Source organism: Anolis sagrei, chromosome 1 (assembly GCF_037176765.1).
Source record: "Anolis sagrei isolate rAnoSag1 chromosome 1, rAnoSag1.mat, whole genome shotgun sequence".
Lineage (NCBI taxonomy): Eukaryota > Metazoa > Chordata > Lepidosauria > Squamata > Dactyloidae > Anolis > Anolis sagrei.
In genome coordinates this window covers 268,549,670-268,693,848 of record NC_090021.1, presented here as the reverse complement: position 1 = coordinate 268,693,848, position 144,179 = coordinate 268,549,670, and the positions used below count along the sequence as shown (strand labels likewise).

At 39.4% G+C, this 144,179-nt stretch overlaps 3 protein-coding genes across 3 annotated transcripts; 1 reads left to right on the top strand and 2 right to left on the bottom strand.

The window, feature by feature from the left end:
• The first annotated feature begins 65,381 nt into the window (after positions 1-65,381).
• On the top strand, positions 65,382-82,055 carry ELF5 (E74 like ETS transcription factor 5). Its single transcript, XM_060764898.2, has 7 exons — positions 65,382-65,491; positions 68,345-68,472; positions 72,074-72,307; positions 72,686-72,736; positions 75,140-75,208; positions 77,644-77,839; positions 78,600-82,055. Exons 2-7 carry the CDS (start codon positions 68,346-68,348, stop codon positions 78,694-78,696), a joined length of 774 nt encoding a protein of 257 aa, XP_060620881.2. The 5' UTR covers positions 65,382-65,491; position 68,345; the 3' UTR covers positions 78,697-82,055.
• Positions 82,056-89,000: 6,945 nt separating this feature from the next.
• LOC132768735 (catalase-like) lies at positions 89,001-111,299 on the bottom strand. Its single transcript, XM_060764923.2, has 13 exons — positions 111,119-111,299; positions 104,840-105,011; positions 103,253-103,363; positions 101,532-101,662; positions 99,252-99,356; positions 98,327-98,452; positions 96,735-96,926; positions 96,463-96,615; positions 94,534-94,672; positions 93,299-93,429; positions 92,416-92,523; positions 91,345-91,431; positions 89,001-90,152 (listed from the first exon to the last, which is right to left on the bottom strand). The coding sequence occupies exons 1-13, from the start codon at positions 111,182-111,184 to the stop codon at positions 90,135-90,137; spliced, it is 1,539 nt and encodes a 512-aa protein (XP_060620906.2). The 5' UTR covers positions 111,185-111,299; the 3' UTR covers positions 89,001-90,134.
• Positions 111,300-118,045: 6,746 nt separating this feature from the next.
• On the bottom strand, positions 118,046-142,898 carry LOC132768728 (catalase-like). The gene is made up of 13 exons (XM_060764911.2): positions 142,724-142,898; positions 140,668-140,839; positions 139,357-139,467; positions 138,389-138,519; positions 137,653-137,757; positions 134,312-134,437; positions 131,763-131,954; positions 131,489-131,641; positions 127,489-127,627; positions 125,056-125,186; positions 122,540-122,647; positions 119,797-119,883; positions 118,046-118,430 (listed from the first exon to the last, which is right to left on the bottom strand). Exons 1-13 carry the CDS (start codon positions 142,787-142,789, stop codon positions 118,380-118,382), a joined length of 1,572 nt encoding a protein of 523 aa, XP_060620894.2. The 5' UTR covers positions 142,790-142,898; the 3' UTR covers positions 118,046-118,379.
• Positions 142,899-144,179: the final 1,281 nt, after the last annotated feature.

The window sequence follows — 144,179 nt, the reverse complement described above, 5'->3', positions numbered from 1 at the left end:
GGAATATTGAGGCAAATGTATATGAAGTAAACATGTTTTCACTTGCATTTCCCAAACTCTATTTCAAAGTAAGTCATATGCTAGGTAGAAAATCCATAGATGTATTTCTAATTGAACCTAAGATATCAAAGTATTTTATTTTACTAGTTTTGTACATTTGTTGTTGTATGTCTTCAACTTAAAGTGACCTTGAGGAGTTTTTTGACAAGATTTTAGACAGATTTTGCCTTTGCCTTCCTCTGAGGCTGAAAGAGTATGATGTGTGCCTCCAGTATGACTGTATGCCAAACATCCGCTAGGTATTGACCATGCAATCACATTGGAGGACATAGAGATCCCTAGGAAGAATATTTTAATCAAATATGTGAATACTCAAATCTGTATTTTTTATCCCTTTTTGTAGTGGCATTTGTAATTTGTAACCTGACTGATCCTACTGTTAGGAAGAATTACAAAGTTATGGAAGGCCTTGGAGGACAGACCTGGATGCTGATGTTAAGGATTGAAACTAAATGTTTTTGCCTTTCAGGGAACCCTAACAAAAGGAATACTGGACTGATGTGAATCTTTATAGTTCAGGAATGAATTCATACATTTTTGTACACAAGCAGCACTTTCTTTACAACAAAAAGTATGCATTTTGCACAGAATAATTCCCAAATACAACATTTTTGTTAACTGAGTTGCATTTTTTGAGGGAAAGAAAAAAAAACCCAGAAGTGAATTTTGAAACAAATAAGTTCTGAACAGCAAATAGTCTTCAAAAACTATGCAGTTTTTTAAAGTCCCTTACATCAAGAAGAAAATTACAAAAATTACTTGATTTCTTTGAGAAGAAATAGTGAAGAATTCCAACCTCAGTCGAAGTAAGTTCTAACCATTACCTTGGTTGGATCTATGTATGGATTTGGGTGGGGATACTGTCATGTCCTTTGCCTTGGGCAGAAAGTGTTTTATGCCAACCTAGGCTCAAATCTCCAGGCACCCAATTTCAGCTAGGCAGCAGCAACACGATGGGCCTCTTAAGCAAGCAGCAGCTGTCATTCCTCAAAAACTAGGACACATTAGGTCTATGATATTCTTTATTTCCTGCTCACACTACAATAACTAACTTTAAAGCTTTCTCAGTCCCAACATTTGATAGAACAGAGGCTCCAGAAGAAAAGCTGAATTGTCTCTCTGTTGACAACAGAGTTCTGCAGTATTTTAGATGACAGCTTTATCAACATCTGAGTTCTTGAAGGAGAACTGCTAAGATAAGTAATCACAAGTGAGCAAGCATAATAAATGGTGACCCTGGTGAGTCAGGAGGTGTCTGGAAAATGAAAGAACATCTGCTAAAATAAAGAGCTGATTGAGGCCTGATAATGCAGTCACACCTGGGTTGAAAACCAAAAGCTTTTAATTTGTAGAGTAATGAATTGGAAGATCAAAGACATATAAGAAAGAATCACAACAAACCTCTGGGTGCAAGGTGATTGTATCCTCATTATTTGCTGCTTTGATGGCTTTCATACAGGAGGTGGCTTTATTTATACTATACATGAGGCACCCAATAAACTCTTGAGATTCCATCAGAAAGGTGTAATTGTTTTCTGTGTGGTTGTGTCCTCTCTGGGTGATAAGTATTTGAACATCAACTCTAGCTCTGGTTTTCCCATGGAAAGGAGTAACATAATTATTTGGACTCTGTGAGCAGGACATTTCAATTTTATAGAAATAAAGATATTAAAATAGCAGTGCAAGCCTCAATTCTAATATTCTATTTGGATTGTTCAAGAGTGTTTGAGGATTAAGACATTTGTAGGGATACCAAGATGCTCGTTATAAAGTTATTGTCCTTCCAAGTCTACTGTACACCTTCGAAACATGGACAGTCTACAAACATCTCTGTCAACTTCTGGAAATCCATCTAAAACACAGACATGTGCTTTTCACCTTAAGAACAGACAAGCATCTTGAGCTCTGAGGATTACCTGGGAAAGAATCCCACTGGAGCCTTGCAGCAGACCCAAATACGTGGGTGTCACCCTGGACCGTTCTCTGACCTACAAGAAACACTGCCTGAATATAAAGCAAAAAGTGGACACTAGAAACAATATCATACGAAAGCTGACTGGCACAACCTGGGGATAACAACCAGATACAGTGAAGACATCTGCCCTTGCACTTTGCTACTCTGCTGCTGAGTATGCATGCCCAATGTGGAATACATCTCACCACGGTAAAACAGTGAATGTGGCTTTTAATGAGACATGCCACATTATCACAGGGTGTCTGCACCCTACACCACTGGAGAAATTACACTGTTTAGCCACCTGACATCCGCCGGGAAGTAGCAACCAATAGTGAAAGGACCAAGTCAGTGACATCTCTGGCCCAGCCCCTGTTTGGATATCAGCCAGCACGCCAATGATTTAAATCAAGAAATAGTTTTCTAAGCTATACAGAGACACTAGCTAGAACATCTGAGCAACCGAGACTCCAAAAGTGGCAGACTAAAACCCAGAACCTCAATCAATGGCTGATACCAAATGAGAGACTCCCTCCTGGGGACACAGAAAACTGGGCGACTTGAAAGGTGCTGAACAGACTGCACTCTGGCACCACAAGATGCAGAGCCAACCTTTAAGAAATGGGGTTACATAGAATCCATGACATGCAAATATGGAGAAGAGCAAACCACACAATAAATAAATAAATCACTTCTGGAAAGATTCAGCATTGCCTTCAAAAAAATCTTGCAAATCTCTTGGGAAGATAGGTGGACAAATGTCAGCATTCTGGAAGAAGCAAATATTACCAAGTTTGAATCGATGATCCTCCATCACCATCAACTGACCATGTTGTCCAACTGCCCCATTATCATCTCCCAAAGCAGTTACTTTATTCCCAGGAAAATAATAGAAAATGAAATGTTGGTAGGCAGAAAAGAGATTAAAAGATGGGCTTAAAGCTAACCTAAATATTTTTAGAACAGACACCAAGAACTGGGAATCCCTGGTCCGCAAGTATCCTTGTCATGACTGCCTTTCATCTGGGAATCTATGTTCTCACTGCAAAAGACCACACAGATCCAGGATAGGTCTCAAGAGTCACTTAAGGACCTTTGGTAGACAGTCATACTCGGCCACAAATGATTGCCCCTGATGATGATTTGGGCAATAATAATAATAATAATAATAATAATAATAATACCCTTTATTTATTACCCCGCCTCCATCTCCCCAACGGGAACTCGGGGTGGCTTACATGAGGCCAAGCCCTAAAAACATATACATGAAGACAAATAAAACCAAAACAACCTCGGGAGGCAGGAGGAGCTCCCCATCAACTCAGAACAACTCCAGTGGTCTGTTTGCTGCAGACGCTATGAGGGCAGTTGAGAATACTTTCTTGGCTGCTCGCAAAGCCATGGAACAAGCCCTAATAGCGGCTTTAGCCCGTGCTTGATCAGAAATGTCACGAGATTTCCTCCATATGCACTCTAGATCCCTCCTCGTGTGCTTCATCACAGCCAGCTCCTCGGTGAACCAGGGAGTCGGAGTAAATCTACACAATGAGAGAGGACATTCAGGAGCAATCGTGTCAATTGCCCCGGCCAACTCCCTGTTATAGCAATCAACCAGGGTGTCGACAGGATCATCAGTCTCCAGGACAGGAAGATCTCCAAGACACCTCAGGAATCCTTCTGGATCCATAAGCCTCCTGGGGTGGACCATTTTATGACCGTCATCCGCAATGAAAACAAGGTCCAATGTATGATCCGCATGAAGCATGGTCGTCATGGCAACCATTAAATCCTGAGCTGCACCTGTTAATGTGGTCTCAGCATGGATGTTAAAGTCTTCCAAAACTATAAGTTGTTGGGAGGCCAAGCCGAATTTGAGACCACCTCTGCTAGCTCAGGCAGGGAAGCTCCTGGGTCTTTATGTATATGTATATGTATATGAAGGCAAATATATGTTTGTCACATCACAAGTTGCATTAAAAGTAAACAAGAAGTATAGCACACATCCCTTAACCAAAGTTTTAGCTACCCGTACTTTAAAAATGCCTCCCCAAGAAGTATTTGTGGGGCTATTTCAGCCCTCCAGTGAGATTTTATGGTATGCTTTCAGCACAAATAGTCAAAATATAGGGTTCTCTACAGATAGGGTTAGCCACAGTTTCAAGTATCCACAGGAAATCTAAGTACATATCCCCAATAGTTAGAGGAGTTGTACTGTATACATCTAGCAATGCAAGGAAGAGTAAATATATGAACTTCATGCCTTCTTTTGGAAACAGATCTATTAAAATCATTGTGCTGTTGATTCTAATCCAAAAATAATGGATGGCATCCTAACTGATAATTACAAGATTGTAAACTAGACATTTGATAAAACTGCTGATTTACATTTACAAGGAACCAAGGTCCAAATCTACCTTTTCAGCCTCATAACACATAGAAGGGTTTTCAAGGCCCAGCAGATCAATGTGCTGGAAAATGGTGCCTGCAGTAATCTCCTGGTTGTGGGCTCCATTAGTTGCAGTAGGCTCCTGAGAGGTCTTTCCAGAAACCTTTTGTCAATGCACCCTGTGACTTGGAGAAGACTATAGATGCCATTTCCCAATGCCCTGCTTTGTAGCACTTTGGAAGCACTTTGATTAGAGCATTGCAAGGATGAAAAACTAGGGGTTTTTAGGAAGGTATCATTTGACTTAACTACAATGACTTGGCTCCAGCTTTGTAGTTATATTTGATGATGCAGGATCTAGGCCAATATTTTTAAATTAATTACTATTGGGCCAAAATATAGGTCAAATAGTCTAGACAAAATTATGTCCTAATTAATTGCTAGGATAGCCACATACCAGTTTCTTGTTTAGCAATAACAGGCACACAAAGTGGTTCCTTCAATTACACAGTTAGATGCATGCATTTTTATGTGCATTATTAAATAATAACAGCATTTGTCATTGTCATGTAGCCTATCCCGCTTCTTTAACCTTTGGACAAAGGTAATATGCTGGTAAGATGCCATCTCGAGCAATAGCTAGTTATTTATCTATTTTAGACATGGTTTCTTTATGAAGTATGTAAGAACAATCTTTCAGAGTACTGCCCTCATCTCCCCACCAACATCTTCTCAGTTTGGGAGATCAGGTAGAGTTAGCAGTTGCTCATATGCTGTTTAAATGTCACAGACTTGCAAACATTGGAAAAATGCAAGCAAAGAACAGATGAAGATTTTGCAAAAGCAAGAAAATAAGACATAGCCTTAATTTAGTCAGACACAGAGAAAATAGTTTTAAACAAGAGTCATTTTATTGGATCCAGAATCTATTTAATTGAGTTTTCGCTTGGAATGAGAATGAGCAGAAGAAAGGGTAGCAACCTGATAGCCAGGGCAATCCAATGCTATGACTTGCTCACCCCAACCAACAAAGCTCATATTGCCCTGAGGGCAGGAGGGTGGGTCAGTACTTACACCAGCAAGAAGGGATAGACTGGCCTTAAATAACTTACAGCTCTGCCCTCTAAACGTACTATGTCTTGGCATAATGGAGACCATTAAATGACTTTGTTGCCCACAGCAGTCTTAGAACGGTATTATTGTTGACCTAAAATAAGAGGTGCCAGGACCATCTAGAAACTAGATTGTGTGGTTCAGATGACATAACTTAAACTTAATGAAAGATTTTTGGAGCTGTACAACATACATTCTGCTATAAACAGAATCTTTTTGCGTAAAGGTAAAGTTTCCTCTTGACATTAAGTCTAGTCGAGTCCAACTCTCCATTTTCAAGCTGAAGAGCCAGTGTTGTCTGTAGATGCCTCCTAGGTCATGTGGCCGGCATGACTGTATGGAGTGTTGTTACCTTCCCAACATAGCAGTACCTATTGATCTTCTCACATTTGCATGTTTTCAAACTGCTAGGTTGGAAGAAGCTGGGGCTAACAATGGAGCTCACCCAGTCTGTGGATTCGAACCACCGACCTTTCAATCAGCAAGTTCTGCAGCTTAGCTGTTTAACCCACTGTGCCACCATGGCTCCATAATCACAATCTTTTTGCATAATCATTCTAAATAGTGAAATCATCCCCTGAATATTCCAATAGTCCAATTACTCAAATAGTCCAATTCATGGAAAACAAGGAGATATCTAGTCACAGTGATGGTGAATCTGCTCTAGATTTTATCCCAAACTTTCAAGATCTATTCAAGGTACCAAACCTGTTAGTTAGATAGAATAGGTTTCGGCACTAAGAGCAAATTCATCATCTTTGTGACATGGAAGCCAATATTGATACAAGAAATAACAGTTTCTCTTTGAAATCCCAAGGTTTGCAGAAGTACATGAAATTAATGGTAAAACGAATGCATGTATTCATATGTTCTAGTTTGAAGTCATTCATTAGCGTCCATCACTTGGGATTTATTTGGGTAATTGGAATACTGGAAGAGCCCATAGAAGGTTCCAGGTTCGGTGCTTAGTACTGATGAGAATTCCAGATGGTAATAGAGCACATTCACACTAAAATGAAAACTGGACAAATTTTCCCTTAACAAAATGTATACTTGTGTAAGCAGACTGTTTTCAGACCTTCAATTAATTGACCTGGATTAAGGCTGAGCTTCCAACAGAGCTTCCTCTCTCACATCACTGAATTTCTAAGAAGCTAAACAATGTAGACCAAAGTGAAAGAAATGATTGCATCACAAAGCTGGATGCACATAATTTTTTTCCACAATTCATAGCTAGGTGAAAACAAAAAAAAAATATGAGAGGGCATCTGCTTCATTCATATGTATGCAGTGTGCGGCAATAGAAGTGACAGATTCCCTTAAAGGCTTCAGGTCAGTTAGTGGGGAAAATTTAACTACAGGTTTTGTAAAGCACTTTCTAGATAAAGGTTCTCTCCTGACATTAAGGCCAGTCATATCTGACTCTGGGGGTTGATGCTCATCTACATTTATAAACCGAAGAACCGGCATTCTCCGTAGACACCTCCAAGGTCATGTGGCCAGCATGACAGCACGGAGCACCGTTATCTTGTGCCATTTGGAAAGCACTTTCTAAAATGTGCAAATTTCTCCGGAAGCCAGACACTGAGAACATGAGATTTTAAAACCTAGAATGACAAAAACCCCAAAATGGGCAAATTTCTCATTTAGTTCATAAACCAATGAGTAAATTGATTGAGGTTTCTATCTCACAAGGTTGCTTGTTCTGACCAACATTACTGTCTCACTGGAACACAGACACCATCTCAATGGAGCTCTTTTCATTTTCCCCTTGTAGCCATCTATACGTGTCTTCCAGCCACTGTCTATGTATGGTGACCCAATGAATGTCATAAGGATTTTTAGGCAAGAAATACTCAGAAGTGGTTTACTAGTCCCTTCCTCTGAAATGTAGCCTACACCACATAGTATTAATTGGCGGTTCACTTACCCAAGTATTAACCAATGCTGATTTTGTTTAACTTCCATCAGACAGGATCTGGTATGTTTGTGGTATCATCCAGCACCAGATTCCCAGTCCTCCAGAACTATTTGGAGTGGGCATTTGTATTACCCAGTTCCTGGGGACTAATATTACTCAAGAAATAGGCAATCAGTAAAGCCATCCCTTTGAGTTCTGTCCACGGTGTTAGATGGCAAAGAATTATGCCTTTCACTCAAGTCTTGCCCTAACATTACATTTTCTATCTGAAATCACAACATTTTGTGAAGTCAATCCTAGTTAAAATATTATTTCATTTCTCACTTTCACCATGAAGGTCTAATGCAAGGCAAAGTACAAGTGATGCAGAAGGTAAGGAAATGCAATTAGTCACATAGTTATATCAACTTCCATCATTCTGAATATTTTCCATTGAGAGATCTTATCATCAAATGGCATAATGGAAATTCCCACATGGCCTGGGCTACTCTGACAACATAACTCCATGGGAAGGGATGCATAATTATGGGCAAGAGGGTTTTTTAAAAAGGTGGCATAATACAAACACAATTATTTGTGGTATGCGTACTCCTTTCTTTCCTCTTTTCCTGTTATCTCTGGTTAAACAGGCTTGACAAGCTTGTGAAGCACTACAGAAACCTATAGCTTTCTGTCAACAGGAATGATGACTATGCACAAGATGGGTAATAATACATGCACAGTAGCATCTTCAGTGCTCTGAAAAAAGCTACACACTCTCCAAACTTTTCAAATTTTTCACTCAGTTTTATAGAATCATAGAATCATAGAGTTGGAAGGAACCTCAAGGGCCATCCAGTCCAACCCCCTGCCAAGAAGCAGGAAAATCGCATTCAAAGCACCCCTGACAGATGGCCATCCAGCCTCTGTTTAAAAGCTTCCAAAGAAGTAGCCTCCACCACACTCCAGGGCAGAGAGTTCCACTGCTGAACAGCTCTCACAGGAAATTTTTCCTCATGCTCAGATGGAATCTCCTTTCTTGTAGTTTGAAGCCATTGTTCCTCATCCTAGTCTCCAGGGCAGCAGAAAACAAGCTTGTTCCCTCCTCCCTATGACTTCCTCTCACGTATTTATACATGGCTATAATGTTTCCTCTCAGCCTTCTCTTCTTCAGAATAAACATGCCCAGCTCTTTAAGCCGCTCCTCATAGGGCTTGTTCTCCAGACCCTTGATCATTTTAGTCACCCTCCTCTGAACACATTCCAACTTGTCAATATCTCTCTTGAATTGTGGTGCCCAGAAATGGACACAATATTCCAGGTGTGGTCTAACCAAGGCAGAATAGAGGGGGTAGCATGACTTCCCTGGATCTAGACGCTATGCTCCTATTGATGCAGGCCAAAATCCCATTGGCTTTTTTTGCCGCCACATCACATTGTTGGCTCATGTTTAACTTGTTGTCCATCAGGACCCCTAGATCTTTTTCACATGTACTGCTCTTGAGCCAGGCGTCCCCCATTCTGTATCTTTGCATTTCATTTTTCTGCCTAAGTGGAGTATCATGCATTTGTCACTGTTGAACTTCATTTTATTAGTTTTGGTCCAACTCTAATCTGTTAAGATCGTTTTGAATTCTGCTCCTATCCGCTGGAGTATTGGCTATCCCTCCCAATTTGGTGTCGTCTGCAAACTTGATGATCATGCCTTCTAACCCTTCATCTAAGTCATTAATAAAGATGTTGAACAAGACCGGGCCCAGGATGGAACCCTGCAGCACTCCGCTCATCACTTCTTTCCACGATGAAGAGGAAGAATTGGTGAGCACCCACTCAGTTCATCTGCTTAACCAATTACAGATCCACCTAACCATAGTTTTGCCTAGCCCATCTTGGACTAGTTTCTTTGCTAGAAGGTCATGGGGGACCTTATCGAAGGCCTTACTGAAATCCAGGTATGCTACATCCACGGCATTCCTCGCATCTACCCAGCTTGTAACTCTATCGAAAAAAGAGATCAGATTAGTCTGGCATGACTTGTTTTTCATAAATCCGTGTTGATTATTAGCAATGACCGCATTTGTTTCTAAGTGTTTGGAGACCACTTCCTTAACAATCTTTTCCAGAATCTTGTCTGGTATCGACATGAGGCTGACAGGACTGTAATTGTTTGGGTCATCCTTTTTTTCCTTCTTGACAATTGGGATCACATTGGCCCACTTCCAATCTGCTGGAACTTCTCCCGTTCTCCAAGAACTCTAAAAAATAATTGCCAATGGTTCTGAGACGACTTCCGCTAGTTCCTTCAATACTCTTGGGTGTAGTTGATCTGGCCCTGTGGACTTGAACTCATTTAGAGTGGCCAGGTATTCCTGGATGACTTGTTTCCCAATTTGCGGTTGGATGTCCTCTAATCCCTCATCCATTCCATCTTGCTGAGGTTGACGATTACTTTCTTTTTGTGAGAAGACTGAAGCAATGAAGACATTAAATAGTTCTGCCTTTTACCCTATCCCCTGTCAGCATTGCCCCATCTTCTCCTCAAAGAGGCCCTATCACCTCCTTGTTCTTCCTTTTACTACTGACATAAGAAAAGAAGTCCTTTTGTTGTTTTTAATGTCCCTGGCACGCCTGAGCTCATTTTGTGCTTTAGCCTTGTGAACCTTCTCCCTACAGGAGTTGGCTATTTGTTTGAATTCTTCTTTGGTGATTTCTCCCTTTTTCCAGTTCTTGTGCATGTCTCTTTTGAGTCTTAGCACAGTTAGAAGTTATGTCAACAAAGGTAAGAACTGAATTAAATCAAGAACTGCCTTTTCCAATTCGAATAAATCAATGAAAACTGTTCTAGCTATACTGATTGAAAATTCTGGGAAATGTACAGTGATGAACAAGGGAGGGTTCATCTCATCAAGATCTGACTAAAGTTAGAGGCTACAACATTCCTAGAAGCATTTAGCCAATTCAGGACAAGTTTATTATTAGACAAAGTGAGGCAGTGGTCACCCTAGATAGCAAGTGCCATGAATTGACAGGGAGAAGCAGTTTGTTTTGCAGGACAGTGTTATGTATAATTTATGGACTGCCTGCTGTCTGTAGATATTGTCATTGATGAAGGATTAAACTCTCAGACCAGCATGCTATCATATGTGGAAATGGGACAGAGGCTCCACCTTGTCTTTTGAATGAAGCAGCTATTGTCGACCATCTCTGAGCTCATCAATGTTGGAAGCTGATTCTGGTACTTGAGGGACCCTTGTCATCTACCAGGGTGGGAAAATGAACACATTGGACCCAGATTAACTATTTATTTATTATTATTTATTAACTATATTTATACCCCGCCCTTCTCACCCTGAAGGGGACTCAGGGCAGCTTACAAACTACAGCAAAAATTCAATGCTGCATCATGCACATAACAATGAAGATACCATATAAAATTATAAAACAATTAAAACAATTAACACAGTAATACACATTAAAAGCGTACAAGTGCCTCGTCATGATTTCCAAACTTCATAGTTTCCCATAGTTGTTATACAGACCCCTAGGTTAGAATGATATAGTAACTAAAGGCCTCCCTCCCTAACCCTCTCTAGTAAGAAGTCAATTCCCCCCCTCCCTCCTTCCCTTCTTGGCACAACCTAAATTTCTGATAAAATATGGTTTTATGGGTTGTTATCATGAGGTAAGGTGGTGCAAACTGATACAATGAACAGATACAATGAACAGAGCCTAATCAGAAGAGCTGGGTGGAGATATTTCGGCCTCTTCTATAGCAGCCTCAGCAGCAGACTCCTCTAGTCCTGCCTCAGTTTTTATAGCTGCACCCTCCTGGAGTTGGCTAGTCACTCCCAGCTGGAAATGGCCTGGGGTTGCAGTCTTCCTCATGAGGAGCCCCAAAGCCAGGGACAGGAGAGCTGGCTGGAGATGTTTCGGTCTCTTCTATAGCAGCCTCAACTAGGCATTCTTAGATATGTCACCTTGAATACAAAAGCAAAGGTAAGTAGGCAGGCTTAAAGTACGCCTAATGTAATAAGCTGAACACATTAAACACAACTGGGAATAGAAGGACAGGCTACAATCCTGCATGAGAAATATACATATAAGCATTGTAGTTGTGGTGTTATGATGTGACCCTGACCCTCCTCATTCTCTACTTGTGGTTATCAATATAGGGGCTTATTCCACTGTCATTTGGGAAACAGCTGGCTGCCATTTTCACTCCTTTCCATGAGTTATTTCTTCTGCAACAGGCAGAAACAAAACCTATGTCACAATTCCCCACAAGTTCCAAATAAATAAATAAATAATCAATCACATCTGTCTGCTGTTTCCCCATTTGTTGAAGCCAGCGCTGGCTACTTCTTAGTCAATACAGACTTAGTAAATAGGAGCCCCAGTGGTGCAATGAGTTAAACCCTTGTGCTGGCAGGACTGCTGACCGAAAGGTCAGTGGTTTAAATCCGGGGTGCGGGCTGAGCTCCTGTCTGACATGAGAGAAGCCTCCCACAGGATGGTAAAACATCTGGGTGTCCCCTGGGCAACGTCCTTTCAGACAGCCAATTATTTCACACCAGAAGCAACTTGCAGTTTCTCAAGTCACCCTGACATGAAAAAAAAAAGTAAATAGGGACTGGGGGATTTTCCCATGTAGCCTCTAAACTAGGTGCTACACAGCAGCCAGAAACCCTATCAAAATTAATAATAAATCCATGAAAATTTTGCAGAATTTTCACTCAGTATACATTTTTTTCCTAAATGTTACAGAACAAATAATCTCTAAAATAAAAAAATGGGTCTTCTGCATAAGAAACTTATTTTGTGAGGTTTTCTCTGCATAAATAACCCCACTGTAATATTTCAGGGCAATCAAGTATTCAGAGAAAACTACAAATGAATACTTATTTTCTCCCACAACAGGGAAAAAAACTATTGTAATTATTTGCCCTCACATGCAAGGATGAAATTCAATAATTTATTTCACTAGTTACAGCTACATTGTTACTCACTACTCTAACCTAACTGCTTCTATATCCAATCCAATGACATTTCAGTTTTGGTAAGCATGGTAAGAGTAGCATTTCTTCACTGTTTATTCACAGGTCGGAACTTGATTTTACAACTGATACTGTTGAAGACAGCAGATTTGACATCTCATTCTCTAATCCTGATAATAGCTAGAGGTGGTTTACATATGATGTGATGCATTACATTGGACATTTCTCCACTCCCTGTTTCACATCATGGGACATGAGAGATGGTCTGTAGCATAGACTATCATTATAAACCCTTTAAATACCTAAAAACCACACAGAGAAATTTATTTATTTATTTATTTGGGGTTCTTGTACCCCGCCCTTCTCACCCTGTAGGGGACCCAGGGCGGCTTACAACAGCAAAGGCACGCTTAGATGCCTGCCACACAAAACAATCATCACAGAAGTACAACAATTCATAGTTACCACAATTCAAGCCATTATCCTAATAAAAACAATAAAAAATCGATAAAATCAATAAAATCAATACAAACCTAATTCTTCCTCCTACCCTATCAGTGTACACTAACGCATAGATCTGTTTTTGATTCCACTTCGACAATCCTGCTGATCTTGCACATCTGATTGTCTTATTTAATTGTCTTATTTAATTGCCTGGTTGCCCAAAGGCCTGGTTCCACAACCATGTCTTCACCCTCCTCCTGAAGGAGAGGAGGGATGGTGATGCTCTGATTTCCCCCGGGAGTGAGTTCCACAGGTGAGGGGCCACCACTGAGAAGGCCCTGCTTCTCGTCCCCACCAGCCTCACTTGTGACAGTGATGGGGTCGAGAGCAGGGCCTCCCCAGATGATCTCAAACTCTGAGGTGGGACGTAAAGGGAGATACGTTCGGACAGATACACTGAACCGTACAGGGTTTTGTAGGTTAAAACCAGCACCTTGAATTGTGCTCGGAATTGAACCGGCAGCCAGTGGAGCTGGCATAGCAGGGGGTGGTGTGCTCCCTGTATGTCGCTCCAGTGAACAATCTGGCTGCCGCTCGCTGGACTAGTTGAAGTTTCCGAACAGTCTTCAAGGGCAACCCCACATAGAGCGCGTTGCAGTAGTCTATTTGGGATGTAACAAGAGCATGGACCACCGTGGCCAGATCAGACTTCCCAAGGTATGGGCACAACTGGTGCACAAGTTTTAATTGCGCAAAAGCTCTCCCGGCCACTGCCGAGACCTGGGGTTCCAGGCTCAGCGATGAGTCCAGGATCACTCCCAAGCTGCGAACCTGCGTCTTCAGGGGGAGTGTAACCCCATCCAGCACAGGCTGTAACCCTATACCCTGTTCGGCCTTACGACTGACCAGTAGGACCTCTGTCTTGTCTGGATTCAATTTCAATTTGTTAGCTCTCTTCCAGTCCGACACAGCAGCTAGACACCGATTCAAGGTCTGGACAGCCTCCTTGGTGACAGGTGAAAAGGAGTGACAGATCTAGACATCATCCGCATAGAGATAATACCGCAGTCCGAAACTCCGAATGATCTCCCCCAGCGGCTTCATGTAGATGTTAAACAACATTGGGGACAGAATTGATCCCTGAGGGACTCCACATGACAATGGCTGTGGAGCCGAACAGGTGTCACCCAGTAACACCTTCTGGGACCGTCCCTCAAGAAAGGACTGGAGCCACTGCAAAGCAGTACCCCCGAGTCCCATTTCTATGAGTCGTCCCAGAAGGATACCGTGATCGACGGTATCGAAGGCCGCTGAGAGGTCCAGCAGAACTAACAGGGACACACTCCCCCTGTCCAGTTCCCTGCGAAGATCATCTACCAAGGCGACCAAGGCTGTTTCCGTTCCATGTCCCGGTCTAAAGCCAGACTGTGCCGGATCAAGATAATCAGTGTCTACCAGAAATCCCTGGAGTTGAGCTGCCACCACACGTTCCAGGACTTTGCCCAAATAGGGGAGATTGGAAACTGGTCGAAAGTTGTCTAATTGAGTGGGGTCCAGTGATGGTTTTTTCAACAGCGGTTTGATAATAGCTTGTTTTAAGCTCGCTGGAATCTTGCCCTCCTGTAAGGAGGCATTAACCACGACCTTCACCCACTCTGCCAAACCCCCTCTGGCTTCTTTTATCAGCCAGGATGGACAGGGGTCTAGGATGCATGTGGTAGGCCGCACCTCTCCAAAGATCCTGTCCACATCCTCAAGCTGAACCAATTGAAATGAATCCAATAAAACTTGACAAGCAGATGCTCTCGCTATATTCTCAGAGACTGCAGGTAAGGTGGTAAAAGAAATACAAGGGGTTTTTTTCAAAGTAGCAATCATGTAGTCTTATTAGCACCATTTGTATGGTTAACATATTGATATTCGATGTAAATATATGAAGAGTCACAGGTGTTTTTCTGATATTGAAATATTGTTTGCTGGTGACGTTGTTGTTCATTCGATCAGTCGTCTCCGACTCTTCGTGACCTCATGGACCAGCCTACGCCAGAGCTCCCTGTCGGCTGTTACCACCCCCAGCTCCCTCAAGGTCAGTCCAGTCACTTCAAGGATGCCATCCATCCATCTTGCCCTTGGTCGGCCCCTCTTCCTTTTGCCTTCCACTTTCCCCAGCATAATTGTCTTCTCTAGGCTTTCCTGTCTCCTCATGATGTGGCCAAAGCAACTTTGTCTCTAGTATCTTTCCCTCCAGTGAGCAGTTGGGCTTTATTTCCTGGAGGATGGACTGGTTGGATCTTCTCGCGGTCCAAGGGACTCTCAGCACTTTCCTCCAACACCACAGCTCAAAAGCATCGATCTTCCTTCGCTCAGCCTTCCCTAAGGTCCAGCTCTCACATCCGTAGGTGACTACAGGGAATACCATGGCTTTGACTAGGCGGATCTTTGTTGCCAGTCTGATGTCTCTACTCTTCACTATTTTATCGAGACTGGACATTGCTCTCCTCCCAAGAAGTAAGCGTCTTCTGATTTCCTGGCCACAGTCTGCATCTGCAGTAATCTTTGCACCTAGAAATACAAAGTCTGTCACGGCCTCCACGGTTTCTCCCTCTATTTCCCAGTTGTCAATCATTCTCGTTGCCATAATCTTGGTTTTTTTGACGTTTAGCTGCAACCCGGCTTTTGCGCTTTCTTCTTTCACCTTGATTAGAAGGCTCCTCAGCTCCTCCTCGCTTTCGGCCATCAGGGTGGTGTCATCTGCATATCTGAGGTTGTTAATGTTTCTTCCAGCAATTTTCACCCCAGCTTTGCATTCATCCAGCCCCGCACATCGCATGATGTGTTCTGCATACAAGTTAAAAAGGTTGGGTGAGAGTATGCAGCCTTGCCGGATGCCTTTCCCAATCTTGAACCAGTCTGTTGTTCCGTGGTCAGTTCTGACTGTTGCTACTTGGTCCTTGTACAGATTCCTCAGGAGAGAGACAAGGTGGCTTGGGATGCCCATCCCACCAAGAACTTGCCACAATTTATTATGATCCACACAGTCAAAGGCTTTAGAGTAGTCAATGAAGCAGAAGTAGATGTTTTTCTGAAACTCCCTGCCTTTCTCCATTATCCAGCGGATATTGGCAATCTGGTCTCTCGTTCCTCTGCCTTTTCTAAACCCAGCTTGAACATCTGGCAACTCTCGCTCCATGTATTGCTGGAGTCTTCCTTGCAGGATCTTGAGCATTACCTTACTGGCATGAGAAATAAGGGCCACTGTACGGAAGTTTGAGCAGTCTTTCGCATTTCCCTTTTTTGGTATGGGGATATAAGTTGATTTTTTCCAGTCTGATGGCCATTCTTGTGTTTTCCATATTTGCTGGCAAATGGCATGCATCACCTTGACAGCATCATCTTTTAAGATTTTAAACAGTTCAGCTGGGATCCCATCATCTCCTGCTGCCTTGTTGTTAGCAATGCTTCTTAAGGCCCATTCAACCTCACTCCTCAGGATGTCTGGTTCTAATTCATTCACCACACCGTCAAAGCTATCCTCGATATTGTTATCCTTCCTATACAGATCTTCTGTATAGTCTCGCCACCTTCTCTTGATCTCTTCAGCTTCTGTTAGGTCCCTGCCATCTTTGTTTCTTATCATACCAATTTTTGCCTGAAATTTACCTCCAATGTTTCTAATTTTCTGGAAGAGGTCTCTTGTCCTTCCTATTCTGTTGTCTTCTTCCACTTCCATGCATTGCTTATTTAAAAATAGTTCCTTATCTCTTCTGGCTAACCTCTGGAATTGCGCATTTAACTGGGCATATCTCCCCTTATCCCTGTTTCCTTTTGCTTTCCTCCTTTCTTGGGCTACTTCCAGTGTCTCAGCAGACAACCATTTTGCCTTCTTGGTTTTCTTTTTCTTTGGAACGTACTTTGTTGCCGCCTCCTGAACAATGTCGCGGACTTCTGTCTATAGTTCTTCTGGGACTCTGTTTACTAAATCTAGTCCTTCAAATCTGTTCTTCACTTCCACTGTATATTCGCTAGGAATGTTAGTGAGATCATATCTAACTGGTCTGTGTATTTCCCCTGATCTCTTTAGTTTTATTCTAAATTGGGCAATAAGAAGTTCGTGATCTGAGCTACAGTCAGCCCCAGGTCTTGTTTTCACCGACTGGATGGATGTCCGCCACCTTTGGCTGCAAAGGATGTAGTCAATCTGATTTCGGTGTTGACCATCTGGTGAGGTCCATGTATAAAGCCGTCTTTTAGGTTGTTGGAAGAGAGTATTCGTTATACACAGCGAGTTTTCCTGGCAGAATTCTATCAGCCTGCGTCCCGCTTCATTTTGTTCTCCCAGACCATGCTTGCCAGTGATCCCAGTTGTCATTTGACTTCCCACCTTGGCATTCCAGTCTCCTGTAATGAAAATAATGTCTCTTTTTGGTGTATTATCCAGTAGTTCCTGCAGATCCTCATAGAACTGATCTACTTCTGCTTCTTCAGCAGCTGTGGTTGGGGCGTATATTTGGATCACTGTGATGTTGAAAGGCTTTCCTTGCACTCGAATTGAGATCATTCTGTCATTTTTTGGGTTGTATCCAAGCACCGCTTTAGCGAATTTCTTATTAATTATGAAGGCTACTCCATTTCTTCGATGTTCCTCTTGTCCGCAGTAGTAGATCTGGTGGTCATCTGATGTGAAGTGGCCCATTCCAGTCCATTTCAGTTCGCTGACCCCCAGAATGTCTATCTTTAGTCTTGACATCTCACCAATAACAACATCCAATTTGCCCTGGCTCATAGATCTTACATTCCAGGTTCCTATGGTGTGTTGATCTTTAGAGCATCGGATTCGTCGTTCGCCTCCAGTACCGTCGGCCGCTAGCCTTCCTTTCGGCTTTGAGCTAGCTGCGTCATCACATCTGGGGCTAGTTGAACTTATCCTCTGCTCCTCCCCAGTAGCATTTTGGCCATCTTCCGACCTGGGAGTCCCATCTTCCAATGGCATACCGACATATCTCTGGTTGTACTGGTCCATTTAGTTTTCTTGGCAAGGATACTGGGGTGGTTTGCCGTTGCCTTCCCCAGGGATCACGCTTGGTCTGACCTCTCTGCCACGACCATCCCGTCTTGGGTGGCCCTTCACGGTTTTGCTCATGACATCATTGAGGTGCTCAAGCTCCAGCGCCCCGACAAGGCGGTGATCCTTTGCTGGAGTTGCTGGTGACATCTTTATGTATTTCTGTAATGGCTTTTCTTTTCTTTTGCAGCCCAGTTTTTCATGATATATGTAACCTTTTTCATATATCCCTCTATTTCAGTAGTTCTCAACCTGCGGGTCCCCAGGTGTTTTGGCCTACAACTCCCAGAAATCCCAGCCAACTTACCAGCTGTTAGGATTTCTGGGAGTTGAAGGTCAAAATATCTGGGGACCCACAGGTTGAAAACCACTGCTCTATTTCATGATTTTTTTTAAAAAAAATGAAATGAAGAAACATCAAATAAGTTGCCAGAGTCCTTGAAGCTGTGAAACAATGATAAGACAAGTATGAAGTCTGGTGCACAGACTTCAGATAATATTAATGTGGAAATCAATATATTACCTAGAGATTTCATAACATAGTGGTCATAGGTGAGCTCCAGCAACAAATTCTATTCTTTCTTTGCAGCAAACTTGACCTCAGAAAGAAACTCATGGCTTACTTAGTCATCTATATATTTTCCTTCTTCTTTGGGACAAGTACCATTACTGTAAGGATTTCTGTTAGGAATAGCAAAAGGTGGAATTTATTCTCATCTCAGATTTCCAGTCTAAATTAGGCCTCTCCAGAATGCTGTTTTTTTTTTCCTTCTCCAAATCATTTTTAAAAATCAGCCATACATTTCTCATCTTATCTGATTTGGTGACAGAATCAAGAAGAAAGTCAAAACGGATGTCTCCCAATAGCTGGAAATATGGCTTCTAATAAATGGAAATATTTAGTTTCTACCTAAATATTTCCCTCAGTTGCCCTCAAAATAAAGCACCTTCCCCTGCCCCCTATAAAGGCCAAATCCCATTGCTCCTCCCTTTCAGTCTCCTCTCTTAGAAATGCATTTTTTTATCCCTATCTCGCCCAGTGTTTTAACCTTTTAACATTTTACCTCATACATCTGGCTGGCCTTTGGGTTCGATTTTATTATGTTATTTTATATTGTTAATCTTATTTGTTATTTTATATATTTTGTTATGATGTATTTTCTTGTTATTTTGTGTTTAATCATGTTGTATTATTTTGGGCTTGGCCTCATGTTAGCCTCTCCTAGTCCCCTTTGGGGAGATGATGGTGGGTTATAAATAAAATTTATTATTATTATTATTATTATTATTATTATTATTATTATTATTATTTATTCTGCTATTTTTTCAAAATTACAAAAAGCTGGTCAGTTTCTAATACTTTCTTGTATATCCAAAAGAAACCGTAGTGCTGCCACTAGGCTTATCTCAAGGGGGTATAATTTTCATACATTTTTCTTTCAAGAAAAATGTAGCTCTCACTTCCACTATTTACATATTTCCCATGTTTTTGGGGCTCTTAAAACAACAGCCACATTTTAAAATGTGGACAGATGACCATCATGAAAAACAATTCATTCTACTCAGTGCAGACAAGAAGTGTACAAAAGGTAAATTGTGCAAATTAATACACAATTAGCGGGGGAAATGTTTTTAATTGTACAGAATGACTGAACCTAAGGGCTGTTTGTGTGCTGGGAAAGGCATCTAAAGGTAATCCTTTGAGACTCTATGCCTCACCTTTTCAAGGGGTAAGGGTTTCATTCACAGGCACTTCATACTTCCAGCGGTGTTGTGATGTCCAATCAGGTCCATCTTTTTTTAAATGCCCTGTATTTCAGAGCATAAAGAAAATGCAAGATCTTGCGACCTAGTTCAGCACAAGGGTCTGAGAAAATGTGAGATTCAAAAAAGTTATTATACTAATAATGTAATACTTAATCATAATACTTTATTTATAACCTGCCCTATCTCCCCTGGGGGACTCAGGGTGGTTTCCAGCAGAAATAACATAGTGACAAACATTCAATGCCAAAACAGGAAGTAATAAGTCAAACAAAGGATAAACAAACTTAAATAAAGATTATAAAACAGAAACTTAAATAAACATAACATAATACCATGCACACATAGATAACATAAGCTCAAACTCTTAAAATTAGACTAAAAACATTAAAACTAAGATGGCATATGGAATCTACAGGCAAAGGTAGGTATCAACAACTAGGTGAGGCTGTATACAAAGATGTCCTAATCCTCCTCCTCTCCATAAGATAACATACATAGGTGGATTTTAAAAAGGCTTTTGAAAGAGAGGAAGGGGCATTTTTAGTTCTTTAGGGAGGGAGTTCCAGATCATGGAGAAGACCCCTCTCTTGTTTCCACCAATTGCACTTTAGACGGGGATGGGACTGAGAGCAGGGTCTCCTCCACAGATCACAGTGCTCAAGCTGGTTTGTATGTGGAGATGCAGTTTTTCAAATAGTTTGGGCCCAAACCATTTAGGGCTTTATAGTCTGGAAGCAGATTGGCAGCAAGTGGAGCTGCTGTAACATGGGAGTTGTCTGCTTTTCTCTCTTAAATGAGACTCAAACACCATAAGGGCACCAGATCTCATCTTGGAGTTTGAGTCTGGCTAGCTCGGGTTAATACTGGATGGAATTTACTAAGGAATACTAGGTTAGGTAGACTATATTTGGGGGGGGGGGGGGGGCTGAAAAAATCTGAGTATCGTTTCCCAAGAAATTCCTATGAAATGAATGGGGTCACGTCAGGTGAAGAGGCAAAGTAAAGGCACGCACAGAAGAAACAGTATACTGTCTGTTCAAGTTTTTGATGGAGAAAGCTGGCAAAGAAACAAATGTAAACATTAATTTTCTAAATGCCTTGAATGTTGGCTCTGCTCATAAATTCAGGCCTACTTTTCACATGAGAAGCCAAAATAACCCTCCTATTTCCAGGCCTTTTGGTAAGAAAATCCAGAGTTGTCAGTTACGTTCTGGGAGGTGTATTGTTAATTTTCATGACTCCCTGTTATGTTCTTGGCCACTGTTCCAGCCTACCAATAAAAGCCAAATAAAAACCAAACCCTAAAAAGAGAATAGATTTTATCTATGTACAACTCAGGGCAAGATGTGCTTCCAGGAGATAAAGCGATCCAGTGTGAGATAGCATAGGAGTCACACAACCGTAGCAAGTCTCAACACATATTTGCTGGATGCAAGAAATATACTGCTTCTTAAAGAAAAACAAAACAAAATTGTTTAAAGATGGGGAGATCCATAAATAACAAAAGAGAAAAAATCTGAAAAATTTATTCACAATATGATTTCTGCTTCTGTAATTTATTGTCATAAATTAGACCTTTGTAAAGAGATGCACCTTATTATGTCTGCATATGGCAGAGGCTTTACCATTCCAACTGAAGTGACAAAACCAATTTTCTCTGGTCTTTTAATGTAACATAATTTTCAATTTTGAATGAGGATATTATTTCTGTATCTTATTTCTTTCTATTAAAAACCCTTTGCGAACAGATATTCTCTAGTGCTTCATGCTACATCTTATAGCTATGGCTGCCATATAAGAAATCAAAGAGATCAATCTTTATTGCATGGCAAAAATCTTGCTTTAAATATTTTTACAAGAACTTGGCAAACATACCAAAGGATTTCTTTGTTAATGTTATTAATCATAATCCTGAATTTCCTAAGCGTATAACCCATGACAATTCCCTGTTTCTTTTGACAAGCTAGTTAGTTAGTTTGTTTGTTTATTGATCGTGTCAGAAGCAAATTGAGAATACAGTTATAATGTATAGAAAAACCACAAACAAAGTTAAAAACTGGGCATTATACTAAATTTCCTTTGTCCAGAAGCTACCCACTTGGAATGCCTCTGGTGTGCATGTGGCAGGGCTCAATTGCATTGTGGAAAATGGTCTGTGGTTTGCTCTTCTCCACACTCGAATGTTGTGGACTCTACTTTGCAGCCCCATTTCTTAATGTTAACTCTGCATCTCATGGTATCAGAGAACAGTCTGCTCAGCACCTTCTAAGTTGCCCAGTCTTCTGTGTTCCCAGGAGGGACTTTCTTATCTGGTATCAGCCACTGGTTGACGTTTCAGGTTTCAGCCTGCCATTTTTGGACCCCCATTTGCTGAGGCGTTCCTGTGAATATCCGGACTTATCATCTGTCCTCTACTAGGCAGAGAGCCTTTTCGATTGTGGCCCCTTATTTATGGAATGCCTTGCCAGTTGAAACCCGAACCATCCAAGAGCTACTTGCTTTTCGGAAAGCCTGTAAAACCTTTCTTTTCTGACACGCTTTCGATGGGTGAATAACTCAGGACTATGTCTGTTTCGCGTTTTTATTGTATTTTAAAGTTGGTTGTATTGTTTTAATCTGCTGTAAACCGCTCCGAGCCAAATTGGGAGTGGCAGTATACAAGTCAAATAAATAAATAAATAAATAAATAAAATCTCTGTAGATCTTAGGAAGCTATTTCTTGATTTAAGGCATTGGCATGCTGGCTGATATCCGAACAGAGGATGGGCAGGAGATGTCAATGCCGTGGCCCTTTCATTGCTGGGTGCTTCTTCCTGGTGGATGTCTGGTGGTGCAATAAACAGTATAATTTCTCCAGTATGCTTATTTTCTGTCATAAAAATGACATTAATTTCAAAAGCATTCTATAACTGAGGGCAAAGTGCCCCCAAAAGAGTGGTCTGTTTTCATCATTTCGCCCTTAAAAATTAAACCTTGAAATGATTACTTGATTTACACTTCCAAGCTTTTCTAGCTGATTTTTCCCCAGAAAATATTTTCAGGATTTGGAGGGAGGGGCTTTGAACTGATATTGTTGCCTAATAATGTCCACTCATATTCTAGTTCCCATCCTCAACCCAAAACCTGGTCTTTTGCTTCAGTGGTGGTTACATGCTCTCCTGATTGAAATCAGCATAACATGAAGCCACCTTGAAGCCCCAAATCCACCCCCCTCCAAAAAGAAGGCTCCTGACAGCCATGGAGCCTTTCTTCACATTCTCCCGATAGAGGAAATGATGCCTGAAGAGATCAGAGGAGTGAGGAGGAAAATCACTCTGCAAATCCCCCCCCTCCCCTGGTCTCCCATTCACATCATTTCTTCCATCAGGGGACATGAGGAGGGGCTCTATGGCTTCCAGGGAATGTTTCAGTAAGTTTTAGGGGGGGAATTTTGGGGCTTGGATGGAGGGGGGTGCCATTTCATACCTTTGTGCTCCAGCGGCCGCAGAGTGTGGGATGGCTGTGTGGATTGACTCCCAGGAAACACTTGACATGTCCTGAGAGTCAATCCACACAGGCCCAATACTTTAGACCTGACTATTTCATTAAGATCTGAATCTAATGAAACCCAGTTTACTCTGCATTAATTCGCTTTTACCGAAGGCGTCATTCAGCACCTCCAATAAAAGCGAGACAGGTCTCAAATTAAAGGCCTGTCTGGAAGTGTCCTGAGTCAGTGTAAAAAGTGCACAACATTGATGTCCATTTTAAGAGCTGCAACAACTTTATTGTGTGCATATCCTGCAGAAAATACGGTCAACTACTTGGCTTTTTCAATTCAAACCCACGCCTGCCACTGCAATCTCTAATCTTTTCATGAGTGAGCACTATCCCTAATGATACGTGTTGTGTCAGGAATAAAGGAAATAGCACCACCTGGTGTGCAATCTTCAATGGACTACAGCTTTTTAAAATGTTTTGCTTTCTGACAATAACAATTCATAGAATCATGAGATTGGAAGAAACAACAAGGACCATTCAGTCCAACCTCCTCTAATGCAGGAGCATCTAATCAAAGCATCCCCAGCACTGTTTAAAAACTTCCAGAGAAAGAGACTTCATCACATTCCAAGGCAGCAGCGTCCACTGTAGAACAGCTCTTTCATCAGGAAGTTCTTTCTTGTATTCAGATGGAATCTCTTTTTCTGTAGTTTTAACCAATTGCTCCATGACCTAGCTCCCTGGAGCAGAAGAAAACAAGTTTGGCTATTCTGTCCCCTCAGAACCTTCTCTTCTCCAGGCGAAACATATATTCCTTAAACTGCTCCTCATGGGTCTTCGATACCAGACCTTATGCCATTTTGGTAACCCTCTACTGGACACGTTCCAGCTTGTCAATATCCCTCTTGAATTGTGCTGCCCAGAACTAGACACAATATTCCATGTGAGGTCTGACCACCAGGGCCGTAGCTGGAGGGGGAGGGGATAAGGGTTTTAACCCCCCCCCCCCCAAAAAAACCTTGGTTTACTCAAGAATTTTAACTGGTTAACCAAGTCATGAGTAAACCAGGTTTCATTTTTAACCTGACACATTTCAAGTCAGGGTTAAACTTTTAACCCACCCCCTGACCCCCCACCCCCATCTGGCTACGGCCCTGCTGACCACTATTACTTTCCTTGATCTCCTATTGATTAAATTTAGTATCATATTGGCTTTTAAAAGTTGTCACATCACATTGTTGACTCAGTTGTAGGATTGTTGTTTTCATCATTGTAGAGCAGCCATGTTCTTTGAACCAAAGTATTCCATTCTCTTGTTTCTCTTTTATTCCAAAATGAATGGACTTCATTTCTGGATCAAATTCAGATCCACCTATCTTTTCCACCATTTTGTACAGAGCATAAGCAGGACATTCAGCATGTATGGTTTTGGTCTTCCTATGATACCAAAAATCATAGTTTTTAACACGTAAAAAGCAAGGAAATACAGCATAACTCTCTGAGAAGAAATGAAAGTGGATTTTGAAAGAAAAGGCATGTTTACTTTTCTTCTTGCATGGAGTAACTGCATCTAGGATGGAAGAGATGATTTATTTTTTCTCGAGCATCTGGTATCCAAAGGAATACTGCAAAGAGATGTTCCATGCAACTAGCTTGGCAGGTGAATTGTTGTTGATCCAAAATGATAACTCTTTTAAAAATCTTCCCTTCTCAGAAAAATAGCTTAAAATAGAGGTGTGTTTCTGATGCTTTCATCTTCCTGTAGTTTATGTTGATTTTGATACTTGATCGGTCATTAAACATACACTCCCAGTTTTTTGCTTTGTTTTGTTTTTGCAGGACACAGAGTAATATCCTGAAAAGACTGGTTTAGAAACAAAACAGCAAAAGCCTTAAACCTTCACCAGCCACACTGCTGAGCAATGAGCAGATCCTGACTTGGCGCTTTTCAGCCTATCTGTGAAACAACACTTGAGTTAAGGGTTCTGGTGACTCTAATCAGTGAAGGAATTTAAGACGTTGCATAACCTTGAGAATGTAACTTGCCTGTCATAGGTCATAATACCCCAAGTGAGGCCTCAAGGAAAAAAATTGAACTGTCAGTCATCCAGAAACTAGTATGTGTAATTGAAGCATTTTGGGTATCAAAGCAGTTGTTGTTCTTGTTGTTGTTGTTGTTATATGCCTTTAAGCTATTTCCGACTTATGGAAACCTTAAGGCGAACCTGTATCAGAATTTTCTCATAATACTTGTTTGCTTTTGTCATCCTCTGAGGTGGAAAGATATGACTTGCCTCGGGCCACCCAAGGGATTTCCATGGCTGATCAGGGATTCAAACCCTGGTCTCCAGAGTCACATGGTACATTTACACTGACTACTTAAGTTGGGTGAGCCTAGGATCAACTCCGTGGCAGCCAATGCCACACAAGCTGATCTGGGGTAATGCAATTTGACACAGCCTTGCCCCACATTTCCCAAAGGCAGGGGTCAATCCATTTTGTGGCTCGGCTGGCCCAGACAATGCATAGCACTTGCCAACTTCTTCTGTCCTCTGTGTCACAGTGGTCTTTGGTCACAACATGGGTCCTACTAGTTGACCATTGCCTAAAGTGAAGTTGGCTGTGGCAATGGGGTGATTAGGGAAGGCAGGAGGAGAAGAGGGGATGACTGCACTGCAGGCAATAGCCAACAGATAGAACTCATGTTGTGTCTGAAGACCACTACAGCATGGAGGATGGGTGGGGATGATAAGGGTGATCATCCAGCAGCACCAAAGTGTTTCCACAATGGCTGAAGGTATGTGCCTGTCTGAACCATCCCAGGAATGATCCATGTATGCTACATTCTTTGTCCAATCTCGAACTATCACAACAACTGGCTTTCAAAGCAGGCTTTTCTCTTAATGGCATGTCTTCCAGAAAATTGTAATGAGGATTCAGAGTTCATTTCCTCACCTGACTGTCCTGGCCTCTAGCTGTAAGGTTTGTTTTGGTTGGCCTAATGATTTTCAACCAGGTAGAGGAAACAAAAACTGAATAGCATGCAATGGAATCCAGAGATGAAACCAGAGTCATATCTCAAGTGCTCAAAAGATGGCTATTTTATCTGTTTAAAACCTCAATGAAAATTGACTATGTGCACTTTCTTGGCCAGAAACAAATAGCAGCTTAGTATACACTGCCTAGCCACTAAGATATTTTATGTACTCCAAGTGTGAGAATCCTGCAATTCTTCAAATATTGTTAGCATTAATCTCCCAAAATTCCTCAAAATTCCTGCAACATGGCCACTGGGATTTGTAATCCAGAAACATCTGGCGGTGGGGGTCATATAACAGTACTGTACAGCCAGGGGCGGCACTAGGTAATTTTCAACGGTAAGCAAACAGTATTTTGGCCCCCTCCCCCAACCAATCACTTATATATATTTTCTGTTCATCATGGGAGTTCTGTGTGCCATATTTGGTTCAATTCCATCATTGGTGGAGTTCTTTTGGTCATAGTGGCAAGCATTATGAGTCACTTTGATATATATATATATATATATATATATATATATAAACTATTTTTACTTAAAAAAATAAATGTCAAACATAATTAAAACAGTGCAATAGTAATGCGTAACTAGGACATCATTTAGAATAATGAGTAATACACTATTATTCTTAACTAAATAACATTTTGAACCATCTGCTAAATGGAGGGATTTTCTTGAGAAAAAAATATCACTTCATTCTACATTGTAGAATTAATGCAGTATAACAGCACTTTAACTGCCATGGCTTAATGTGATAAAATCCTGGGATTTGTAGTTTGGGGAAGTAGAAAAGGCTAAAGATCCTGAGAAATGCCAAGCTCCATAATTCCGGAGCATTGTACCATAGAAGCTAAATAGAATCATAGAATCAAAGAGTTGGAAGAGACCCCATGGGCCATCCAGTCCAACCCCTTGCCAAGAAGCAGGAATATTGCATTCAAATCACCCCTGACAGATGGCCATCCAGCCTCTGTTTAAAAGCTTCCAAAGAAGGAGCCCCCACCACACTCCGGGGCAGAGAGTTCCACAGTGTCAAACTATATTAATTCTACAGTGTAGATCGGAGGTTCTCAACCTGTGGGTCCCCAGATGTTTTGGCCTTAATAGAATCATTGAATTGGAAAAGACTTTGTGTGCCATCCAGTCCAACCCCCTGCAAAAAAGCAGGAACTCCCAGAAATCCTAACAGCTGGTAAACTGGCTGGGATTTCTGGAAGTTGTAGGCCAAAACACCTGGGGACCCACAGGTTGAGAACCACTGGTGTAGATGCACCCTCAGCTAAGCAAAATATTAGGGGTTCCGAGCAGCATGTCATTGGGTGTTACGTATTAAACCTCTGCTTACAAAAGCTTCAGTCCCTCTCAGTTCTACTATTTACAGTTCTATATATTCAAAAGGAGAATCAATTGTTTCTGGTTTCACAACTTCAGGGGCTCAGACTAGAGGAGCTTTAACATTATCAAATTTCCTAATGAGTTCTATTTGAGAATTTTCAAAACCTTCCTTCTCCATTGGAGCTCAAGAAAGCCTGCAGAAAGAGCCAGCTTTCTCTTCCTTTTCCTTTCTCCCATCTGCTTTTTAAAGAATCTTGATTTGACTTGCAATATCCAAATCTCTCAGAAACCATTTTCTGGATTATCTAATTTAAGTGCTATCACAATACACATTTTTGCAGTTTCTCCTAATAAGAAAGAGGCTTTTCTGTCCATGAAAACTTATGCAACAATTTATGTCTTTACTGTATACCAACCTTGCTTGTTTTTACTACTGCAGACTGCCTATATCAAAGGAGGAGAAAAGAGGCAGAAGAAGGCCCTGGGCCACTCACCGACCATGGACCATCGTATTTTGCAGATTTTTGTAAATCTGCAAATCAAAGAAACCCCATTCTTCCTCCATCTCTGTTTTGTCCCACCCAAAAAAAGAGCAAAACACTCCTGGGAACAGCAAGTGAAATTAAGAGTGCCACTCCCTCGCAGACATGAAAAAAGAACCATAAATATAAGCAGAAGAGCTCTTAAAACTTTGACAACTGATAGCTGTCTGGCTTGGTCTCTGGGAACAGTAAGTGCATGTTAATGCCTGTCAACATTTGACAAGGATTTGGAAACAAACTAAGAACATGAGTTTTAGAATATGAATACAGAGCAGAGAACAGGAAGGGGCGCTGAGGATAAATCGCAAGTGAGAAGGGCTTCAGGTTTCTTAAATGAACCCACCATTTCTTCCGAATGGTGGGAGGTCTCCCTCAGAGGATTCTACTCTTATGTCAGGGAATATTTTTTCCTGTTTCTTCCTACTCCTGGAGGCCTCAAGCGTCTTCCAACACAATACACAGAGTTTCCAGGAAATTAGAATGCAAAAGGCAGGGTTTCCGCTGTTCTGTCAATGGAATGTCTCCATTAGATCAGAAGACTTTGAAGGAGAGGAATTTTTCTGTCCATGGAAGGAAGATCATGGAAACAATCCGTTGCAAATAATAGATTTTAATCTTTCATTCCACTACAAAATCTCATGCTCAGGCAAGCTATGAACTGAAGGTCAAGAAAGTAGTTTTTTTGTTTTAGTTTTCACTCTTCCAATCACAGCAGCTTCAGACGTGATAGCCAAACTTTCTACTCAGGTATTCTATTGTTGGCCAATACAATTGACATTATGGTGGCTGCAAAATTAAAAGTGTATTTGGATCGGTTCTGGATATTCAGACCCAATTGAGCAGTGTACATGCTTAAAACTGCAATATTTGAGCTAAATTATAGGCTAGGGGAAACTAAACCCAAAGAAAGCACAAGTTCTCTTGATCAGTGGAAAAGTGGATTTGGAGACTGAGGCCCCTTCCACACAGCTAAATAAAATCCCACATTTTCTGCTCTGAACTGGAATATATGGCAGTGTGGACTCAGATAACCCAGTTCAAAGAAGACATTATGGGATTTTCTACCTTGATATTCTGGGTTATATGTCTGTGTGGAAGGGCCTGGGGACAGTTTCAGACATACATTAAACCCATTTTGAAACGAGTTTAAGTCCTCACACCCCAGGAAAACAAACGGGCTTTCCTGTGGGTTGTCCTCATTATTCTCTGGAGCTTCCTGGAATGTACCAATGATGCATGAGGAGGTGGGGGGGGGGCAGGAGTTATCTCCCCTCACTTCCTGGCACATCAATAGTAAAGTAAAGTGCATATTCTTGTGTCACTTCCAGAAACCGGAATTCAATCCATTTGGAGTTGCAAATGGTTACATTCTCTTCATACAGAAAAGGGATCAAGATGAATCAAGAGACACCATGAACTGGGAAGCAAAGGAGAAAGAAAAGAAACTTAATAAGGTCCGAGCCTTTAGAGGTGAGGGCCCTGTGCGGACTGTCCCCACAGCCATCCCACTTCTTTGTGCTCTGAAAAGCCTGGAGGAGCAAGATGGTGCCCATCCCATCCCTGCTAGTCCCCCATTTTGCCCCCCCCCCCAACTTATGGGAGAGGCCTGTGGAAGGGGGGCTTAATGGCATCCTGGGTCAACCTTTGTTTGACCCATGATGCCATCTAGCCATCCCTCCCAGGAAAGCCTGTGGCTTTGGTGAGGGGTGGGGACTAGAACTCAAGAGGAAGTGGGTTGTTTTAACTTGCTTCCTCTCAAGTTTTAGTTCAGTGTAGAAGGGCCCATGATAATGCTGTTGATTCTGCATTATAATGGCAGTACAGATGGGGTCTAGGCCCCTTCTACACTGTCATGAAAAATCCAGATTATTCACTTTCAACTGGATTATATGGCAGTGTAGATTTATATAATCCAGTTCTAAAGCAGATAATGTGGATTATCTGCTTTGATAATCTTGATTATATGACAGTGTAGAAGGGGCCCTGGAAGGAAAGATTACAGGAGTCCACTGTCAGGTGAGTATTATTCCCAATAATTTCTGCCTTGATGTTTCTATTGTCTCCTTGTTCTGCAAGAGATTCACAAGCAGAAATTGCATCACAGAGCCTTTTGAAAGTTAGTGTTTCTCTGTATTTGCAGGAGAAATGAGAGCTTGTGAATAGAGCCTATTGTGCTCCCTGAATAAAGAATATCCCTCTTAACTAACAGAAGTTAGTCTATTTACCCAAGGAACAAATTAACCTCACAAAGAAGAAAAATATACAATTGACTGTAAATGTACTTGTTAAAATATATGTGACCTTTAAAAAAGAAAATGCTGAAAGCTTCCTGCGTCAGAAGTAGAATATTTGTTCGATCTATGATTATAGTGATATAAATAAGCATGGAAAAGATACATCATTTGGCTTCATAGCAATTTATTTTCCACATTAACTTTATTCATCTTTGGTTAATGACCACAAAACTGTACCACTTCAAAATACATTTGTACTTTTCAAGCTTCGAAACATTACATTTTCCCCCACTAGGGGATTCTTGGGTCAGATCCAGACAGGCCCTAATCTTGGGAGAACCCAGATCTGAAAAACGTGGATTTACCCGGAGGCCTATCCACAACCAACCCAGAAAGCCTACCCTTTCTGGGGTGGGTGTTCAGATGTCCTCTCAGGACTAGCCCAAGAGAATGCCTGAAGGCCCTACCCCCCCCCCATGCCCCCAGACCCCTTAGAAAACTAAGAAAAACTTATGTGCTCTCCAGTAAAAGCCCTGATGACCTCTTCTGGCATGTAGAAATGATGCACCAGGAGAGTGGGGGGAGCAATTTTCCTTCCTCCTCCTCCCCCCTCCCCCACTCTCCTGGGGCATCATTTCTACATGCCGGGAAAGCTCACCACAGCTTCTACTGTAGAGCACATAAGTTTTTCTTAGTTTTCTAAGGGATCTAGGGGCTTGGGGGGAGGGAATGGATATTCCCACAGTTTACCGGGCTTATTTAGCCCAGTAAAATGTGGGAATGGTGTCTTGGCTGTTGTCCAGAAACCAGAAATAGTGCATTTATCCCATGCACTAACAAATTAATTCACAACAAACCAAGATTTTTACAGTTGACAAAAGCAACCAGGATTTTCCTGGTTTGTAGTGAATTAATGTAGGACTGTCCAGAATGTCGTCTGGACACCCCCTTTTTATTCCACAATAAAGGGGCTGTCTAGACAGGCCCTTGGAGTTGTAGTATGAGTGATATAATGCTTCCGAGTTCTGGTTGTTTTCAGGAACAGTAAGCCACACAGCTCTCTAATGGTCCTTCCACCATACCATTTTATTTGTTTGTTTGTTTGTTTGTTTGTTTGTTTACTATATTTTTGTCAGACCCTATCTCATCCCGAAGGAGACTCAAAGCGGCTTCCAAACTGGCAATATTCCAATTGGCAATATAACCCAGAATATCAAGGTGGAAAAACCCACAATATTTGCTTTGAACTGGGTTATTTGCATCCACACTGCCATGTATTCCTGTTCAATGCAGAAAATGTGGGATTTTATTCAGCTGTGTGGAAGAGGCCTTAGATACAGCCTCACATTCCCTCCTTGTTTCTTCTGAATGAGAATAATCTGACTACAGGCATGTATTAAGATGTTTCCCAGAAAGCTACATATATCCATTGTGTATAGCCTGAATTAGTATCAAGTTCAAAAGACAACATGGGATTTTGTTTTGAAAGATATGGAAGTCTTGACTCTGGCTCAGAGGATATCTCATTACAAGATATTTTAAACCCGTTTTTCCAGAAAGTGAGAATAAATATTCACAAAAGGACAGCTGTGAAAGAACAGAGAAATATTGAGCATCCAACTCTTTTTAAACTTCTAGAATACAATCCCTCAATTGATCCACTCTCCTGAATTGAGAGCTTACTAGTATGTGCTTGTTAAATAGCATTTAAAACAAAATTGCAGTTATCCAGAGTGACATATTGATAGGCATATAGCTTTTAAGTGAAGAACAGGATTCTATACGACATCTTGGTGGAGAATTACATTATAATCTTCTGTTGGTCAAATATTTAAGACACTTGAATTCATGAAAAATGTCTCAAGCAATGCCTTTGACAGCCATGGAATTAAGGATTAATTGGGGAGTCTTTAACTATCTTCTAAAACACAGTGAATGCCAGAGAAAAACAAAAGCAACAAAACACCAGAAAATGTTAATGTCTCTGGTCTTCCGTAGTTATTGTTAATGCAGCTACACTGCCTCCTGGTGCTTTATCCTGAAGTAACTTCTGTGTTTACTGTCCATTATAAAATATGGAATGGGCTCATGTATTGAGGATTCTGGTAAAGATCAAGGAATAGGATTCATCTGAAATATGACTCACTATTTCCTAAACATATGTTAACTTAGCATACTTTCTCAAAAGGGGAAAGAGAAACACACTTCTCTCTTGGCAGAAATAATAGACAGTACTGGTGAAGACCTATTGCAGGGCTGGCACGAAACATTTTGCAGTTTGACACAAGGTAGCCCAACTTGCAGATACATCTGACATGTAGGAATCAATCAAAACAGGTGTTGAATAATTCACTGTTGACATAAGGGCAGCATTTTTATGAACTAAAGGCTAACAAACTCACTGAACCATACCCATGGCTGACTGTAGGAGATATATATTCTCCAGAGCCCACTATTCCTTCCCTACCCAGTGCTTCACTTTTTTATCTGTCTTTATACATTTGAGGTCAATACCTTGTACATTTTTAACCTGGCTTAAATACATACCAGCATATTGGAGAGAGTGGTTTGCATGTGAGCTACAACACTGGAGATAGAATCATAGCATCGAAGAGTTGGACGAGACCCCATGGGCCATCCAGTCCAACCCCCTGCCAAGAAGCAGGAATATTGCATTCAAATCACCCCTGACAGATGGCCACCCAGCCTCTGTTTAAAAGCTTCCAAAGAAGGAGCCTCCACCACACTCCGGGGCAGAGAGTTCCACTGCTGAACGGCTCTCACAGTCAGGAAGTTCTTCCTCATGTTCAGGTGGAATCTCCTTTCTTGTAGTTTGAAGTCATTGTTTCACATCCTAGTCTCCAGGGAAGCAGAAAACAAGCTTGTTCCCTCTTCCCTGTGGCTTCCTCTCACATATTTATACATGGCTATCATATCTCCTCTCAGCCTTCTCTTCTTAAGGAGCGGCTTAAGGAGCTGGGCTAAACATACCCAGCTCCTTAACCCGCTCCTCATAGGGCTTGTTCTCCAGACCCTTGATCATTTTAGCCGCCCTCCTCTGGACACATTTCAGCTTGTCTCCCTTGAATTGTGGTGCCCAGAATTGGACACAATATTCCAGGTGTTGTCTAACCAAAGCAGAATAGAGGGGTAGCATTACTTCCCTAGATCTAGACACTATGCTTCTACTGATGCAGGCCAAAATCCCATTGGCTTTTTTTGGCGCCACATCACATTGTTGGCTCATGTTTAACTTGTTGTCCACGAGGACTCCAATATCTTTTTCACATGTACTGCTCTCTAGCGATTTGATTCTCTGCTTCCCCATGGAAACCCACTTCTTGAATTCAGGTGAGGCACACACTCTCAAACCAGAAGCCCATGAGAGGAATTAGGGTTTACATATGTTGGAAATACCTTATAGCACACAATGAAAAGATATGTTTATATTGTATCTCACTGAGGTGGGTCAAGGCTTTGAGTCACTAGCTATGGAATGAAGAGTAGCATTATCAGGCCAGGTGTTTTTAATCTGCATCTAGGTGGCATCACACTCCAAAACTCTGGATGGTCTCTCCCTGCAGTTTCATGTATATTTTAAACAGCATGGGAGACAAAATGGAACCCCGAGGAACCCCAAAGGGAAATGGCCACGGGTCCAAACGGGTATCCCCTAGCACCACGTTTTGGGTATGGTACTCCAGAAAGGACCAGAGACACTGTAAAATAGTGCCTCCCAGTCCCATCCCAACAAGACCACCCAGAAGGGGACCACGGTCCATGGCATTGAAAGCCGCTGAGAGATCCAGGAGAGCCATAGACGCACACTCCCCTTGCCTAACTCTCTGCAAAGGTCATCCACCAAGACTATGATTTAAATTCCCAGCCAGTCACGCACTCTCGATCTCAGAGGAAAACAACGGCAAACCTAAACACATTTTGCCAACAACCCTCCCCCCCCCCCAAAAAAAAGAAAAGTTTGCCTTAGAGTTGCTGCAAGTCTGCAATTATTTGAAGGCACACAACAACACACCCTCTGTTTTGCAGGCCACTGGAAATTTTTTAAAAAAACATTCAAAGTCAGTCTCTCAGAGGACATCTTACAACAGTGTAGTTTAAAAGTTTAGAAATGACCAAATTAACACGTGATGCAGTTAAGATTTTCATCTGACCATCTCTGATGTATTCATTATAAAAAAAAAAAATTATATAAATTCCAACATGGCTGCTGAATCACAAGATGTGCCATGAAGTTCCATGCAGGATGAAATGCACTTGTCTCCTCTCTCATCCCTGCAAAAATCTGGTGCCCTCCCATCCAAGTATTGACTAGGCCTGGCCCTGCATAACTCCCAAGATCAGATATGATCTCGTGCCTTCGGGGCTTTAGCCGAACACCAAATGACAATGTCTCAGAGGATGCCTCATCACTCTATTTCCAGCTCCAGGCAAATAGCTGGGCTGCTCTACCTCAGCTCTTCCATTATTCTCCATCAACAAGTAAATGCCTGCGTTGAAGGGTGCAATGCATAGATTTGAGTGAAGGATTTGGTTGTTGCCTAAAGGAGGCACAGAATTCTGAGTCCCACAATTGCCAACAAAAATGAAAAGACACACAGGCAAAACACCTGTGGATGTTACTGACAGAATGTCACTCACACTTAGTTCAGAACAAAAAGATGCACTTTGGCTGCACTGAAATTACTGAATTCATGGCTATGATAATTAAATCCCATCAATTCCAATGGTATTCCAATGTGACTGTCTGAATCCAACTCAGAAGAGTTGTTCATAGTCCAAAAAGGTCTTCTCATAGATCCGCTTTCTGGTGCACAATTTTCAATCTTTGTCTCCTGAAAACATTTGATTGCACAAATTGTCATTCATTCGCTGCCTTAACCTTCTAGTTTCGCATTTAATCTGTTCAGACTCAGCCATCCAAAATTCCTTAGCTACACCTGACCCTGTAATCTAAAAAACTACATTGCTGATTTCCATCAGCTCTGTTTGCATAGCTTGACAATTAAACTTAATGGGAACAGCTCAGCCTCCAACAATGCCAGCTAACATCTAAATTATTCAGTCATCCATAGCGCATGAGTGTTTAAACCTATTTTTCATGGGAAGTTTTCTTTCTACAAGCAAACTAGAGATCTTTGAAAACAGGACAAACTTGGATAGCCTGTCTGGATTCAACTGAACTGGGAGGAGATGTTAAGCCACATTTTCCAAATGTCACCTGATATCCATACAAAAAACCTATTGGTTATGATTAATCTGATCACAGGCAGTTCTTGCTGAAATTTGCAGCTGGGGATGAGCAGCTATAAGATTCAATCATTGGTGAGATGTGTGTTTGGCCCATCGATAGATAGCAAGGCTCAAATGTGTAAGCATGGTCTCAAATCATCATCTATGTTCTACCATGGAACATGTTCTACCATAGCAATGTCACCCAAATGGTGGAGGAAATGAAAGCATTGCCTCCCATAAGAATTCTGCCCACCCAAATAAAATTATCCTTCAGACTCAAATTTCTAAGATTGCATATACTGAGACACAGAACATCATTTACATCTAGAACTCATAGTTGCTCACATTCGTTTGGTAATCTTTAAGTGTCTAAACTGCATTGGCTTGAATGAAATGAAAAACTAAAAGCTTCTCCTGTTCTGGAAATTCAAAGAATTTCATTGAGGATTATTATTATTGCTAGCTGTCATTGGTCACATGTTGCTGTGGCTCAGTCTAATTAAATGGAAAAGAAAGAAAAGAAAAAGAAGAGGTTTATAATATATTTAATTTCACAATACTTGTGAGTATACAATATGTTTTGTTCCATTATCTGTGTAGATATACAGATTGTCTGGTTTGCTGACTCTAGATCAGACAACACATAATTGTCCATGTGAGAAGCAATCCATGTCTATATTGGAACTGCACTATTCTAAAGATTGGCCCTGAGCCTGGTCAAATGTGACTGCAAGCGCCAATCGAATTGGGAATTGCAATCTTTAAAATTGAAATGGCATATCCATTGGAATCATAGGAATGTGAGGAATGAGAACATCTTCAACCCAGAATATCAAGGCAGATAATCCACAATGTCTGCTTTGTACTGGATTATATGACAGTATAGACTTAGGGCCCTTCCTTACAGCCATATAACCCAGAACATCAAGGAACATCATTCACAATGTCTGCTTAGAACTGGGTTAACTGACATGTAACCCAGTTTAATGTGGATCGTGTACAGTTGTGTGGAAGGGACCTAAAGAAAGACACAGGGTGCCCAAAAGAGCCCCAATGGAATAAATAAAAAACATACAGTGGCATTCCTGAGGAGGGAAGGAGGGAGGGAGGCCTGTCCCCCCTCAGATGAGACACTGATTGACAGCAAGGTCTTTTAAAAGCGGGGGGGGGGGGGTTGAAGTCAGGGAAGTCCATCAGAGGGGGCATGATGCACATGCACACTCAACCAAATAAACACACAAAACCCAAGAGATGAGGCCTGCCTTACCTGCCCCAAAAGGCCTGCCTCATTGGATGAGTGGGTGAGGTGTGCTCCCTCTCCCTTGAGCACAACTTCAAATTGAGGCAGAGAACCAGTTGGGAGGGGAGGTGAAGGCATGTCCTCTGCTGCATGCTCTCTGCTGCATGCCCTCGCAACCCCTCGAAGGCAACCCCTGCTGCATGCCCTTGCAGAATCCCACCCCCTTCAGGGCAGAGCAAGCAGCGCCGAAGCAAAGAAGGACAACAATAAACTATGCTCATGAAATGAATGCTATGATAAACAACACATCTCAATTTCAACGCAGTGTCACACCAAATAATTAAATCAAAATGAAACTAAATCAAAATCTATGGAAATGCAATGTAACAATGCATTCAGAAACATTGAAATAGAATTGTAAAATATGTAGTCTAACATGTGTTGCTTTGATGTCCAGCAGATGGCGATGTTTTTCAAAAAAAACATTTTTCCTGTCACACGTGTGACATCTATATAATAGTAGTAATGTAAAAACATAAAAACATGTGCCTATTTGAATGTTACATTGTGTCAAAATTTCAAAGCAATCGGTGAAGAATTTTGGGAGATTTTAGATTTTGAACAAACAAACATTTACATTTTTATTTATATCCCACTTTATCTCTCCTGAAGGAGACTCAATACGGTCTACAATTAAAGGTATGCGCACATAATTTAAAATATACAAATATACAAACATTAAAACAGTATTAAAATTAACAGTTAAAATCCATTAAAATATATTCAAAGCTAAAAATCACAACGCCCTCTGAGTTATTTTTAAAAACTTATTTCTTTACAAGTCTGTCTGAATTTATTGGGGGGGGGGGATGCTCTCATTTTTGCCTCCATCAATAGGTTCCGTCACACAATGTGATAGCAGGCATCAGCTGAAGCCCCAGGATCTATGCAAGAATGACAGGAAACAATAGAGGCATGCAGGAAAAGGCAAAGATAGAAATGTGAGTACAACAGAAGCTCTTGACATCCTACTTGGCCTTTTACATTTATCTTCGGTTCTCTTTTCTGGGACATTTAGTCTCAAATCTAGCATACATATTTGTATATAATATTAATCACATATAGGAATGCATAAGCTGCAAGTATACACATTTAGCATAGTATGCTATTACCTCAAGTTAAAGCATTCCTTTTTCTTTCAGGCAGCTGAGAGGCTGATCTATAAATATTCATATCTGCTTTTACCTTATCACAGCTTTTCATGCTTTCCAAACTGGTTAATATTGACTATGGTTGGTTTAAACAAGTCAGGTACAGAAGCTATGCTTTGAAGTTGGTTTTTTAAAAACTCAATTTATGTGAACAAACAAATGATCATAAGGGAAAGCCAGAGCATCCAAATGTAACAGTGAACCATGATGGGATATTATGAGAATTCATTAGGAAAATATAGTTTGCCCACAACTCTGTGGCAGGCCTGTGGCTACTTGGTTAGTGGCAAAAGAAGACACGTGTACCAACTTCTGCACTGGCCAAAAAGAGATATATGCAGTCATCAAAGTGATGTCACCATCAGCAAAGCACCAGCCAAAATGTGTTAGCCCAATAAAATCTTGGTCAGCCCATATCTTCTCTAATGGAAAATAATCTGCTGACATGGGCCTAAATCTATCTGTTAGTTCTACTGGCCTCGTCACACTTGAGAAAAAATCCACTTAAAATCCTGCAGAATTTTGGGGTTTGTAGTTTAGGGAGGAGCTTTTAACAATGTCACCGAACTACAAACCCCAGAATCCTGCAGGAGGCTGAAACCGGATTTTAAGTGGATTTTTTCTCTAGTGTGATGAAGTAGTAGAATAAATTTATTGATTCATTGGAACTTACATGGGTGTTGACACACCAAACATACAACAGTATTTAAGCCATGGATTTATCTTATCCTAGAAATGTTTGGCTTTATCCCAAATTTGATAAGAACAGTCATTTTAGCTTTTAATGTTGGGACATTCCTTGGACATTATGGCCTGTGATTGCCATACACTCAGAAGAGATGGGTGCTTTGGGACAGATGCCAATTTTTCCATTTCTTGGGTAGGAATCAAGAGTATTATGATATTCGGAAAATAACCTGATAATATTTCCATGGGTAAGTTATTTTCACAGGTACTTAATGAAACATTGGTGTAGATTCTGCCCTGCCCCTGACTTGGGGCAGATGACAATAAAATTAAAAATTGAAGGGAGTATATTTTAAAGGGAAAAATTATAATGTGGTTAAATTTATTTTGTTAATGAATGACTGAAGTTATTTGCTAAGGCATGGGCAATGAAACAGCATCTCTCTCATTCCCAGGAAATACAGCAGAAACATATTAGACAGAGAGAGACTGCCAGCTCATGCAATAAAGAATGAGGTGTGGCCCATTGGGAAGTCTCTGCCTCGGTTCCAAAGAGCCTTTGTACCTGCCCCCAACTGGTCAAAAATGTCGTATCAGGAACCACCAGATTTGTCATGCAAAACAGGGCAATGGCAGCTACTTTCCTGTTGCCATAACATTGTGACTGTGCAAAACTTTAGTGCACAGATCTCTAAAACAGGCACAGGCAAACTTCAGCCCTCCAGGTGTTTTGAACTTCAACTCCCACAATTCCTAAAAACCGGTAAGCTGGCTGGCATTTTCGAGAGTTGAAGTCCAGAATATCTGGAAGGCCAAAGTTTTCCCATGCCTGCTCTAGAACCTTTCAAATGCCTTTTTCTGACGGGGCATTGACTCAAGAGATTGTGGGCAGAGTAGCTTATTGATTGCATATGCTGTGGTAGCAAAGGCAGTCTCCAGTTGCAACCTCTTCACTCAGCCCTTTTTGGCCATGCCGTTGTGCTGGTAATTGCTGGTAAAATGGAAGGTGTATGGGGCAGAGTTGGCACCCTGTTAAGTGGGCAACAATAGTGACACATATGCCAACATTTTCCTTTGCATACGGTGAGTGGAGCCAGGCCAGACTTTGCCCACTGGTTGCCTTCTCTGACTGTGGTCTTCAATAGGAGTCATGAGGATCCTTTGAAGGCTTGTCTTCAGTGATCATCAATGTATTTAGCTTTTCTGTAAGCACAGGGGAGTTAGGGGCATGGACACAGTGAAAGCCATAGTTCCCAACATGATTAAAATTGGTTTAATTTCTTTACTATACTTTGTATGGATCATTTTTTTGTTGTTGTTATAAAACCAGAATGAAAATCAAATAACCCTCTAGATGTTGTTGGGTTGCAGCTCCCATTAGCTAAAGCCAACACAGTCAATTATGAAGAATACTGGAGTTGGAGTCCAAGAACATGTAGAAGAGTTCCCAATACCTATGGTCTATGTGTCTCTGTAATGAATGTAATTTACAAAATAATCCTGAGTGCATAGATTCTGAGTAAGTCCCATTGTGTTCAGTGGGGCTAAATCCCTAGGATGTGTTCTTAGGACTGCAGCCTTAGTCCTCCTTAAAAGGAAATATTTCTGTACACAGAGTCTAATAAAGCTTTGGAATTTGCAGCCACAAGAGGTTATCTCAAAGACAAATAAGCCAGTGAGTCTTAAAGACCAGACCAGCATAAACAATAACCTTTGTGGTTATGCAACCTGAACTAATGACATAGGTAATCAAATGTCACTCTTCGTAGCTTCAGTGGATTGCCTGAAGCAAGTGAGAAGAGATTTGTTTGGGGGAAAACTTTTATTTTTGCCCCATGAACAGCATTGCATAAATGTCAAGGTGCCTTCTCGGGAGTTTCCCTTTTCAGAAGCCTTAGGGATACTGGGTGAGGTTCACTACTGGTCAATGGTGGAATTCCAACTCTTTCTATAGATTGTGGTAAGTAATTTCACAGAGAAAATGAACTGTGCTGTACACATAGTCTATTCTATTATCTAGTCGGTAATTAATGACCTATATAGCCATTATTATAATACTATCCTAGGTACCTGGCGATGCCTGGGTCAGGTATTTTGTAAGGATAAATATTAGAAATAGTCATCATTTTGTTTTGGGTGTTATGAATGGGTCTATTAGAAAATATATAAGGATGTGGGTGAACTACAACTCCCATCATCATCTGTCATTGTCCCAAACAGAACCAGTTATGGTATCATTATGAGTATGTTTGCCAAGTTTGATCCAGATCCATTGTCGGTGGGGTTCACAGTGCTCTCTGGATGTGGGTGAACTATAGCACCAACATCCTGGTTCAATACCCCCAAACTCCACTTGTGGATCATGATGTTAAGTGTGCCAGTTTTGCTCTCCGGATATGGGTGAACTATAACTCCTATTATCCAGGGTCACTACAATCCTGTTGGTCATCGGGAAGGTGGTATCTGTGTGTCATGTTTGGTTCAAATCCATTCTTGGCAGGAGTCACAGGGATCTCTGGATGTGGCAGCCATCTTGGTAATCACATACAAATATACATACATTCATGCAAATATATTTTCACTTTTCTTATACGTACATATAGCTGAAACACAGATGTGAATCAGGAAGTTCCTGGTTCAAATGTCATCCCTGCCATAAACTCACCAAGTAGCCTTAGGCAAATTACTGTCTTTCACAGTCAGCCCCTATCTATAATGTGGGCTAAGGATACTGACCTGCCTATATTAAAGCACTGCTGAACAGATTATTCACATAATGTGTGAAATACTCTGAGTTGATTAATCGATAATCATGCATACTTTGGAAAAAACAAGTGTCAGTTTGCCTATAGCTGCCACCAACTCAGGCAATTGCAAATTTTCTTCCCAAAATAGATTTTTAAAAGGTAAATTACATGTGGTTTGTTCAAACATTGATAGAACTCCCAATTTTATTAGGACTGCGGTCTCCACATCCTCCCCTGAAAGTCTTTTTCCCCATCATATTTTCCAGAGAGAGGGTTCAGAAGAAAGTCACTTTCTATACATGAAGAGCATTATGAAGAGTAAAGGAGTAAAAGTACTATCCTCTTCATGTGTTTAGTTGATATACTTTCATCCCAACTACAAAGTTCTACAAATTGTTTAGTAACTGCAAAGCCTTTACTTCTCATCGAGAAGATTGCAACACTTGAAGTGGGTTTGTAGTCACTACTAAGAGCATGTTCAACCTCTTGCAAACTCTCTAATGTACTGTGCAAAAGGGCCAAGAACCTACAGAGCCAACATTAGTCTGCCTGAAGTTTTCCTGTCTTCATATCTTGGCCCTTGCAGGATAGGTCTTCATATCTTGGCCCTTGCAGGATAGGTTTCTCAGATTAACTGAGAAAAATATTTTTCTGACATGGACTCCAGTCCAATTCCTCAAATGCCAATGTGGACTCCAAACTGGCCTGCATCCCTTTAATTGGGATCTTGTATTGTATTGCATATTCTGCCACCACCTATGTTTTTACCAAGTTCCCTGTATACATCTTTTAAAGTTCACTAAAATCCACAAAGACTTATGCAAGAAAAATATTTTTCTATATTAATCCCAAAGGTGTTTTACAATTTATTTGCATCTGCTTAATAGGCAGAGGAAGCTGCACTCTGTCTTAAAAATGGATTGCAGCTCCTGGACACTTCCACTTTTTTATGACCAGAGAAGAGGCAGTCTTGATAGTTTGGAAAGGATTGAGAGCCAAGTGAACAGTTGTGGGAAGCACATGTGGCCCATAATTATATTTTTCCACCCTGGCTATAGGTATTTTTGATAATGTAGTGACCTTATTCATTCCATCTTTTCTACCACAACTCTGTGCAAAGCAGCACCCACATACACACATCACTGTAATGGAAAGAATCTACCACAGATGGTGGTGTAAGGAAGACCCAGAAAATGTTTTTCCTGTGCATGTTGAAAAGTTACCAGTGAACTTTGCTTTCACTCTATGCAGTGCAGCAAATGAGTTTACAAAAGATTAGGTGGCAGGATCTGTGTGGTTTGGCTGATCACCCTGGCTGATAAACCTGAAAGGGTTCTGTACAAATAACAATCTCTAGTAAAACATTCTGCTCAAACTAGACTGAAACCAAGGCATTTGCCTGATTCTCAACCAACAAGTTTGCTCATGTTTCTAAGTCTTTGTGTAATCAAAAAGATAATTTCTTATTCATATCCAAAAGAGCCCCTTTGGCAATGTTTTGAATAATTCACACACACAGCGGGCCCTTGGTATCCAGTGGAGTTTGGTTCCAGGACCTGTGTCGATGCCAAAATCCATGGATGTTCAAATCCCATTATGTACAATAGCACAGTAAAATGATGTTCCTTATATAAAATGGCAAAATCAAGACTTGGTTTTTGGTTTTATTTTCAGCTATGAGTGGTTGTATCCACGGATACAGAATCCACTGCTACAGGATGACAATTGTACACTATGTGGAAATAAGAGGGACCTATTTTGCTCAAGATAAGCAAATCTGCGTTTGATCAGAATGCCTGATGTATTCCATTAGGATTTTAAGAATGAAAGAAAGACAAGACATAAAAATAATAAAATAATAACATAATAAAAGTGTAAATACAATAACAGGATATTCTCATTCTTGACAACATAGGGACAGTTTGTGACCCCAATCCCAGCTGCAATCTCAGATTTGAACCTCCATGAATATTCTACCAATTAGACCTTTGGATATTGTGACTGTGATAGTGAAAACAAACCTCCATTCATCTCTCCTTCCGTCATCATTTTTGAATTTTTTAACACTTGCTAAACTTTAATAAACATATATGTATATTTTGAAATGTAATGTTTTACACTCTTAAACATACATACACACACACATACATATACAAAAGATAACTTGTGACCAAGTATAATCGTTTTCCAAGGGCAGAGTCTTGGTGGTGGGTCTGTAAGTGACTGTATAGTAAAGTTGTGCATTTTGGTTAAACCCTGATCCATTTTCAGTGTCCCAAATTTCAGTGTGGCTCCTGATCTGTTTTCAGAAGCTTCCAGAATTTGGCAAGATGAGAATCATTTTTCCCTTACAGCAACTGAAAGATCGGTTTTCGGTCCAGCCCATTGATGACAATGGGGAACTTACAAGGGTCTCCTTTCCATCATTGTTAGGACAAGGGCTTAAGAAACCCTGCTTCCTGCAATCCTTTCCCTTCTTTCTTTCAAGAAGACCTGGGTTTAATGCAAAAGCTTAAGAAATTCCCCTTTCTGCAATCTTTTCCCTTCTGTCTTTAAAGGAGACTTGGATTTCAAGCAAAAGGTTTAAGAAACCATTGACATATGAAAAGAAATCATTTTCAGATCATATTTTTTTTAAAAAAAAATCTACTCTAAACAGGCCCTTAGCCAGGATTTTGGTTTGGGGGGAGGGGGGCTGAGTTTGTTTCAGGGGGGGCTGAGTCTGAGCGAAAGAGGGTCTACCCTAGCAAACCTTTTGTATCATTACCCCAATACCCCCATGCATATGGGATATGTTGAGCATGGTGATCAGATCATGATATGAATAAACATAACAGTTTAAATAATGCACCAGTAAGGCCTTCTCGCAGACCACCATGAGAATTGGGGGGGGGGTGAAGCCCCCCCCCCCCCCCCCACATGCCTGATTCTAGAGGAGACAGGAGTCATGGTGCGTGCTGCTCTTTCCCTGCAGGAGTCAGTTCTCCAAGGCATTTTAAGAGGCTTCCCAGGGAAGGAAGAGGGATCGACCTGGAGGTATCCTACCCTGGGCTTCCTTTAAAAAGCCTTCCCTTCTCTCTTGATTTGGAAGTGCCAGAAAGGAGTACTGGCACCTTGTTTCGAATGCCTCCCCCCCTCCCACACACACACACACAACACACATACACACACAGAGAGAAGGGAGGGCTTAAGAAACCCTGCTTCCTGCTATCCTTTCCCTTCTAGTGGCTGCCTCCCTCCCTGCACTCCATGTGTAACAGAAAGAAACTGAAAGCTGCAGGTTTTCGGCAGCTGCTGTTCTGTTGTGGCTAAACCAGCCGAACCAGCAAAAAAAACCAACATTTTTAAAAAAATAGATCTGTGTACAAGCCTACTGATAGACCTACTGATGGATCCACATTGCCTTTTTAGTGAGAACACACATTTCCAGATGGAAGGAGGTCATGACAAGGGTTTGCTTGATGCGCCTTTCTCTTGGCATGTTTCTCTCTTTTGCCCTCTGTGCCTCTTCATAATCTGCAGCACTGTTGGTAACACCTGACCTCCAGTTAGAACACTCTAGGGCTAAGGCTTCCCAGTTCTTGGTGTTTATGCCAAAATTTGCAGGAATTTTCGACAGCAACAGCACTCATTTCTCAATTTAGTCCTCTATCCCACGAAAAACTGGCATGGCTTATAGAATTGGATTGAAAAATTCACTGCACAAAAGAAAACAACTGCACACTATGCTTCATAATAACAAAAAAAAATCAGCAGACACAAGATACCTGAAGCCTAATTTATGTAAAAGTCCTAGCTGACTAAGAATAAAAATATGATAAGCAGTTTGATACAAAATAATCATTACTCCTAGAAAATTGGCTTCTAAAATACTTTCAAATGTATGTGAACAAAGTTAATGTAATACTGGGCTAGTCTTCACCATTTCAGATTTTTATGAATGAATTGCATTGGTATATATAATCATGTAGTAAAATATACATATCAATAAGCATGTAATAAAGTTTTCAAGTAATAAACTTTACATAACGTGGCACCAACATTGGTTTCCTTTTGGCACTAAGACAAGCCTTGGCTTTTTGTTAAAGCCTTTGAGTTCTGTTGACTTTTAAGCATGTCTGTGGGTTTGTTGTGTTTTAATTCTATTCCCTTTCAAAACTCTTTTAACCTGTTTGAGTTGTTTAATGTGTTTTTATCTCGTTTAAATTGTTTCTTGATTTTAATTTGGAACTGTTTGCAGTTTTTAATAATAATAATAATAATAATAATAATAATAATAATAATATAATAATAATAAATAAATAAATAAATAAATAAATAATAATAAACTTTATTTATACCCCATCAACATCTCCCCGAAGGGACTCGGGGTGGCTAACATGAGGCCAAGCCCAAGAATTTCAATAAGGCAAAATAAAATGCATACAACAGACAATAACAGACAAATAAAATACTAAACAATAACAAAGTAATACAATAAAATGATAACAATAACATCAGAACACAAAATATAAAATAGTAAAAGAATTAAACAAAGTGAGCTGAGCCAAATGCAAAGGATAAAAATTGTAAAACCCTGGGTGAGATAGATAAATAGAATGATGTGTCTAGTGGAAGACTCAGGTAGGATGAAACAATGGGGTTGATCTTCACTGAGGGATGAGATAAAGTGCATTAGAAGGACAAATTTATAGTGGGACAGACTTGCTTCATTCCTCAAAAGCATACTGGAAAAAACAGGTTGTTAAACTTTTCCTAAAGGCTGCCAGGGTGGGAGCTTGGCTAATCTCCCTGGGGAGCGAGTTCCAGAGCCAAGGGGCCACCACAGAAAAGGCCCTCTCCTTCATCCCCACAAGCTGTGCTTGTGACAGAGGTGGGAGTGAGCGGAGGACGTCATCTGTGTACAGATATTGAATGAATGAATGATCTTTGTGTTGATCTTACCAAGCAGCCATTAATTATATACCAACAAACACGCATGCTCTCTGCCGCCAACTTCTCAGGTAAGCCCCCTGCTTATGTAATATGTGATACCATTTGGAAATACGTTAATAGGTGTTTGGGATTTTCATGACGATCTAGATTGACATCACCACTGGTTCAATCACACTCTGACCCACCCTTTCTAGAACTATGTCACTTATGGTCCATAGGTCATGATGAAGGCCTACATCAGCTTAAAGAGAAATGAAGAGAGAAATGAATGGCATGCTGTCAATCTTGTTTAAACATGTTATTAGCCTCATCATATTTTATTGGCTTTCAGCTGGGAAAAGAAGACAGAGATATACTGCACATGTTTTCCAAGCTGCATAAATATATCCTGGAAAAGTTAATTACCTTAAAAACACTGTTTTTATCTACTGAAAGCTTTTGGCTTGAAGCATCAGGAGCATTGTTACATGACAAGGTAAAATCATGGCAGAGAAGGGATCAAAGTAAAAAGGTTACTTTTTGAAGTAGAATCCCATAGACATCATGGGCACTTTTCTTTTTGTCCAAAACATTGTATTTGTCCAAAGCTCTTATCCTATGTTTTAAGTCATAAATGATAGTTGTTTATTTGAATAATTCAGAAGGTTTGCTGGAACCCCCAGTGGCACAATGGCACTGGCAGGACCTAAGACTGACAATCGGAGGTTCAAATTCAATTCCACAAGGATGGAAAAACATCAAAACATCTGGGCATAACCTGGGCAATGTCCTTGCAGGCGGCCAATTCTCTCATACCAGAAGCAACTTGCAGTCGTTCCTGAGATGAAAAAAAAGGTTTGCTCATGTAAACTAGTTTGCAAATGGTTTAATATATTCCTAGACTGTGTATCACCATGTTCCATTTCAACAATCTTTGTGATTACGTTTCCAATATGGTTAATCATAATCACAATTGACAATGAATACAGATGGTAGTACAGTTACAGAGTACCAGGAGTTCCAATGAAACATTTAATTCCTGAGTTTTGTAAACCTATTGAACCATTAAAACATCAGTTCAACAAATCTTCATTGCAGAATCCAACTTGCACTGACATCAACATTATTTTCCCTTTACTAAGCAGGCAATCAAGTTCTTGTGACTACATAAGTTCAAGTAGCAATGACTATTCCAAAGTTGCTGTGCTTGCCCAAACCTGTAATCAGTAACACAGAATAATTGCTGTCACTCTCGAAATGATTTAGTTAATATACACTGGCTTTCCTAATGATGTATAGTGATGCCACTCTGCCAAAGGGAACTGCTTTGAAATCTTTCTGTACCTAGATGAAAGACTGCTTAGGGGCCCAAGTACATTCACTACCTTGAGATCCTTGAGCAAAGAAACATATAGTGCAAGTGCTTAAAAAAATAAACACTTTACAATCAGAAAACCCATTCCAGTTTTATGTGCCTATGAAACTCCTAGGGTGTTATCCTATGTGTGTGTGTGGGGGGGGGGGCATATTACCATGGCATTATGTTCTGTTGCATTAGAAGGCAAATCGTATCATTTCTCAGATCCCATCACATGTTGTTCTTTCTTGCCTTTCCTCCCAAAATCATCAATTTTCAGATTTATCACATGGCCAAGTGTTGTTCCCACCCACTCCATTAAAAAAAAACCTTGGGGGAAAAACTTGAGGGACACTGGGCTTTTCCTTCCAATCCTGCTACTCTGGATTGAGGCATTGATCTTAACTAAACACAACTTTGGAGATATACTCTCCATCACAGAAGTCCAAAACTTAAAAAACAAGCAGTACTGCAACTTTAAAAGTCAAGAGGACTATGATGGAGAAATGAAAGGAAAAACAATTATTTATGCAATTTCAGTATTTCTAATGATTAAGTTAATTTTAAATAATTACCATGCTGGGCTCATGAAGCAGGATTTTGAAGTGGAATCATAGCACTATTTATCTGGAAAAAGCCCCAAGTTCCTAAGACAATGTTCTGACTATCTAAAGAAAAGCCAAACTCTGGGCTCAACTATATGGGCCAAATAAATCCATACTCACTGTGCAGTTGATTCTGTCCCCATGATATTTTGTCACTTCCAATGGCAGACTTTTAAAGAAGAAAGTTTTTGAGAGCAAGCCAAAGGTAAAGTATTTTAACTGTTACTTTAACACTTTTAAAGTGTTTTAGGTGATTTTAACTGATTTGTATATTTAATTCTGTTTTAATTTTTTGTTGTGGATTGTGAATTGCATTATTTTTATAATGTTGTGAGCCACTTAGTGTCTCAATCAAAAATAAAAAAGGAATATGGAAAAATATAGTCACCATTGTTGCAGAATAAACTGGGTTAATCTGGTTTCATCCCAGTTGAAGAGTCAGGATCTCATCACATGGATGAGGTCCAGTGCTGTGATTTGCCAACCAACTGACGCTTTCCCATCCCACATGGGGATTCTGTCAACAGCGAGAGTACGCTGGCATCGCTGCCCTAGCAAAGGAAAAACCACGCTGGCATGGAGAAAGAGGCGGCGAAAGAGGCGGAGAGAGAGGCAGAGTCTTATGACGTCATGTACGTGCTGGCACAGTTTGCTCTCGCAGGACGCTAGTTTGCGGCGGCTCTAAGAATTTGATTGTTACTTGAGATTACTTAAACATTTCTTTTCCTACTACAATTGTCAAAGTGAATGTAAGACCATTTTTCCAGAACCTTTTTTCCAGAACCTCTGAAGATGCCAGCCACTGATGCAGGCAAAACATTAGGAGAGAATGCTGCTGGAACATGGCCATACAGCCCAAGAACTCGCAACAACCTTTTTTTCCATATTTAATATCTAAACTTAATATTGCATAGGTAGTTCCTGATCCACCAAGTAGTTCTGTAAAAGTAATACACAGGATGGTTTCTGCAAATGTACTTTAGCCTAGATGCAACAAAGATTTCAATATTTAATCCTGGGACAATACATTTGAGCTTATTTAAGCGTGTAGACTTTATGATCAGCCTTATTTCCAAAGGGTGAAGAAAAATGTGTGTTAAAAAGCTTTTGATAGGTGATGGCTGCATGAACCTTATGCTTCTTATTGATGTATGGGTTTTTTAAAAGGCAATTTCGAATATAATTGTAGCCTTTCTTGTCTGTAGGGTAAATGGACTGAAATATTTCAAATATGTTTGACATGGAATTTAAAGCTGATAGCTCCCACAATATTTTGCAAACATTTTTTAAAATAGATTTTATTAGATATATGCAAGAGAGAGAGTTTTTATTTATATAGAAAGTGGTGGAACATTGTGATAATAGGAAAGTAGGAGGGGGGAGTCACAAATAAGAAGGAGCAAAGTAACCTCAGAGTTATTTACATAAAAGTGGTGGAACAATGTGATTATAGGAAAGTAGGAAAAGACTGAAAAAACAAAAAAAAACTAATACTGAAATGAGAAAGAAAAGAAGGGAAAAAATTAAATGTCTTGACTTCCATTCCAAGCTTGGTGATTCTTATTATTCTTTCTTGTTTAGTTTATACCCCTAGTTTTATTTAGTTCTTACAGTCTTCTGATTGGGATATTTTCCAGGAGTATGATAAGACAATCAGAAGAAAGTAAGAACTAAATTGTCAATTTAGTCATTTTGTCTGAATGCTTTTTCAAAAAGAAAGTTAATTTATCCATGTCTTTAATTTCACGCAGTTTAGTTATCCAATCTTCAATTTTGGGAACTTTTTACTGTTTCCAGAGTTTAGCAAAGGAGATTCTTGCTGCTGTCATCATGTATATAAATAATTTATCTGTATGTTTTTTAAAGGTATGTCAAAACTTTCTGCACAATGAACATAAGAACAAGAAAAAAATCACCAGCATGGTGTAGTAGTTTGACTGTTAGACTAGGACTCTGTGGAAATTCATTTAATGACATTGGGCAAGTTGCTCTCTCTCAGCCTCAGAAAAAGACAGTAGTAACAATCTTGCCAAGTAAACCTCATGATATGCTTATCTTGTGTGTGGGGGGGATTTTCTCGGTCACCCACACTTTTTCTATGAACTGGTGATGTTGTTGTGTCAGGACCTGAGCTGACACAACAACTCCACCAGCTCATAGAAAAAGTGTGCGTGACCGAGAAAATCCCAGCAGATTTCACAAATTTGTGAAAGAGAGAAACGTGCCAGGAGGAAGGCACTTCAAGCCAACCCCGACCGAGACCGCCTTCCACCTGGAAACCAATGCCCTCAAGATGCAGGTCAAGAATAGGGCTCCACAGCCACCTATGGATCCACAAGAATACTGATAATGGAAAACTATTCTACTCGTCCAACGAGGGATCGCCTAAAGTAAGTGTGTGTGTTCACATGTGCAACTTTAAGTCATCTGTTAACTTACAGCAAACCCATAAATTACACAGGGTTTTCATAGGCAAAATATACACAGAGGTATATCATTCAGAACTGACGCAACCATAACAACAGAAACCCTTAATCATATATTGCTAAGGGGGCAGTGTTCTTATCTACTTTCATTTGGGTTGCAACATGGACTTTTCATTACTAATATTTGAAAATCCTGCTTTTATACTTGTAACAAATGTACATGCATGCACATTTTGTATATCTTGTAATTTCAGTGAGTGACAAATTTATTAAACAAGAGGGTCTGTACATACAACTTGTCTGGCTGGAGGCTCTGTTCAGAAAAGTAGCAATACTTGGTAATTGAACGTGTAAATTGTTGCCTTGTTCTATCCCACACTTCCTGTTCTCTACTTCTGATTCCTTTCATTGCCCTTCATGCATTCACACACACAGAGAGAGAGAGAGAGAGAGAGAGAGAGAGAGACTTGGGACTTTTCCCCACCAGTCTGTTGTCTTGCCATGATCACATTCTTTAAGCAAATGGAAACATACCATTATTAGAATGCTCACTTTCACACCCCGCCACAATTTCACAATTCTGGCACTTTGTTGATGCAAATTTTTGCAATCCGTCTTCTGCACAGCCTTGCTTCCTACTCGTGTTTGCCCTGCCCAGCTTGTACATGCTGTAGTTTTTCTATTTTCTCTCTGTCTTGCACAGTTTTAGCGTTCTTGTGAACCTTCCTCTACTCCACAATATCAGGGGTGCAATAGAAGGGCATTATTGCACACGGAAGAGTGAGGGAAAACAATGTAATGGATGTATTGATGGGTTTTTTCCTGTCATTGAAAAGAGAGGATCCAGTTATGATTCCAGTGCTATGCAACTATGAAAGAGAGACCATGTTATGTGGTGTGCTCTAGCCAAAGATGCTTTCATCTTTCCAAAATTGTACTTTATCAGCCATATGTGTTAAACTCTAATGAAGCACAGCCAACAGAAAACAACAGTTAGCAAGCCTCTGGAAGAAAACCTTGGAGAAAAATGACAGTATTTTGTGCTGTCAGGCTAAAACAAAGACGGACGGGGCAATCAAAGTTATAAGGCAAGACCCATTTACTGATATGGGAAACAATTTGGAATAAATATAAGAACAGTGCAGGAAATATGTTTATGTAGCAAGGTATCATGGTGAAACAGAGAAATAGCACACCCTGCCCTCAGTAAAACAAACCTATGAGGGAACTTGGATGATGCTCATATAGCTCCTGGGCATCACAGAGTAGCATAAAGGAAGCATAATCAAAGCTTGTTATGCTGGCTGGGGATACGAAAATGAAGAATTAAGACAAGAACCTATAAAGAGTGCTTGAAAAACAAAGAAGGCTATCGTTGCTAAACATCACAATTTGTTTTGTGCCACAAGAGATCGCAGCTATGAAGGACCTAGATAAAATCCTAAAGTGTAAAGATATATAATTAAATATTAAAGTTAAGGTGGCCTATGTCATGGTACTGCCAATTTATATATATGGTTGTGAAAGCCGGTGGTGAAAAAAACGTGTAGGAAGAAAATCAGCCCATTTGAAAGGCGGTGCTGGTGAAGAGTTCTATAGAAAAGAGAAATAAAAGGGCCCTAGAGCAAATCAAGCCTGAACCCTCCCTAGGAACCAAGATGACTAAACTGAAAATGTCATGCATTAGATATATCATGGGAAGACGTGACTCACTAGAGAAAACTATAATGCTTTTGTGTGAGAGTGTAATCTTTATTAGTCATTTCCAAGTATTTTTTTCAGACGGAATAGTAGGGAAAAGGGAGCAGGTAGGGTACTTAACAAATGTCTAGTAAATTGATGATGGGTAGGAAAACAGGGTAGAGGGCAAAGGGGAAATCATTATATAACATTTGATTATGTTACATCCAATTCTTGGTCTCTGTTACACAAACACTCATTACTTGTGATACTAAAGTTTTACAAGTTTGATATATCCTCCATATCAAGGAGAGGAATATTATTATCTCCTATTAAACCTAATAGTCTTATCTTCCTGGACCTTCTTCTTTTGTTTTCTGTCTTGTTCCATATTTCTTCTCTTCTTCTCCTTTTTTTCATCTTAAAAGTTCTTCTTGATTGTTCTTCACTTATTTCTTTTAATTCTCTTCTTCAGTTTTGTTTATTGCCAAACTTAATAAAAAATAATTGAATTAATCTGTTTATTAGTAGTATTTATGTGTACTAAAAAAACTATATATCACTATCTTTCTTTTTCCCCTACATAAATTTTATATATCTCTATACAAATAATCAAAATTTACTTAGCAGATACTAGGATGGAAGAAATGAGGAAGAACTCAGATTGATAGACACAATTAGAGAAGTCGCTATCACGACTCTGCAAGATCTGAGCAGGATTGTTGATGACAGGGGAACTTGAAAGTCTCTTATTCACAAGATCTCAATTATTTGAATTTGACTTAATAGCAATTAATAACAATAAATTTAGAATTTCCAGCCAGAGAGCTCTAATGGTAGCCAAACTACTAACAAAAAATACAGATGTAGTCCATAAACAAATACTATATCATTCACAATCTTCCATGTATCCTGGTGGATGTGATCAAAGAAAAAAGAAATAATAGTCAAGCACCCCATAATGTTTGTGCTTCTTTATGGAGTTTTGAGAAGCCATGAGATTCTGAAGTCATATGCCACTGGGCAATTATCCCCAGAGCTAGGTTATGGTGGTGAGCCAATATAGTTATATCAAATGCAAGTAGCAAAACAAATCTAATAGAAAATATATTTAAATAGATCCCTTGGCATTCTATGATTTATAGTCTTATTACACGGGGGGGGGGGGGGGGGGTCTGACTTCTGCCCCAGTTCACACATGGAGCCCCATGTTGCCCATCAGAGGACATAGGGTGATTTCTGGTATGGCTCCATGGGTGAACTGGGTGGCAGCATGGTGAAATGCTTCCGCTGCCAACACAGAAGCCTCCCCATATTCTGTAAGGAACAATGGGGCTTTGACAGACCCAAGCCGCATGGCGACGCTTTCCCACGTGGGATGGGGAACACCCCAATGCCACTCAGACTCACTGCGGATGCTGGACCTCATCCATGTAATGAGGTCTTTTGTACTTACATATGCCATAACTAAGATTGGTTTTTGAAGCAGATTTACTTTATAGAGAAAATTTATTTTTTCATCCTACCACTGTTCTTTCCAGAAAGTAGCATGTTAGAAAAACAATTTTCCAAGTCAGCAGGTAAGTATGACTTTATCACATCAGCCTGCCATCTCACTGCAACATTATTAGTGTAGGGATTGGAAACATGCCCATTTTAGAATTTGCAGCATTACACCTCTTTGCATTAGCATAAATGCATTGCTTCAGCAATCTGTGGTCTCACAATCTCTCTTCCACACATAAGCCCACCTTAATGCCCTATGCCCTACCTAGCATGCCTTTCAGTTTTTATAATTTATTTTTAATTTTAATTTACCATAATCTTGCAATTGCTGCAACAAAAAAATATTTTAAAAGAACAGAAGTGAAATAGAAAAAAAGGAAAACAGCCTGCCTGAGAACAGTGAGGACAAGAAATAGAGAATCATACCAACTGATGCTATGTGACCGCCAGCATATTGAACTGAAGAGGAATGGACTTATCTCACTGAAGAAGAAAAAAGGGCAAGGCAACTTACTGAGTGCAATTGATAAGATTTAGCCATCAATGAAGAGGAGCACTGTTGTAATGTAGGGAAGTCAAAAGCAGCAGAAGGGTACATGTAATGGCATATGATAAGTACTAACAAGAGACGCTATTATCCTGCAGCAATTCCAACCTTGTGTGATAAAGTTCATAGTGGATCTATAAAATCGTATTATAAAAGCTCTCCGAAATGTATTTAACATGACAATAAAAACATGAGGATCTTTCACATTATATAATTAGATGATTCTTGAACGTCCATGGCACTATCCTATGCAATTCTGGGATTGATAGTTTAGGGAGAGATATTTAGAATTTTCAGCAAGAAAATTTTAGTGTTTCACCAAACTAATATCCTAGGTTTCCATAGGATGTTGCCATGGTAGTTAAAATAGAATCACAGCATTGTAATTGTGTACTGTGACTTTACCCCAGATATTTGCACAAAATCCTAGTTCATCTTAAGTCCTCTTGTTGCAAGATCAGAAGGCAAACAGTTGATCAGGTCACCAACTTTTACTTAAAATATAGCATGAATGAATTCTGTGATGGGCTGATCATAGTTGCCCTTTCAACTTTCTGAATGTGTTAGAAACTCTCCTGCTATTTCTAGTTTTACTGTTGTTTCGCCACAACTCCTTCCAGAATACATATCACTGACTCCTTGGAGCCACTTAGATGACTTGCAAAGATAAAAAGTAATAGTGGGCCATAAACTGAGAAAATAACAGATGAGCCTGATTTGGTACACATGGAACATCTGGTCGAGTCAGTTGAAATCTGACCTATATTTTAATTAGGTCGGAAACCTGGTAATACAGAACTGTAATTGTAATTGTGTATGTGAATAAATATAAATACATACATATTTCAGCTTTACAGACTCTTGCTTTCGGGATGTGCATCCTTGATTATTTCATACTGATGTTGATGCTTTCTCCCATTTCAGGAGAACAATTGTTTTTGTGCAGCGATCTTTCCATAACTGAACATCTCAAAGTATACTGGAGAATCTGCTGCTCAGAAAGACATATGGTGTTGGAGGAGACACAATTTCTGTGCAGAAACATAGAAAATGTAGTTTTTGTGCAATGTATTTCTCTCTTCAGGATGACAGGATACTTAGCAAAAAAATGGTTTTGCTGCTCTGTTAGGCTTACTGATAAAATTCCTGATAATGAATAATGCAGAATAATAAAGAATAATATTTCCATTATATTGGCTGGCATCCTGGTCAATAATTATGATGTCATATGTTTCCATGTAATAACACAATTCACTGCCTGCACTATTGAAAAGGAAGTTTTGGGTGAGGGAACCAGTGAGAGGCATAGTTAAAGAGACATAGCTTTCTTGCCACATCTACATCTTGATGCAGGATCTCAGTCATTATCTTGTTTTAATTCACCATGACTTGCATAGTCTGGATATCCTTGGTGCAGCTAAAATTAACCACTACAAAATCCCAATGATTACACTGATAGAATGAACAACCAGGATCAAATCCCTGCCACACTGAAATCATAAAAACCCAAAAGTATTTATTTTGTATTTTATCTTCATATTTTGAGTCTTTTTTTATTTCAAAACATGGGGATCATTATGGAGCCTCCTGGAAGTTCCAGACTACATCTTGGTTCACCTTGAGCCACACTGAGAGCTGGATGCAGCGTTTCTGTTGTGAATCCAGCCATGTGACATCTGAATTCATATGGCAGCTGAGAGGTAAGTCAACTTTATTTGGGCAGTGTAGAAACAGACGCAAAGTCCTAGTCCAACATTCAAACCACTACACCACATTGGCTAAAATGCAATATGATAAGTCAGCATAGTAAAACAATCTCCCCATATGATGATAGCCATAATTTGAATTACTGCCACCTATTCATATAGCTCCAACCAAAGTTTATAATACTTTTTCCACTCAAATATATTGAGTCTCTGAATTGTTGAATTTTCAATTTTCTAAAGGAAACACAGAATGGAAAGATCAACTGCTTGCAAAGTTTATAAACGAGAGAGTAAAACAAGTACAACTTGAAACAGTCTCGATTTTGGTCCTAATTGCAGCATGCCATCTATCCAACTCCTGAATTCTTGGGAATCTTTTTTCAGATTTATGTGGCATGTTCAAACACAGGCAAGATCAGTGATATGGACAAGGTTGAAAAGCCATTCTTGGAGATATATTTAGCAATAGGGAGGTGGGAGAGGAAAACTCCCTTGACTATCTTCTCCAGTAGAAGAATCCCCAAAATCAAAAGCTCTTAAGAATTGGACAACCACAACAAACCTATTTCCCTAAAACTTCTTAAAATAATCCTAAAACATTTTAGAGAGGGGACACACCTTTCTTTGTCTTCTGCATACTTTACCAATAAATGAATATATATATAGGTTGTTGTAGGTTTTTTTTTTTTGGGCTATATGACCATGGTCTAGAGGCATTTTCTCCTGACGTTTTGCCTGCATCTATGGCAAGCATCCTCAGAGGTAGTGAGGTCCTCAGGAGAAAATGCCTCTAGACCATGGCCATATAGAACCTAAACAACCCAGTGATTCCGGCCATGAAAGCCTTCGACAATACTATATATATATATATATATATATATATAGTATTGTCGAAGGCTTTCATGTTTTACTCTCTCGTTATCCACACACACACACACACACACACACACTAGCTGTAACCGCCAGGCATTGCTGTGGCCAACCTTCCCTACCTCTCCCTCTTTCCTTCGTTCTCTCTTTTTCTTTCCCTTCTTCTTCCTTCCTTCTCTACCTGTTTTTTTCCTCCCTTTGCTCTTTGGTTCCATCCTTCCTTCTCTCTTTCCTTCCTTCCTTCCCTCCCTCTTTTGCTCCTTCTCTCCTTCCTTCCCTCTCTCTTTCCTTCTTTCACTTTTTTATTTCCTTTGCTCCTTCCTTCCTTCTCTACCTTTCTTTCTTTCCCTCCTTCTCTCCTTTCCCTCTTTCTCTCCCCCCTTCCTTCCCCTTTTCTGTGTAGAAGTGTTTTGTGTGTATATATATATGCATATATGTGTATATGTGGTTTTGCGCATGTGTTGTAATGTATTTTTTAATTTTTTTTGGCTTTTTAAGTCTCTTCCTCTGTCTTTTTCAGTGTTTTTATGAGTGATGGCCACTCATTGGTCTGATATGTGAATTGTGTCCAAATTAGGTGTCAATTCGTCCAGTAGTTTTTGAGTTATGTTAATCCCACAAACATATATATATATATAGAGAGAGAGAGAGAGGGAGAGAGAGAGAGAGAGAGATTGCTTGTCTTCTTCAACTAATTAACTAAATATAAATATATGCTTACTATTAAACCCTCCCTGCTTAAAAATTAGAACAAGTGTGAGGACATATTTAATTAACAAACTCTAGCACCTGGTAATGACCTTATCACATGAAGGCATTATTGCATGAAAATTGTGTGATCACAGATAGTAGCTACATATCAGGATTAGCAACTTTGATATTACACCTCTCTTCATTCATGCAATTACACTAATTCACCAATCCATAATCCTACAATCCAACTTCTGCATACCATCATAAATCCACATTCCCACACTTTAATTGCGCTGCAAAAAATAGGTTTAACTTTTTAAGCAATTTCACAGATTCAGCAATGAAAAATAAACAAACATATGTGATACATTAAATACATTAAACACAGATGTCCTGGGAATTACAGGGGAAGCGGGAGAGAAGAAGAATCCTGCTCCTGACATTACTTTATTGAAGAAAAGCAGAACAGATTCATTGCACTGTGATAGGTGATGGGAACATTGCAGAATTGTGAGAACACAATTCGGGATGCCTAAAAAGCCATGATTAGAGGAAGATGTATTACAATGGAAAAGGGACTAAAAGAGAGAAGTGAGGGGCTAAAACAGAAAGGAGACAAATTATTCCAGATTTTCCAGAAAGAAACCATCAGATCTAAATAAAGATGGAAAGAGAATAAGAAGTTATTAAACATTTTAGAGAAAATTGAAGTAACAGAAAAATACTTATTTGTAAAAAGACTTTTGGATTAACTCTATAAATAATGTAAAGAGACTAGCAACTTATCTAAAAAAAAGAAAAGGAGTAGTACAATAACGAAATTAAAAAATGGAAACAGACAAAAACTAAGGAGAAAGATCTGATAAGCTATTGTGAAAAATGCTACACAATAAAAGAAATTGGAAGATCAGAGGGAATCATTACAAGACAATTAGACCCACAGGCACAGGCAAGAATGAACAAAACTATTGCTAGTAAGGAAATTAAAGAGGTTATTAACAATCTTAAACCAAATTCTTCCCCCTGGTCCCAATGGTTTTACCTTTAACTTTTATAAAATATTCCAATCTGAAATTATTCCCAATTTAGAAATTCCATTTAATGAGATATTAAAGAATATAACCATCCCTGAAATATGGAAAGTGTCCAAAATAATTACAATTTTAAAGCCCAATAAAGAGGGGACCAACCCCAACTCTTACAGGCCAATTAGATTATGTAATGTAGATTATAATTTTTTTACAAAAATCCTTGCTAATAGAAGATGCACATAATCCCAAAGTTAATAGGAGAGGACCAATATGGTTTTGTTAAAAACAGAAGACTAGCAGATTCAATTAAAAATATACTTAATGTAATTAACCAAGCCATAAGAGAGAAAAAGAGAAACTCCTGTTATTAAAATTGGACATTTACAAACTATTTGACATGGTAAACCACTAATATCTCTCCCAGGTCTGCGAATATTCTACTTTGGGGAGGGAATTATGTGAAGTAATTAAGGAACTTTATAAAGATAACCAGGTGCAATTACTCATCAATGGGGCCAGAACAAGAACAATTAAGATTAAAAGTGGAACTAAACAAGGCTGCTCCCTCTCCCCCACCCTCTTCCCATTGGCAATAGAACATTAGCAAATTTCATTAGAAATGATATCAAAATTAAAGAATTTAAAATTGGGATGGATGTAATTAAAGTCAGTTTATATGCCAATGATGCCATGGTTCTATTGGAGCCACAGGAAGACTCTTTTTAAAAAGTGATTACTACTATAAAGAAATTTGGAAAGTTATCAGGGTTGGCCATTAATATTTAACAATCTGAAATTCTGCATAAAAATCTGACTTGAAAAGACTTAAAAGGAATATGGGCTATTTCAGGAATAAAATTGGGCAAGAATAATTTAAAATATTTAGGGGTATATATTCCAAAAAAAATTAAACAATATAATACAATTGAACTAATACCTATGGAAAACAATCAAATCCACAATTAGAAAAATTGGAACTGGGATATGTCAAGCAAAAGTAAGATAATCAAAATGATGATTCTCCCCACATTTCTGTTTCTGTTTCAAGTCCTACCATATAGTATCCCCAAAAAACAATCAAGAAATGGGACAACTCAATAAAAACTTGGCTAGCAGGAGCAAACAAAAATAGAATCACTAACTCAATATTTTACCCCTTGGAAGGAAATAGAGGATGGGAGGCACCCAATTTGCAGCATTATTTTGAGGCCTGCCAATTAACAAGACTGTTAGAATTAGACTGCAATTATTCAAAAAGATGGTGCAGAATTGGAAAAAAAACCCAATAAATTGATGGGATCACTGCCTGTATTTAAAAGGATGGGTTGACAATAAAACATTAAAAGAGATTAAAGGTGACCCAATGATCTCATCTATTGAGTGTTGGGAAAAAATGGCAAGGCAAAATTCCAATAAATCAAGTAGATAGACTCACTTAAGTGATAACAAATTTAACACATAATGGAATAAAACTCATTAGAGACCTCCTAAACACAGATGGAACAATCAAAGTGTGGGAAATGATAAAGGATAATTGTGGTCAAGGTAACTGGCTTTTGTGGAATGGGTTCAAACAATGGATTATAGAGTGGAGGGAAAAGAAGGTTTAGAAACAGATTTTGATCACATTTTAGAATTGTATAGAACCTCAATTAAATTAGATCTCATAACTAAATCAACCACAAAATTATATTGGCACAGACGTGGAGAAATTGGTTCCTATATGCAGATGTGGCAGGAATGCTACAAAGTACAAAAAATTTATAACAAGACAAAAAAGGAAATGGAAGAATTAATAGGGCATAAATTGGAGTTGAATAAAAAAGAATTCTACATCCAGAAAGTAGATGGGAACAAAACATTAAATATTGGGCAAAAATTATAAAATAGATGAGAGTCGCTGCCCAAGCAACTGCGGCGTTGGAGTGGAAATAGCATATAAAGTGGGAAGTTTAAAAATTGTATAAATATTTAGTGGATTTCATGCTGCAGGACTACATCCTCAAAAGGAGAACCAAATACACAATGGGCAAAATAAAGAAGTGGGATTTGAAATGGGGAAGACTGATAGAGTAAAAGGAAAGGAAAAGTACAAAAAACTGAGCTGAATCATACCCTCTCCACAAATGATCAATTAAAGTAATATTTGTTCCTGGAGTTGGGGGTGGGGCGGGGAGAAAGGAGAAATATCAGTGAACACAGGTGGGAGATAAATATGGATTCAGCAATGTTAAGAAAATTAAGATAATAATTTCCTACACAGGTTGACTGTACCTTACCCAAATAGCTTGAAAACACAATTGTTTTGGATTTTGGATTTTTTCTTATTTTGGAATACTTGTATTGGCGCACAGGTACATAATGAGATTTCTTGAAGATAGGACTCAAGTCTAAACATAAAATTCATTTACGCTTCATAGACACCTTATTCACATAGCATGAAAGCAATTTTTCACAATATTTTAAATAATTTTGCACATGAAACAAAGTTTGTGTACCCAGGACTATGTGAAAGTAAAGATGTCACTATCTCAGTAACCCATGTCAGGGATGTCAAACTCATTTTCACAGAGGTCCACATCAGCTTTATGACTGCATTCAAAGGACCATTTGTAATTGTAAAACTGTATAGATGTAACTGTGTTGCCCTGCCATTGGAAGCTTCCTGGGCCACATAAAATCACAGACAAGTGTGATCCAAATGGAAACTTTCAGGTTTTGAAGTATTTCAAACTTCAGGATAAGTGATGCTCCACCTGCAATGCCTAGAAATGTCTACCATTTTGGTTTCTATCTGACAGAAATGTTTCTGCAGAACCAGTATCCAGACTTAAATTATCCTTTTCAACAAAAATAAGTCTTTTAATTAGTTTTCCTGAAGCGGTGACCAAAGGTGCATCTACACTATAAAATTAATACAGCCTGATACCATTTTAACTGCCATGGCTCAATGCTGTAGAATTCTGGGAGTTGTAGTTTGATGAAGCATCAGAACTCTTTGGCAAAGCAAGATAAAGATCTTGTAAAATTACAACTTCAATGCTATGGAAGATAAAGTGGTTTCATTGAGTGGTGGTGTCAAACTGCATTGATTCTATGGTGTAGATTCATCACAGGCCTCCTTTTTTGATTGGGTCATCAATTTCTAAAACTCCTCACCCTTGCGTCATGTTACCTGGGAAATCATAAGCCATCACATATTAGTCATAGAAACAGGCCTAATAAAGAAATGATATCAGAATAATCTCTTCCCTGGGGCTATGCAACTCGATTAAGATAAAACTGATACAGTGAGAGGCAAGAAACATATTTCACACTATTGTCTACATTAACCTTTGGACAGGTTTGGAGACACTTTGCCGAGTGAGTGTAAATTATCTACCTTCAAAGGATTAAGAATTTCTAGTTCCAAGAAAATGTCTATGTTGTGGACCGGTTTCTTCATCTTCCCACTGAAAAAAGATGCCAAGTCCTGGCAAAAGAGGATTTAGGGAAGATATTTTGTCTTAATTATTTAAATGCAGGGTTTTTGTTCAAAGGTAATGCATACTTTGCAACTGGCAGTACATATTTAAGATACTAAGCTTCTTAGCTATTTGAAAAATATTTTTAGGAAAATATTTGGAGCCTCATGGCTAGGAAACAAAATATGTCAATATACATGCAGAAAGGCAAAATTACCACCTTCAGGCAGCTTCAGGCTTCAGGCAGCTTCAGGCTTGGGGAAAGGGGAGAAAGACATGAAAGCGAGGAAAACTGGTATCTTTAATGATACAACACATTTTATCAGGTCATGACTTTTGAGTTCTCTCTCAGGTAGCACAATACCTTGTGGTTGCATTTAAAATATACACCTGGTTGTTGCTGTTTTTTGTTGATGTTCCCTTTGCCTACTAGTTTAGTCTTACAAATGTGTGGAGTTCGTTACTCTGAACAGATGAAAGTAGGCTTGGGTACATGAAATCCTTCTCCTTGGCTCCCACTGCTCCTCCTTCTTGGGCTCCTCCTTCACAAATACACTTTTTCTATTCCTATCTCATCCAGGGTTTTAACATTTTATCTTGTACATTTGGCCCGCCCTTTGTGTTTGACTTTTATGTTATTTGTTTATTTTATTTTGTTAATTTATGTATTTTTTTGTGATGTAATTTTTCTGTTGTTTTGTATCCTACTTTGCTGAATTATTTTTGGGCTTGGCCTCATGTTAGCTGCCCCGAGTCCCCTTTGGGGAGATGTGGCAGGGTATAAATGAAGATTATTATTATTATTATTATTATTATTATTATTATTACTATTACTATTATTATTATTTCTGAATGTTGATACAATAATAGATTTCCACATAAACACAATTTGGTTTTCCTCACTAGCCTTCATCAATGTTTAGGCCATCCTAAACACTGGAAACATTATGTTTCCAGTGTTTTAGATAATTTCATAGGGAAGACAGAATGACAATGGTAATCACAAACCAGTTGCTGTCCAACCATATGTACTAAGAAATATACTGCCTGCAAACAAAATAGTTTAATAGAATTGCCGTGTTGTGCAATGAATAAAGTAGAAAATTACTTTGTCAATCCTAAGTAAAAATCCTACAAATAGGTGGACTAACTCCAGAAGCAAATGTTAATTCTTCCCATTAGAGAGATGTAACTGTGGGGGCAGTGACCCCCAAACAAGAATTTTGCCCTCTCCTCCTTGAAATGTCCCTTCAGTCCTCAGATTTCTAGCACCGCAATAACTTACAACTTCAGTTGAGTATTTAGAAATACAGTTTAGGCATTCAAACAAAGGCACAGTCAACATTACCAAGGGGATATGAATATGGCATATCTGAGTTCTATCTGTGAACAACTTTCCATGTCTCATGCTTTTACATGCTCAAAATTCAAGGAATGAATGACAATTTCATGCTGGAGCAGACTTCTTCAGGGAATTCTTCCTTCACCTTGCCTCTGTACCACTGATAACTGTTGCTCTGCAGCAAAATCCCATATCGCCATGGATTCGCAGGAAGTCCTGGTTCTGGGAGCTGCCTACACACAGGTTTTCTTTTCTTCCATGTTCAGCCTTAGTTGATTAGCTGTCACTCAGTCCACTACTGCATCTGGCAAAGCCACACCTATGCAACAGAGAAATAAAACTGAATGGCATCTGGCATATCGATAGTGCTCCACTCCAATTCCTAGGCTTTGTATAGCACTGAAGGTTGTTCCTAATAAATTAAATATGTTCCAAGTCAGCAAATGCATATGACAGGATGCCCTAGGGACAAAATAGGGAAATGAAGATGCTATCTTCAAAGTTATGAGATGTGACACAAAAGATAACAGTGCAAGTGAGTTCCTTGGAAACACTTTGGGCCCTTCCCCACAGCGCTACATCCCAGAATATGAAGGCAGAAAATCCCACATTATCTGAGTATGGACTCAGATAACCCAGTTCAAAGCAGATATTGTGTGATTTTCTGCCTTGATATTCTGGGATATAGGGCTGTGTGGAAATTCCCCTTGTGACTAGGCCTCCACTCATAAGCTTGTCTTAGGAGCCTTCAACACAGCCTTATATCCCGGAATATCAAAGCAGAAAATCCCACAATATCTGCTTTGAACTGGATTATCTGAGTCCACACTCAGATAATGTGGGATTTTCTACCTTGATATTCTGGAATATAGGGCTGTGTGGAAGGGCTCTTACTTTTAGAGCCCAACCAACTATTCCCAAGTTCAGCTACAGAAGTTCAGTTAGTATGTTTCTTTATCCTTCACAATCTATAAACTTTATTCTATCAACTACAAAATATTTCAATTAGGGGAAACCCTTCAGAATGTCTAACAGTGCTCATTAACAACAGCAGCAGCAGCAGCAACAGCAACAACAGGAAATGTAGAAACAAAGCAGTTCATGAGGATGGTGTGTTGATTAGAGGTTGGTTGCCAAAGCCAAGATTGTTTTGTTTTGTAGTTCACATTTCTCTGTTCCTCGAGTCACTCAGATAATTAAAAGCAAGTGGCTATTAAAGCTACAAAACAAACCTTGCTTACTCCAATTATATTTCTTATTCTTAATATCACACATTGAAAATCATGTACCTCTCTTACACCTTTTTGTTCAGTATTGTTCTCAGAGATAATAGTCTGGGAATATTCTACAAGCAGGTGAATATCTTAGGTCCCACAAATTGGGAAAAATTTGTTCCTGTCATTTGCTTTAATAATAAATAGCTAACATTTAAACAATTGAATTACTTCTAGATCTGCTGATGAAGTATAAAATTTACTTTCTCCAAAAAGTAAAAAATGAAAAAGACCAGCAACCCCCTTGTTTTTATGTTTCAAGTAAATACAGTAGAGAGAGAGAGAGAACTTCCCTCCCCATTCTTACTTTTTATATCTATTATGTCATTTAAAAAAATGACATAATAGATATAAAAGATTTAAAATCTTTTTCTGAATTTAAGAGCATTACCCTCTCCCATTCTCCCTTTAGCTGTGTCACACTGTATATTATCATTGTCATCAAAGGGGGTGTGTATAAGAACCAGAAAAACCAAACAGACCTGTCTGGAAACTGTTCCATATATCGCAGAACCTCAAGTAGCCCTCCTTTCACTGTAAACCTCACAGAGTCAGAAAGCGCCTTGACTTTGAAGACTGACTTTTGGATCTACCAGTCCCTTCAGAAGCCAATAAGATTTCCAGCTTCACGTAAGATCAATTTACTTATTTAGTCAAAGTGTCTGAAAGTAGGCTCCAGGTTGCCAACATAGTCTGGTGCTAGCAGTGCCAAAATTCATCACCTATCATTAATGTTTCTTTCCTGAAACTGCCATGCTTCAGGGAAGGGCAGGAGGTTACCTGATTTAGGATGATACAATTTTGAATAATTAACCTATCAGATAACTACGATAGGTCACAACACCAAATCTCATTTGTATGGAACAGGTCTAAACATTTGCATAGACATGATATCAAGAATAATAAAGTTGTAATTTGTACTATGTACATTTTCTTGGATATCCATTCCACTGATATGGTGGGATGACTTCTCAAGGTAATAGGGACAGGATCAGGGTAGTAAATATTTTTCTAAGAACGTATTGCCTATGCAACTGGATGCTCAGAATAAATTTCTCATTCATTAATAAATTACAGTACAAGTTGAAGCTGGAGATATCTATCTAATGGATCAGCTTCTTATGGTAATAGGCTACAACATATTCAAAACGTTTATTCCTGAAACAGAGCAGAAATCAATACAGATGAATGGGTGCTTTTTCCTTGGACTACACTATAAATCACTTAGAGTGAATAGTGAGGGCATTGCTCATATGGACATTTTGTGACATTTGTACTGTGGAGACCTCTAGTGGTGGTTAATAATAAGAAACATCTAAAGAAATATATAAAGACTTATCTAAAAGCAATAGGAATTGAATTTCCTAAAATAATTTGACTCAATATGTCAGGGTTTCCACAAAATCTAGGCAAAAAATATTTCAACCATATTCCTATAAACGTTTTGACTGGCAAGACAATTGCAATGTAGGTTAGGATTCCACTGAATTGAGCAGGTATGTTGTAGAGCGCACCTTTGTGATTAATGTCTGTGATATATTATTTATTGTATTTGTTTATTGTTGTAAGCTACCCCAAGGCTCTTTGGGGAGAGGGGGTAGGATGCAAATAAAGCTTGTTATTATTGTTGTTGTTATTATTGTTATTATAATTATTATTTTACTGACACAAAAACACAGTATGGCACAGCAAACGAAATATATATGCTGGATTTCGTATCACAAAATCACAAGTCGAACACTTCCCAAATGTTCAGGACTATGTGATTTATTATTATTATTATTATTATTATTATTATTATGTGTGGTGATGTTGATGATGATGATTACCCTCATTACCAAAGACTAGTGCTGTCAGACCTTGATTAGATCATGCTATTATTTCTCCCTTAATCAAACAAAGCCAGCTTTCCAGCAAGCAATACTTCATTATTGATCACTCAGTGACTGTGACAATGCATTAGAATTCCAGTTTACATTGATGGACTAAGATTATTTCAGGAGTTAAACTGTGAAATAATTTCAGTTTATAAGGATACCAAGAATAATGCTTAAGTACAACATTGACATAATCTGAACTAGATCAAATGAATTAATTCTTCCATTTTTAAAACCCGTGTTCATTTATTTTTCATGGCTTCATCAAACATTGTACATTGATACAAATTCTACTAATTTTTCAAATCAATGATTTTCAAAGGCTGTAGACTTCAAGAGAAAATGTAGTTTAAAAACGAGTTTTCATATCTTTATTTGCCAAACTATTTTAATTATTTGCATAAAATTACATGACAGAAATGTTACAAATAACATATTGCAAAATACTCAGTTACTTTTCTTCTCAGAAGGAAGTTTTGTTGTGTTCAATAGAACGTATTCCTAAACAAGTGTGTAAGCATATGTAAAGAAGTAGGCTTGGGTTTGTTAATGCTGATTATCTTCTCTTAGCATTCTCTTGAGGTATAAATAATTCAAAGGTTGTCACTCTTACCCATAATATGAAATCAAGGTATAGAAACTATTTAAATGTTTTGTGACAAATTTCTCTATCACCTGCTACTCAAGATGGATAGTTCACTTATCCATTAAAAAGGTCAGTGATACAGATGGCTGTTGAAGGCTTTCATGGCCAGAATCACTGGGTTGCTGTGAGTTTTCCAGGCTGTATGGCCATGTTCCAGAAGCATTCTCTCCTGACGTTTCACCCACATGTATGGCAGGCATCCTTAGAGGTTGTGAGACCTTACAGCCTCTGACAATGTCTGCCATAGATGTGGGTTAAAGGTCAAGAGAGAATGCTTCTGGAAAATGGCCATACAGCCTGGAAAACTCACAGCAACCCAGATACAGATTACTGTTCTGAGATAAAAATTATTGTGAAAAGAAATTAGTAATTCAAATCGAGAAAAAATAAAAATCAATCTGTGGTAATTACAAAAAAGTTAATAATAACATGATATAATTTCTTCCAGATATAACATTTTTCCCTAGATTGTGCTAGTAATTTAGACAGTTCATCTTGAGTATTGGCTGCTTAAAATCCTTTTCAGAAAAGCTAGCTCACTGTTGAAATACAGATTAAATAGGATGTGGGTTAAAATGCTAATTTGATACATTCCCTTGTAATTAGAATCTTATTTAGTACTTGACTTTTCATACCTATCTCACCCATGAGGATATGTCAGGATGTAAATGCAGTGTCTTTTTAATATTGGCAGTTTTACTCTGGATTAATCTACAGAAATGAAACAAATAGTTACAGTACTTTTTCACTGAAATAGCATGCATTCATATTATTTTGCTTTCTTCCAATATTCATTTTTGTATTTTGGAACTGCAGTAGTATGGATTCAGTGCAAGAAAGATTTCCAGTGTAGTTGCCTTTAGCAGGATATTAATGTAATGAGAACTATTTTTTGTCATAGTGTGTATATAAATTAGAAGAGAATACTGTTAATAACATATGAATAATTTAATATTTTAGAATGATGCTGGATTCTGTAAGCCACAATGCCTACCTCCCTAACACAATGATATGTGAACCTCTGGTATCTTGGTCAGAACTTGTTGGAACAACAGAAGAAAACTACTATTCATTTGATCATCATATAGGTGGGTACATATATGGTTTCTTAATGTGCTCCCAACATAGTAAACTGCATCTAGTGTTTTTAATTCAGATTTTGTTACATTGCAAATTATTTTCTTTTTCCTTCATGGTTTGCATCCTTTCTTCTCTTTCTTAATCACCTTTTCTTTCACTCTTATTGTTATCTACAGTGTTTTAATGCCACCCAACAAATGTTTGTTTTTTTTCATAACCATATCTGTCTGCTTTGTTTAAATTGTATGCATTTCTACTTTGTACTTCACATACAGTCCCTATCCACATACAGTGCGGTCTTTTTACAATACTGAAGGACAATGATAACATAGATCCTTTCGGCAGGAAACCTGAAATTAGTCACAGCTCCCTGTATACAATGAACAGTATGCATTGCCGATGCAATCTGTGACCCATATACTGACCACGTGAAAATGATGGAGTATTTGCGAAACTGCTGTTGTTTTTTGCTTCAGCATGGGCTTAGAGACAATTGAACCCCTGTAAGAAAAGACAGAGGCTGGATAGTCATGTGTCAGGAGTGCTGTGTTGTGTGTTCTTGCATTGCAGAGAGCTCAGTAGGACTGGATGGCCCTTGTGGTCTCTTCCAGTTCTCCTCCTATGATGTTCACTTCCTGTTCTTCAAAGGTCTGATTGAGAATACCTATGATTAGCAGGACAGAGTAGCCTGTTCTTCACTGTATTAGCTGGGCCAGCATAGAGCTTTTCCCCTAACCCTTTGATCAAATTACAGGAGTGGCTGAAACATACATGAACTATTCCAAATACCAATTACTTAGACTACATCTGTCTAAGATCTTTTCACAGTTGTGTCGTAACTAGAATTAGGACACATTCTTGCATAAATAACAATACAATCAATTTAATCCTTTTGGCATATCTTTGGAACAAAGGGTTCCAGTAAATCTGTTTATTCTCCTCTGTACTGCAACAAAAAGCTATACTATAAAAAATCTGGTAAGAAACCAGCACTGGATCTATTTTCTGATATAACCCAGTTATGTCATGTCAGCCTAATAACATGTAGTGGCATAGCCTTGACACATTGGTAGCATTAATATCATAAATCATACCACGCCAGGATTCTGAGAAAAGCTAGATCATTTTCCCATGAAACAATGATGACTGAATAGAGTTATGCTGTGCCAATGAAAAAAACCAAGTTGATTCTAAAATGCACTGAATACATGGGCCCTCTGTTACTAGATACTAACTGGGCAAGGCTTCCGTGCATTAAACTGGTGTGTAGAAGTTTTCACCTTTAAAGGCTTTTAGAATCTGCAATACACATCCCTTGGAAGCTGCCTCTCCCTATAAGAGCCCAGAGTCCAATTCCATTCCATGGAGCAGTCACTGGTTTGAAGTAACCATACACAAAGACCAGAGTCTTACTATGTCCTTCTTATCCACAGTTGACCTCTCTGGTGTGGTTCATAGTTTATCTTTCTTTCAGTTTCTCAAATAGGGTTTTGGGAACCACTTTGAAAATGTATTTGGCATGACCCTGGATCCACAGGGAATACATTTCTGAACTAGTGGATAACAGCAGACTCTACTGAAATAAACAACCTCCACCGGAAGTTACCATAGAGTCATGATGAACAACGTAAATTCCATGAGAGATATCATCTCTAGGAATTTTCTAGGTCCTTCAGAGTGACTCAATGGTAACCTCCAGTGCAAGTTGCCCAAAGAGCCACCTTAGAGGACCTATACATTCCTAAAGAGAATATATTAATTAAATCCACAAATAATCAAATCTACAAAAGATAAACTCACAAATGTGGAGGGCTGACTATATTCCACTTTTCCATGACAACATTGTATGGAATTTTCAATTTAGGAAAGGGAATTTATACTTGTCAGCCAGACACTCTTGGGCTTCATTAAACTACAGACTACAGAATTCCACATAATGTTGTCATAGCAGTTAGCATGGAACAATAGCTCTTTGACTGTGTAGTATGATAGGATAGAACTTTTATGGTCTCAAAAGGTTGTATTGGGTTCCTTTACATCCTTTCATACAGTGCTTAGTTAATATCAGGCTGTGACACTCTGTTTTTGCTTCTTTGTCATCTCTTTTAACTTTGTGATTCTGTGAGTTCTAATGAGAAGACTGTACATATATTTAATATGCATTTATAAGCACATTGATTTATGTGTGCATTTTTCAAATGTACACGCTAAATGAATTCAGGCTAGGTATATGTTGTTCTGTTTTCTGTACTTCTTTTTTCTTTTTTTAAAAAATATTATTTTGTGGTACCTATTCATATGTAATTCATATGTAAAAGTATTACATAAATAAATTAGTATAAACCTGATAAAATAGAAGGAGTATAAGTAACTAAATAATTTTTGACCAAAAACGGGCAGCAGTGACCACATTGTCTGTAGCTTTAAAGAGGCCTTCCTCTATACGTGAGGCAGGGCATTGTGGACAATCATACAGCTGTGGACCTGTTTGTTCTGCTCCACAGTCTCAGAAGGTGGAGGATTCTTTTAGGTAGTGCCATTTTGCCAGGTTGTCTTTTGATCTGCCCGCTACACTTCTGAGTCTGTTCAGGGATTTCCAAGTTGCCCATCCTTAGTTTGCCTCTGGGGGCAGACCCTCGTGGGGGGCCATCCAGTTGGGATTTTCTGGTTTAGCTGCCCAGAGGGATGCTCTTGCTTTTCCTAGGGGAACATTAAGAGGAGGGATGGTTCTCATGAAACTTTTCCTTGATTTGAGGCTTCTGGAAGGAGGCTGATAGCCATTCACAGTGTTCAAACTTATTTCTCTCACATTGACTTCAATTTCCCATCACACATTGGGGGGGGGGGGGAATTCCAGCTAGCTTATAGAGTCTATCAACAGGTGATAGACTCTATATCATTATAGATTGAGCTGATAAGACAGTCAATTGGCAAACCATATGTTACTGTTTCAGATTGTCAATATTAATAATAACCAAGAATGTGACATATTTCAAAAATAGGAGGAGAGTGAAATATGAATAGAATATAAATTTGAACCAGGATCTGCCCAGCATACTGAAAATATGGCTAAATTTTGAGGGAGGGGGCAATTGTTTTACAATATGATGGATATTGCATACATAGCAGCAGGGAGGAAGTTAATCTGTTACTTGTCATCAAAGCTTCTTGCCCACATCATGTGAATAGTTATTCCAAATATGGATTCAAAAGCAAATGAATCTCAACATTTAGAGCCCGTTTTGATCTCTTTTATGGGTATGCATGAATGTATTATTTTTCTGAAACAAAAAGTGCACACCTCACAAACGTATCCATTCCTCAGGTAAAATAGATTGTGAGTGATTTGTGTATTGAACTTGCTCCAACTAATGGCAACCCTGAGATGAACCAAAATGGGGTTCTTGGCAAGATCAAAGGGGGTTGTCTAATGCTGGGTTGGGCTGATGGGCCTCTATTGTCCACCACATCCAGAAGGTACTGCGATGAGAGATGCTACCCTAAACATTATTTGGTTGCATTCCTTTGCTATTTTTGTTCTTTTTAAAAAAAATCCGTTGTTTAAAATGTAACTGTGTATTCCTTTTTCCCTCTATTCCATTGTGGCAGGTTGTAATTCCACTTGGACAGCAGTTCACCCAGAGTACTGGACACGACACAACGTCTGTGAGTGGCTACAGTTTTGCTGTGATCAATACAAATTGGATGCCGATTGCATTTCCTTTTCTCACTTTAATATAAACGGGCAACAACTGTGCTGCATGACCCAAGAGGACTTTTTAAATGCTGCAGGAGTTTGTGGCGAATACTTATACTTCATCCTACAGAATATCAAGGCTCATGGTGAGTGTGCAAAAACTTTCATCAAAATAATTGACTTGTTCTGGGTGTGTCTAATGTGTTTGTGACTTCAGCAGACAGCCACAGAAACGTACATGTACTATAAGTACAAAATCCAATCTAGTATTATGGATAGGTGGATAAATCTGCAACACAAATGGAGGTACTAATGGGAAGTCCTTCTTTAAAATCTATATTGGGAAGCTGGAGGGAGTAAAAGCTGAATGATTGAATAAATGAATGTAAATTTTAGTACTGTAGCAGCCAACCAGAAAATTAGTTTTAAAAGTCTCTTTTTGATTAAGGTTTTAGATTTTTACATACAATCAATTTATTTAAAACTGAAATATTGGTTTTAATCTTGTTGTTTTTTCTCTATAGGAGTCTCCTTTTTTCAGGACAATGAATATATAAAATCATCTGAAAAAGAATGTAAGTAAACTTTAAATGGAGTATATTTCTATTACTACTACTACTACTATTTATTTAGTGCCATCAAATAATACATGGCACTTTACAATATCCATAAGGCAAATCAACCATATACAGCAGTTGATAATAACTCTTATAATAACTTGATGATATTTATTCTGTGGCTCTCCAACAGGGGCCCTCCAGATTTCATGCTCCAAATATCTTGTGCTTACATTTAATCTTAGCCAAAAGGCCAAGAAACAATTCACTTTGCTTGGTTGATGGTCTTGTACTTCATTTCTCAAAACTGTCAACAAAGCATACTGAATTCTAGGTATTCCAAAAGATTTGGAAGGGCAAAGCTGATAACCATTAAATTAGAATTACTCTCAGTTCTGGTTTAATAGTACCTGTTTTATGGAGAGGGGTGCTGTTTGAATCTAGGCAGGCTAGTATCAGCATTGCTTGGCTTTAAGAGCCAGTTCATGTTTTTGTTTTTTTGTTGTTGTTGGGTTTGTTTTTTTGTAATTACATCTGCTATATGTAGTCTTGGTGGACAGGAACTTTGCCACACTAAATGTAGCTTCCAGGCTTGACTTATATAAGGTACTTCAAATGGGGTTTGTTTTTAAGATGACCCAGCTGGCATTGTATTGTAGCATAACTTTTCAATTCCAAGAGAGGGAAGTCTATGCAGCCTTTGGTGTACTTGGTGCAGTTACAGTTCAATAAGGCCAGGGGTGGGAAACACATGATTCACCTGATATTGTTGGACCTCATCTTTGACCAATCCCTATCATTGGCTATCTTGACTACAGTTGCTGGACTTGCAATCAATTTTGGATTACAATAAGCCCTCCACTTTAATGGAGAAAAACTGGGGAGGGGAGGCTTTTTCCAGGAGAATACCTTTCTAGGAATATCTACATCCTCCAATTCATCTCTATGGTCATGTTCTGCTGGAAGATGACCAGAGTATCATACTAGAGGACCTACAAATGCCAATAGCAGAATGATTTCTGATAATCGCTAGGCCTACTAGTGCAACTCTATTCTCAAATTCCCCCAGAACCTGACCATAGAGTGCTATGGAAGACCTGAAAATTTCTTGAGATAACATATTAATCAAATCTGCAAATAACACTATGTAACTAAATTTGAAAAAAGTTCTATTCCTGGTTTGAAAGTGTTATTCCTGTTTAACTGTATAGTACATACTTTGAAAAAAGTTGTTATATGTCATAAATTTCATTTTTGTGGCTGCCACAAACTATGTCGAATTGGAAATGAATATTCATTGAAAAACTATAGCAGGATGAGCTGCAGGATGTCCCACAAAAATACAAAGTTTTGGCAGTTTAATAAACCTTTTCCATGTTTTTGTGATAGAACCAATTAAGAAATGACATTTATAACCCAGAAACAAAAATCGTGTTACATAGTGTAAAATTTAAAAGTGCAATTTGACGTAATAAGAAATCTGGTGCTACAAACAGAACCTTCATAGTCATCGCCCTGAGGCCATGGAACTACATCCTGGAATTAAGCAATCTTTTCACCCTTTCCACAGAAAGGTAGAGAGGGCAAGTCCTTTTTAAGTCAGGGTCTGGGAATTTCCCCCTTTAGATGACTTTTTTTCTGAATGCTTGAAGCACTTTTTATTTTATCTGATTTATTATTGTGGTTTTATGTATTCTCTTTCTGTTGCTGACTTTCACTCTGAACAAACACTGGGAATGCTATATAAATGAATGAATGGGACCTACTTTGCGTGCGATTGATACGGCTTTGGTAATACGCAAATCTGACTCAGTCTCAAACCCCCTGTAATTATAACCCTATTTTACTCAGATTGTGTAAGTTGCCAGCTAGTCAGACCTGTATGTTTACAAAACATTTGGGTGCAAGTTGTGAAGTAAGACCCACACATGCAAGGAAAGAAAAGTCTTTGCTGAATTTCAGGAATGGAAACAGGATAGTGCAGAGGTCACAAATTAACCAACCACAGAAGCCCGCATGCAACATCTTTTCTACAAGCCGTTACCCTCCATGACAATGGCTCTGAGGTCATACTGGAGGCAGAAGTACTATTTACAGGTAGATTTAATCAGGACACTTTGTGTTTACAGATTACTATGTTTGTAAGTTCATTCAAGTTTAGTCACTGGTGAGCCATTCTTTTTATTCTTCATGTTGCTGAAGCCAGTTCAGCTAATGGACTAAGTCGTTGGTTAATCATTCACTTTGGTTTATCTTGATGGTAAAGTTGAATTTTAATTCAGAGATAAATTTCAGACTCATGGTGATTCAGTATTGCATGACATTTCATTGGATGCACATAGTGACTCCTTTAAATCATATTATCACCAGACCTTGAAAACCATCCATATTTATTTATATCAATTAAAACATTTTTTTCAGATAATGATAAGGCATGTTTGAGAACAGGCACCATCAGGAGTCCAGAGTTTCAAAGCCATAATAGAACAAGTAGGTATATTCTGCCATCTAAAGATCTTGCATATGAATGTTTTAGGGCAGTGGTTCTCAATCTTCCTAATGCCACGACCCCTTAATACAGTTCCTCATGTTGTGGTGACCCCCAACCATAAAATTATTTTCATTGCTACTTCAAAACTGTACTTTTGCTACTTTTATGAATCATAATGTAAATATTTCATATGCAGGATGTATTTTCATTCCCTGGATGAAATTTGGCACAAATACCTAATACACCCAACTTTGAATACTGGTGGAGTTGGGGAGTGGGGTTGGAGTTGCTGTGATTTATAATTTACCTACAATCAAAAAGCTTGTTGAATTCCCCCAGTGATTGGAATTGAATCAAACTTGACACATAGGACTCCCATGACTAAGAGAAAATATTGGAAGGGTTTGTTGGACATTGATCTTGAGCACTGTGGACTCGAAACAACAATGGATCTGGACCAAACTTGGTACAAATACTCTATACGCCCCAATGTGAACACTGGTGGAGTTGGGGAAAATACACCTTCATATTTGGGAGTTGTAGTTACTGAGATTTATAATTCACCTACAATCAAAGAGCATTCTGAACCCCACCAACGACAGAATTGGGCCAAACTTCCCAAACAGACCCCCCATGACCAATAGAAAATACTATGTTTTCTGATGGTCTTTGATAACACTTCTGACACACACACACACCCTCATGATCCCCCCAGGGACCCCAACCCCCAGGTTGAGAAACACTGTCTAAGGGGATGTGGCTCTGTTTGCAATCTGTTACCAAACAACTAGTTCTCTTGTTTATATGATTTTTACTTTTGAAAACAAGAATCTAATCATTGTAATTTTACCATGGGACTTATAAATGCAACAGTTTCTTGAGGCAGTCACTGCAGCAGCAAACAGATCCCAGGTAATATATAGAACAAACACTTGCTTAAGATAGCTATTACAGTGTTATCCTGAAAAGCAGGCTTTGACTGTTCTACAAATAAACTGAAGAATGGAATATCTCTAACATGGCTTTTAATGTATTTACTAGTTGTTAAGCATCCGCACAGTCAGTACAAATTCAATATATTACTTTCTGGTCCATAATTACAGTTGAAAAAGCTTCAGGTGCTGAATTTGTGTCACAGAGGGCCTGTGTCTTTACAAAAGAAATTGTTATTTTATCATTTAACTGCTAGAATGAACAAAGAAAGTAAAGGAACATCATGGAGCATTTGAAATGCAGAACAACTTTATACTCATAACTGAGTAAAAACAGAGTCATGGAGTCAAAGGGGACTTTAGGGGACTTCTGGACAAAAAGGAGTAAATAGCACATAGAATCTAGATTAGCTACTCAGTCTGACACCCCCCCCCCCCAAAAAAAACACACCACATACACACACATACATATCATGGAGGAACACATAATCAAAATCATTTCTGACAGGTAGCCAGCCACCAGCCTCTGTTTAAAAACTTCCAAAGAAGGAGACTCCACCACACCTTGAGTCAACATATTCCATTTTCAAATTATTCTAGTATTTATTGTGTGACCACCTATCATCATGAATAAGTTTGGTATATCAATGATACCCAGATCTGAAGTCGGACCATTGCTGAATATCTTCTGCTATATGAATATCTTAATCTCCTACCTCTTCACAAATGCATGCCTAAATTTCATCTGACACTCATTCATGTCAAACTCGAAAATCAAAAGGGTCAGACAGACATCATCTGATATTTACATCTGATGTAATGTCACTCACCATTTACTTCCTGCAGTTCCTAACCTGCAGGAACTCAGAAGCAATGACTCAAGCACATTTATTCTTGTAATCTATTTGTCTACCAGCATTATCCTAGTTTTCTTCAGGCATTTCAAAACTCAAGATTCCTGGAAATCAAGCTTTGCACTATGGGAATGTTATCATATATAAGATGATATAATGCAGTTACACAAAGATAGTGAGTGATAGCATTGAGTTCCCTCCATGTCCTTTTTCAAAAAAAAATTCTGATGATACATGTCACTGTAACCTACCTTAGCAAGTACCAACAGGCTATCTCCCTTGTGAACTTTATTAATGTCATGTTGATAATAATCACTTGATATATTGTTATATTTTCCTACTTATAAATTATCTTAGGAGAGAGAAAGAGGAGAGCATTCATGCATTCTGAATACTTCAGTAGAGCAATCCTAGGCCACTTTGGTCTAATGTCTGGCATGGGAACAGATCGGATATAGGCATGTTTCCCCTCCACATTATGTCACAGCAACCTCTCCTGGTTACCCCTATATATAGCACCATGGTTATAAATGTCCTCTGTAGTATGTAGGACTTGTTGTCTTGCTTTTGAAATAGCATTTTTATAAACTTGATAAAAGGACTTTTTAACAAAGAAAGATCATTAATGTGCTCCTTTTATATTTGAAGGTCTACAGAGCTCACACTTGTGGGAATTTGTAAGAGACCTCCTCCTGTCGCCTGAGGAGAACGGTGGTATCCTTGAATGGGAAGACAGGGACCAAGGCATATTTCGTGTCATTAAATCAGATGCTCTGGCCAAGATGTGGGGGCAAAGGAAGAAAAATGACAGAATGACCTATGAAAAACTAAGCAGAGCACTCCGGTAAGTTAATACAAAACATAGCGTTATACAAGGTAACCAATTTCTTATATTACATAACACAAAGATCACAAGAGGGAGTTGTGGCTTTTTGTTAAAGATCGTGAGGCCATTCCTATGGATCAAATATATAGACAGAATGACACATTAGTCAACAGATTATAAACTGTTGACTAATCTAATAATTGCGTTGCTGTAGGGTTTTTTTGGGCTATATGGCCATATACTAGAGGCATTCTCTCCTGACGTTTCGCCTGCATCTATGGCAAGCATCCTCAGAGGTTATGAGGTCTTGTCTTGCTTTCAGACCTCATAACCTCTGAGGATGCTTGCCAAAGATGCAGACGAAATGTCAGGAGAGAATGCCTCTAGAACATGGCCAAATAGCCCAAAAAGCCTACAACAACCCAGTGATTCCGGCCATGAAAGCCTTTGACAATACAAATCTAACAATTATTTGCCAATATATCGACATTACACTTGTTTTAGCAAATGTGCTAGAAGCTTACTTTACTCTGTTCTATCAAAAAAAGAAATGTACCTCCAGAAATTCATTTTTCTTTACTTTAGAGGGGGAGTAACATTGCAACTTGGGAAAGTTTTCAGGCTCTGAGAAGCTTACTGTATTTTTGTACTGTAGGTTTGCAAGCTTTCCCCCTTTTCCTCTCTGAAGGAAAATGTTATGATGATTGCTACACATACACCTCTTACACAATATATGCTAAAGGTAACTCTGAGTCCAACTTCAATTTTGTTGTTGCAGGTACTATTACAAAACTGGAATTTTGGAACGAGTGGACAGACGGTTAGTGTACAAGTTTGGGAAGAATGCACACGGATGGCAAGAAAGCAAATTATGAAATACTGTTTTACTTCAGATTCACTGTCCAGTACCCAACATGAAGTCTTTGGCCACAGTAAAGGGATCTTGTCTGCACAATGTCCCTAGATTACAAGGTGGACATCTCTTCAAAATAACTGGAAAAAATAACATCAATAGAGACTTTCTGGGTTGGAGGATTTAATAAGCTGTTTTTGAATTCTCCATTTTTCAATGAGCACCATCACCTGCACAGCACTTACTAAACACTGGTAGACAGTTCCATTGATATTTCTCATAGCTTGAAGTAACATGTGTAGCAATGCCCACAATATCCAGAATGGCAGCTTGGCATTACCATTAAATCCCATAATTTTACCATTGCTGTTGGGAATTCTAAGGGATATTGAAAAGCATGTTATTGGTTGCTGAACCATGTTACCATTTGAAAATAAGTACACATCCCTTGGTTTGCTGCAGGCAGCACTAGGGTTCATTGCCTTTTGCCTGTATCCTAATTCTCTGCGTATTCTAGCATATCTAAGAGTAATTTCACCTTTTATGGAGTAACTGTTTGCCATAATTATCCTGTTGCTCCACCAGTTTTTTCATGATATGCATATGAAGCATGAAGTTCATCTATTCTAAAGACCATAGATTGTCAAAACAATACTTCATGAATAGGCAGAGTTTTAATGCAGGTGAAGCTATACTGACCATTAAACAAAATACAGAATATCTTTAAATGTAGGCAGGAATTTGTAACTACCTCTCACATTTAATGAGTTTATTGTAGAGGGAAATGAAGTAGCATCAACACAATTGCTCTCTGAATGAATAAAGGCATTATTTTCGATGAGGAAACCTATCTCTTCAGCCAATCAAAATCAAGAATACAAAATAAAACTGTATTTAGATTTTCTCAAAATGCACTTCACTAATTTTTAAAGCAATGAATGGGCATCATTTGAGCCCCTTTCAAACTGGGCCCTTATATTTGCAATGCTGTATCCAGGAACCAGGATGTGGAACTCAATAGGGCATACTTTTGATGAAAAGGCACTATAAGTTTATCAGTGTTTACTATTACACATGGTGCTTCACTCGCTGTATGCACTTTAGTGCAAGTCTTTAGTACTTGTTCAAGTTGGTTCTATTAAGACTGGATCTACACTGCTGAAGAGAATGAAATTTTATAAATGTGAATTTTATAAGAATCAAGTTTTAAGCAAATTAAAAAGGAAGATTGAGACAGGAGGGAGGGGGGAATTGGAGGATTTGAGAAGAGGATCTGAAGCTCACTCTGCCAGTCTCTGCTAGACAAAACAGAGCACAGCAGGAGTCTTATAGGAATTGAAGAGATGAAACTGAGGGAAAGGTTCAAGAGGAGGGTTTGATGACCTACAAGCTAGAAAGGAGAAGGGCAGCAGAGAGAGGGACGGAGAGGGCCTTGAAGGGAAAAATACTAGACATCTCAGCAGGAAGGGTTGAAGAGGGGGTAATCCTTGTGTCTGCTGATAGGAAAGAACAAAAGAAAGAAAAGATTCACTGAACTTTGTACATGTTCAAAAAGTTCTGACTATAAAGCACTGAGCTGCATCTCGGATTTCATAGCACATTTATTTCTTTGCTGGTCACCCTCAGTTTTGCTCCAGCCAGAAATAAAGCTGTAGTTTGCATCTCCTGTCTGTAGTGTCTATTGGGAGGAAAGATATTAGGGACTCATCAAGCCTCAACATTGCTATATAATACAGTTTCAGAATGCAAACTAACTTCATTCAACAGGATTATATGGCAGTGTGGATCTAGTTCAATGAACTTAATCTCCATTCTGAAACTGCACTATATGGTAGTGTAGATCCATCTTAAGTCAAATGGTATTTGACTTCATAATTTCCTCCATTTTGATAAAGTATTCTGACTTACTTGGGGACGGCTTAATATTTCAAATGAATTACATTTTTAAAGGAATAGTTTATTTCACACATATTTACATCCTTCTATGTCAGGAAAAGTAAATGTAGGACTCCCTTTTTTTTTCCAACCCCGATTGGACCCTTGCCTCCATATGTATTATTTTCAGAACCAACCCTTCCCCATCCTCCAACATTTTTCTAAGCAATATGTATATTGTTTTAGTTAACTAGAGTGGTAGATTACAAATAGTTGTTGCTGTGTGCCTTCAGGTAATTTGACCTTAAGGCAAACCTATACTGGGGTTTTCCTGATAAGGTTGTTTTACCTTTGCTTCTTCTGAGGCTGACAGATTGGGATTTTCCCAGTGTCACCCAAGAGGGATTTAAACCATGGTCTCCAGAGTCTTACCCCAACACTCAAGCCACTATATCTTAATAAGTATATGTATTAAATATAATCTCCCCTGATTCTCAAATCTTACCCTACCCATTGAAACAAATCTGACCAAACATGGCCGAAACCCATATTGTAATGATATCTCAGAGGGTTCTTTTGGGACAATTTTTTGGCTGAAATTGAGGCACAGGTCTGCAGCTGAAATATTAGCATTTCTTCCTCGGAAGCTGCTGACAACACCTCCCACATACCTTTAGAAAAGCAAGATATTGTGCCATATTGAAGTGGGGCTATTTTTTAGAGGGAGGTTATGTTTATTTTTGGTTACACATTTGGATGAGTCCAGTGGAATCAGCAAGAAGCATAAAGACAGCTACTAGAAAGTGAATACTACTGAACTCATTAGTACTGCTTCTGAGTGTATCTATATTTAGTTTAATACTAAAATAATACTGAAGGTCTATGAGCAGCACCCCATTAAAGCAATGTATTTCTACTGATTCATCACAGAAATCATGCCTGTTGGGTTCAGGAATTTTTTTTCCTACCTCAGATAATAGTTAAGCATGTTTTATTTTATCTTCTGTTCATCTCTGTAGGTCTTGCCTGTTTCTCTGTCAAGTTTGTTACTTCTATCCTTGTTCGTTCTAAACATATGACATAAAAGATATGTAAATCAATTTCATACTCTTAAAAATAAAAAAAAGTATTTTGCATTCTCCACTATGTCTTTATTCACAAGAATCTGACAGAGAATAAATCTCCTTCGGTAAACAGATTTTGTCAGGACTAAATCCATAGCAGTATCTAACCTTGTATATATGCCTGCATAAATCCTTTTTTTATCTTGCTGAAATACATCCCGTTTTTATTTGGTGAATTAAACATTTGGGTGCTGGGTAAAATAAGACAAACGCTATGTTTTTAACTTTCTTTTTAAATCAACAGAGCAGAAGCGTTATCAAGAATATAATTTACATCTTTTGTTAGATGCCAATTTATGGGCCTTGCATGTTGTTTTTTAAAACTGCTATGTCCTTCTATAAATCACCAACTTATCAGTGATCCTTTGCTTGTGCACTGGTAGGCTACCTGTGACAAAAAGGTATTTCTGGTTTTGCATCACTGAGCTGTTTATTTTTAACTCCAAATATAACTGTGCCAGCTCCCAACTCAAGATAATTGTATGGTGGTACTACCAGGCACAGGATCCTGCTTTTGATATCCTTAATACTTGGGGAAGGAGTATTTTTGAAATGTGCTTCTCTGAATCAAATAGCCAACATAGCAATAGTGGGGGACTTTGGGGATTGCAACCCTAAGAATTAATTGTTCCAAGTTCAAGTTCTGGAGCTGATCCAGGGTAACATGCCTTGTCCCACATTGATTAAAGTTGGGGTATTGACCAAATTCTGGTCCAGACTTTGGATCCATCTAAACAGTTGGGCCAGTTCTGGACTGGAACCAAATGTAACTGTGCACTACCACCCTGTTTCCTGGGTTTGGGTAGTCTGGGGACATGGGATGAAACTTACAATCCCTTTCTATCCTCTATAACATAGCTGTGAATGAAACTGACCTATTTGCCACTGCCTGCAGTGACGTTGGTCAGGGAGATGGGACTATCAGAGAAAGAATGGGTACAATCTTCCCCTTCCCACTTGTCCATCACCCTAGCCAATATCATGGCAGGAGACAGCTAAAGAAGTAAGACCCACATTGTAACTGGATGACATGGACAACAGGAGAGGACAATAAGGGTGGCTGTCTCTACTGGTCAACCAGGACTCCCTCCCACCTCTGCAGCAGCATTTGCAGCAGCCTGTCTGAATCATCCTGAGCCAAATCAGCCCTGGGATAGTGGGTCACTGTAGATCCACCCTAGGTGATGTTAATAAGCCTAACTTCTTTTTCTCAATCTTGTAAATGCTATAAGAGCCCTCTGTATATAAATTACCATATACAGCTTGACATCTTATCCTTCACCACCACCCGACACCACCTTTTTTTATAATGTGGTTTTACTTTTGGGGGAATACAGGTGGCTACCCAAACTACAAAACATAGGGGCAGTAGTGATGCATTGGACTGAAGTGTTTTTGGTTTGTAATGTATTTGGCTCAAATCTCCTGGTGCTTTTAAAAATCGATGTTGACCTCTTGGAATTAACTGACATTGCACTAGTATTTTCTGGAACAATTAGCCTGGTTCTTTCATTTATTCTGTATGACAGTTTACCATATGAAATTTAAGAAGTTTTTTTACAATGATCAACTGTGAACTTTCTGTATTCTTCTGAAGTAACAAAGGAAGACACGTTCTGTGTAAATCTATGCTGTAGAATGGGTGCGATGTTTTATTATGTGAAGTTGGTATCAATATTCAGCCCACTGCACTGTAAAGAGTGTGTATAAAATATTTAATTATAAACTGTGTGTGTACTTTGATCATTTCACAATTCATGTGTTGTAGAGCTATAGGGCCATTTTATATTAATAGACTCCTGTGAGTTTTGTTTAAAAATCAAGATATATGCAATATGTTTTACATTCAAAGTACAGATGGGAAACCATAGTGATGCATGTTCCTTGCATACAAAAGAATATGTTGTTGTTGTTACAATACATAAGAGTCACATATCTGTATAAATGTCATCATCATATGGAAAATTCTACTTACCATCCCCTTTAAGATGGGCATTAAGGGCATTAAGAATTGGATACATGACAATCATAGAAGTGAATTCACTTGACTATTGCAAAATGAGGGCTAAGCCCCTTAAAAATACTGTATATTTGTTTAAAGCCCAAAACACTTTTTTCTTAAAGAAAGGTAGTTTTTGGAGAGAGCAGTTTTAGATCCTATCTACTCCAACTTCTACTGCAAACTAATCAGACCTAACAAAATTGGCATAGTTGTCCTACCCACACACCCCACAGAATTATTTGGGATTAATAAAATACATTATTTGTAGCCCTCATGTTTATGGAGCAATTGCATGGGGAACTTGAACTTTACTCCACGAGTTCAATTATTGAACTTGACATCAAGAAAACAAAGCTTTCTCTCAATGCATAGAACTAGGAAAGTACCACTATGAATTGCTTTATTATACACCAACAAAGAGTCATTTGGTAATGCCATTTGAGATATGCATGAGTTTGCACAGTCAATTTATTAACAAAGAGGATGCTTCAAAAGTACTGAAAAAAGATATGGGTCTTTTCACACAGAGAATCAACATCATGCTAGACACATGACAAAGTTCTCAGCAAAAACAACATCAAAAACAAAGTAGTACTTTTAATTGGGACTAGAAGACTCATGATAGTGTGCTGGTCAATGACCGAAATAAATGATTTGATTTGATTTGACTCATGATAGTCACCCAAAAGCTAAAAAGTCTAGAAAGTACCCAAAAAGCTACTTCAAGATGCAAAAACCGATATTGCAAATGCAAAAATAGATGAAACTATCAAACAACATCAAGTTGTTTGATTGTATTGTTTTGCAAAAATAATAGTTTCTTCCGTGGACGCTTCCAGCCAGTTTCAAAATGTGGGGTTTAAAAGTGGTTTTTACTGGTTTTCAACTACATTTAAGAATCTGGTCTCTGGAAATGTTTAAATAATTAATTAAAATTCCAAAAATGCAATATGGTTTTGAAATATTTATTAGTTTGAAATGTTTATTAGTTCAGTGTATATTTAAACAATTTTGTGTTCAGGCCAAAGTCCCAGCTCAAACATAATGTGATATATAACAATTTTTAAAAAATCACAAAGTTTCAGTTACAGAAACTGGAGTAATTGAGAGCTAGAAATACCTACAATTCTTCCTTGCATCAATTATGTATCTGCTGTTTAATTAAAAAAATAAAAAAAAACTCCACATGCTTAGGTTCCATCTCTGACACTATAATGTGGCTTCGAGACTAATCGAAATGACAGCGGCCACAAATAACATACCACCAAGGCCCTGAAGCAAGCATTAAAAGGGATACAGTGCATGAAAAAAGTCACAAGAAACTCTGAGATAAGCCATATAATGCAGTGTTGCTGAGTCCAGTATATGCCAGAAATCGGAGTACATTGTAGACACCCACTATTGCTGAACTTCAGTAAAGAATTCCAAATAGAACTGCTGAAAAACACCCCAAAGGCATGGCTGGGCAACAAGGGGCTGTAACACCGTGGGAGAAATATTGATCACCTCAACTGCTTTCCTTTTTTAAAAAAAAATCCCATACACCCTGGTGTGCACATCTCTGCAAAAAATGAAAAAGAAACCTGTAAAGTAGTTTGAAGCCTAGTTCTGTGATTAATGTAATAACCCACCTGGCCTCAAACCAGTTCCGTACCTGTCAATCTAATTGTGCATAGAGTGAAACCAGTTCCACCTAAACTGGTCCCAAGCTGCATTATAGTGTCAGGATACAAGGGCCCTGTTATGCCCCAACGCTATCTTAACTACTTGGAAGGCAAACTGGCTGTGCAGAGACTACATGGTTGAATCAAAAAGGAATTTATTAACTGACAAGAGACTTTCTCTCCTCCTACAAAGTCTTTAAGAGAAGAGATGAACTGAGAGATAGACAGTTCTGACCAAAATGAGGCTCTTGAAGCTTTTTTCTTCTTATTATTGTCTCTTTTGTATCTTTTTTTCTTATTATTGTCTCTTTCGTATGGTGTTCAACTCTCTCTAAGATAGACTCAGTATTTAACTCTGACTGGATTTGCTGCGTTCATCCCTTGAATGATTACCAGTTTCTAGCTTTTTTATCCTCAAATTACTACCTTCCAAAATTTTACACCTGTAGTAAAAAGAGGTTTCACCTTAGCTAATGAAATCCCATCATTTACCCCTCTCCACCAGCATGTAACAGGTTGAACATCCTTTATTAGGAATTCTGAAATGAAAAATTCTCCTAAACCCAAAAATGTCCACAATTATTTAATGATACTTCTGCTCTCTTATGGTTCACTGGACATAAACTTGGTTTTAATGGCTTTTGACCACATGGACAGATGGGGATGAATAGTGATTTTTATGCTAATGACTGTACTTTATATAATTATATGATAGGACTTTAATGTGTTTATATTAGTGTATTATTGATGTGGTGTTTTTAAATTATTGTGTATGAACCCCTTGTTGTAAACCGGCCTGAGTCCCTCGTTGGAGGTGAGAAGACCGGTATATAAAAGTTCTAAATAATAATAATAATAATAATAATAATAATAATAATAATTCATGTATAAAACTATTAAAAATGGTGTACAAAACTACCTTCAGGCTATGTATATAAGAAGTATGTGAAATATAAATATATTTTTTATTTAGACTTGGGTGTGATCTCCAAGATGTCTTACTGTGTGCATACCACATTAGTTACTCATTATGTGCCTCAATTACTTATTGCGTGCCTCTGCATTTACACCCAGAGTATGAAAACAATATAGAACTATAAATCTGCCCACCAAAATGGAACTGATAACAAGTTCCATTTTGGAAAAGGAAAAGTCAACCTTAGATACATTTTGGGAGATGTCTTCAGGCAGAAGGTTCAAAACTTGTTTTATGCAGCACTTCCTTGAACTACTTGGTTCAGTTCACATGTGCATGTTGTATGATTTTTAATAAATAGTTTGCTGAAACATGTTGAACTACTCATATTTTCTGTGGATTATTTTTCCATGCTATTCTTGCATGCTATTACTACCTGATACCAAATTTTCTGTTAAAGAAGTAATGCACAGGAACACAACTGAGGTGTATCTGTAAATATATTTTATGGCAATCCCATACATTTCATAGGATTTTCTCTTTCTTTGGGTACTTACTTACTATCACCAGCAGATGGAACCAGGTAGCTTAAAATGACAGATGGGGGGGGGAGCATGCAAGCAAGCTATTTGAATTGGATTATTTGATGAATTTATGGCATTTGTTTATTACCTCTCAACCTACTGCCATGTGTGCCCACTAGCCTAGATTTGTAGGATGGTGGAATATGTCAGAGGACTTCTACATATGAGGAAAGGTAAGTCATTCACCTATCCTGCCTCCAGTCCATTTAGCTTTTACCTAGAGTAATAAATAGATATCCCAATTAACATCTACTACAGCACTGAAAGGATTAGGTTCATTTTTAAATCACATGATGGTTATTATGCCCCAAGAACCATTGAGTACTGCTCCCCCTCTTTCCAGTTTTTTGACCACCAGTAGGTAATACCTGAACAGCAAACTGAGAACGCACACAACCATTTCCATGATTATTCATTGTTCATAGTCGCAGCACTATTATCCCACTTCAGTACTATCGAAGCCTGTAGTTTGTAGTTTGGTGAGGCACCGGAGCACTTCTTAAACTGTGAATCCATGGATTCCAGGGGATGTTACCATGGTAAAATGGAATAACAATGCTGTATTCTGTGAATTGAGCGGATCACCAGTCAAGCTATTTATGCCCAACTTCAAGATATGGTTATCCTCTTGTAGTTTCTTGCATATAAACTTATACTAGACCTCTCAGTTCTTTACTTAGAAAGTACATTTGAACAAATGACAATCAATTTAAAATGAAAATGCCTTATTTAAAATATAAATGTATTTCTATAATAAATATTTGGAATCTCTTGGATTCCCTAGTGCAATGGTTCTCAACCTGTGGGTCCCAGGGTATTTTGGCCTACAACTCCCAGAAATCCCAGCCAGTTTACCAGCTGTTAGGATTTCTGGGAGTTGAAGGCCAAAAACATCTGGGGACCCCAGGTTGAGAATCACTGCCCTAGTGGATCTCTCTCCACAGAATAACAATTTTTGTTGTACCAAAGACATTCATTTGTTTGGTTGATTAGTTAACTATTCCCCACTCTTGCTAATATGCATTGTAGTTCTGGTAACTCAGGCCCCTTCCACATAGTTGTATAAAATCCAATGGCGGAGCAGGCAGAGGATAACATGGTACATGTTACAACGGCTGTGAAGGTGGAAGAAAGCTGCAACAGATTGAGAAGCCACACTCGTCATGTTAAACTATGCCACCAGTGGAACCTCACTCTGTGAAGACTGTGTGTTGATCAGTTGTGCACTGACCTCCACACATTAAAAAAAACTCACGCACAGGCGTCTTCCAAATAAAATAAAAAAAAATTCCATCTGGAAACCAATGCCCTCACTGCAGGAGAAGATGCAGATCAAGAATAGGGCTCCACAGTCACCTACGGACCCACCACCAGTACACTGATCTTGGAAGACTATCTTACTCGGACAGTGAGGGAGCGCCTAAGTAAGGAAGAAAGTATGAAGTCCACATTGAACTGGATTATATGGCAGTGTGGACTCGGATAATCCAGTTTTTACTCTTACCCACACACCCCACACCCTACCCCCAATGATGCATTCCTTCTGTCTTGGGGATCAAAGGGAACAGAAGAAGAGCTCTTGCCTGCATCTACCTTTGGGATTCCCTGATATAACATTCCTTCAATCCTCTTCTAGAACTTCCTCTGTAAAATGAAAATCCATGGATCCTCAAATCCATTATATACAGTGGTGTAGCAAATTAGTGAGGACAACTCTTGTTTACAGCTGCAACCAATAAAGTTATTTTCTATTCATATATTTTGAGTGTCACTGGTTGTTGGGGATCTGCATAACCAAACAACCTTTCTCATTAAATGCAAAAAAAGCTTTAAAGAAATTCAAAATAACAGCAGGATCGATGTTTCATAGCTCTCAGTATAGTTTGTGGCATGGCATTGTTCCCAGGAAATAGTTGGCCCAATGAAACCACATTAAAAGAAAATGCCTGTAAAAAGTTTCAAATGTTAAAACACAGCTGAGAGCCCTTCCGGAGAGGCCCTATATCCCAGGATCTGGTCCCAGGTTTTCCGTTTATTCCAGATTTTCTGGCAGTGGGAACTCACATAATGCAATTTAATGCAGAAAACCTGGGATCAGATCCTGGGATAAAGAGCCTGTCTGAAAGAGCCCCGGGACATAAAAAGACAAAACTCGTTTCATTATAATACTTTTATTTTTGATTAAGTATTGTAATTATAATCCAGATTGTTTTCAAGCTAATGTCTCAAATACACTGTTATAAATCAACAAAAATAAATTTTAGGACCCATACAATCTAACAATCTATAGTATAGTCCTCCCTAAAACATTTAGAAATTAACTGCTTTAGGCTCCTTCCACCCAGTGGAATAAAATCAGACATTTTCTGCTTTTGATTGGAATATATGGCAGTATGTACTCAGATAACCAAGGGTGCATTCAGACAGTGTCTAAAATGTGTGAGCACCCATGTTTTACCCTTGTTTTAACCAAACAAGGTCAAATAACCTTAGATAAAAATGAATTAATTCAGGACAAAGCAGAAAAAACTACTTTATCCCAAATTAATTTGACACCTGGAAAGACACAGGTCTTTCAGATGATTCAGGTCTTTCCAGGTGTGTGTGCCATGTGGATTGCAGGGATCGCATTGCGCAACTTCTGAACCAATCCACACAGCTGTCTCAGTTTTTTTGAGCTCCTGGAGCCCCCAAAAAAATGAGACTGCCCCCACCCCCTCCCAAAACCTCTTTAAAAAGGCTTACAACTCAAAAATAACTTACTTGGCCACCATTCCCCCTTCTCTGGAGCTCTCCTTGCACATAAAAATGACGCACCAGAACAAAGGTTTGCATTTTAAGGCTTTTCTTGAGGTTTTTGTTTTATGTTCTGGAAAGGTCCGATAGGGCATCTGGATACACCTCCCCAAAGAAAAGTGCATGTTGGGGAAAGTATGTGGACTGTAACCCATGTTCAATCAGATTTAAGAAACCCAATTGGGCCTGGGTTAAAGTCATGTGCAGAACTGCCCCCAGTTCAAACCAGATATTGTGGGACTTTCTGTGTTAATATTCTGGGTTATATGGCTGCTTGGAAGGGCCCTCAGTTTATATGGTTATCATTTGGATTTTTTTATCACAAATACAAAATTAAATGTTTCTCCTTGATATTAAAAATTTATTCAAGAAAACAGGGAAGCATTTGACCAGTTGGACCGCCATTAATTTCATGAGATTATATTCTGATCAGCAGAAATGGTAATCCAAGATCATGTCAATTAGAGATTAGTTCTTTTCAGTCTGTCATGAAACTTGTTTAGATGTTTACAGAACCCTAGAAAAAAAAAGACAACATAAATTACGAATAGAAGTAGCCAGTGCTTTTTAAGCAGGAGGTTATTTTAACTATAACATTTTTTGGAAGAACTTTATAAATCCCACTGCCTTAAGAAAGCTCAGAGCATTCATGGGATCCATCTTACCCAACTTATTCTCTGTTTGAATTATTGCCATCTGGGTGACAAAGACAAGGAGAGCTTTTATCCTAGAGATTTGGCTATGTTGAACTATGTGGTTTCACACAGATGTGGCATTGGGGGCTATGTGGTGGTGGTGGTGGTAGCGGTTTGGAGGGTTGGGTGTGTTGTTTTGTGGTGTATGCTGGGGAAGGCATGTAATTTTGTTGTACAATAGCACAATGGCAACTAAACCTATTCGATTCTAATCAAATGATAAGTCACAAAAGATTATCTAAGACAGTGATTCCCAACCTATGGTCTGTGGACCACCAGTGGTCCCCAAGAACAAAAATATGGTCCGCTACCTCACTATTACTATACCATTGCCATACGGCAATGAGAGCGACTGGTCTTGCAAAACCCTCTTATAGTGCTGAGGCAACAGGGATGTTGGGAGGGGAGAGACTGACTACCCACAAAAGATTACTACCACCACACCAGCTCTAGATTATTAAATATGATTTTCTGTGGGCGAGCAAATGGTGGCTACTGGATAGCATATGTTCTGCATCAGAAACTAGAGCTGATGTGGTCTATCCAATGAAATTTTCTGAATCAGCATGCCAAATAACCAAACCGAAACTAAAGTTGACCAAAAATTGTTTTGTAACCCTTTTGGTACTAATGTTGGAGAGTGGACCCTGGTCAAAGTGGTTCCTGGTCATGTGGTCCCTGCTCAAAAAAGGTTGGGAACCACTGATCCATGACCTGGCTGTGCTAAGCTTTAACACAGCACAAAGACAGTGGCCATTTCCAAAGCACAGCTCTGTACAGCCATAAAGAGGCTAAGTTGTTGAGTCCTGCAATTCCCACAGTCTCTGTTGCAAAGGGTTATCGTTGGACAACCATGAAGATTTTCTCCACTTTATAGAGGTTATGCCTTCTCCTCTATTTATGGTTATGTCTTCCCCAGCTCAGTCTATAACAGTTCACATCTTAATGGCTTTAGTCAACAGTCCCTTGTCTTCACTTTCTACATAGCAATTTGAGATGAAATAGCTCTCATACCTTGTTGGTGCCTTTAGCATTGTATTTGTCCAAGTGAGCTTGAATGCACATGCCATACTCAGGATGGACATCAGTAAAGTTCTTCACCTGGACCATCAAAGGAGATTGAAGCAGAGACTTATTTCTTTTTCATTTTTCTTCACACCACCTACTGTATCAAATTTAGTACATGCACCAATGACTTAGTAGTTGATCTGAAACTGCATTTCCAGTTTACATTCAGTCCAGATATTAAGTGCAATTGTACCTAATGTGACTATAACATTCAGTTCTTGTGGGTTTTTTCGGGCTATATGGCCATGTTCTAGAGGCATTTCTCCTGACGTTTCGCCTACATCTATGGCAAGCATCCTCAGAGGTGAGGTCACCTCTGAGGATGCTTGCCATAGATGCAGGCGAAACGTCAGGAGAAATGCCTCTAGAACATGGCATATAGCCCGAAAAAACCCACAAGAACTGAGTGATTCCAGCCATGAAAGCCTTCGACTATAACATTATTCAGACATTTTTCTATGTGACAGTGCAATGCTGTACATTTCTTTGGCATGTCCCCTTTATTTTAACCAAAATGCTTTTCATGGTGAGGAATGGGACCAAATTAGTCCAAAAGTAGACATAGGTCTCACTTTCAAAAGATGCTGTGTTATGGGTTATTTCGTTATCTCGTGTTCTCTTCCTATCTGAAGTGGGTGCCCTTAAATTTTCTTGGAGCTACATTGCGCTGTAAACTGATTAATAGAGAAGTGAAAATTAATGGTCACAAATCAAAAGGTCAGTCTCATTGGGGGGAGGGGGATAATAAATGCACATGTTCTGCAGATAGAAAGACTTTGCTACTTATTCTGCTGCAACTGAGTCTTTCAGTATTATTTGGACCTTATGTTTTAAAGATGTTTTTTGGAAGCAGAATGAATCTTTGTATTCTTAACACTTTATATTTTCACTCATTGGTCCTTTTCATTTTATATTTCTGTGCATTCTGCAATCTGTGTGTATCCCTTGCCTTCAAAAATTGTCATATTAGAAGTACTTATTGAAAAAATGGGAGTGGGTAAATAGTTTACCACTTACAGCTCTCTTTTGAATAAAAAGCTGAGCATCCTTAAGATGGCCAGCAATATTCTCACAGAGTCTCTTACGCTCTTCCTCTGTCAATACTTTGGTATAGAAGTCTTGTACCTTTAAATAAAAGTTGAAGACAAAATTGTATTACAGATATATCTTGTGCTGTTTAGCAATTCATTTATTTTTCTGCAATAAGAACAAAAATTGTGGACATCATACTGTATTTCAAGAGACATTAACCACTGCCATTATTGCAAGAAAGAAAAGTAATGGGTACCAGAGTTATTCTTGTAGATTTCACTCAGATTTATTTTTATACTTTACAGTGCCTGCCTACAGCTCATCACCTACAGTCTTTAAGCAAAAGCATCTCCAAGGCCTCAATCTGGCACAAAAAGAAGAGTTCAACTCAGTTATATTCTCTATGACACTATCTGCTGCAGTCTCATTTCTGACTCTACCAGTGGCTTTAGATGTGTTCTTTGAAGGAGGGAAAATGCATGAAGAAGAGCATTGCGCCCTATCCCAAATTCTAAAAGGAAAAAAAATGCTAGGTGGATTCTTTGAAGACTAGTATGTGGACAACATGCCTAAACCTAGATGGAACAGAGTTTTTAGAACAATTACAAAGAATCTGCTCACTCTCAATTATTCTTTGTAATCCACCCTTTGTAAAATACTCCATATAAGTATATCAATATATTTGTTGAAAAAAGTGTTATATCCCAGAGGATAATCGTACTTTAACAAGGTAATGGATGGGCATGTAAGATATGAGTTTGCAACAACTTCATTTGGCATCCTCAAAAGAAATGCTATCAGCCAATTTACTCCATTAAAAGCAGACTATACAGATATCTTATTCCCAGGTAAATTCTGTTCTGCTTACCTGAGACACATTATCCTCATTAGCACTATTGAAGCGCTGTACATCACCTGAAATATATTCATGAGATTTCTTCAAATTGGGATGGTCCACGGGGCCACTAAAACTGTTTGGATAATAGTTTGGAGCACCACCTAGAAAAAAGTAATTATTTTACTATTACATATTATGAGAGATTGAAAGGTAAAATAATTATACTGAAGAATGTCTGAAATGATTCAACCAACATCTGCACTTGGAAACATTTTTTTAAAACAAAGTATTTTCAGCAGTAACAGACTCAAAATCCCAATGAGCTCCTATTTAAGGAATCCAAAGCAGGCAAATATAATAGACTCTACGTAAGGAAATTTACTACCACCTTCTGTAGAGCTCTTCCAGAACTTAAGACCTTGTGTTTTAAAATGGTGGCACCTGTACCTTTATCCTGTAGCCTTCTACACTAGCACTTAATACCCCATGGCAATAATACTAGGACTATTTTTACTAGCAGGTTTATGATTGGCCTGTGGGGAGAGGATGATTGGAAAACTATGTTTTTAATCTGTTTTATTGCATTTATATATTTTAACTGTTTTATAATTTGAAATGTTATATTTATTATTTGTATATATAATGCATCATTGATTTTTGCCATTATCTGTAAACTGCTATGAGTCCCCTTCAGGGTGAGAAGAGCGGTATATAAATATAGTAAATAAATAAATAAGTTATTGTGCATTATAAAATAATTACTTCCAAGTGCCATCCCAGACAGGCCCAAAAGCTGTGATGGGTTCCGGATTACACTGAGGCCTCCAGTGTGTTCCGTCTTAATAAAACACCTTTCAAAAAGGCCCTTTCAATTGGATTTTTGCAGGTGTTGAGCCTGTGGGGACTGACTCTTGGGACAGCCTTCCAAGATCCCAAGGGCCAATTCTCTTGGCCATTTTTGTTTTGTTTTTTCAGGCTTCAGGAGCTCAAAGAATGGGATAACATTGCCACCCTCCACTGCCAGCCCCCGATTACCATCTAAACTTACTGGAGATGCCTGCCTCCTTCTGTACGTTTAGGGGAATATTGGGGAACTGGGGGCTGGCATGATAGCCTCTTCAGTCGATTTCTGATCAATTTGGGAGTGCTTCTAACTACCACCATCTCCCTCAACTTGTGGTGTTTGGGCTCACTGTGTGGCCTAAATCCCAAGGTGACCTGGATATTTGCCTGTGCAAGAGCCATAAAAGATAAACCACAGTTACCTTGGTTGCCAGATATGCACATTAATCCATCTCTCTGGTAATTGGCCACTTGAGTTTTGTATGGGCAATTTACAGGAATCTGCAGATAATTGGGTCCCAGGCGGTGTCTGTGTGTGTCTTGGTAGGAAAAGAGACGTCCCTAGAATGACAAATGTTGGGAGTGGGTGATTTCTGTTTCAGTTAATTTCTATCAGTGTCTGAATTTTTTTTGTTTCACAAAGCTTTAATTTGCACAATTAAAACTTGTGTTCCAGCTGTGACTGTACCTCAGAAAGGTCCACACCTTCGTTACATCTAGAATGGATTACTGCAATGAACTCTACGTGGCGCTGCCTTTGAAGACGGCTCAGAAATTGCAGTTAGTGCAAAGGTCAGCGGCCAGATTACTAACTGGAGTTGGTTATAGGGAGCTACTAAAGCAGCTCCACTGGCTGCCGGCAACTTTCCAGACCCAACTCAAAGTGCAAGTTCTTGCCTATAAAGCCCTATACACTTCGGGTCCAGCCTATCTTCAAGACCAAATTTTCTTCTATGAACCAGCACAGACTTTCATAATTGGTAAGTTTTGGAATAAGGACAACATTTTGGGTAATACCATCATTTTTATCACCACTCTCCTCCTTATCCAGGTTAATTGAACTTTCTGCCAAAGAAACCTGCTTCAAAGCAGGTTTAAGTCCCTCCCCACAACCTGGGGGAGGGGAACAGCTTTCCTGTGGGTTGTCCCCATTGCAGTGCAGTAACTATCGTGCTTCAATGGGGCTACCCCATAACCTCCTCAAAAAGTCTTAAAAATAAAGAAAACCTTATTGGAGGTCAGTCCCCACATGGCCCCATGGCCCATTAGAACTGGGCCTTTCAGGAAGGTCCAAATCTAATGGGCTATCTAATTAATTTGGAATAAAGCAGGGTTTTCCTGCTTTGCCTCGAATTAATTCACTTTTACCAGAGGCATCATTTGGACATCTCCAGTAAAAGTGTGAGAGCTTACACATTTTGGGCCCTGTTTCGATGGGCCCAAGGATTAAGTGGAGACAACTTTCCCCATGATAACTACTTAAGGAGCAAACTTCTCTTCTAAGGGGTAGATTTCTCTCACTTCCTGTTGTCTCACCAGCATTTTTAACTATGAGTCATTTATAAGTCAGATTTTGGGAACTTGGGAACCGTCTATAAAGCACAAATATTGATTTTATGTTCTTTTCCACCCGTAGGAACAATTGGTCCACCTCTGTCATTAATGCTTTGGAATACAGACCCCTTAATGTAACACATAGCATGGGCTGTCATATCATCTATCCAAATTTACACATGACAACATGAAACCATATTGTGCAATCTCAAAAGTGCTAGCTGAGCAGCCTTCAACTCTAGAAATTCATGTTAGCTAGTCTGCAAAGACATTTGAATCTCAGATGCCTCATGAAACCTATAGTATCTGATAATCAAGACAGAGTGACATGTTCCATTGGCCTTGGGTACAATAAACAGAGCATAATAATAAACCCCAGCATAATATTGATTAATTTGGAATATCTGTATTGCTCTTGTATCCTGTAAATGCTGTATATTATCTTTCTTTTTTCTTTCAATACAGAGGAAGAAACAAATCTGTGTCTTGGGTTTCTGCTGAACTATCTGTATTTCATCTCAGATCATTACATGTCTGACTTTGCTAATAACTAACCGACCAGTAATGATCATATTTCTTTTAAGAAGTTTAACAATTCCTGTTGGTGCAGGATGAGGACAGACAGAAAAGAAATGAAAAAAGAATTAAACATACAAAAATAAAGTTTTGATTCTTTTCTCATTGGTATCTTCATACTCATGTAGCATACTACATGTATTTTTTCTCATTATACCATAGCTTAGGGAACATAAGAAGACAATGTCATTTATCATGAAGAAATATTAAATATCCTATACCTGTAACATTTTATCAGGACTAGGTTCAATTCCTGGAGGCATGTTGCTTGGGTCAAAGGCAAGCTGTTCCACCTCAGCAAAATAGTTGACAGGATTCCTGTTTAAGACCATCTTTCCCACAGGAATGAGAGGATAATCCCCATGAGGCCAAACCTAGAAAATGAGACAAACATTTTATTCCAGTCTTCTCTCAAAGTTTCCAGACTTGTAGAACAGAGATATGCCACCATTTCTTCTCTATATGAAGTATGTGAGAGAAAATTATATCATACCTTAGTTACATCAAAAGGATTAAAGGGAAAATTCTCAGCTTGTTCAAATGTCATGACCTGAATATAGAAACTCCATGATGGATAATCTCCATTCGCAATAGCATTGTAGAGATCACGCAGAGCATAGTCAGGATCTTTAGCAACCAGCTTTTCTGCTTCTTCAACAGTAAGATTTTTGATTCCCTGGTCAGTCTGCAAATAACAAAATATATCTGTTTGAATAATCAGATGCCAACTCAAAAATGTTTCATTCTTAATCATTGTCCTGATTCAGTGATAGCAATATATGTGAGTGAATGGACTTTATGTATGAGGCAGTGTAAATGTCAGAAGCAAGACTATATTCAGTGCTATATATCAGTGTAGACCTCATGTTTCTTATTTAAAGTGGGATTGCAACCCTCCCAAATCCATACAATAGCATGCAACAGGCCCGTAGCCAGGATTTCGATTCGGGGGGGGGGGGCTGAGATTTTTTTCAGGGGGGGTTTCGGGGGGAGGGCCGAGTCTGAGTGAAACAGGGTCTACCTTAGCAAACCTTTTGTATCATTACCCCAATACCTCCATGCATATGGGATATATTGAGCATGGTGATCAGATCATGATATGAATAAACGTAACAGTTTAAATAATGCACCAGTAAGGCCTTTTCGCGAACCACCATGAGTTTTTTTTTGGGGGGGGGGGGGCTGAAGGCATGTAGCCCCCCCCCCCCCCCGGCTACATGCCTGGCATGCAATGAGTAGGACAGAAAGCTATTCTTCAAGGGACTAAGCATATTGCTACACAGACTTTTAAAAAATGGAAGTAGTCATTTATTCCTTTTAAGTTCATAAAAGTAGGCAATAAAGGAAAGTGATTAACTGTTTTGCAAAACTGACACTGATCAGATTCATTAGTGGTATGTTACTACATGAGGCAGCACAAAGCTTCCAAAGTTCAAAATACTGTGGGCGCCATGGGTGTCAATTTGTTAGCCATCCTGAGTCCCTCTGTGGAGATTGAGATAGGACGGGATATAAAAGCCCTAAATAAATAAATAAAATGCATGGAGACATTTAAAGGAGTTCTGTAACTCATTATTGGTGAAGTACAATGCATAGTGTGTCTTCTTGTCATTCTCAAAAAGTCATATCTCTAAAGGAAGAACTATAGCAATAAAACCAGGATGTTTGGATTATTCCCATCATTAAAGATTTGTGACAAAAGTTTACAAGTCCATATTATTGGTGTATAAACCCTCAACTAATTTATAAGTAGCATCTGAAGATCTTACAAAAACAGTAACCCCATTGACATGTCTGAGGAGCTAGACATGTTGATGGGGTTTTCTACACCAGCAGAAATCCAACTGCAATGCAGAGTATCCTGCTATGGTACTGCACTGGATTCCAAGCCCATCCCCACCTCTTCGACAGAACCACAGCTACTTGTAATACTGCACTGACATTGCACTGATAGCCAAATTCAGATGGGAAACTTTTGATTTCCCAAATAAATTAAAATGTACTTTAAAACTAATCCTATTTTATGAATATCACATTCTTGAAAGTTAAATTCTAAACAAACAAAAAAACCCCAGCAGTATTTACCTTTGAATGAAATTTGCAGTACACTGCTTCTCCATTAGCATTCACTAGCTTGAAAGTATGTGATCCAAAGCCATGCATGTGGCGAAATCCATCTGGAATACCACGATCACTGAACAGAAATGATACCTATAAAGCAGAAGCAGGAGAAGCAATAACACAAACCTTCATTCACATATTTCATTAAAAAAAATTATGAAAGTCACCTTCCATGAAAACTGAAATCCATAAAGCTCATTGATTAGATATGACAGACAAGTGATGTTTATTTAATCTCTCTGGTGTGGAGGGCCAACACTTGTTTTTTTTATTTTCCTATTTTGCCAAGAACTAGTGCTATATTTGGATCCATGACTAGCACTGCTTCTTTCTTTTCTGGAAACTCTTCAGTGACTAGGAGCTGATAGGTCATGAATTGATACTCAGATTGCCACTCTAGCATTGTGTAGACTTTTTCCCCTGTACAATCAAAATATGCTTCCAAGCATATTTTATTCTTAGTCTGACAGTCCCATAAATCTTTATCCTGTCTCAATAGTGCAATCTCTCACCTAATTCATCTGACAGGACAAAATAGTTGAGCATTTGAGAAGGCAAGATATAGCATGCAATAAACTGTTTAAATGGTGCAGACATCGACCGAACCTATCATAACCAAATGCATAGGTGAAGAGATTAAAAGAGCACAAGGACCTTATGACTTATTTTCATTGTTTCAAGAACATGACATGGAAACTTGACAACTCTACTTCCACTTCTCCATTTTCCTACTTTTCTCCATGAAAAAGCAGAAGAGAAAGAAAGTATTTATTCTCCTTTTCACCTAAGCTACTTCAAGAAACACACAGTAAAAGAACAAAGGATGGTTATAGTTTGCAAAGAAAAGAAGCAGGGAAGCAAAAAGTAGTTTTGAAACTATAAATCCTACCTGGTGCAGAGACTCAGGAAGAAGACTCCAAAAGTCCCATACCATGTCTGGATCTTTCAGATGGGTCTGTGGATTCCTTTTTTGAGTATGGATAAAGGATGGAAACTAAGAAGAACAAAAAAAAAATAAAACTTCGTTAAATTACTATGCACTTACATTACAGTTAGATCGATTGCACTTTATATTATATTTGTAGTCAGTTTTGTTTGAAGTCACTTATTTCTAAATGAAAATTCATAAAAAATGATTATGGGCTCTTTTACAGTGATCGCTTAGTTCAGCTTGGAACCAGTTTGGAAGAACTCAGGTTTGTTATGTGGAAGATGACACTGACATTTCTGGAAAAGGTTCAAGGCCAGGAAGGTGTCTGCATTAACCACAGAAATTGGCCTCAAACTGGCTCCAGAATCTGCAGTGTTTGCAGGCTTGACAATGCTGGGGAATGCTAATTTTGTCCCCATTTTCCAGCAAGATGTGGACTAGTGCTCCGAAGGCATATGACGAGGGAACAAGAACAGAATGTGACAGTTTGCAGTAGGGATCAATTGGTTCCTGCTGCCCAGCTATGCCCTTGGGCAAATGTTTTGGCACCACCACTCCATGATCCAATTTTTACACAGTGCTTCAGCAGGTTGAGGAGCCCCCAGTGGTACAGTGGGTTTAAACGCTGAGCTGCTGAGCTTGTTGACCAACAGGTTGCAGGTTCGAATCCGGGGAGTGGCGTGAGCTTCCACTGTCAGCCCCAGCTTCTGCCAACCTAGCAGTTCGAAAACATGCCAATGTGAGTAGATCAATAGGTACCGCTTCGGCGGGAAGGTAATGGTACTCCATGCAGTCATGCCAGCCACATGACCTTGGAGGTGTCTACGGACAATGCCAGCTCTTCGGCTTAGAAATGGAGATGAGCACCACACCCCAGAGTTGGACATGACTAGACTTAAGGGCAGGGGAAAACGTTTACCTCAGCAGGTTGGGTATCTATAATGTGCTTTGCATTCTGCTGAGCTGTGGGATCACCCTAGAGGAGCTTATGCTACCCTTGAATCATGGGTGTGATTTAAGAGTACTATTCAATCTAGCATTACTCTTAGATTCCAGTTATATTTGAAGTATATTTTAGTACTAGCCACTATCTTTCTCATACATGTGAATCCTTAATTACACCAACAACTGCAACCCTAATCCCAGGATCTTGGAAAAGAAGAGCTCAGAGAACAGGCAAGCCCAATGGTGTTTTGCATTAGCGTTTAGTGGGGACGTTTTGAGAGGGCCCAGGGTTCTGTTTTGATGCCTATTTAAGACTACCAAATATAGAAGGTGAAGGAACTGCTGCTGTCACCTGCAAAAGCTGTGGAATGCTTGTGTTCTTGCTGCAGAATGTGGGTAGCTACCTCTGCAGTAAGTGTAAATTAGTGCCCTGTTGGAATAGAAGATCTAGCAATTTAAGGGCCTTATCATACTAGGAGGCATGTGGTTTTCTTGGACAGAGTAGAGGAGACTATACTGGATAAGGAAAACACAAGGACTATCTCTGAGGAGCTCAGTTTCCTAACACAGGGAGTAGCGTTTTGGAGGAATGTGAGGTACCCAGGAGAAGTACCAAGGAACATTTTGTGAGTTTTGAGCTGCAGAGTTGAGTAAAGCTCTGTCTCTTATTAGTGATGATAAGGAACAGTAACAACAGCAACAGTACAAGTCCTCAGAGGCAGTACAGGTGACTTTGGAAGATTCCGTACCTGGAATGGCTCTTGCCAATCCCCAGAGGAGACATATGGTGGTGGTACTGGGCTACTTGCTGAGGGGGAAATTAGTGATTTGCTGGTGTGATAGAATATCTAAAGAAGTGTGTTGTCTCTTTGTGGCAAAAAAATATGATGCTATAAAGAGGCTGACAAACATGTCAGGGTGACCAACTGTTACTCTTTCCACTGGCATAGCCTTTAGGACATCACAAGGAATTATGAGGCTTTGCATAGAAAGCTGAAGGACCTTTATGTACAGGTTGTCATTTTATATCTCATCTCAGTTGAAGAACATGGCTTAGGGAGGAAAAAAATCATAGTCAAGATAAACAACTGGCTCTGCAGATGCTGCCACTGGGAATAATTGGCTTTTTGGATAGTGGTCTGTGATTTTATGAAGATGAACCTCTGGCAGAAGATTTTAAACTTGGTTTTAGAAAATTTGCCTTATAGAAAAAAGAGCCAACATTTCTTAATTAACTTCTGCTTTAATTCACAATGTATGACCCAGAGAAATACATGTCATGATTTAACATACCAGTATGGCATCTCTAATAAAGAAGATGGGAGTGTTGTTCCCTACAAGGTCCCAGTTGCCCTCTTCTGTGTAGAATTTCATTGCAAAGCCTCGAGGATCACGAACTGTGTCAGCTGAACCCGATTCACCAGCTATAAAACAACAGTTTGATAACATTAGCCATTAGGAATTGCATCCTGTCCCAAAAATTAATTCAACATACATTGTTGTCTAACTTTTACCTCTATTTTACTGGACTTTACTACAGAAACAGGTATGCATTTTATATGCAGGTGGTTTCACTGATACCATTAAAGTTCTAAGAATGTCTCTTGAAGTTTACCTTGGGAACAGATTTGTGGAAAACCTATTTGAGACATTTCTTGTCTTCCCAGCCCTCACTGAACAATCTGAAATGACTTTCCTTGCTGATTGTGCAGGTACAGCTGTACCAGGAACTCCAATTTTGTTTGCTTTGCATTTAATGTTTCTTATAGTCCTAAGTTTCAGGAACTCTGCAGATAGGTGGCTTCTTTTGGCTGCAATCATAGGGCAAGCCACCTGTCAATTATAGTTAGGTTCCCTGGTCCCGCCCCCTTTTTGAGTTTTAGAGGGAATAGGAGCCATTTTGAGTTCAGTCCACACAGAGAAGCTTTCCATGCAGAACATAATACCAAGAGCTCCTGTAGAAAGCTTCGTCTTCTACGGCTTGGCTGGGGAGATATACAGCCTACAGCCTGACCGGGGTTGTACAGCCTTACAGCTCCTTTGCTGAAGGACTTCATTCAGCCATCACGGAAACCTGAGTTCTTTTCCCCGGAAGTCTACAAAGCTCTGCTTGGTAAGGGTCTCTCACGGAAGCCAGAAGCAGTTGGTACTGGGTGTAGGGACTCCATGCCAACAGAGGCAAAGACAGACTGCCCAGATTAGAAGTTAAGGATTTCCCCATTAGTTACAGTTAAGAAGATAGTGCCTGTTCCCTGTGGACAAGATTGAAAGAGCCAATAGACTGTTAAGAAAGCCTTAAAGCACCTGTTTGTTTTTATTAATAAAGAACTTTGTTGAACCTTTAAGTATTCTAGAGACTGTGTTTTAAGGAAATCCAAAGGCCTTTAATCTGAGGCAGCCCCGGCATCCCGTTGGGCACACAGAATTTATGTCCTGTCTACAGTCTGATGCACAGGCCCAGCGTGCAACAGCACACTGATAGTGGCATTTACAGTATTCTAGGAAGAATTGAATCAAGAGAGAATGTGCACAATTTCCTGTTTTGGTCTGCTGATGACTCTTTTCATCTACAACACAGGAAGGGGATCATTCCCAGAAAATGCACCAAACTAAGGAATGACTCCCAAACAAAAGAGCTGTTACTTATAAACTAAATCTTATATATATGTATGTTGAATATTTTTCACAATATCACAATTACACAGAAGCATAATAAACAACTTATGTCAGATCAACAATGCAGATATTCCAAAGTATAATGCAAACCTATTTTATACAGGCATGTGGCTCAATTTTTGGTTTCATAAATCATTATTATTATTATTATTCTTATTCTATGTAATTATGAAGAGTTAAAGATTTCCACACTCAGTAGATCAGTGAAGATAATTGCTCAAAGTACCACATAAAATCAAATACATTAAAAATAGTATTGATTCCCCTCCGGGGTCAGAACGGCAGGGTATAAATACGGTAAATAAATAAATACAAACCAAGATTTGTAAAAGTCTTACCAACAACAGAAAATCGAATAGCGATGGGAGTTCTTTTACCAATATGCTCAAATACCTTTGCTTTGCAATACTGGGTGATATCATGAGTCACTTCAAAATAGCCAAAAGCACCTGAAATTATATTGTAAGTGTTACTTTTCTGTAGAAACAAAGAGACCAAGAACTTAGAGATAATAATATCTATTAACATAAGTGAAACAGGTAATAGATATTGCAAAAATAAAATAATTGCAAAACCCCTCTCTCTCAGCTGGTGGAAAAATCTAAAGGGTGCCATTCAAATTGTGGGCTTTACAAGAAATTCAGGATCCATGACTTTGCTTGTTGCTTCTGGCAGTAATCTAGAGAAAGTGGCTTTTATATTCCCTAAAAGGAAAGGCCCGCATTATGGCACTGAGTGCTGTCAGAGGGGAATGAGATAAAAATAAGAACAGCAAATAAGTTTTTTAATGCAAAAGGAAGGCAAATGGAGGGGATAGGAATAAAGCCCTTCCGCATGATGAACAAATTTCAATTCATGTAACTACTTTTTCTGCCTTGCATATTTGTAAATAAAACTGTGGACAGTTCTGTGGACCTAAATATTAAGTCAAAATCCAAGGCAAGTGGTCTGACCATAATGTCTTTCTAGAATATATATTTGATGCACTTGAAAATATACACTCTATTTCATGTTCTTTTTAAAGGCATGTTGATACAATACTATTGTTTCAGGAAATATAAAGCAAAGAAGACATCTACCAAGAATCTGACTGGGAGGTATATCTCATGGGGAATACCACCTTTGAAATAGCAGAAATAATTCATACCTTCCATATTAAAATAACAATTCATCTAACAATTGATTTTTAATGTCTTTTGCTCATCCTTGGAAATAAATAGTCTTGTTTTAAGAAGAAAACAGTGTTTACAATTCACAACCTATCCTGAATCAATATCTACTTTAGCATAGCCCAAATGCTTGCCATATCTGAGCATTTAAAAGTTCCCCTCACACTCAAAAGCTTTAGTTTTCTAGAAACTCTGGGGATGCTTTTCAAGAAATCAAAGTTCAAAATGTTCTTGGACACACTAAGGCATCTTCTACAATGCCATATAATCCAGATTATCAAAGCAGATAATCCACATTATTTTGAACTGGATTATATGAGTTTACACAGCCATATAATCCAGTTCATCTGGTTTTTATATGGCAGTGTAGAAGGGACTTAAATTACATTCACAATTCCTTGGCTCCTATCTACACCACATATTTTCGCACATGTTCACATTTTCCATATAGGTAACTCATGTATACTAGTAATAATGTACAAAGAGGTGGCTTGTGGTTTTTTAAATTTAAAATCTTGTATTAAAATATATTAGTTATACAACTATGCAAATATCTCCTCAGACAATAAACTGGGGAAAATTCATGTGCATTTCTAAATTTTCCATGGGAGAGGGAAATGCTATGATGAACCCTTTTGTTTTCTTGTTCCTTCTGTATTCAAAACTGTGTTCTCTACAATTCTGTAAGTAGTTCACAATGTTAGATACTCTATGTTTTACAACAAACAAATACAGAACATACTCTTTAACACTAACCTGCTCCTTTGGCATGAACAACTCTTTCAGCAATCCTCTCTCGGTCAAAATGTGCCATCTCATCAATGAAAACCGCATCCTGAACCAAGAGAGGACCTCGTGGACCCACAGTCAGGATATTCAGCTTGTCTCCCACTGGGATTCCAGCTCCCATGGTCACAGCATCTGGCTCCTAGATTCAACAAGGGGGGGGGGGTGTCAAATTTAACCAATGAAAAGTACACAGTTGAGAGAGACACAAGGCAACTGTGCCCCTGAAGCTGCAGGAAATATTGCTTTTTGCATTTGATCCTACTGTTTGTCCTAAGGACTCACCTTAGAAAACCAATATGTGTATAAATGAGGGATATCACTGCTATTTTTTTAACCAGGGATAATGCTGTATTATTCTAGGAATTGACAGATGCTCCAGTACAATGCTAGGATCAGCTTCCAGAGGAAGTTGCAGTGAAGGATCTAGAGATTTATGCCAAAACATTGCATTTAATCAAGTCTGTGAATAATTCAATCCACAAAAGTCAAATCTGTAAATGTGGAGGGCCAACTATACTATTATGAACCAGCATCATGAATGAAGCCTTCGAAGGGCAGTTCCAGACATAGAAGAGATCCACTCTGAAGAGGGTTAAGTCTGTACAACCGGGGGGGGGGGGGGGGGGGAGGGGAATGGGCTTTGTCAATCAATCAAAATAGTTTATTGTACGGCCCCAAGGCCATGACAAAAAGAACCACATGTGCACAATAGTACCCTCAGAGTAACAGGCACCAAAGATACTGATCAGAAACTAAACTCTGCTTCCACAGCAAAAACAATGCAATTTAATAATTATTAAAGTACATTTTGGGAGAGGGTCCAGTTAACCCTTAGAGTCTCTTCGGCATTTGATAGCAATTGTATCTAACTCTATCTTTCTGATCTTTATTGCAGAAAGAGCAAAAATGGCTACTTTGTAAGTTACATTGTCGTTTGTGTCCAGAGGTGGCCCTAGGTAGTTTTCAATGGTAAGCAAACAGTATTTTGCCCCCCCCCCCCCCCAATCACTGATATATATTTTCTGTTCGTCATGGGAGTTCTGTGTGCCACATTTGGTTCAATTCCATCATTGGTGGAGTTCAGAATGCTCTTTGAATGTAGGTGAACTATACATCCCAGTAACTACAACTCACATATATCAAGGTCTATTTTCCCCCAAGAGCACCTCAAGAGTGCCCCTGGGCAAAATCAACTGTACTGCAAATGCTTACTTTGCGTAATGGGTTGAGCCGCCCCTGTTTGTGTCACTCAGCAGAAACTGCACTGCTTCTGCATCAGAGTTCCCTTTATCTTGTGTCAGCAAGGATTTCAGGTGTCTTTCCCTTGGGTCACTATACAATGGGCAGACTAATAGATAATGCACAATGTCTTCTACCTGGCATTGACTACAAATACATAGTCTGTTTTCCCATGAAAGATTATGGTAGTGACCATCTAACACTGCGATTAGCATCACTTGAAATCGCAGCTGAGTGAAGGCAGTTCTTAAAGAAGGTGGCTTGATATCTGGCTCTAAAATGTTTGATTTTCAAATAGGTGAACCATGGGGAAAAATTGAGTTCCTAGTTGATTGCAAGGTCCGTTGGCTGTCCACATGCCATCTCAACAATTTTCAGGATTACATCTGACCATTCAAACCCACCCAAAAAAAAACCCTTAAAAATAAAACTTACCAGGTGCCATTAGATCTCTCTCCTGACCTGATGGATACCAATGCTTTATCTCAAATTGATCCTTTTTTACTAGAGGTGTCATTTGGACGCCTCCAGTAAAAGTGTGTCAGGGCCTGAGATATGGGCCCAATCTGGATAAACCTGAAATAATGGGATTTAGAAACTGCATGATACCTAAGCAGTTAACAATGCTTTGTGCTTTAAACTGAAGCTTTCAAGCTAACGTTAACTAAATTAATGACCCAGATTAAAAAATATCTTGTCTCAAGAATTTAAACTAATCTAATTTCCTGTGTTTATTTAATGTATAATATACTTGTCATATGTTAAAGGGATTATAGAACATATATATTTACATCTGCTTCTGTCAATTAAGACTGGAATTTATTTGTTTTTAAATTACATATGTTTTTATGGTTCTATTTAGGTATAGTTTTTGTTTGGTTGGTTGCAAATTGAAGGAGCACAAGCGGCTACAAGTCACTTCTGTTGTGAGAGAATCAGCCATCTGCAAGGGAAGGCTTCTCTCATGTTGCATTATAATTGTATTCTCAATTTGCTTCTGACACAATAAATAAAAGACCTCTTTTGTAGTTTTTAATATTTTATATTTTGTAATTATATGTTAGCATGAAATTATTCTTGTCATTTATTGAATCAACAACATTAAGTGGCCCCTTTAACGCTAACAGGTGCCAAACAAATAATTAAAATGTATATTACTCAAATCACTCCATGACAATGGAGGAGTTAGGTAGAAAAATACAGATTGTTGCACTAAAAAGTCAAGAATTCATGCATAGCAGAGAGAACTGTACTTCCAAAAATGCAGCAGCAATTCTTTTTGAAAGGAATAATAAATGTAAATTGAAGCCAGACTTAAAAAGGAAAACAAGCTATTAAGCAATCTTGACATTCTGGAGAATATCATCCGATTTTGCAGATTTATTTATTTATTCCATATCAAAAGCATTGCATAAATTAGTATAAAACTGATAAAAATTGAAGGAGCTCAAGGGACTAAATATCTTTTGACGAAAAACGGGCAACAGCGACCGCATTGTCTGCAACTTCAAACAATTCTTCCTTTCTGTTTGAGGCAGGACATTGTGGACAAGCATACAGATGCGGAGTTGTCTATTCTGCTCCACAGTTGCATAAGGTGGAGGATTCTTTTAGGTAGTGCCATTTTGCCAAGTTATCTTTTGATCTACCCTCTCCACTTCGGAGTCTGTTCAGGGACTTCCAAGTTGCCCATTCTTGGTTTGCAGATAAATCAACAGAAGTGTTGTTGCATGAATTTTTAAGTGTCTTCCACAACATCTACTACTCCACCCACTTAAGCACATGAGTCTTTTGCGACTCATATATGTTTAAGTGGGTTAAGAACTTCTAATCTTTTTTTTCACCATCTATAGATGCATTCAGATGATAAAAAGCTTTCTTTGCATCTTCAAATGTTTAGCTGTGCATTAGAAGATGCATTTAAATTCTTGATCAGATAACCACAACTAAATGAATGTAATCTATGAGCATTCCAAGTCAGCAATTTTAAAAGCCACTATTTCTAACCCTACATTTGTCTCTCAACACCCCCTTGTACTTTACACTGTGAGCAAGTTTATTCAGCTAAGCCTTTTATAACACCTGTTGCAATGAGACATACTGAGACAAACAGAATCCTAAATCAGTTTATGTATCTGCTCTCCAGATGAGACTGGCATTATAAGATTCAATTCAAAATGAAGACTGCTTGATGAAGTAACTTTACATCCACATGAAAAGCTGTTACGAGATAAAGAAAAGGCCTGGCCCAGATATAAATATCACTTATTGATCTTTTGTGTCCTACTTCAGCCTTCAAAGGCTCTGTCCGCTCAATGAGATGAAGAGCATGGGATTTTGCAGTGCTTGCAGTTTTTCATAATAACTAAACTGGAGATGAGGAAACCATGGTTTCCCAGGATTTTTTTAATTCTCTCACACTTTGCACTGCTCCCTTATAGCTTCATACCAACCTAATCATTTTGGTGTGGGGTCACTTGATTAATTCTGTTTCGTAGTCCACACTGCTATATATTCCAGTTCAATGTGGATAATGTGGCTGTATGAAAGGGGCCTAGGGGGTGGAGAAAGATGGGCTTCTTCTACACTATTGAATTAATTCAGTTTGACCACTTTAATAGACATGGCTCATGGAATCATGGGAGTTGTAGCTTCAGAAATTTTCAGTGAGATTTCCTAATGGTGGGTATGTGCCTTCAAATCTCTTTCAATGTATGGCAAATCTAAGGCCATAAATGGAACTTTCTTCATAGAGTTTGTTCAGAGAAAGTTTGTGTTTGCTCTGAGCTTGACCAAAATGATCTAGATACCTATAGCTATAAAATAACTTGTAGTCCTTTCCTTTTGTCCATTACATAAACAAACTCTTGCCACAGCAAGCATTGCTAAGCCCAGTTATTTTCTTCATGTGAATTGTAGTTTATCTGCATTCCATTCCAACTACAACATCATCTAATGACACTCTCTCTTGGGCCTACTCAGATAATAGATAACTGCCCTGCTTCGATCTCTGTCCTGCCATGCTCTTCTGTTAAAGAGCATCAGTATTATCAGCAAAATATGAACATCTCTTGGGAGCAGCAGGTATCCATAGTATAACAGTTGGAACCTCTAGGCATGAGTACTTAATCCCATGAAAATAAGTGGGTTTAAAATTTCTTCCATTCAACTCAAATGTCTTAGGATCCTTCTACATATGCACTAAAATCCAGTTGTCTCAAGGCTGGGGTGTCCACAAAATGGACACCCCCAATCAGGCCCGTAGCCAGGATTTTGATTCGTGGGGGGGGGGGAGGGGCTGAGTTTGATTGGGGGGGGGGGTGAGTCTGAGTGAAAGAAGGTCTACCCTAGCAAACCTTTTGTATTGTTACCCCAATGCATATGGGATATATTGAATATGGTGATCAGATCATGATATGAATACACATAACAGTTTAAATAATGCACCAGTAAGGCCTTCTCGCGGACCACCATGAGGCTACATGCCTGCCCCCAATGCACACTGCAACATGCATCTAGCTAGAAGGACCCTTCCACACAGCTCTATATCCCAGAATATTGAGGCAGAAAATCCCACATTATCTGAGTGTGGGCTCAGATAACCGAGCCCAAAGCAGATACTTTGGGATGTTCTGCCTTGATATTCTGGGATATAGGGCTGCGTGGAACGGCCCGCAGTATGCACAGCCCTTTCTTGCTTTGCCCTGCTATCGTCCATCACTGATTTCATCAGACAGGCTTCTCTTTATCACTACATCCCATCCGGCAAGGTAGAAGAAAATAATATTACTTGCTTCAGAATGATCTGAATCAGCAAGTCTTTGCAGCTGCTGTCCCAGCTTCCAGATGGATCTGGGGAGCCCCAGGATCTTTGGAACCGGGTTTCCTTAGTCCACATCTTGAACTACTTTAAATAACTGTAAAAACAGCCTTAGAGATGCTTGACTTTGGCTCCATTGTGTCAGGTTTTGTACTTGGACAACTATCCATGTGAAATGGTAAAAAGCAAAGGATAATATCCAGAAACTCAGAGGGTTAGTTGTGCGCAGAAAAGTCAAAACAGAAGCATTGAACAAAAAGCAACTCATCCATCCCCCACCCCAAAAAAGTCTATGCCAGTCAAAGAAAGAGTTAGATAACACTATGTAACAAAATTGGGGGGGGGGGGGATCCTGGTTTGAAAATGTTATTTCCTGTTTAATTGTGTGGTACTTACTTTGAAGTAGTTGTTAAAGGCATACTATAGTGTGATATACTATATTGTTTTTAATGTATTGTGTTTTATTTGGTTTGACTGGGAGTGGAAGTAATTAGGAGGCAAAAAGTTGCATGCGTGTGCCTGCTGCAGACAGCTATTCAAGCTGTGGCTTCCTCTCACATATTTATGCATGGCTATCATGTCTCCTCTCAGCCTTCTCTTCTTCAGGCTAAACATGCCCAGCTCTTTAAGACGCTCCTTATAGGACTTGTTCTCCAGACCCTTGATCATTTTAGTTGCCCTCCTCTGGACACATTCCAGTTTGTCAATATCTCCCATCAATTGTGGCGCCCATAATTGGACACAATATTCCAGGTGTGGTCTGACCAAGACAGAATAGGGGGGTAGCATGACTTCCCTGGACCTAGACACTACACTCCTATTGATGCAGGCCAAAATCCCATTGGCTTTTTTGGCCGCTGCATCACATTGTTGGCTCATGTTTAACTTTTTGTCCATTAGGACCCAAAAGCCTTGTCCTCTGGCAAACGAAAAAGCTTCTTCGCTGGCACCATTCCATCCTTCTGTTCCACCCCAATCACCTCAGACTGACTATCCCTACTTGGCCGCCCAGATACAAAATAGGAGACAGGACCCCGACCCTCAACCCACCCTGTTTAGCGAAGCGATGGCTTCGCCCGCCCGAAGGGCTTCCAAAGCATTCCTAGTGCAATCCAATGGAAACCAGGCGCGTGAGGCGGGCAGAGCATACTAATAGGTTGATTGGGGGGGGGGGGGGAGTCTGATACCTGCGATTGGTGCTCCTCTTGCCAGCGCTTCAGCTGTTCCTTGGCGTAGTCTGTCCTGTTTGCCATTTCGTGGGGCTCAAGCCGGCTCCAGACGGGGAGAGGGACGCGCTCCTCCAGAGGATGCGAAGAGCCGCCAGAGAAAGGGACTCACTCTCTCATGAGGTACCCAAGTCAGCATCAGAGAGAGAGAGATCTATATATGCTTCTTTCTCCCCGCTTCTTGCCCAACTCCGAAGGGCGGAGTAAATGCAGATAAGAGCCTTGCGAAAGTGTTCGCTTCATCATCCTCTCCTCACCTTTGTGGAGAAAGGGAGAAGGGCACAGAACTACAACAAAATGACCCTTCCTTCTCTCTTCTCCATTCCCATTGAACGGTGGTCCTGCAGATACCAGAAGCCGCAGCCAGTTTAGCCAGTGGCCAGAAATGCTAGAACTGAAGCCCCAAACTCTCTCTCTCACACACACACACACACACACACATGCAGAGCACTTTTTAAAGAGCAACCTTCTATCATTTGCAACTTGAGTGTGCACAGAGCCAACCTAACTAGTCTCTGCATTTGTGAAGGCTTTGTGTTGGGAAACAGAAGCTGTTCGGCTCAAAAAAATACCCCTCTCTGGGGGTGATTCCACCAAAAACGTAGCAGAGTGCTGGATGCACAGTTCATAAGCATAACATGTTGTGAGCAAGGATTGGCTTCCATTCAACAAGATGGAACAGGATTACAGATCTACAACTCATAGGATCAAAAATAATATGTTTATTAAAGATAAAAGAAATCCATTCTAGATAGGAAAGGTTCTTGGAGCTGACTAGCTTCACTGAGCTACCTTCTTAAGCAGTGGTCCTCAAAACTGGATACGGCCCTTCAAGATCATTTACACGGCCCTCGCTCAGGGTCAACATAAGTCTGAAATGACTTGAAATCACACAGCAACAACAACAATCCTATCTCGTCAGCCGCACACTTCCTAATAACACTAATAAGTTTATATTTGTTAAAATTGTTCTTCATTTTAATTATTGTATTGTTTGTAAGTGTTTTTTGCACTACAGATGAGATATGTGCAGTGTGCATTGGAATTCATTCTTTTTTTTTTAAATTATAATCCAGCCCTCCAACAGTTTGAGGAACTGTGACCTGTACCTCTGTTTAAAAAGTTCTAAGGGAAAGGGAAAGGGAAAAATATTAAAAGTAACTATATCTACTACATCTTGCCATAAACAATGGCAAGATGCTTCCTCACTCTAGAGAAGAAAAGGGAGAAGAGGCCAGAAAATGAAGCCAGGCCCCATGGCCAGCCCAGGGCAATAAAAATACCTTTAAAAAGACGAAGTTACATTTCCCTGAAGATATCACATTCCTAGGTATTCAAAATGGAGGAGACAGTGGCATGCAAAGATGAGTAAGACAACCCCCCCCCCCTTCTTAAAATCAACTAGCTAGAGGAAATTGGGGGGGAATCCCTCAGTCTATCTAGGCTAACTACTCATTGAGAGCTGGAGACTTGTGCAGTCAGGGATGAAACCCGACAGTTTGTATTCCATTTAAGAAGCCACCTAACAATCATAGCACTTTTGTCTTCTTTTGCAGGTCTATTATGAGTCTCTTATGCACCTGTAGCAGAGAGATGCTCATGGTTTCTTTTGTATAGTAGTATCTTAGAACTGGAAGAAACCAGAAGGACCATCCAGTCCAACTTTCTCCCATACAGATATACACAAAGTGGGTTGCTGTGAGTTTTCCAGGCTGTATGGCCATGTTCCAGAAGCATTTGCTCCTGACATTTTACCCACATCTATGGCATGCATCCTCCAAGTTGTGAGGTCTGTTGGAAACTGGGCAAGTGAGATTTATATATATGTGGAATGTCCAGGGCGGGACATTCTTGTCTGTTGGAGGTAGGTGTGAATGTTGCAAATGGCCACCTTGGTTAGTATTTAATAGCAGTGCTGCTTCAAAGCCTGGCTGGTTGCTACATGTGGGAATCCTTTGTTTGAAGGTGATATAAACCTCACTTGCCTAGTTTCCAACAAACCTCACAATTTCTAAGGATGCCTGCCATAGATGTGGGTGAAACATCAAGAGAGAATGCTTCTGGAACATGGCCATACAGCCTGGAAAACTCACAGCAACCCAGTGATTCCAACTATGAAAGCCTTCGACAACACAAAACACAAAGTACTCCTGACACATGGCCTTCCATCCAGCCTGGATTTAAAAGCCTCCAAGGAGACTCCACAGCACAAGATGCAGGCTATTCTATTGTCAATCCGCTCTTGCCATTAGGAAGTGCTTCCTAATGCTTAGATAATATAATCTCCTTTTCTGTAGTTTGAATTTATGCTCTGGAGCAGCAGAAAACAAGCAGTGTAGACTCATATAATCCAGTTCAAAGCAGATAATGTGGATTATCTGATTTGATAATCAGGACTATATGGCAGTGTGGCAGGGGCCTAAGACTCCTAGATCCATTTCACATGTATTGCTTTCAACCCAGGTGTCATCCATCCTGTATATGTGCATTTCATTTTTGTCAAGGGCATTTCATTTTTATTGTCAAAGGGTAGTACCTTACATTTCTTCCTGTAGAAATTCATTCTGTTAGTTTTGTCCCAGCTCTCTAATCTTTTAGGGTCATTTTGAATTCTAATTGGGCCCCTTGGAATATTAGCTACTTGAAGGTTATCTGCAAGTATAGTGAGCATCAATACTATCATTTAAGTCATAGATAGAAATGTTGAATAGCACTGGGCCCAGGACACTCCCTTGTACATGAAGTTGGAACCATTGGTGAGCACACTTTGGGTTTCATCACTCAGCCAATGACAGATACACCTAACCTTGCCTATTCCATATTTTACTAACTTATCTGTAGGAATATAATTGGTAACCTTTGCAAAGGCCTTTCTGAAATCAAGATCTGTTGTATCCACAACTGTTATCTACCATTAATGTGATTTTATTTTAAAAAGATAAGATTAGTTTGGCATGACGTGTTCTGGGGAGATACATGTTGACTTTTAATGACTACAACATTCCTTTCTAACTGCTTATAGGCTTTATAATAATTTGTTCTAGAATCTTTCCAGGTCTTGATATCAGTCTGATTGCCAATTGAGTCTCTATTTATTTGCTTGTATTACTTTTTTGAAGACAGGAACAACATTGCTGGGACTTCTCTTCTTCTCCAGGAATTCTCAGATTATTGCTAATGGTTCTCTGACTATTTCTGCCAGTTCTTTTAACACCCTTGGGTGTAGTTCACCCAGAAACTTCAATTCATTTAGATTGGCCAGATGGTCCTTACAACCTCTTTATCTATCCCATGCTGCATTTTGCATCTATTGTATTGCCAGGTCTGTTTTTGAGCACTGTTTATCCTTTGAATGAAAGAAGGCATTGAGTAGTTCTGCCTTTTCTCTATCCCCAGGGAGCATTTGTCTATCTTCTCCAAGCAATGGCCCTTTGTTGTTGTTGTTGTTGTTGTTTAGTTGTTCAGTCACTTCAGACTCTTCATGACCTCATGGACCATCCCATGTCAGAGCTCTCTGTCGGCCATTACCACCCCCGGCTCCTTCAAGATCAAGCCAGTCACTTTAAGGATACCATCCATCCATCTTGCCTTTGGTCGGCCCTTCTTCCTTCCATTTTCCCCAGCATCATTATCTTCTCCAAGCTTTCCTGTCTTCTCATTATGTGGCCAAAGTACTTCACCTTTGCCTCTCCAGTGAGCAGTCGGGCTTTATTTCCTGGAGTATGGTTAAATCTTCTTGCGGTCCAAGGCACTCTCAGAACGTTCCTCCAACACCACAGTTCAAAAGCATCTATCTTCCTTCGCTCTGCCTTCCTTATGGTCCAGCTCTCACATTCATAGGTTACTAGGGGAAATACCATTGCTTTAACTATACGGATCTTCGTTGTCAGTGTGAGGTCTCTACTCTTCACTATTTTATTGAGATTGGTCATTGCTCTGGCCCTACCACTCCCTATTCTTCCTTTTCTTGTGGAGATAAGTAAAAATCCCTTGTTTTTAGTTTTGAACTTCTCTAGCAAACCTTTCACTTTTCTGCTTACAGATAATGGCTATTTGTTTGAATGTCTTCTTTTTCTTGGTTATATAGGATTTTAGCACAGCATCTCCTTCTCCAAATAAAACACATGACTACAAATTGGATAATAAAAGGCCAAAACTTTATTTGGTTACAGCTTGCCCAAAGTTGGTACCTTCATAGATCTGGTTTCTAGCATTGACCAAGCCAATTATTGGCCAAAAATGCAGCAAAACCAATCCAGTGCCACCTTCCTGTGGGAGTGATGTGAAATTAGTTTGTCAGGCAGCCCCAACCCTGGTCTGTCTCTGCCACTGGGTTTGGGCATGGCATGGTCTGTTCTCTGCCACATGGACAAGACCTCTGCTCAATCCCACTCTATGGGACCCCTTATCCACAAGTACCCAAATACACCATGTTCCTCAATTCTGGATCCAAGACCCATGCCAATCCATCTCTCAAGTTGTGACTAAGTGGCTGAACCACACCTGAGTTAGTCTCTTGAAGGCTTCCACTGAACTGGAGTGGAAACCCCATCTGTGTATACCCTTGGCCACAATGGAGAACGCACACCAGCCAATTAGCATGGCACACTGAGCAAAAACCTACTGACTGCCATGGCATCCGATGGACAAGCAGCCCCTACATCCAAAGGGAGAAATGGGAACCACATGGATGGCAGCAGCCAGTGGAGCTCCTCTTTCTGACACTCCCCAGGAACAAGCCATCCGATAAGTCAGACATTGTATTGTCAAAGGCTTTCATGGCCAGAATCACTAGGTTGTTGTAAGTTTTTCAGGATGTATGTCTATGTTCCAGAAACATACTCTCCTAATGTTTCACCTGCATCTATGGCAGACATCCTCAGAGATTGTGAGGTCTGTTGGAAACTAGGAAAATTAGGTATCTGTGGATTGTCCAGGGTAGGAGAAAGGACTCTTATTTTTCCATTTCTTGTACATCAGCCTCTTCAGTCTTAGCTTAGTTGAAAGTTCTTTAGTCACCCATCTTGCTTTCTTTAGACACCTCATATTTCCTTTTCTTATTAGAACTGTTTGAAATTGTGGAGATAGATTAGCAGAATCTATATGTATTTTAATGTATGTGCAGTGTTTGTCTTCTTGCCAGAAACTCATCAACTACAAGTGCAGCAAATGCAAATTGATAACTTTTTGAAGGAGAAGATCAGTGCACTACAGGGACCAGTGTTTAGTCCATTTAGTGCATCAGAGAACTAATTAAGCAACTCAGTTTCTTGACAAGAATTCCAAGAGATCTTGTAGCACCTTAGAGTTTATATTAAGCACCTCAGAGTTTATATTAAGGTTTATAATGAGGTTGTTAGCATAAACTTTCTTAGACTAAAGCCCCTTCCACACAGCTGAATAAAATCCTACCTTATCTGCTTCGAACTGGAATATATGGCAGTGTGGACTCAAATAACCCAGTTCAAAGCAGATATTGTGGGATTTTCTCCTTTATTATTCTGGGTTATATGGCTGTGTGGAAGGGCCCTAAGCCTACTTCCTCAGAGACATTCCAGGAAATAGACTTAGTTTACAAAAGTGTATATTTCCATGTTCAGTTAATCTCCAAACTGCTACAAGCTTTCTTTGTTTACCAACATTCCAGACTTACACGAGCTATGTTTTTAAATTCTTGATCAGCACCGGTTCACTAAGAGATTAGTGGCAATGCAGTTATTAACCTCAAGGAGATAGGGCGAGATAAAAATAAAGTTTTATTAGTATTATTATCAACGCCACCAACACTTACCAATTAGAGCTCTCCTGAGCCATGATATGAATCTATATTTCATTTTATTTTGTAACATCTTCTTAAGCCAACTTGGAACTAGGACACATGAGTAACTTGTCTATGCAGAATTAGGAAAGAGCTAGAACTGAATGTAATAATACAATTATTTGATGAGACTAAGATATGTAACTACTTCCTAGCTGGGAAAGAATATAAGGTAATGAGAATGTCTATCAATTTCATAAGATTTACTTATAACCATCTCATTTCCACCAATAAGGAAACCATGTGCAAAAATTATAGCCAAGCAAAATAGCATAAATTGTGATTAGATATTACTGGTTAAATATACAGTACTGTAGAATAGTTGTTATTGAGGAGCCAAACACCACTGAGAAAACCTTGCTGTTTCCAAAATACTGGTATTTTTGTAATTAAGAGATGCCATCACAAAATAAGAACCACAATGTTAAGCTAATATGCTCGATTCGAAGCTGGTTCTACTACAGCAGGTTATGTGACCGACTGCTATCTCCAATAATGAGTTTTAAGCCTACTTCCCATTTAAAACTGTATAGTAGGCCTGGGCAATTCGTTTCATTAATTCGTAATTCGTTAAAAAATTCGTTAATTTTTGAATTACGAAACGATTACAAAACTTTTTTTTTAACCTGGAAGTGTTTTTAAATATCGAAACGGCAGGCGCCAAAAAAATTTGTATTTCCGTCCATTTCGGAAATACGTAAGATGGCCGCCTGCCGATGCTTGCTGAGAGGGCGAGCTTTTACTTTTCCTTGGAAGGGAGAGGGGCGAGCGAGCGGCGAGTGAGAGGGCCCGCCAGAGTGAGTGCCTGCCTTCCTTCCTTAATAATAATTTTAATTTCTCTTCCCTATTCTACTAAATTAATAATTAAATTTAAAAAATATTTTAAAAATATTGAAAAAAAAAGGGCGCCATCTTTACAAAATGTTTTGTAAATATTTACGAAATTTCGTAAATACCGAACTTTTTTTTTGGAAAATTTTGTAATTATTTTAAATATTGAAACAAAAAAAAACCCAATTACAAATCGATTTTAGAAACAAATTTTTGCGTTGTTACCCAGGCCTACTGTATAGTACATTAGCACACCAGAGGGCAGTATTACAATTAGGATTTTGTTTTTCCCTAGCGTATAAACATGAAAAAAGTCTCTGGGTGCCTACAGTTAAAGGTCTTGCCAGTATTATGTATGATCTCTTTAATAAATAAGTGAAAGATTACTTAGAAAGCAAATTATTTTGATTGATCTTCAAAACAACAAAATTTTACTGCTTTCTGTCAAAAGATATTTCAGAAAACATGGAAACATTTGTTAAGGCACTGCATGGGTTGTTTCCCAGTTAGATTGATTGTAATGTCATGAGATAATGTTCTAATCAGCAGAACTGGTATTTTGAGATCATGCCATTAGTTCTTTCCAGTTTTAGATGAAGCTTGTCGGCACACGTGTACTGAACCCTAGGAAAAGTAAAAAAAGATATATTCAGAATACAAGTAATCTTTGCTGTTTAAGCGGTAGAGGTTTTTAGCTATTGAATTTTCTTTAACTATGACATATTTCATTTTTTTAAAAAAACTGACAATTTGCTCACATTCTTTTTTCAAATTCATGTTTAGGAACAAGCAAGTTATCTAGTGTAAGTTAAGTGTGAAGGTCATATTTACCATAGAAATATATACAACTCTCTTTCAAACTAATACTGTTAAGTTATGGAGTTTCTGCCTTCCAATAAAAGTATATTTTCATTTGTTTACACATATACTATTATCCCTTAAAGAGAAATGTCTAATAATAACATTAACAATCCTTTTAAAGTAGAATCTTATCCAACACTGCAAAGTTCTAGGTGCTCATTGATGGTAAAGGAGCATAAAATAAAGAACACATCCTAAAACTTGTTTTATTTATTTATTTGCAATATTTGTATACCACATTTCTCAACCCTGAAGGAGACTTGGTGTTCAAGTGTACCATCACCCCCAGCATCAACTTGCTTGCTTGTGTTTTGGGAATGTGTAATGTATTGCAGTGAATACTTGTCCCCCTTTCCCATTTAAAAACCCCTTACCCTGAGGAATTAGAGAAGAAGTCAGAGGCCACACATCATTTAGGTTGGCGTGGGAGTGAATCTTCCTGCATGTGGCCACAAAACACACCCAGGCTGATCTGATTTTACTTGGGGAAAACTGCTAAACATGACTGAACTCCAGGTGCAGCATTCAGGCTTGCCTCTGGGTTATGGTGCTCTAGACACCTGCTGCTGGTTTCTATGGTAGTCTAGACCCCCAACAACCAGGGCCCAGATTCCTCCCTCCCTCCAGTTGCTCCTCCTAGTCTTCTTTGTGAGTCACAAGACACACAAGAGGAGCTTCTGAGAAAAAGGTCTTGTTGCTGCAGTGACATGTGGGAATGGGGCTCAGCAGAGCTGGAAAGTGTGGATGTCTTGCCACCACTGAGGTAGTTCAGCGCATCCCTTTCAGCATGTTATTGGGCTGCGAAGAACTGCTGGCAGAAAAAGATATGGGAGCTGTCAAAGACTGAATCTTATCCCACAGCATACGTCTCCAAATGGCAGACAGGTCACAAAGACCTATCTCTGTGCAGCCAGAGAGAGGCCATCTTGAGGGAATCTGCAATCTGCAATTACTCCTCAGCAACCTTGAAGGTTAGATTTTATGGAGGGCATCTCTTCTCCTCCATTTATAGTTATCCCTTCCCATCTTCCACTCCCATTCTACAGCAGTTCACATCTTAATGACTTTAGTCAACATTTCCTTCTCCTCTCCTTCTACACAGCAACATGAGATGAAATAGCTCTCATACCTTTTTGGAGTCTTTAGTATTGTGCTTATCCAAGTGAGCTTGAATACGTGCACCATAGTCAGGATGAACATCAGTAAAGTTCTTCACCTGGACCACCAAAGGAGGTTGAAGCAGAGTTATTTCTTCTTCATTCCCAGCTACTATATCAACTCTAGAATGTCTATCATTTACTACTGAGTAGTAGATTTGAAACTTCAACATATTCAGCTTACATTAGGTTCAACTACTGATTGAATTTTAATTAATGTTACCTTCATGTTGTTCCAAATGATTATACATTATTCAGATTTTCAGTTTTCTGTTTCAGTGCAGTTATAAGTTTATTTGGCATGCACTGCTCACAGTTAATCAAAGACTTTCTATTGTGTGGAATGGGTTCAAGTTAGTTTAAAAACAGACTGAAGTCTTAGTTTTAAGAGACACTGTATTATGGGCTCTGTAGTGTTCTCTTCCTATGTGAAACAACCAGTACTCAGTGGTACCCTAAAATTTCTCATGAGCTGAAAATAATTTTTTCATTTGAGATTATGAAAATAACAGCATGTTAAGATAAGGATCCCTCTATGGCTATTTATTTATCGTTTCAGCAGCAGACCAAACAGTTACATTGAATTTTTTAACAAACAGACAAACAAACAAAACACAAAGTTTGCAAGCTTGCTAGTTGATTAAATGTCCTTTGACCAGTAGCTGGCCACTTGGAGTGCCTCTGGTGTTGCTGCAAGAAGGTCCTTCATTGTGCATGTAGCAGGGCTCAGGTTGCATTGCAGCAGGTGATCTGTAGTTTGCTCTTCTCCACACTCGCATGTCGTGGATTCCACTTTGTAGCCCCATTTCTTAAGGTTGGCTCTGCATCTCGTGGTGCCAGAGCGCAGTCTGTTCAGTGCCTTCCAAGTCGCCCAGTTTTCTGTGTACCCAGGGGGGAGTCTCTCATTTGGTATCAGCCATTGATTGAGGTTCTGGGTTTGAGCCTGCCACTTTTGGACTCTCGCTTGCTGAGTCCAACGAGTGTCTCTATAGATCTCAGAAAACTATTTCTTGATTTAAGTCATTGACGTGCTGGCTGATATCCAAACAGGGGATGAGTTGGAGATGTCACTGCCTTGGTCCTTTCACTATTGGTTGCTACTTCCCGGTGGATGTCAGGTGGTGCAATACTGGCTAAACAGTGTAATTTCTCCAGTGGTGTAAGGTGCAGACACCCCGTGATAATGTGGCATGTCTCATTAAGAGCCACATCCACTGTTTTAGTGTGGTGAGATGTGTTCCACACTGGGCATGCATACTCAGCAGCAGAGTAGCATAGCGCAAGGGCAGATGTCTTCACTGTGTCTGGTTGTGATCCCCTGGTTGTGCCAGTCAGCTTTCATATGATATTATTTCTAGCACCCAGTTTTTGCTTGATATTCAGGCAGTGCTTCTTGTAGGTCAGGGCACAGTCCAGGGTGACTCCCAGATATTTGCGTGTGCTGCAATGCTCCAGTGGGATTCCTTTTCAGGTAATCCTCAGAGCTCGGGATGATTGTCTGTTCTTAAGGTGAAAAGCACATATCTGTGTTTTAGATGGATTAGGGATCAGCTGGTTTTCCCTGTAATAGGCAGTAAGAGCACCTAGAGCTTTGGAGAGCTTCTGTTCAACCATCTCGAAGCTCCCTGCTTCAGCGGTAATGGCACAATCATCAGCATAGATGAAACTCTCTGTCCCTTCAGGCAGTGACTGGTCATTTGTGTAAATGTTGAACATTGATATAACCCAGACCTCTTATTTGTGAGCGACAGCATTGTACGGCAATGCACTAAATCAGTGGGACCATCAGTTCCAAACACACAGCACCGACCAATAGTATGCCAACTGTTCCCAACTACAAGGCCTCAGGAAGTTCGATTTAAACGAAGATTCAACTTCAGAAAGGCAGATTGGACTAAATTCTCAGACATGTTAAATGACACGATCATATCGGTCGCGCCAATCCCGGAGGAATACGAGCACTTTATTGAAATAGTGAAAACCTGCTCACGGGCCTCCATACCGAGAGGCTGCAGAACCAGCTACCTTCAGGGCATTACTCCTGAAACAGCTGCCTTGTTGGAAAACTATTACAGGCTCCACAACGAAGAACCATTTAGTGAGCAAACCCTTCAGGCAGCGCAGAGCATTGTGTCCTCCATCTCTGAAGCCAAGAAAGAACAGTGGATAAAGCTGATAACAGAAGTTGGCATTGGCAGGAGCAGCCAGAAGGCGTGGAGGCTTCTAAGACAGTTGAGCAATGATCCCTCACAAACTAATACCCATGCCTACATAAAGGCATATCAGATAGCACACCAACTCTATGACTATAAAAAGTTTAGGAGAGCTGTGAATCTGATTATGGAAATAGAAACGTAAAGATTTAGTGGCCACATTGCTTTAGCTAGTTATCACATATCAAAAGAGAAACTTTGCCGTATTTTATATGGGAGAGTAGGAAATAATGAAAAATGATGTTAGCTTTTTTGTGGAAAGAAATACTACTTACTCTACTGTTGTTTATTCTACTGCAACTCAGGCTTTCACTATTATTTGATCCTTGTGTTTTAAAGATGTTTTAGAAACAGCTTGAACCTTTTATCTTTCATACATTGTACTTTTGCATTTTATATTTTTTATATTTTTATGCATTCTGAAATCCATGTGTATCCTCTGCCTTCTAGAATTCTCACAGTAGAAATCTTTACAGAAAAATTATAATCGTCTACCACTTACAGCTCTCTCCTGAATGAAAAGCTGAGCATCCTTAAGAAGGCGAGCAATGTTCTCACAGAGTCTTTCACGTTCTTCTTCTGTCAATACTTTGGTATAGAAGACCCGCACCTATAAATAAAAATTGAAAGCAAACCCTCTATTACAGACCTATCTTGTTGCTATTTAGCCATTTATAATTTTTCTAAAATAAGACTTGATTCTGTGGACTTCATATTGTATCACTGGAGGTATTAATCACTGCCCTTAATAAACCAATGTGTATAAGGACTATTCTTGAAGATTTCTCTCAGGTTTACCATTTGAGATATGTTGTTTCTTTTATAGCACTGGCCCACATATCAAACTACATATATTTTACAGTACATGCCTACAAGCCATTGTGCCCTTATCAAAAGCAATTTCTAAACTTTTGGCACAAGAAGAAATGTCCAAGCCAGATTTGCCTTCTAACGATCCTTCTATACACCCAAATACAGCAGAGTGATCAGGAATGGATGAATGCCAGGGCAGTCCTCAGAGCAAGCCATGAAGTCAGGTTGGAAGCTGGTGGCTGTTTAGACTGCACAGAAGCAAGCTGAGTCCAAATGCCTTATTGGCACCAAACCAATTCAGTGAGTCTGCTGTGTCATACTGTGTTTTTGTGTAGTAATAATAATAATAATAATAATAATAATAATAATAATACTTCATTTGTATCCTGCTCTATCTCCCCATGGGGACTCAGGCTGACTTCCAACATAGTAACAGACTAAGATTCAATGCTTATATAAACAATGCAGAGCTGGAAATAGATCTATAATTATATATATTAATTTCACATATGCATTTCCCCTGAAACGTTTGCTAATCCTCTCTCTATATGTGCATTTCCCTCTTGTGACATTTGCAATCCCTATTTATCTATGTTTATATTTATCTAGACATCTCTATATATGTGTGTGCGCGTGCATGCACACATTGGCCCTGCAATATTTGCAACCCCCATATATCTATATTATTATTATTATTATTATTATTATTATTATTATTATTAGAAACACAGCAAGATGAGTCCACAGCAGACACTCTGCTGGCTGTTGTATTGGATCACATGTCGGACACTTCCCAAGTATCTAGGACTGTATGATATATTGGCGAATAATGCATGCAGATTCCTGTAAGATGGCCTTCTACAGCTGGCAGATGGTAATTTTGTCAGCGCCGATTGTGTTTAAGTGCAGGCCAAGGTCTTTATTATCATTATTATTATCTGCATTTATGTACTGCTTTTCTCCCCCTTAGGGAACTCAAAGCAGTTTCCAACATTATAAAGGCAAAAATTCAATGCCATACATACATGTGAAAACCAAAACATAATAACTAGACTATAACATAACTATAAATTAAGAACCTAACCAAATTAAAACATTAAACATAAAATAGCATTTAGACATAAAGCATAAAAATTAAACATCAATAATACAATAACATTTATATTAAAACCCACCCATAACAACATGATTTAAAACTAGTTATTAAAATCATACCATCCAAAATCAATATCTCTATTCATATCTATCTAGACATATCTATATATATTTGTGTGTGCATTTCCCCCCTGAAATATTATATATCTATATTCATATATATCCATGTAGACATCTCTCTATATATAGATAATATATCTATATAGGATTTGCAAAGTTTTGCAAACATATGAGGCAGAAAATTCATATTTAAAATTATTTATATATACACACTTATACATACAGAGAGATATACAGATATATAGGTACCTCTATATATTTAGCAATATCTATATCTGATTTGCAGAGACTTGCAAACATATGAGGGGAAAATTCATTTATAAACATAATGTATACATATAGATACCTATATGTATATAGGATTTGCAAAGACCTGCAAACAAATAAGGGGAAACTCATATAAAAATTAATGTACATAGATAGATTCAGATATATAGGTAAATAGGGATTGCAAAGGCTTGAAGGGGGGAATGCTTATATATCTGTAGTAGAGATTGACAAATATTTAAGGGGAAAATGCTTTTATAAGATTAATGAATATTCCTGACTTGCAAGGGCTTCTATCCCCTTCCTTTCCCTTTTCAAAACATTCCAGCCTGGGAGGAGAAGCAGGGCAGAAGCAGAAAAGAAAACACACTGTTTAGGGAGGGAAAGATGAAAGAGAAATACATCATATATTGCAAGCGGATGATTTAGTGTAATGGTATTATTGATTGTTATGTTGATTTTGTTGTGATATTGTCTATTGTAAACTGTTTTTATATGTTGTACACCGCCGTGAGTCGCCCTAGGGCTGAGAACGGCGGTCAACAAATGCAGTAAATAAATAAATAAATAAATAAATAAATAAATAAATAAGCAATGGCCTGCAGGCTCCTCTGCCCAGCTTGACCTCATTATAAGCCGAGGAAGGATTTTTCAGCCCCTAAAAAGGTCTGAAAAACTCGGCTTATCTTTGAGTATATATGCATATACATCACTTCTTCTTACCTGAGATACATTGTCCTCATTGTCATCATTGAAGCGCTGTATGTCACCTGAGGTATTTTCACAGGATTCCTGCAAACAGGGCTGGTCTTCAGGGCCACTAAAACTGTTTGGATAATAGTTTGGAGCACCACCTAGGGGGTAAAAATATTTATTTTACAATTATAATTATAAAATAACTTTACTGGAGAAGGTCTTAAATAGTTTTGCCATCTTCTTCACTTGAAAGGATCTTTGTGTGAAAATATTTTCAGCAGTAAGAGACTAAAAATCTTTCAACCAAGAGAATCTAACAGTCCCTTCTGAAAGCTCTTCCTGATGTTAATGTGCATTATTAAAGGACTAGCTGTGGCCCAGTTTGTGTATATGTTTTGTGTGTGTATATGTGTCTGTATATATTTGTGTATATGTGTATATATGTGTATTTGCATTTATATATGTGGTTTTGCATATGCATTTTAATAATTTATTTTTGCTTTTTAAGTCTCTTCTGCTATGTTTTTCGGTGTTTTTATGAATGATAGTCACTCATTGGCCTGATACGTGTATTGTGTCCAAATTTGGTGTAAATTCATCCAGTGGTTTTTGAGTTATGTTAATCCCACAAATGAACATTACATTTTTATTTATATAGATTACTTATAAAAGAGATACCACAATTACCTTGGTAACCAGATATAATATACGCAATTAGACAGATGGCAAGCTCTTTAGCAGGGTGAAAGCCAAAAGTAGGGTAGCAAGTTATTCTATATAGAACTCCAATATGTTTGTGATAACATAGTCTGTGCTTTTCAGAAGAAGCAAATAATGGCCTTTCACTTAATATAGAAATAAGGAAAGTGCTCTACCAGCAGACACAAACCAAACTCTCTGCAATGCCAGCAATACAGCTTAATTGTGTAATGCTAGAAAATGTTCACCATTTCTGCTACCTGGGCAGCCATCTCTCCACAAAAGTCAACATTGATGCCGAAATGGAACACCGTCTGAAAAATGTGCAGCCATTTTCATTTCAGATGAAGCAGAGAGTGTTCAAGGACTGGGACATTCATAGGGATACTGAGGGCTCTTCCCGACAAGCCCAAAATCCGCTTTAGTGTGGATTCCTGTCCCCACACCACCTAAAAAGCCCAGGATTTTCTGGTGGAGGGTGTGGCTGCATGCCATCCTGATGACATGCAGCTGCCCCAAAGCCCCCTCAAATTTCCCCCTAAAAGTTAAATAAAACATACCTGGCCTCCATAACTTCGCTCCTTGGCCCTTCTCCTTCCCCATCTCCTGGCGCATCATTTGCTCATGCCAGGAGGGCACAAGGAGAAATGTTATGGTCGCCAGGTATGGCTTATTTAATTTTTAGGGAAAAATTGGGATTTGGGGAAGGTGATGGGTGCCCTCTTAGTCTTTCAGGCTCCAGGAGCCCAAAACACCAGGATGGCTGTGTGGATTGGGCCCGGGAATCATGTGACAGAGTTCCTGGATTCAATCCACACAGAGCCCACACATGGTAAGATCTGGATGTTACCTTAAGATCAAAATCTAACCAGGTATTTATTTAATTCAGAATAAACCTGGGAAACCCTGGTTTATTCCAAATTAATTTATTTTACTGGTGGTGGTGTTTGGACACCTCTGGTAAAAACCCAGACAGGTCCCAGCATATGGGCCTGTCTGGATGGGCCCCAAGATATCTGTTTGTAAAGCTATTGCCTTTCAAACTCTGTTGTATGTTTGCAAAACATGGACCATCTACAAACATCACTTTCAGTTTCTGGAAAGACTCCATCAGCATTGCCTTTGAAAAATTCTGCAAATGTTTTGGGGAGCCAGGTGGATAAACATCAGCATTCTGGAAGAAACAAAGACTACCAACATTGAAGCCATAATTCACTGCCATCAACTTCACTGGACTGGCGGCATTGTCAAAGATGGGCTTAAAGCTAACGTTTAAAAATGTGACATAAACATTAAGAACTGGGAAGCCCTTGCTTTTGAGCATTCTAACTGGAGGTCAGCTGTTACCAACAGTAGTGTGGATTTTGAACAGGTATAAATAGAGGACAAAAGGGATAAATGTGCCAAGAGGAAAAAGGCGGGTCCAGCTAATCCAGTGGTTCTCAACCTCGGGTCCCCAGATGTTTTTGGCCTACAACTCCCAGAAATCCCAGCCAGTTTACCAGCTGTTAGGATTTCTGGGAGTTGAAGGCCAAAAACATCTGGGGACCCCAGGTTGAGAACCACTGAGCTAATCCTTGTTGTGACTGCCATCTATCTGGAAATCTATGCTCACAATGTGAAAGACCATACAGATCCAGAATAAGTCTTCTGCAGGTTTGCTGTCAAGACTCTACTCCTGGAACACAATCATACTTGACCAGCAGTGACCACGGATGGGCATTATTGAAGAATTACTTCCAAAAGAGATACCACAATTACCTTGGTTGCCATATATAGACATTTGCCCATCTCTCTGGTAATTGGCTACACAAGTTCGGTATGGACAATTGACAGGAATTTGTAGATAATTGGATCCCAGACGGTGTCTTTGGGTGTCTCGGTAGGACAAGAGACGCCCCTAGAATAAAATATCACAAAGACAAGTGTGAATGTGAATAATTTCTGTTTCAGCGGGTTTCTCTCATTCTCAGATTTTTGCCTTGCAGAGTTTTAACCATGGCAAAATCAATTCTTTAGTCCACTGATGCTCCTATCAACAAGGGGCAGAAATCTGACAGTTTAAATGATATCAGCCTAAAAGGAGATCTGCTATTATTTTATGTATTGAGTACTATACACCTGAGATTCCCAGTTCACCTACTCCAGTTCGCAACAGCTCTGTGGAGTAGGTTTGATTGAAAGAAAATGACTGGCCAAACATCACTAGGATGTTTTATAGCACCTGGAGGGTTTGAATCTGGTTGTCCAAGATTGAAATCCTCCAGATCAATGAAAACATTACATCAATTCTAAATCAATACACATTAATAAGAATGTCCTAAATTTCTGTTTTAAATTTTACTCACTTAAATGGCTCTGAAGAAAATAACCTTATCAGCACAGAAGGTTGAAGAATGAATAGACAACATAGCTAGGGCTGCCATTTTCTGCAGTGCCAGCTCTCCCTCTCCCAGCATGTTCCGTGTTTGGGGAGAATGGAAGGAGGAGCTAAGGGCAGCAGCCAATGGGTTTGAACCCAGTGGTTCAAACTCATTCACTTGTTATACCAACCAGATCTGGTCTTCACTCTGAGAATGGAAAATGGAGTATAAAGGCAGCTGCCGGGAGCCTCATCCCAACAGTTGCCTTCTGATTTGCAACCAGGTCACTCACCTGTGGATTGTAATTGATTGTTACCATTGTCATATTATTGGGGGGGGGGGGGGGGGTTAGTTGGCATGGATCCTGAATCTGGTATTGGAAAAATGATAATGATGAAGATGTATTGTCAAAGGCTTTCATGGCCTGAATTACTGGGTTGTTGTAGGTTTTTCAGGCTGTATGGCCATGTTCTAGAAGCATTCTCTCCTGATGTTTCGTCTGCATCTATGGCAGGCATGCTCAGAGGTTGTGAGGTCTCCCACCCTGGACTTTCCACAGATATATAAACCCAATTTTCCTAGTTTCCAAAAGACCTCATAACCTCTGAGGATGCCTGCCATAGATGCAGATGAAATGTAAGGAGAGAATGCTTCCAGAACATGGCCATACAACCCGAAAAACCTACCACAACCCAATGATGCAGATGTATTTATACTTTTGTTTCTCTGCCAAAGGAGTCTCAAAGCAGCTGACAATAAATACATAACAGTGTGTCAATTAAAAATTAGCAGATACAGACATTAAAATAGGATAAAACATTGGAAGTATTAAAAATTAACAGTTATAACAATCAAAACAATTCAAAGCACATAAAAACATCACACAGCACCCCTTTACTGGGTCTTATTTTTTTTTTCTACTTCCAAAGCCTGTCTGAAAAGAAAGGTCTCAATGTAAGGGAAAGGGCCATTCCAGCTTCCATCGGCAGGGAATTCCAGAGAGGAGAGGCAGCCACTGAGCCTGCAGTGGTGGTGGGACTGAGAGAAGGATCTTAAAGCCTGGGTAGATTTGTACCAAGAGATATGATCTGTCAAATAGCCTGAGTCTAAACCATATAGAACTGTATAAGTCATAACCAGACATTTGAATTGTGACCTGAAACAGACTAGCAGCCAATGGAGCTGTTGCAACTAAGAGTTGCACTCCCTGTAGCTAGCCCCAGTTAGCAATCCAGCTGGTGTATCGGACTGCTCTTCAGATGCAGCTCCACATAGTAATCAAAATGATGGTAATCCAAATAAGATGTAACTAAGGTATGCACCAGTTCAGACGTCTCAAGAAACAGGTACAGTTGATGCACAAGTTTTCAATGTGCAAAGACACTCTTGGACACTGCCAAAATCTGGGACTCCAGGTTCAATACTGAGTCCAGGAGTACCACCAAACTGTGGGCCTGTGTCTTCAAGAGGAGTGTAACCCATCCAGCACAGGCTGAATTCTTATTTCTTGATCTGCCTCCTGACTGACCAGAGACCTCATCACACTAGAGAATAAATCCACTTTAAATCCGGTTGCTGCCTCCTGCAGAATTCTGGGGTTTGTAGTTTAGGGAGCCTCACTAAACTACAAACCCCAGAATTCTGCACGAGGCAGAAACTGTATTTAATATGGTTTCATTCTCTGGTGTGATATTTTTCATGTCAGGAGCAACTTGAGAAACTACAAGTTTGGTGTGGGAGAATTGGCCGTCTTCAAGAACGTTGCCCGGGGATGCCAGGATGTTTTGATGTTTTACCATCCTTGTGGGAGGCTTCTCTCATGTCCCCACATGGGGAGCTGGAGCCAGCACAGAGAGCTTATCCGCGCTCTTCCCAGATTCTAACCTCCAACCTGTTGGTCATCAGTCCTGCCAGCACAAGGGTTAAACCCACTACAGGGGGCCTCCTAGTGTGATGAAGGACTAGGAGCACTTCTGTCTTCTTTCAATTTGTTTGCTCTCATCCAATCCATTACTAATGAGAAACACTGGTTTAGGGTTAGGACAGCTTCCTTTGTTTTAGGTGGGAAGGAGTAATAGAGCTAAGTGTCATCTGCATGTAGAAAGCACCACAAAACTCCAAATGACCTTTCCCAAATATATACTCTATATTCATTATATATTGTTGTATCCTGTGTTCAAAGAGGTAACATTCCCCCTGAGGACACTGGTCATAGAATCATAGAATCATAGAATCAAAGAGTTGGAAGAGACCTCATGGGCCATCCAGTCCAACCCCCTGCCAAGAAGCAGGAATATTGCATTCAAATCACCCCTGACAGATGGCCATCCAGCCTCTGCTTAAAAGCTTCCAAAGAAGGAGCCTCCACCACACTCCGGGGCAGAGAGTTCCACTGCTGAACGGCTCTCACAGTCAGGAAGTTCTTCCTAATGTTCAGATGGAGGTCGTCCTGGACTCAATGCTGACGTGTGAAACTCAGGTGTCGGCTGTGGTGGGAAGGACCTTTGCGCAGTTAAAACTTGTGTTTGAGATATGACCGTACCTCAAAAAGCCTGACTTGGTGATGGTGGTCCATGCCTTAGTTACATCTAGAATGGATTACTGCAATGCACACTATGTGGGGCTGCCTGTCTTTGTGACCGCATCTCCCCCTACAAACTGGTTCGGGCTCTAAGTTCTGCGGGGAGGCCGTCCTCTCGGTTCCACCTTTATTTCATGTGTGGTTGGTGGGGATGTGTGGTTGGTGGGCCTTCTCGGTGGTGGCCCTCCGGTTTTGGAACGCCTTCCCCAGGGAACTTAGGGCAAGCCCCCACACTACAACAATTTCGGAAAGAGATAAAAACATGGTTTTCCATCAGGCCTTTTTATAACTTTTAGCTAGACTGAGTGGCAATTATTTGACCATTTTAATTCTATATTTTGGTTGGTATATAGTTGGAACACTAAATTGATAGTATGGATCTTTTAATCAATAGCTACAGCCACATTTTACTGATATTTTATTTAAGTTGAGTTTGCTTTTGTCTATTTTATATGTATGGTTTTATGTAAATGTGTTCTTGATATTGATTCTATATATTGATGTATTGCATTTTATGTGCTGTATGGCACCTTCATGTGCTATTTTGTAAGCCGCCCCAAGTCCCTATGGGAGATCATGGTGGAGTATAAATAAATTATTATTATTATTATTATTATTATTATTATTATTAGTTGGTGGAGGATGTTGACCAATAAAAGTGAAATGGAAGAACAATATAACATACAAAAATAAAGGTTGGTTAGAAAATAAAGTCTCACAGATAATGAGGAATGCTACCATTCCTCATTATACTGCAGCTTAGAAAGTTTAAGAAGAGCGTTCCATCAGAGGTGAAGAAATATTAAATAGCCTATACCTGCAATATTTTATCAGGGCTAGGTTCAATTCCTGGAGGCATGTTGGTTGGGTCAAAAGCAATTTGTTCCACCTCAGCAAAATAGTTGACAGGATTCCTGTTTAAGACAATCTTTCCCACAGGAATGAGAGGATAATCCCCGTGAGGCCAAACCTAGAAAATGAGACAGACATTTTATTCTAGTCTTCTCTCAGATCAAAGACTTGTAGAACAGAGATATGACAACATTTCTTCTCTATATGAAGTATGTAAGAGAAAAATGTACAATGCTTACCTTAGTTACATCCAAAGGATTAAATGGCGATGTCTCAGCTTGTTCAAATGTCATGACCTGAATATAGAAACTCCATGATGGATAATCTCCATTAGCAATAGCATTATAGAGATCACGCAGACCATAGTCAGGATCTTTAGCAGCCAGCTTTTCTGCTTCTTCAACAGTAAGATTTTTGATTCCCTGATCAGTCTGCAAATGTCAAAATAAATCTGTTATAACTTTCATTAATAATCAGATATGAACAACATTTTCTAAAAAAAATTCTTATTCCTTTTCCTGACTTAAGGGACAACAATATATGTGTGGAAACAGGCTTTATGTGTGAGACACTATAAGTGCTAAAAACAAAACTACATCAAATGATGTGTGTCAGTGTAGACCTATGTTTCTTATTTAATGCCAGATGGAAGTCATCACTGATCTAGTATTCATATGCCACATAATGGGTGGGACTGGTAGCCATTCTTTGAGGGTATAAGCATACTACTATATAAAACATTTTATAAAAATAAAATAGATAAGAACTCTAAGTCCACAATAATGGAACATAAATGTTAAATTCATAAATTATATAATAGAGCAATGGGTAGGGGACTTATTGTCTTGCAAATTTTAACAAATTCAACAGTAGTGTGGTACTACATAAAGAAACATAAAGGTTCCAAAGTCCAAAAACATTAATAGAAATGAATAATTAATAGTATGGGACCATTTAGAGGAACTACAGTGTTCCCTCACTTATTGTGGGGGTTCTATTCCAGGACCCCCCGCAATAAGTGAAAATCCACAAAGTAGGGACACCATATTAATTTTAATATTTATGCATTATTTTATATATTATTTTCTAATCCACGCTTCCTTACCCGTCTCCTTGCCCATCCCAAGGGCGCCTGCCTGCCTGCCTGCCTGGCCTCCGCAGACCTCTGCAGAGCCTCCGGAGCCACACAGGCAGCAGCAGGCCAGAGAGGCAGGCATTCCCCACTGTACCTCAGGCCACCCCACTTCCAGGGTCCCTGGCTTCCACTGGATGTAAATATTTTATATTTTATATTAATATTTTCAAAAACCCACAAAACAGCAAGTCAGCAATGCCACAGGAAAAACTATTGCGCCAAAGCCAGGATGTTTGAATTACCATCATTAAAGATTTGGAACAAAAGGTTTTATATCCAAATTATTACTGTATAAGCACCCAACTAATACGTAAGTAGTCAGCCTACCAAATTTGGTTAGGCTGGCAGATTTGGCTATTCACAGACTGGATAAAAATATATTATTTAGGAATTCCTCAATCCTCCAATGCACTCCATTGGAAGTTGACCAGAGACACATGCTGGAAGAACTAGTACATTTTTATTTGCATTTTTTCACATTAATGCGTTCTCTGTGGCCCTAAACCCAGTGAATGTGGAGGGATAACTGTTTTGTTCCAAAACCAGAAATGTCTTGGGCAATTTCTATCATTAAAGATTTTGGGCAAAACTTAATCAGTCCAAATTATTATTCAGTGAGCTCTGAGCTAATGTGTGTAGCATCTGAACATCGTACAAACACAAAAATAACAACTACAACTACAACAGCCATATTCCAAGAAATCTGATAAAGTAGACTGTATCTGCACTTGTCTACAACAGGGCTGCTTATGCTTATCTATTCACTCTAGGTATATATATAAAATAGATATTAAAAAATCAAACATTTACTGATAAGAAATCAACATTTGCAAGGCTTGCTAAACAGTGTGATTTCCCTTTCTATGACGTCCATCTGAATCACCTTCTGCAGAGTCCACTCTAAACACTGCACAAAAGCTTTGTGTAAATTTCTAAAACATCCACTAGGTGATATTCAGAAAATCTTTTAGCAATGATGCAGAGAACAAACAAACTGCTTTGAAAGTACAGCACTGCCAGGGATAATGGCAGTGTTGCGATGTCTCCAGATAGAAAGACACAGTTTATTTTGCCACCTCAAAGGTGAGGGTGTGATCTACACAGATTTAAAAAAATGGCAACATTTGCTACCCAGCGGTCTGACTCGCTTTCCCACTCCATGCCCTCCACTGGAACTCTAATCAAGATAGACCCACTGGAAAAGCAAGTTTTCCCAAGAAACTGCATTTTTTTAAAAGTGCATTTTTAAAAACAAATTAAAGGATTTGCAATACTGAAATGGCCATATGTCATGTTTTCGTACAGTCCTGATACAGATTTTATTATTATTTTGGAGGTAGACAAACCCTATGAAAACTTATGTAATAACCTTTTTGAATTTTATATACTGTAAATAGATAGAAATTTAAATATAGATATAAAAACAGAAAAAGAATATTACAAAAATAAAATATGGTATATTGAGCTGGAAAACAATAAAGACAAAAACAACATATTTACTTTATAAAACTATATCACTCTACAAGAACAAATGGCAAAAAAATCACACCACATTGCCAAAATCAACTAAGAATGTATTTTAAATCTAAATGTACTTCCTAAATAGCATATTCTTCAAGATGAACTTCTAAACAGAAAAACGGCAGTGCTTACCTTTGCGTGGAATTTGCAGTACACTGCGTTTCCACAGGCATTCACTAGCTTGAAAGTATTTGATCCAAAGCCATGCATATGACGAAATCCATCTGGAATGCCACGATCACTGAACATAAATGATACCTATAAAGCAACAACAACAACAGGAACCTTTATTAAAATCTTTCATGCAGGTCATGTTTCATAAAAAAATCAAAGCTAGATTTTTAGGTATGATAGACCAGTACTTTTAAAGGTAACTGGTATGGGGGACAACAGTTAATCCCCCCCCCCTTATAACAGGAACCAGTGAAATGTTTGTGTCATTCACAAGAACTATTTCTTTCCTTCAGGAAGCTCTTCGGTGATTAGCAATTGATAGCTAACGGACTATGTAACAAAATTTGAAGAAAAAAAACTGTTCCTGATTTGAAAGTGTTTTCTATTTACTTGTGCAGAATTTACTTTGAAAGTAGTTATACTGGAATGTTGTGTGGTTTTCGGGCTGTATGGTCATGTTCTAGCTGCATTTTCTCCTGACATTTCACCTACATCTGTGGCTGGCATCTTTAGAGGATCCTCTGAAGATGCCAGCCACAGATGCATGTGAAACATAAGAGAAAATGCAGCTAGAGCACAGCCATATAGTCCAGAAACCATACAACACTCCAGTGATTTCAGCCATAAAAGCCTTTGATAAAGCAATTGTTATACTCCTGAAACTTCATTTTTGTGGCTGCCACAAACTATAGCCCCTTCTACGCCATCATATAATCTAGATTGTCAAAGTAGATAATCCACATTATCTGATTTGAACTGGATTAAATACTGCCATATGATCCACTTTAAAGCAGATAATATGGGTTTTATATGACAGTGTAGAAGAGGCCTATGTTGATTTCATTGAAACTCTATGAGACAGTCATTGAAAAACTATAGCAAAATGTGCTGCATGTTGCTATAAGCTTTTTCCGTGTTTTTTCACATTTATAACCCAGTAACAAAAATTGTGTTACATAGTGTATTCATGTCACAGCAAAATGCTGGGTTTCTTTGTTCAACAACAAACCAGCCACCTTCGTCAGCAGAAACACTTCCCACTCCGGAGCAGACAAGCACAACTTGTATAAAGTTAAAAAAAAACCATATGGATTATACAGCAGTATTTAAATATATCTGGCAGATGTTCTTGACTCTTCTTCAGCCCCTCTTTCCAACACTCCCAGTCAATTCATAGCTTCTTCATAGTATTAGTTTCTCTCTGATTTTCTTCATTAATCCTTCAAACTTGGAATCTCCATCTCCAATAGCTCAACACTCTGACAACAACTCCTCCTACCACACTTACAGAGAAGCTTGTGCTTTTTAATTACTTTTTCAGCTATCCAACCCTGGCTGTAAATTACTCAATGCTAGCCAGGTAGTTAGATCCTTAATGCTTGCTGCTGGGATGGTCCTGTTCCTTATAATCATTTATTGTCACTTTAGCAGTTATGGAATGTTGCAAAACTGATGATTCAGACTGCCGTTCCAAGGAATACTGTGACAGACTTCATTTTTTCTACAACTAGGATGTGCTTCCAAGTATATTTTATTCTTAGATAGCATGTTCTGGATGAAAGGGTATGGCATCCAATAAACTGTTCAAATGGGAACAGCCATTTACACAATACCCAATAGTCAAATGCACATGAAGAACTTCAACATTTGCATATCCCCAGATTATATGTAGCTCAAAAGCTATATCACACAATTATGGCATTACAGTTCTGCTTTAACTGTCATGGCTCCATCTTATAGAAACCTGGAATTTACAATTTATGGAGGGGCATTTAGAATTCTCAGCCAAAGAGCTCTAGTGTCTCGACAAGGTATGAACCTGGAATACCCTGGGATGTTTCCATTGCTGTTAGTGCAGAATGCAAAAGTGCTCAGGCCTCTCCACACAAGCTAGTGATACCTAGGGCTTTTCCAGACAGTGCCAAAATGTGGATTTTCAAAGAGGGATAAACAAACCCAGGACCTGCCTGCAGACCCCCACACAAACCTGCAATCCTAGCCTGTCTTCCTCCGCCATCCTCACAGCCCTTTTTTGCCTTAGAATAAAATGGAGGGTGGACGGGGGAGGGGGGCATCCATTGGAAGGATTTCTTTAAAAAAATTGTAATTCACGGATCCTCATACGCACACATGTAAATACCTTAATATAAAATATGAAGAGATTCCCATGTGCGCATATAAAGATCAGTGCATAACAAAGGGTTTTTTTAAAAAAAAAAAAATCTCATTTTGCATGATTACAGGGATACACAGCCATAAAAATACACATTACCCAGTCAGAACTGGGATAAAAGGGGACTTCTTTATCCCATGTTTTGGCTGTGTTGCTCCAATTCAGCACAGACTTATCAGTAAAGTCCCCTAACCACTACCACCACCCTTTTAAGCCGTTCTCTCCCATTTCTTTTGTGCTGTGTGGAAGGGCCCCAAGGGTGGATTACAGATTATCTGATTTGACCTGGATTTTATGGCAGTGCAGACTCATATAATCCAGTTCAAAGCAGATCATGTGGATTATCTGTTTTGATAATCTGGATAATACGGCAGTGTAGATCTTACCTAAGTTTTAAGGAAAGGAGAAGGACTTTAGCTAAGACCCCATCTACACTACCATTTAATTCAAATTATCAAAGCAGCTAATCTGGGATCAGAAGCAACTGTGAGAGCCATTCAGCAGTGGAATTCTCTGTCCCGAAGCATGGTGGAGGCTCCTTCTTTGGAAGCTTTTAAACAGAGGCAGGAAGAGCCTCTAAATCCCAGGATTTAGTCCCCACACCATCCCCAAACTTCACATTTTCCTTGAGGCAGCGGCTACATGCCCTCCCAGGTCAACCAGTCCCCCCTAACCTCCTGTTTTGCTCAAAAACCTGCCAGAGGGGCCTGGCTGCATGCACAGGCCCCTCAAAGACAGTTTCTGATGCATCCAAATGACACATAGGGAGGTACGAATGGTGGGGGGGTTAGAAAGAGAGAGCACAAATCCAGCCCCCTCCAGTAAATTTTTGGGACAAAACGGGGCTGGTAGTGGAGAGTGGGGGTGCCATTCTGCCCTTTCAGGTTCTGAGAGCCCATGGAATCGAGATGGCAATGAGAATTGACTACCGGGATCATGGAGCATGGTCCCAGGAATGAATCTCCACAGGCCCATACCTTACATTAATCCAAATATGTGGATGGGAGCAGCCTAGACTATGAAATTCTCCCTCCAGATTTTTCCCAAGCTCCCATATAATACGTAATAAACTGTAGGTTTTGAAAACATTGTAATTTGTATTTAGGAGTGAAAAGTTAGATCCAACCTGGTGCAGAGACTCACGGCGAAGACTGAAGAAGTCCCATGACATGTTTGCATCTCTCAGATGGGTCTGTGGATTCCTCTTTTGACTATGGATCAAGGATGTAAACTAAAAAAACAAAGATATATTTAAATTACTGTGTATTTATATTAGAGTTAGATGTACTACAGATCCTTTTCTATGTATTTGTAAATCAAAACTAACTTTGACCCACAAAATGTGTGCCATTGAGGAGTACTATTCAATCCAGTATCATTCTTTTATAGTCATATTCCTTTGGTTTATCCTTTAGTATGAGCCACTAACTCTCTGTATAGCAATAGCCTCAATTCATAGAGCTCAGTAAACAAGAGCTTGGCCAACAGTCATTTTACATGAGCATGGTAGAGTAAACAACATAAGGTGGGCTTGGATAAAACTTCCCATACCCAGGGTCATTTGAGAGAGTTTATAGGATTAAGGCTCATTGTTAATATAAATTTAGTTGATTATTGCTTGTGTGCTTGTTAGTTCTATGTTATTTTGTGTGCATAGGTCCTTGCCACCAATCCATACACAGCTGTAATTCTGGAGCTTGGAAAAGGAAGCCCAGCTAACAGACAAAGCCCACAAATTAATGTATTAGCATTCAACGAGGACGTTTTAAGAAGAAAGCCTGGAATTCTGTTCCAATTCATAAATTCCTTGCTTTAAGTCATAACTCATGGCCCAAAGAAATGCACATCATGATCTAACATACCAGCATTGGATCTCTAATAAAGAAGATGGGAGTGTTGTTCCCTACAAAGTCCCAGTTGCCCTCTTCTGTATAGAACTTCACTGCAAAGCCTCGAGGTTCCTGAACTGTGTCAGCTGAACCTGATTCACCAACTATAAAAAAGGTTAACCAATAGTAGACAATTGAAATTGCATTCAGTCCCAACAAATATTTTCAAAAGGAATTGTTCTCCAACTTTCATCCCAGTTTTTCTAGATTTTACTCTAAAAAGTTATGCATTCTATATATAGGGGGTTTTACTGATACTATTAAAGTTCTAAGTAGGTGTCTAGCAGTTACCTTGGGAACAAATTTTTGAAAAGTTTTTTCCACAAATTTCTTGCATTCCAAGCCATCACCTAATATAAACAGTCTTAACAATCCCTATTCAGTGTTATGAACCATTTTTGACTATATAATTGAGAAAAGAAGGAGAGAAAAATGTGGGTGCCCCGCTAAAATGAAATGTTTTTTATATCCATGTGTTTTCATTGATATATACTGACTTCTTCAGAGGCAGTAGCAAGTGGTATTAAGACCTCAGATATAAATATATTTATGCTGTTACGCGATAGGGACAAGATGTTTCTCACAATAACTTAAGAAGGAGAGTGAATAAATGGTCACAATTTCTCTGTCAATATAATTAAGTAAATTAAGTGCAATTATTCTAAATCAAAATACATTTTCTGTCTTAGTTCTTGCTGTAGCATTTGATAACATTAACAACTGATAGGAAACTAGGGTTTCTGTTGGTACAGGGTGGATTTACAATATAGCTAACAAACACTTCCCTACTCTAGTTTGTTTAATGGTATTTTGGAAAACCAGAAGGAATCAAGGAATTTCTCACTGAGGAGATCAGTGAAGATAATTGATCAAAGTATCAGGGGATGGCACATAAAATAAAACGCAATTACAATACAAACCAAGATATGTAAAGGCCTTACCAACAGCAGAAAGTCGAACGGCAATGGGCGTTCTTTTACCAATGGGCTCAAAAAGGGTTGCTTTGCAATACTGGGTGATATCATGAGTCACTTCAAAATAGCCAAAAGCACCTGGAATTATTTTAAAAATGTGACTTTACTGAAGAAAAAGATCAGGAACTTTAAGAAAATAATATCAAATAAAGTAACTGACACAGATCATACATATGGCACACGTAAAGGAACAAAAAATGCTCTTTTCTAATACATACTGTTTTAGAATGGGAGGGGGAGCAATGTGTGTCAAATTGTGTATGTGAGTGTGTGTGTGAGTGAGTGTGTGTGTGTGTGTGAATGTCCCAGCCACCCAAGTCCAGGGAATATGGAATGCTCTATAAATAGTTCCGAGTGGTTTTGCCTCAGAATCCATTGAACATCTTACATAGAACCAAAGTCTGGGCTTGCTCCAGATTCTCAGGGAAAATTTGGAGCCACCCATGACTTGTTAACATGGTCCAAGGCAACATTAACTCAAATCAGCTCCATATGCTTATATGGTAGTAGTAATCTTTTGTGGGTAGTCAGCTTCTCCCCTCCCGACATCCCCATTGCCTCGACACTATAAGAGGGTTTTACGAGACAAGTCACTCTCATTTGAGGCAACGGTGTAGTAATGGTGAGGCTGCGGACCATATTTTTGTTCTTGCAGGCCACTGGTGGTTCATGAACCACAGATTGGGAACCACTGATTTAGCTGATACAAAGCTGATTCCCTTGCCTCCTTTTAGGATAACAGGTGAGCGTAGCTGGGCCCTAAGTTAAATTCACAATTCTTTGGTTCCTGTCTACGCAGTGGGTTTTCACAAAATTTAAGCATGGGTTGTTTCAGACTTAGGGTGAAACAACCTTAAGACTCATGTATGCTAATAATAATGTGCAAAGCAATGTCAGGTGGATTAAAATATCAAAAAGGTAAAAGGACAAAGATTCAGACAATAAATTAGGGAGAAAATTATTTGCAAGGAAAAGTTGAAGCTGGTTAGAATATGTTGGGAAAGTAAAGTGAAACAGGACAGAATTAAAACAACAAAGGGATTCCACAGATGATATCATGATTCCTAAAAGTAGGTCAGCAAGTATGGGAAGAAGTCATAAAATGCTTTGTTTGATCCAACTCAAAGTCTTGTTACAGACTGTGGGAGACAGCAACTCGATAAACACTTTATATTTTCTTATTCCTTCTGAATTCAAAATCACACTATCCCGTAATCAGCTTACAATATTTGAGGCTCTGTTTTACAAGAAATATATTACATTGTCTCTAATACTCACCTGCTCCTTTGGCATGAACAACTCTTTCAGGAATCCTCTCTTGGTCAAAATGTGTAATCTCTTCAGCAAAAACCGCATCCTGAACCAAGAGGGGACCTTGTGGACCCACCGTCAGGACATTCCGATGGTTTCCCACTGGGATTCCTGCTGCCCTGGACAAGGCAGGCGGCTCCTAGATTTCACAAGGGAAAGCAATCAAAATGACACCAATGGAAAGGATACATAATTGTCTATATTTTAGTGGCGTCATGAAAGCAATCAGATTGAGGGCTGATCTACACTGATTTTGTGTTTTATATAAGGGGACACAATATTATGATAATGTGCCTTATAGACTTTGTATGTAATGAGATTTGAGCATCCACTAATTCTGGTACCCATGGAACCAAACCCCAAGGCATAACTGGGTCACAAAAGCTCCATTCTTATCCAAATGTGTGCATATATGATTACCTCATCACTTATTTAATTTCAGTATGCTAGTACGTGAAGCTCTTGGTGGCACAGTGGGTTAAACCATGGAGCTGCTGAACTTGCTGATCGAAAGGGGAGAGGGGTGAGCTCCTGCTATTAGCTCCAGCTTCTACCAATCTATCAATTCGAAAACATGCAAATGTGAGCATATCAATATGTATTGCTTTGGTGGGAAGGTAACAGTGCTCCATGCAGTCATGCCACCCACATGACCTTGGAGGCATCTACGGACAACGCCGGCTCTTCAGCTTAGAAATGGAGATGAGCACCATCCCCCAGAGTTGGATGCGGCTAGACTTCATGTCAAGGAGAAACCTTGACCTTGACCTATGCTAGTACATAAGTGGCATTTTAAGCAGAAATCTTCAAGTCTGATTTTAAAGGCTGGAAATATGTATGATAAGTAACACAAATCTTTGTTATTTTGGGTGAGAAAACATTGGTGCTGCTTTATCAGATAAAGTGCAGTAGTCTGAACTTGAACATAAAACATAAACATAAAATACAGCATATATATATATATATATATATATATATATATATGGAAGAGACAAAGGCACATCTGTGAAAAAAATCTGTCTGAAAGGAAGTCACAGGGATGAGGGAGCAAGCTTGTTTTCTGCTTTCTTGGAGACTAGGACACGGAACAATGGCTTCAAACTACAAGAAAGGAGATTCCATCTGAACATGAGGAAGAACTTCCTGACTGTTGAGAGCCATTCAGCAGTGGAACTCTCTGCCCCGGAGTGTGGTGGAGGCTCCTTCTTTGGAGGCTTTTAAACAGAGGCTGGATGGCCATCTGTCAGGGGTGCTTTGAATGCAATATTCCTGCTTCTTGGCAGAATGGGGTTGGACTGGATGGCCCATGAGGTCTCTTCCATCTCTATGATTCCATGATTCTAAAGACTTTGAGACTGACAAGAGAAAAGGAAAGCCAAGGACAGAAGCTTCCAGCTTGTTTCTAATACTGATTGTTTTTCACTGTTGTACATTTGTCTTCATCTGAGGCTGAGAGTATGTGACTTAACCAAGTACCTACAGTTGTGAAAGAACTTAAGTGGTCTTTTTCTTTCCTCCATTGCTTGAATAAACCCTCATTATTGCAGTCACTGCTATCAACCCACTTTTTTCTTCAAGTGAGTTGTAGTTTATCTGAGGGCCCTTCCACACAGACCCTTATCCTAGAATATCAAGGCAGAAAATCCCACAATATCTGCTTTGAAATGGGTTATCTGAGTCTACACTGCCATATATTCTAGTTCAAAGCAGATAATGTGGGATTTTTTGCCTTGATATTGGGATATAGGGGCCGTGTGGAAGGGCCCTGAGTTCCATTCCAACTAGAGCATCGTTTAATAACACTCTCGCTTGGTCCTACTCAGGCTTCTTCTGGGACGTTCCCCTCCCCTCCCCTCCCCTCCCTTCACCCCCCCCCCCCTCCTTTCAGCGGAGCGATGGTCTCGCCCACCCCAAGGGCTTCCTTCCAAAGCATTGCCAGTCGGTCCCAAGGCAAGCCAGGAGGGCGATCCGGGCAAGCATATCAATGGATTCCTGGGAGGGGGTGAGGGGGATTTCTGGGTACCTGCTGGCCGCACTGCTCTTGCCAATGCTTAAGCTGCTCCTTGGCATAGTCCCGATAGCATTTCATGTTGCGAGGCTGGAAGTGAAGGAGACGGGAAAGGAAGGCGCTTCTCCGAAGGATGGGAAGGAAGAGCCGTGGGAGGAAGAAGAGCTCTCTCCCCCAAGAGCTGGTACCCAAGGCACACTGACAGGTCCCCGCCTCTTGCCCCGGGGAGGAAGGCGGGAGACAAAAGCTCCCCCACCCCGCCCTGCTGGGAAAGGAGACCAGGACAGACAGACAGACAGGGATGCGAAGGACATGAGCCCTCTTTGTCTCTGCTTTTCTCTCTCACCGCCAAACTTTGGTCCCAGAAGCCCCAGCCAACTTGGCCAATAGCTGGGAATCCTGCCAGCCAAAGTCCCAAACTTCTGCAAGACCAACATTTTCTCCCAACCTGGACATTCCACAGATATATAAAAACCCATTTCCTAGTTTCCAACAGACCTCAAAACCTCTGAGGATGCCTGCCATAGATGTGGGTGAAACATCAGGAGAGAATGCTTCTGGAACATGGGCATACAGCCCAGAAAATTCGCAACAACCCAGTGATTCCGGCCATGAAAGCCTTTGACAATACATCCAACATTTAGCATTCCCAGTTCTCTGGTACTCATCAGTGCTTCCTCCCTTGAGCATGTGACTAAATGCTTCCAGGATGGTCTCTTGGAGAGATTCTGGAGCTGAAGTCCCACACATCTGGAGGACAAAGCAGAATCCTGTATCCTGTCCTTCTCGACCACTGAACAGGGACGCAGGACAGCTACCAACCGGCACTATTCAGTGCCAACACAGAATAAAACATAGCATAAAATACAATGAACAAGATCCCAAATCTCGGGGGGGGGGGGGTGGCTCAGTAAAAACGGGCTGGGAAATAGGAGTCCCAAAGAGAGGAATCAGGACCAACCCACACACCACTTCCTTTTTCCTGCAGAACCCAGTTCCTTTTCCTTTTCCTGAATGGCACAAATCTCTTTTCCACCCAGGCAAAGGAAGGAAGATACTATAAGGCAGGGAGTCAAACTCATTTTAACAGAGGGCCACATCAGCCTTATGGTTGACTTCAAAGGACCAATGGTTTAAATGTAACTATGTTGCCCTGGCATTAAAAACCTTGGAGTTTTTGTTTTTGTCATTTCAGGAGCGACGAGAAACTGCAAGTCACTTCTGGTGTGAGAGAATTGGCCTTCTGCAAGGACATTGCCCAGGGGACACTGGATGTTTTGATGTGTTACCATCCTTGTGGGAGGCTTCTCTCATGTCCCCGCATGAGGAGCTTGAGCTGATAGAGGGAGCTCATCTGCGCTCTGCCCAGATTTGAACCTGTGACCTGTCAGTCTTCAGTCCTGCCAGCACAAGGGTTTAACCCACTGCGCCACCGGGGGCTCCATCAAAAGCCTTGTGGGACACATAAAAT

Coding starts and splice junctions, on each gene's coding strand:
- ELF5 (XM_060764898.2), top strand. CDS start 68,346: ATGATGCTGGATTCTGTAAGCCACAATGCCTACCTCCCTAACACAATG. Junction 72,308..72,685: donor ACAGAATATCAAGGCTCATG/GTGAGTGTGCAA, acceptor TTTTCTCTATAG/GAGTCTCCTTTTTTCAGGAC. Junction 72,737..75,139: donor AAAATCATCTGAAAAAGAAT/GTAAGTAAACTT, acceptor CATTTTTTTCAG/ATAATGATAAGGCATGTTTG.
- LOC132768735 (XM_060764923.2), bottom strand. CDS start 111,184: ATGGCAAACAGGACAGACTACGCCAAGGAACAGCTGAAGCGCTGGCAA. Junction 103,364..104,839: donor TGTTCATGCCAAAGGAGCAG/GTTAGTGTTAAA, acceptor ATATAATTTCAG/GTGCTTTTGGCTATTTTGAA. Junction 92,524..93,298: donor ATGAGGATAATGTGTCTCAG/GTAAGCAGAACA, acceptor TTTTATTTAAAG/GTACAAGACTTCTATACCAA.
- LOC132768728 (XM_060764911.2), bottom strand. CDS start 142,789: ATGAAATGCTATCGGGACTATGCCAAGGAGCAGCTTAAGCATTGGCAA. Junction 131,642..131,762: donor ATCCTTTGGATGTAACTAAG/GTAAGCATTGTA, acceptor CTCATTTTCTAG/GTTTGGCCTCACGGGGATTA. Junction 119,884..122,539: donor TTTTCATTCAGGAGAGAGCT/GTAAGTGGTAGA, acceptor TTGGTGGTCCAG/GTGAAGAACTTTACTGATGT.